Below are 144,179 nucleotides of genomic sequence, written 5' to 3'. Positions count from 1 at the left end.
AACGGGGTTCAATGCCCTCTTCTGGTGTGTCTCGAGACAGTGACAGTGTATTCACATACAAAAAATAAATAAATCTTTTTCAAAAAGGGGAGAAAAATAAGAATCTCAAACTCTGATCACCATAAAAAATGATGGTTTGCTCTTCCAGATGAGTGGTCCCAGCTTCCAGCCCAACACCCCCCCCTCCCCCACCAGTGGGGTGTTGTTTTCTCCTTGGCATCGAATGTTGCTGTTCTAACCTTGACCTCAGGCTGGTGGCCTTGCAGGTCCTGGTCACTGAGCAGGTCCCCAGAACATAAGTGGCATCTCAGGCATTTTTTAAGGTCTCAGCTGGGTACCTGTACCCTATACCAAAACCTGTTGGTGTAACCCCTCGCCACCCTTGTGGACACTGGCTGTCTCTTGTTTTCTGATGGTCTCCATATTCCCGCCGAGGAATGAAAGCACATTGTCTTCAGGCAAGTGAGAGGCAGAATACCCGCAAAGGACTTCAGAGATCATTTCCTCTGTAGGAAAATCGTTCAAGTTTCAGAGGCAACCCTTAGGACTTTGTTTGTTTGTTTTGTTTTTATTATTTCCAGACGAGGTTTCTCTGTGTAGCTCTGGCTGTCTTGGGGCTTACTCTGTAGACAAAGCTGGCCTCAAACTCAGAGATCTACCTGCCTCTGCCTCCCTAGTGCTGGAATTAAAGACATGTATATACTACTTGTCTCTGCTTATTGCTAATTATTATTGTTATTATTATTATATGTTATATGTATGTTTTTGCTACATGCATGCTTGATGCCTACAGAGGTCAGAAGAGGGCACTGGACCCCCTGGAACAAGAGTTGAAAGCAGTTGTGAACCACTATGTAGATACTAGGACTCAATCCAGTTCTCTAGAAAAGCACTGCAGAGCCATCTCTCCAGCCTCTGGAATTTGCCCTTTAAATCACAGTTTAATCATAGCATAAAATACACTGTTCTGGCCTGATAGGAACTCATGACTGACTCCAGGAACTTGATTTGTCCAGTGCTGGGAGTGGGTGGGGTTGGTAAGCACTGCAGTTATCACTGTCCAGACAGACCGGTCCCCAGCTTGACTGCCTAACATGGTGACCACAGGTGATCTGGCTTCTTTATCTCTCCAGCCTCATCTAGTCCCCTTCCTGTTTGAACTCTGTGCCTGTAGCAAAGCACTTGCTAGTTCTCTGGCAGTGTACCCAAAATCCCTGAATATTTCTCTCTCTCTCTCTCTCTCTCTCTCTCTCTCTCTCTCTCTCTCTCTCTCTGTCTGTCTCTGTCTCTTTCAGGACTACTCACTGTAATATGCCACCCACTGGATTTGTCTTTTTCTTTCCAGACTTAGTCGTGGGGACCCCTTAGGATGCTATCTCTGGAGGTGGGGTGCCCCTTAGGAGGTTTTCTATGAGGAGACATACTAGAAGGCCTTCTCTGGAAGCAAGGAAGGACATGTTAGACCTGAGGAAAAAGCATTTTCACGGCTGTTTGACTAAAGCAAGTTGTATTTAGAAGTCTACAAGGCACTCACCAGACAACTGTCCCTCCCACTCACCCAAGTCAGGGTTTCGGTGAGCAGCCCCTTCCTGTATCTGAGGTCCCTTTTATGGGGAAGGGTTAGGTTTGATAGAAAATACCTGTTGGGGTCATTGCTAGTACCTGGACAGAAGAGGGGTGGGACTCAGGTTCAACGCTGCCTGTGGGTAGATAAGTGCAGGAATGTGTCACATGGAAGGGGAGTCAGGTGTTCAGGAGCTTAGCAAGGCAAAGGGCTGGGTACACAGCATGGGGTCACCAGATCAGCAAAGGTAGGAAAACATGGTTTGCAGGATGCATTGGGTTTAGGAAACAGAAACATTCTTAGAAGCAATGTTTGACAATGTGGTAACAATGTATGGCAATGTGGCTCCTGGTTTGGTTTCACAGGGGAACCCTCCACAGGAGACTTTCTACCAGGATATCTCCTAGGAGGCTTTCTCTGACTCCTTCAAGGTGTATTATATTATCTGTTCCCTGTCCCCAGGGTTCCCAACAATCTATCCTTGTAGAACTAGGCTCCCCTGTCCCGTTATTATTCATGACAGAACCCCACTCAAATCTCTTGTTATTGACGGTTATCTATAATGGTTTACATGTCTTCTGTCTCCTCCCCTGGCCATGAGCTCCCTGGATACAGGACCAGCTGTGTCTGTCTTCTCTGCCTGAGAAAGCACTGTGCTCTGAGTGAAATGGAGTCTTGGGTGCACACACCCACATAATAGAATTGAAAAGTCAGCTGGATATTTCATCTTCCAATATGCCCCCTGGGATTCCAGATGTGCCAATGAGTCCATCACAGGCAAGAGCTTGTTCAGAATTACTCTCTTGGTGCTGGTACAGAGCTCAGGATATAATAGAAGACTAGAAAATATAGAAAGAAGGGATGATGGATGGATGGATGGATGGATGGATGGATGGACCAATCAGTGGGTGAAGTGACAAGCTGGAAGCACTAACACGAATTCAGGACAATAAAAATTATCAAATAAAAACATTTATAAATAACCCCACCATTGCTGCTCACTACTGGAAGGCTTCTCTTTGATTCTGTTTGCTTGTACTGTTTCACGGAGGAAGCGTGACTTCTAATGGAGTTGGTCAATCACCATCGAAACCCAATGACTAGAGGAGTCTTTTAACGACTAGGCAAAGCATTGATACCAACTACATAGCTTCTCCAAATGTCTGCTCCTTAATCTCCTAGATTTTTATCCAATATAACCCTTTAGTTTCCCCAAGTTTTCTATTAAAAAACAAAAATGTAACCTGCTTAGGTGTTTTCTGCATAGCCTTTGGCTTTAAGTAGTCACATGTCCCCAAGCTGCCCAAACTCAGAGCACAGCATCTAACATACGATTGCCATTAGCTGACAGGTTGAAGTCAGTAGTCTGTTCTCAGTGGCCATGAGGGTGTCTGTGGTTCATGCTGCAACTGAGAGCAGTATTAATGCTGTCACAGGAGGCCATGTTGATGTCCCTGGTCCATATTACCACTAAAGGCCTTGTGAATTCCTGTGGTCTCTACTACTACCTGAAGTCATGTAGGTGTCTGTGGCACATACTGCTATCAAGGTCTGTGTTGATCTCCATCGTCTGTGCTGCTGCTGAAGACCATGCTGAGGTCAGTGGTCCATGGTCTGCAATGATGCCAGAAGCCATGTAAAAAGACAGTCTTTAGTACATACTGTCACCAGAAACCATATGGAAATCCATGATCCACGTTGACTGTAAGGTAAGGGCAAGGAAGCTTCCTTTGCAGCGATATCAATGACTTGCAGACTCAAGGTTGAGGACAAGAGACATGGAAAGCTTCTGTGTCTACCCCTCTCCCCCATCCTACCCCAACCCTAAAAACAGAGTCTAGACTGGCAGCCATTGAAGAAAGCTCATAAAAAACTATGATCAGGATCCTAAAGTGTAGCTCATCACAGTTGTTGACTTCTGGTTGGGGTGCAGAGGGTGCACTTTTCTTTAAGGGGCTGGCCACTGGGAGTTTGACCATGTTCCAGGAAGTGTATGGTCAACACAAATTAAACTTGCTCTATATTTTTTCTTCTTCTTTTCCATTTTCTTCTTTTTGGGGTGGGGAGGGAGGAAGGTCACAAGGGTGAGGGGGTGGACCTGGGAAGAGTGAGAGGTGAATGTGATTGGGGTGTGTTATGTGAAATTCCCAAATAATCAATAAAAGTATTATGTTTGGGGAGAAAACAGACTGTCACCCACCACAATCATTAAGCACAGAGCTGCCCTGGAATGTTCTGGTAGACAGAACTCCCACAGATATTTCTATTTTCACATAGTTCTAATTCTTACATTTAGATATTTGTACACACAGGGGTTTTTTTTTGTTTTTGTTGTTCAACCTCCTGGTTAAATCAGTTAACACTTGCCCCGCATTCTCTTCATATTCCTCGGACTGAGTCACCGCAGGTTCCACGTCTTACCTGCCATCACTAGCATTCCGAGCAGGTCTCAGAGCTCAAGTCAGGTCTGAGACTGGTTCTGGTTATTCACGTGCCTGCTTCTGAGAGGTCAGGTCGTGAGGTTGTGCATCTTTCTAGAACACCTGGCTCTGAATTGTCCTTGTCATCTAGGATCCTTAGCTCCCTTATCTGAAAAACTACAAATTATGTCCCATACAGTATGGTGCAAAACTTTTTACAGTTCATGTAATGTTTATTTCATTTTTAAGTTGCATCAATTGATTGATTGATTGATTGATTGATGACTGAGAGGGGATACATGTGCTTTAGGGCACATGTGCAGGCCAAAGTAAATTTTCCCCTTCCAACACAAACATCCAGAGCATTGAACACGTCAGGCTTGCTGACAAGTGCCTTTCTACCAGCTGAGGAATCTCATTGGCCCCGTGCATAACATTTAACGTAGCACCTGACACATGGTTAGTTGTTAATAATATTACTGTTCCAAGTCACGTGATTATTATTGTATATTGTCCCTTCTCATAGGGTTCAGACATCAGGATTGTTCAGTCCTTAGCATCATTATCCAAAGACTTCATATTCCTTAACTCTTACACATAATTCTGCAGAATCCCTCTTTGGGTACAGTGTGCCTTTCTTTTCTTCTGATTAAGATTTCCCTCTTCAGATTAAACTTCCCAGAGTGCTCTGTAGTGAGAGTTCTGTAATGTTGGTACTTTAAAAAAAAAAAAAGCCCAGAAATATTATAAGAATAAGCCTTTGTTTAAATTCTAGGTGGGGCTACTTTGTAGCACCTGACTATGATTTGCCTCCTGCTCTAGCAGAGGTGTGATTTTTGCCAGCTGTAGATAGTTTCTAGAGACTTTTCAGAGGGAAGATAAATGCTAAGGCCCTGAGGGGTAGGTTTGGATTGTTGGTTGTTGATTGGCTGTTGTGCAGGTTTGTTAAGTAGTCATGCTCAAAGAGGAAACAACAGAAAGAAATGAGGCAAAGATCAAACTTGCCCCAAGGAACTCCACACCCCTAATCATCAGGCAGTGTCTAACATTAACATCGATCCCCTTCCAACCCCTGACTTTATTCAGACATCTGTTTGCTTTCCCCTCTGTCCTTTTTCTCTCTTATCTAGTCTTAGGGGGGTTGAGGTGCTAGAAGAAAAGGGGATGAGAAAAGCTGAAGAAAGAAGAATTCACAAAGTAGCAAAAGCCAGCTACAGGGCTTCTCCATTCTGATTCATGAACCCCTGAGTATTAAGGCTAACCTGAAAAATCTTCCCACCCCATGAGGCCTCTTCAACACTTATGGTAGTTTGAATAAGGAATAGCCTCCCTAGGCTCAGGCATTTGAACACTCAGTCCCTACTTGGTGTAGTGGTTTCAAGAGGTCTGGGGAGAGTGGCCTTGCTGGAGTAAGCGCAATACTGGGCATGGACTTTGAGAGCAGGTGACTTTGCCTGCTGTTGGTTTGCTCTCCCTGCTTTCCAATGACATGTGATCTGTCAGCTCCCTGCTCCTGCACAAGGCTTGCTACCTGCTGCTCTCCCTCTCCACCATGACGGACTCACACACCTCTGGAAGCATAAGCCCAGATAAACTGTCCCTTCTCTAGGGTGCCTTGCTCACGGCATTCTATCACAGAACAGAAAAGCTAACTTCTACAACCCTCAAAGAGAACAACTATCCCCAGTTCCACTTATCTAGAGCACGCCAGCTATGGCTGCTGACCCACCGTCTCTAGTTACTTCCATGAGTCTCACAATGACTTTTCTAAAGCCCCACGAATACCAGTTTCAGGAAGAGAATTTCTTGCAGATGATGTAAACCAGTATAAGCCAGCAAAAGGACAGCTAGAGAGTTATTTTCTTGACGCAGCAGATCGACCTCCAAGATTGTTTTCTGTAGATAGACTCACATATGTTGAAAGGGCATGTTGACAAAAATGCTGTCAGAGCAGAAAAATTAGAAACCACCCACATGCTCCCCAAGGAAAGCCTAGAACACTCTTGTATAGTTAACAAACAATAGGAAAAGTCCTTGGATAGTTTTAAGGGACACTCTTAAGATTAATTAGCTAGGCTTTGATCCTAGCACTTAGAAGGCAAAGGCAGGCCAAGCTCTGAATTCCAGGTCACCCTGGTCTACAAAGCAAGTGCCAGGATAGCCAGGGCTGTACATGGAGAAACCCTGTCTGGGATAAAACAAAACAAAACAAAGATTTAACTATGATAGTAAGTGAAAAAGAAGGTGAAAGAAACGTGTACAGAATTAGAATCCCAGCATGCACATTAAATAAGGAAAAGACTAGTTGTGTGTTTGTGTGTACTTGCACAAGCTGTATTGGAAGAACACACGAGAAACTGGTATTACAGTCACTACTGGGGAGAGTTCAGAGTGGCTGGCAGCTGGGGGCAGAGAGGTTGTTATCTTTTAATTGTGTTGATGTATTCGTGTGTGGTTATGTGCACTTGAGTACAAGTTCCGGAAGAGTCCACAAGAGGGCGTTAGACCCCTTGAAGCTGGAGTTACAGGCACTTGTGAGCTGCCCAGCATGGAAGCTAGAACTTGGACTTGGGTCCTCTGCAAGAGCAGTACTCACTCTTAACCACCGAGCCACCACTGCTGCTCATAGAGGATAGCTTTCTGTTGCTTTTAAATTTTAAACTATGCATATATAGTCAATAGTAATAATAATAATAATAACAACAACAACAACAACCTATTGTGGGCACAAGCACTGCTGTGTGTATATGGTGCTATAAGGTCTGCCTGAAAAATTTACATTTGGAAAAGCCAAAGCCTGGGGTCCAGTCTGGAAGGGAATGGTGACCCACCTGTCATAGAAGTGAGGGCTGAGCTCTTCCGGTTCCAAAGTAGTTCTGATTTTATGCAACCATTACCTCCCCTAGGGTGGACCTAAGATATTTAGATTGGTAGGAAATGGGGGGAAAGGAGAGAAAAGGAATGTAGCTCTTAATAACAATAGAAGCCAGAGCTCCCTGTGTGTATATAACACTGTAGGGCTGCAGAGAAGCCATCTTGTGTTATTGAGGGACAGAGCATGCTGTTGGGCATTAGGTTGGAGAGGCTGATTCTGGCTCAGCATCAGAACTTAGCTGATTTCTTTGCCTCTTTGTCTACTTCACATGATCATTGGCCCTCACGAACGGCAGAATTCAAAGGCAACCGACTCTTAAAGCAGAAGAACCCTTTCCCCTCTCCTTCCCTTTTTTCTCGGTTCCTGATTAAACCAGTTTCAATCTGTCTCTGAATCTAACAGGTTGCTGTGTTCGTGGATCTCCTCCTTCTTGGGAGAAACCACCTGACAGAGCAACTTAGGAGAGATTTACCCTGGCTCACAGTTTATAGGAAACAGTCCCCGTTGTGACAGGGAGGCACAGGGGCTGGAGATGCTCCATCTTGGTGGTTGCTGCTTGTAGGTGCCACCTCTCAGGTGTTGGAAGATCAGGATGTAGAGAGTTCAAGCTCGTACCAGAAGCAAATATCAACTTTCTGCTAGTGAGATTCACCTCCTAAAGGTTCCACAGCCTCCCCAAAAGCCTGGTCTTCTGCTGGAGACCAAGGGTTCAAACACTATAAAGGACGTTTCTCATTCAAACCACAAACCATCAAGTCTCTCTTTTTAAAAAGATTTATTATTTATTACATATATGTACACTGTAGCTGTCTTCGGACACACCAGAAGAGGGCATCAGATCCATTACACATGGTTGTGAGCCACCATGTGGTTGCTGGGAATTGAACTCAGGACCTCTGGAAGAGCAGTCAGTGCTCTTAACCACTGAGCCATCTCTCCAGCCTGTCCATCGAGTATTCTGTTAAATAGAACGGAAAAACTAGAGGCAGGAGGAGATAGAAGATGCTGAAAAGAAGAATTTTTTTTCTCGAGGTCATGCGGAGGTCAGAGAAGTGGGGGCAAGGGGGTAGGCAAGAACTGAAGGTAGGGTCACATCAATGCCCGGCTGCCCTGAGAGCTGATCTGGGGAAGTAGGTCAGCTGAGACAAATGAATGTCTCAGAGCAGAGCCGTGGGGGTCTAAGCAGCAAGAGGCAGGCTATGTCTGAGTCATTAACACAGCTGTGACCAGAGACCCTTCCACTGCCTCTGTTAAAAACTCATGCATGTGTTCTCCATGGCCAGTGTTACATCTCTCCATTAGCACCGACAGCTTCCCAGTCCAATGCCCACTATGTAGAAACAGACCCTTCAGCTAACTACCTGCTACTCCAGGAGTCCCTGTCCTCTATAAAGCTCCAATCCAAATACAGAGCAAGAAACAGGGCCCTGGACCCAGTGAGATGTTACTACATAACTAAATGCCTGTGCTCAGTGTAAGAAGGGCAGCAGCAAAGGGGGAGATACATTTCATCTCAAATGCCAGAGGTCGGGACATCTGGGAGACTCCAGAGAGAATGTCACCCTGAGCCAGGTCATGAGGGGAAAGAGAGAGCCAGACCACAAGGGCAGGAGGGTAAAGGGTAGACCAAAGAAGGAACAGTAACTGCCGTCGCAGGTTGGCTTCTGTCCTTGCACACTGTTGTACACTGGGCTAGGCTGGAAGGAATAATGGGATGGAAACATGGGTTCCACAGGATCCACGTCAGCAAGAGTGCTGGGGAGAAATTGCCTTCGCCAAGAGAGTTTCCAGTGCTAACAAGGGCTATATAAACCTTGGGAAGTGAGTTGGTGCCCAGGTTCTGGGAACGTTTCATTTGCATGAAGAGGATTTGTTTGTGTTTGTGTTTGCTGGATTTGTCCTTCTAGGGAGAGAGGAAGTTAAATCAGTCTATGTGACGACCTCAAGGGTTGCAGAGGTGGGGAAGGGGCGTTGTACAGGCTACACACGTACCCCTGGAGCATGAAGGCCCAGAACAGAAAAGGAGCTATCCTAACGCATGCTGGACTCAAGATGAGATTCTCAGGGTTTGGGTACATCTTGCCCCCACTCTTGCTCCAGACTGCCCCCCCCCCAATCACACAGCTTTCTGGCCCTACAGGTAACCGAAATGGCTGGATTATATAAGGAAGGGCAGCTGGTGGAAGGGCAGCCCAGCCCCTGGGCTGGAGAATGTGGGGTAGGGAGTAGAATATTCCAGCCTGTGATAGGTATAACTGAGAGGCACTGAGAGAACCTGGTAACATGGTCTACTTTAATATATTAAACAGGCACCTTAGCCATTGTCCTGGATTTGGGACCTAATAGTCCAGCCTTTTGTTGGCAATAAATGATAAGGACTGACACAATCTTCTCTATGTCTACTTCCTGTTGACATCAGAGCATTGTCATTGAGACCCAAGAAACTGGAATACTGGCCAAGGTTGGAAACACAGAGAGAGGGAGGTAGGCTGTTTCAATTACTGTCCAGTCTTTGCGGAACCATCTGGGGCTAGTGAAGTACAGGCTGGACCACAGGGCTAGCCACTCTAGAGCCCTCTCGAATACAGAGACTCAGGCTGGTTGGAAATTCTGTCAGAAGCTCTTGGAGCTGGTGAGTTTGGGGCAGCTTGCAGTCTTTAGCTGATTGACAATTGGTTGCAACAGATAAATAGAGGACAGAAGATAAAATTAAGAAACTTAGAGAAAAGTTTTCATTCGGGGTGTACATTTGAAACTGAGGAGAGTCCCAAGACCCAGGGGAGAGAGGGAGGGAAGAGGAGAGAGATGGGAGGGGAGAGGGGAGGGAGAGGGAAAGGGAGAGGGATCCAACCCCAGGAATAAGCAGGTGGGGAAACCTAGGGGTACTTATCTTGAGTCTGACTTGTGAGAGGTGGATTCAAGTTGATTCCCTGAAGCTTACAAGATCTTAAGTTTACAAAAAGAGATCAAAGTTTGAGATATGGGCTGGTGAGATGGTTCAGTGGTTAAGAGAATTGTCTGTTTTTCTAGAGGATGGGGAGGGGGCGCATTTCAATTCCCAGCACCAACATGGCGGCTCACAACTCTCTGTAACTCTGGTTCCAGGGGAATCTGACATCTTTACACAGATATGCATGCAGGCAAATGCACATAAAATAAAATGAAAAAATTTTTTAAAGGTTTAGCTCTGTTAGAGTTACCACTATTTGTAATTTGCACTGAAATCCGAGTATTAGAAAAGGCAGACTTATGCCTGAGGTATAAAGTAAAACTTGGGAAACTAAGATTGACCTTGGGTTAAAAGCTTCTGGAAGCTTATCTCCTTTCAAAGATGTTTCTCAGCTGGAGACCAAGTGGCTATAGGAAAGTGAGTCCAGAGCCCTGATTTTTACCCAGGAAGAGAAGGCAGTTGTAGCCTTGAAGGCGGGGACTGGGTGCTTGAGCTGTCAAAGCTACAGTTAATCAGTACCATCAGAGCTCTGAGAAGCATCAATTGTAGCAGGAGATGTAATCCAAATCAATTAAGATGACAGGGACTTACCCACCGCCCAGCTCTCTGCCCCAGGCTTACTCAGACTTGATGGCTTCGCTGTGGGAAGCGTTCAGAGGTCTTTGGCTGTCACACAGGACAGCATTTAATCTTCAGCTACCACCAGCCTTCGGCTGTCAGACCCAGGTCTGAGAGATTTTTCTGTGGAGAAGGGACTAGGGAAAACGGACCTTACTTCGACCATGCAGCATGGGACATTCAACCCAACAGTGTCCACAGCTTGAGAAGAGCCCAGCCCCGGCAGCTGGTGAGGCATGGGGCAGTTCTTCCCAATGGTTAGTGTTGCCACAGTTCTGGTGTAGTCTTCCTACCCACCTATCTCCTTTGGAGACAATAGGTCTCCCAGTCAGAGCTGGCATACCTATCATGGAAGCCTTCTTATTAAAAATTGAAACGCCATATTCAGCAGATCTCTGAAGAGTTAAAGGATCAGCTGGTAAGTATGACTGAGTTTAGGCTTAACCTCAGAAATGTATTAATTATACAAAATTGTTCCAAAATAATAACTGGAAATGTATTAATACATAAAAATATTGTATGTCTTCATTATCTTTAACAGCTTAAATGGGTGGCTTTTATAAGTATGATTTCACAGCTTTATCCCTGTTAAGTTTGAACCTTAAAAATTTGAGTTGAAGATACAGTGAAATTACCTTTAGCATCAAAATAAAACTTTAAACCATAAAGACAGTCCGTAGGGTGTCTGATCCTTTTATAGTGTACCATTATAGAATATCACAGTTTGTGTTTTTTGTTTTGTTTTTTGCTTTGTTTTGGGGGAGGGTTAGCATGCCTTAGTTTTGATCAAAATAGATAAAGCTTAGCAAAATGAACAAAGATAAGGGGGGTAGACATATATTACTATGAACTCAAGTAGACCTTAGGAGTTTATGAATCCTATTTACCAGATATATGTTGTTACTTATCTAAAACTTTTTAGAGGCCTGGTTTGAACAGTTAGCAAAGGCGTAAGTAGTTAGACGTAAATCTCTAAGTCACCTTCTGTCTGTCTGAGTAGATCTTTATAACCTTACATTTTTATCCTCATACAAAAATCCATACCAAACCAAAACATTTTGGAGACATGCTGCTCTGTCCTTAATCTAAAGGGAGAAAGAGGAAAATGCTCCAAACCACAGAGGAAAAGTATCCCTTCCCAAGTGGGAGGAGGGGAACTTCCTAGTACAGGGGCGTGGCTTTTTAAATGATTGTAGACAAAGCAGGCAGCTCAGGTGACACCCAGTAGACTGGTGATAGAGAAGGTCTAAAGGGAGACAGTGTCTACTATGTAGAGACCCAGATGGGTGTGGCAGGCAGGAGCCCAGAGATGCTAGAAGAGCGCCAAGGCGGGTCCCTTGAGAGTATGGAGAAGGCTCTGGAGCCGGACCCGGCACAGAGGGCTTGCTAGGGCAGGTAGGAGAAGTGGCTGAGGCGGCGAGCTCAGAGGTCAGCAGTAGCAAGCAAACGATCCGGCCGTACGTTCCGAGTCCATCAGCAGCCTGGCTGGGAGAAGCCGAGCTCCTCAGAAGGGAGCTCACATACCCAATCCTGTGGCTTCATCACCAGATGAACGAAAAACAGAAATAAAAGGGAAGGCCACGGCTGCTCCTAGGAATGGATGGTGGAGAAGGTTTACTGTAGATAAAGGGAGAGCATGGCCAGAAGTGAGGACATCTTTGAGAGTCCCGAGTTAACACGATCCTGGGCCAGGCCATGTGAGGAGAGAAGAGAGGAGAGAAACAGACCTAGAAGCCAGGAGGGGAAAGGGTAGACCAAAGAAGGCAGGGTGACCAAATGGCTGGAATATATAGTGAGGGCAGCTGGGTAAGGGCCAGCACAACCCCTGGGCTGGGTTTGAGGAAGGGGGCAGGATGTGTAGGTCACACCCTGTAACAGGTAGGAAGTGAGGGATGCTGGGAGAACCTGGTGGCCAGGTCTACTTTGATATGTTAAATAGGCACCTCAATTAGCCATTTGTTCTGGGCTTGAGACCTAACATGGCCACTTTGTCGTTGATCACTGCGACCCTTTTTGGTCTTCAGAGCAAGGCAAGAAAGCTAAGGTACAATCCAAACTTGCTCTTTCCTGCTCTCACTCGGAATCAACATGGGAAATGCCAGTTCCGGCTCACTGGCGAGACTAACCAGGTTTTCCACAATGGTGGGAAAACTGAGAAATGGGGAGAGTTGCAGAGAAACATGACAAGCAGGAAGTTCCTCTTCCCTGTGGCACTTAAGACATTGGTGGTGGTACAGAGCTAATCATTCAGGAGACTGGCAGGCAGAGCTCTGAGTTCCAGAACAGCCAGGGCTACACAGAGAAACTCTGTTTCAAAAAGCAAACAAAACTAACAAACCAACCCTTTTCATCTCTCTCAAGAGCCCTCCAGGTTTGTGCTGCCACTGTAGCCTCCCTGACTCATAGCAGTGAGCTTCCATCTTGTATCCCTGAGTCTCTCCGCCATTTCTCTGCACGTGAATGTATCTCACTCTTTCTACCTTCTCTGTCCACCGACTGTAAACCCAGCATCCCTAATCCAGCAGGGTCAAATTAGTTAACTGGTATAGTGTGACCCCATCTCTTTGGCTAGACTCTCCCCAGTCCGTGCCTCAGTCCCATGAGACAGACCTCTCGGTGTCTTTGCCGGTGCCGGGCCCAGAGTGAGCACCGAGTAAACGTTTGCTGAAGAACGGCTCCTGCTTTAGAACTCTTCAAATGGTGATGAATTTGTGTGTCTCTTACCCTCATCCACCTCCCCAGTACTTTATAAACTTCAGATGATGGACAAGGTCTTGGTCCTCTCCATTGGTGGCTTACCACCAACCGGCGCTGGGACTTGTGTCAGGAGATGTTCCATGGACTCGATCCATTTGTTTTATATTTAAGGGCGGATAATAATTTTGAAGATAATTGCAAGCGGGTCTTTAAGAACAGTGAACGTTATCTCTGTGCATGCCGCACCTCGATTTAAAAGTCTTAAAAGGCAAACAGGAGCAGTAAACAAGGGAACTATTTAGAGAGTAAATTTCATGAATACAAAAGTACTTCTAGCAGTTGCAGTCTCTGGCGTGTGGGCTGTGAAATTCTATCTGTAGCAAAAGCTATTAGCGGTCCCTTGGGTTGAGTGATACCAGACAGAGCCAGAGTGACAAGGGACCCAAGAGCACCATCATTCCAGCCTTGGGATAAGGAAAAATGCTTAGCCGTCTGTTTCTCTCTGGGTCTAAACTCTTATTTTTCTCACTCAGTAAGCCTAGCTTTTTTCTGCTCTGAAAACAACCATTTCAGCGGTTGCCAACAGCGGCCCAGGTCCCAATCCCTTTCACGGCACTGGTAGCCATATCTTTGTTCCAGTTTCTTTTTCTTTTCTTTTTTTTCCTTTTTTTCTTTTTCTTTTTTCCCTTTTTTTCTTTTCTTCTTTTCTTTTTTTTCCTTTTTTTTCATTCCCCCCCCCTTTTTTTCTCTCACGTCAGACGGGTAATGTGCGCAGGTCGCAACAAGGTTTAATGGGCGGCACATGTCACACAACAGCATGAACACCCAATCATCATACTTTATGAACCAGAAAGGATCTTTGTTCCAGTTTCAAGATTCCAGAGAAAGGCTGTGTTCAGTTCCTGGGTGGACGGCGCCAGCTATACCTGTGGCCACTGCGTATGACTTGGCTTTTACAAAGAAACTAACTCCAGAGATCAAAGCCATCGCTGGGTGGGAGGGGAAGCAATCGCTGCTTATAGAAGTCAGGACCTGTTCTTGAGAAAATGGCTTCAGAAATAGGTAGGTACATAACTATAAACATTTCCGTGCAAACAATCCACGTAAGGACATGGTGTTCCGGGGAAGCCACTGGAGAAAACTGCTTGGACATGGATTTAAGCCAACAGAAGTTTTGATTAGCCAGCCGGAGACTATACTGGCTGTTTAGGATCCCAGTGTAGCCCTGAGCCTTCCTCATAGTGAGCTTTTAAACACAAAACCACGTTAACAGGAACAGTTAGCCAGACGCGGAACTACAGAAGCCACAAAGCAAGGTTAGTCCATTCCGGACTTTCCCAGAACTGTGGACTCGGATGGATTAGAACTGTCAATGCTGGCAGGTGGTACTGTCTGTGTGCTGCAGTTTGTGGCCTGAGTGGGTCCGTCCATCATGGAGTCAGTGGTGAGAGGTCTGGGAGCCTTCTGTGGTCTGCAGCCCTGTTACAGCAGCTCTGGAAAAGCATCTCCCACCCCTCGCCACCTGTTACACACTGACGGACTTCCAAGCGATCCTGCCACCAGGTCTGACTTATAACTCCTTTAACTGCCTCCTCACAACCTCCTGGCCTCAAACTGTACTTTATCATCTTTGGTCAAGACTGTTGCAACATCCTCCTAACTGTCTCGACACCTCTAGTCTCATCTTGACTTTATCACCTACCCCACAATAGCCTCCGAAAGACCCTTCTTACAAACATATGATTCTGTCACTTCCCTGAGCAAAGCTCCTCAGTATCTCTGAGCCTCTAGCACAGCTCGAAGGCTCTCCCTGACCTGGCCTCACCCACTTCTGCTCTCACCAGGGCTTCACCCCAGTTGCTCCTCACCACCAGTCTACTGAAGTGTCTACCCTCTCTGCTCCCTCTGCCTAGGATGTCCCTCCCTATCTTCTCTCTGCCTGCTGCTGCTGCTGCTAACTCTTCAAGGCCCATATGCTCTCTCTTCTAGGAGGTCTCCACGGGGTGTCCACTTAGTTCTGAACACATCGCTTACCCTGCTGTGTTTCTCACAGGAGTAAGCATGTCTGTCTTCTCTTGAATCTCCAGTTCTGTAGCCTGGCTCACATCGGGAATTCATGGATGCTATAGGAGGGATGAGGTAGGAAGGAAGGGAAGGGAAAGAAGGGAAGAGAAGAGACTGGAAGGGTGGAGAGAGGACAGGAAATCCAGAAGGGAGGGAGAAAAGGAGGGAGGGAGGGAAGGAGCAAGGGAAGGGAGAGGAAAGGAGGGAGGGGGAGGGAAGGCGGAAGGGAGGGAAGGAGGAAGGGAAGGAAGAGGGAAGGAGGGAGGAAAGAAGGGAGGGAGGGAAGGAAGAAGGGGAGAGAGAAGGGAGAGGAAAGGAGAAAGGGAAGGAGGGAGGGAAGGAGGGAGGGAAGGAGGGAGGGAAGGAGGGAGGGAAGAAGGGAGGGAGGGAAAGAAGAAAGGGAGAGAGAAGGGAGAGAAAAGGAGAAAGGGAAGGAGGGAGGGAAGGAGGGAGGGAGGAGAGGGAGGGTGTTTACAATGCTCTTCTCCGCTATCACTGACAAACATGGGCACGATTTGTTTTCTCCTTGAAACCCAGTTCTTTCTATCATAAAATAACATCTACTCTGTTAATGCACAGCCTTTGGGGGATGGAATGAAAAAGACACCATGGAAGCATTTTATTTGTTTCTATTCGAGTACTGGCTATTGTGAATCGGCATCTGTTTAGCGGTCTCCTAAGGACAACAGTTCTTTGTGGAGTGCGTTTTCATTGGTTGGAATCCCTGCAGTTGGTGGGGCTTGGGGGAGAGAGGAGAGTTTGATTGGCTGTGTTTAATCAGTGACTGGGGCTGGAGAGATGACTCAACAGTTAAGAGAACTGACTGCTCTTCCAGAGGTCCTGAGTTCAATTCCCAGCAACCACGTGGTGGCTCACAACCATTTGAAATGGGATCTGAAAACAGCTACAGTGTACTTACATATAATACATAAATAATCTTAAAAAAACATTTAAAAAGTTTTATTATTAAGCAGTGACTGTTTCCTACAGTCTTGATTTGGGTGGGGCTGATGTTGGTTTGTTTATATGGCAGTGAGTGTAATAATCAGGCACTCTGGGTGACATCATTCTGTTTGGATGCCTGTTGTACTGATTTCAGACCATGGGTACCAGTTTCTTCTTTATTCAAAAAAATACTGCAGACGAACCACAACTGCTTAAGCCCAGGCAAACATTTTCAGTTGGCTTCTTTCTCAAACTTCTTGGTGGGTTTAACTGAAAATGGCTAAGGGCTGGGGTGCATCTTACCTGGTTTGGTTGTGGCCCTGGGTTTAATCCCCAGTACCACCTTGTGCCCGCCCAGTGGCTTGAAGCAGACATTACAAAGGCCCAAGGCAGAAAGCCAAGCCACTACATTTCACTTCCTATCAGTGTGGAGTGGGGCTTTCATAACACAGCATAACCAAGACAGAAAACACACCGGAAGAAGACACGTATGGGGTCAGGGTACAGCTACCATGTCTTCCTTATCTGGCAGGCCGGGTTCAGGACTGATGATTTTTTGAGAAACAGGACTGTGTGAAACAAGTGTAGATTGGTACTGGGTAAGAGCATCTTTCTGCAGAAGCAGATGGGCCCTTGCCTGCTGGTCCAGCAGTCGGAGAGCACCCAAACCTGAGCATCTTAGGTCTGTCCGACTCCTCACTACCCATGGATTCCCTGACCAGAAAAGCCTGCCTGTGTTCTGTAACAACTTCTGAGTTAAATCAAAGAGCAAGCACCAGAGGGGAGCTCTGTCCTTTCCGGCCCGGCCCTGACACACAGGCTGCAGCCTTGCTCACTGGAGACAGCTCTTATTAGCTCAGGGCGGACAGCAGTAAATCAAAGCCAAGTTCAGCCACAGACACTTTCCCTGGCCAGCCTCCCACCTCCAGGGACTACAACTGCTCTCCCTGAAACTTCACCTCCAGGGACTACAACTGCTCTCCCTGAAACTTCCTGCTCTTTGTTTGACTAAGCATTTTTTAAGCCTTGGCTCCACGCTATCACTCACTTGAGTTCCCCCGCCCCCCCCTCCAGGTATGTTCGGCATGCGACAGTAAGACATGTCACATGCATAGAAATTTCATTATTAGCACCTCATCCACCACAGCTGGGGCGGATGTCACCGTGTTGAGGGAGGGCAGCTGGAGTAGCAAGCTCCTACTGCCATGGTTCCACGTGGTGCATGGCTTTTTCAGAAAGGCCAGGGATTGATTGCCAGGGGCTGGGTGAAGGGATGGCTTGACCGCGAGCTGTGCTGGGATGAAACTCTTCTGTCTTGATATGGTGTATTCCCAACCACACATTCGTTAATTGTGCATTTACGTTTTACTTATTTTTAATCTATAAGTACGCGTGCACATATGTGTGTGTATATGCATCATATACATGCAAGTGTATGACATAGTCAGAAGAGGACGTCAGAGTTCTTGGAACTAGAGCTTCGGGCAATTATGAGCTGCCTGACACTGGTGCTAGGAACCAAACCTCGGTCCTCTGCAAGAACAGTAAGTGCTCTTAACCACGGAGCCACCTCTCCTGACTGAATTGTATACTTGTTTGTTTATTTGTTTATTTTTAAAGCTTTACTTATTTTATTTATATGAGCACACTGTAGCTGTCTTCAGATACTCCAGAGGAGGGCATCGGATCCCACTACAGGTGGTTGTGAGCCACCATGTTGTTGCTGGGAATTGAACTCAGGACCTCTGGGAGAGCAGTCAGTGCTCTTAACCGCTGAGCCATCTCTCCAGCCTAATTGCATATTTAAAAGAGCAAGTTTTACTGCATATAAGTCACACTTCAGTAAGCCTACCTGCAAAAATAAATAAATGAATAAATAAATAAATAAATAAATAAATAAATAAATGGCCAGATGTGGTGGGGCACATGCCTATTATCCCAGCTACTTAGAAGGCTAAAAAATCAAGGGGTTCACAAGTTTGAGGCCAGCCTGGCAACTTAGAGAGACTTAGTTTCAAAGTTAAGAAAAAAAAAAAAGAGAGAATGTAGAAGGGGGAGGGGAGGTGTCAGCACAGTGGCTTAGTATATTATGGTAGAGTATTAGCTTAATATGAGGCCATGGGCTCAGACTCTTAGTACCACGAAAAACAAAGAAGAAAGAGAGAAGGAGAGAGAGAGAAGGAGAAGAGAGGGGGACGGTAAGAAAAGGGAAGGAAGCACGGGGAGGGAGAGGAAGGGAGGGAGGAGTGAGATGGGGAGGAGAGGAGGAGGGAAGGGAGAAGAAACACAGGTAACAAGCTTAGTTAGTACCCAAATGCCCTCCGACATCCTAATTAATAGTCACCACGGACTCCTGAATCCTAGTTCTCAGAAACCATGTTACCTTACAAAACCAAGGGAATTTTGCTGGTATGATTTAAGAATGTCAACATGGAAGGGTGCCCTGTAATTACACTCTATCCTCCCATCCCCACCCCGGCAAAATGACAGGTATCCTTAGAAACGGGCTCAGAGGGAGACTTCATGGAGGAGAAAGCAATGTTTGGACAGCAGAGACATCTGAGGAGTCAGAATTGCCAGACTTGGAGCTAGACAGAGGAAGGAGCCATGGGCAGAGAAACGTTAGGAGCAGAACTCTACAGGCCACAAAACTTGAGAAATGCATCCCGTTGCAGACCAACCAGAGGGAGCCCAGACTAGCGAGACTTCAAGCCCTCCCACACCTTGAATCATCCCTGTTGTTTTAGACCGAGTTTCTGGGAATTTATTATGTAGCAATAACAAGCAAGTGTATCCTCTGTAGGGACTGTGCATTCTAAGGTTGGGAATGATCAGGCCCGTGCCTATAACCCCAGCATCAGCGAGGACCCTTGGGGCAGGGCTAATGTGGACTTCGAGGTGAGTCCAAAGCGGGAGACTCTACCTTTAAAAAGAGAGGTCAGCAAAAACCAACAAATACACAGCTTATCTATCTTAGCTCTTACGGAGCCTTGGTGACTGGCTCAGCCTTGGCCTCTGGATTTAAAGGTGGTCACAGCAATGCCTGCTATTTCTAAGAACAAGGAAAAGTGTCCCAGAGGCCTGGAATCCTCACCTCTCAGGTGCCCATTCCTACACCAAGCACTGCTAAGAGCAACCATACCTTCTTGCCCTTGGAGAGACCAGACTGTTGCATCCAGAGCCTCCCAGGATTGTGAGAAGGAAGATGGCCCACTTTGGGGCTGGCGAACAACAGCAGGTACCTCAGACGTTATTTGCAGGGGAAAGTTTCTCCGTTTAACAAATGTTTCATATGAGTGGGAAAACATTCGGGGGAGCCGGCAGCCCCAGTTCTCAGACCTGCCTGCTTCTCTCCCTCCCTCTCTTACAGGAGAGACAGCCCAGCCACTGTCAAGGGTAGGGTGGGGCTCAGGGCAAGAGCATGTGTTGAGCATGTGCAAGGGCCTGGGATAGATCCACAGACAACAAACAAACCAATAGAAAAGAACCTTAAAAAAAATCCTACTCAGAGTCAGTAAAAATGGAGACTGGAAATCCATGAGATAGTAAAGATGGCGTCTCCTTCTAAATGAGTTTTCCGAGAGAAAGTCTTTCCCACGAAAACAAACAAAAATAGTCTCAGTTGAGCGTTACCTTGGAGAACTCACCCCTTTTCCTAGTTGTCGGAGCCTGTGGGTGTCATGGTGCTGGCGCACACCTCGCTGAGAAGGCTTACAACTAAATGAGATGCTACACAGTGTCGAGGTCCTACTAAGTGCTCAGAAACGAACACTCCAATTATTGTCGATGGCAATGGCCGTTATTAATACTCTCCGGGCTTTTGCAATTCTTAAACGGCAGGGCCATGTGTCAGAAAGGACGACTAACTCAGGAAAACAAAACTTTCCACATCTGCTTAAGCAGACCGTCAGATCCCAGAGCGTTGAACGCAGCCGACGGGTGTTGTTTTCTCTTTTGCTTGAAGAACCCCTTGGGAGGATCCCACCCTGTTTTCTGTGGAGAAGAATTTGTAATGCTAAGATTCGTTGATTCTTCGGCTAACCTAAATTTCAGCGTTTCTGAATCTTACTAGGTTCCTAAAGGATGGGTAGATAGTACATGTTGTACGGATGTGCTGTCTTGCAAGTGGGGTGGCTGTTCGGAAGGTGGCTTTGTGTCCCACTCAACAGTGATGACTCAAAGCATTCAGCTGGGCTGTATCTCCTGTAAGAGAGGGAGGGAGAGAAGCAGGCAGGTCTGAGAACTGGGGCTGCCGGCTCCCCCGAATGTTTTCCCACTCATATGAAACATTTGTTAAGTTGAGAAACTTTCCCCCTGCAAATAACATCTGAGGTAGCTGCTGTTGATTGCCAGCCCCAAAGTGGGCCAACTTCCTTCTCACAATCCTGGTATACTTCATGTCTGGGGCTGGGAATCTCTGGACGTAACAGTCTGGTTTCTACAAGGACAAGAAAGCATGATTACTCGTATAAGCGGCTGGTTTATAAGTTAACTTGGATAATTTTGTTTCTCTAATTGATTTGTTTTTCTCAACATCACCATCATCATCAACATGATCTTCATCATCATCATCAACATCATCATCTCCATCATCATCATCAACATCATCATCTCCATCATCATCAACATCATCATCATCAACATCATCATCATCAACATAATCATCATCAACATCATCATCAACATCATCATCATCATCATCATTAACATCATCATCATCATCAACATCATCATCATCATCACCACCACCATCATCATCACCACCACCACCACCACCACCATCATCATCATCATCATCACCACCATCATCATCATCATCATCAACAGCATCATCATCATCATCACCACCACCATCACCACCACCATCATCATCATCATCATCATCAACATCATCATCACCATCATCATCTTCTTCATCACCATCGTCATCATCATCATCATCTCCAGTGACTTGATATGTGGCAGAGATTTCTTGTTTCCTCGAGCTTTTCTGTTGACCCCCCCCCCACTTGGGGATAGAATGAAAGCCACTGTGGATACTGAGCAACGGAGACCCTTTTCCATGTGCGCTGGGTGTTCGCACAGCTTTGTGTTTTCCACAATACTCAATGAGTCCTTTGTGGGAGCCATATTTAAAGACATGGCTGCCTAACATGGAAGTCCCTTGCAAAGGCGTGTCTATGTGCAGCCACCATCTACGATGCTTTTATTCAACCACCTCCCACCTCAACACCATTGTTTGGTGGCTCGGCTTCCAATCTCCCTTCTCTGGAAGGACCTGACCCTCCCCGACTCTATTAGGTCCCAGGAAGATTGTCACTGGTTCCACTTCCATGCTCCAAAGAGGCCCTGGTTTCACCACAGGCCAACCTGCGAAGACACATGTCTTGAGGATCAACAGTTGCTAGAAGATGAGGTGCGTGCCACCAAGGCTGATGACCTGGAGTCGGTCCCCGACTCCGTATGGTGGAAGGAGAAAACTGACTCTTGTTCAAGGGGCAAGGGAATTTGTCTCTTGACCTCTACACACAAACTGTTGCACACACACAGGATAAATAAGTAAAAAGAATGCATATCTTGAGAGACATTGCAGTTGACCAGAGGACACTGTAGCAGAACCTTCTTGAAGATACCTGGGGATGGGCTGCCTGTTTCTGTCTTGCCCAAGTTTCCTTTGATCCCAGTGTTACAGGCACAGATCTGGGTTCTGAGGGCACCTGCTGGATCCAGGTCTACGTGTTCCCAGGCAGAGGACAGATAGGAAGGTTGTACAATCAGAGGCAGCCGGGCAGCACTTGGCTTTAACCCCTTTGTTCAGGAGGCGGAGGCAGGAGGATCTCTATGAATTCAGGGCCAGCCTGGTCTGCATATGGAGTTGCAAGCAGCCACAGCTTCATAGTAAAACCCTGTCTCAAGCCATAATAACAAAAATGGTTTATTAAGAAAGGCTAAGCACATTCAAGAATGGGAGGTGTGTTAGGCTGTTTACTCCGTGCCTGCCTCTCATGTTTATGAAACCACAGGGTCTTCTTGCGCATGCTCTGTTGCATGTAGCCCAAGTAGAGAAGCATTTCCAGTCTCCAGTCAACTGTTTCCCTTCACTCCTTCCCATTCTCTCTCTCTCTCTCTCTCTCTCTCTCTCTCTCTCTCTCTCTGCCCTCTATTTCTAGTATATGTGGCTGAGTGTGGGGTCACAACTGTCCCTGCACACGTACAAAAAAGCTTTTTCATGTTTCTGCCCCCCCCCATTCTCACGTTAATAAGGTCATTATTCCTGCCTTGTCCCCCATCAGGAGTGGTGTGACTATGACCATGAGCCACCCCTCTGGAGCTTTTTATGGGGACTTCCTGGTTCCCAACTGGCTTCTTTAATGGCTTTCTCTAGTCCCACCCTTCTGACACCGGCCAACTGGTTTCTTTAATGGCTTTCTCTAGTCCCACCCTTCTGACACCGGCCAACTGGTTTCTTTAATGGCTTTCTCTAGTCCCACCCTTCTGACACCGGCCAACTGGTTTCTTTAATGGCTTTCTCTAGTCCCACCCTTCTGACACCGGGGGACCCCCTTCCCTCGGTCAACACCCTACATGTAAAACTCTCTGACTTTCTTTTTCCCCCCAAGACCCAACAGCAAGGCTGATACTGCCAAGAGTTGCCCCGCAGCCTTCTTACCCCAAGGGCAGGGTCTATAGCTGGGTGCGTGGCAAGCATTTTGCAGCGTCTGTTTCAAGTAGCCGTGAAGAGAGACACTGGGCCAACTGAATGCAGCCACGTGACATAGGATGGCTTTAAACAATCTCCCTCTAGAGAAAGCGCCTCTCTTCCTGCCTTCCTCTACCCTGCTGCCTGAAGTGCCATCCACAAGGCTGATGTCCTATAGAGCGCCCTTCGTATGCTGGCCAGTGTTCCAGCCTGGGCTACTCACCCAGACTTCTTTGAGAGACAGAAACTTCTGGCTTGTTTAAAGCTCTACTGTCTAGAGTTTTCTGGTGGGTTGGCTGGGGGTCACTGGGTGTTTCGAACCTTGAGTCTTTGATGAGGTCACAGTCAGCTGGGTTTGGAGGTCTGACTGACGTGGACATCAAAGATGGATTCCGCAAGAATGCCTCCAGTTCTCTGATGCTCTTCCTGTGGCCTGTGGCCTCAGCAAGACCTTAAGTTTTTTTTTTATCTTTTGGGGGGATGAGGGGGGTTGTCTAGGGATCTGAGAGGAAGAGAAAGTTGTTTGCTTTGTCAACTCAGAACCAACCAAACTTCTTTTCTACCAGCGTGTTGGTTACAAAGTCTTGGGTCAATTCCCAGTCATCTCAAGAGGAACAAAGCTAATCTCTCAACATAAAGAAATAAGAGACTTACAACCACCTTAAATCTACCACAAAGCCTTTGAGAGAAAAGCTGCTACCTAGGGACGCAACTGTGTTTGAGATGTCCTCTGGCCACACAGTCCTCTAGGATCACAGAGCAGGAATCTAAAACAAGAGATACTATCAGCCACTCTTCGGTTGCTGTGACCAAAACACCAAGACAGAAGCGACTGATAAAGGGTTAATTTTAACCTGTGGGTCCAGTGGGGTGAGAGTCTATCAGTGGGGAGGCATGGCAGCATGTCACATAGCCACCAAAGCAGGGAGCCATACTCCCATACCTAAAACAGAAGCTCGAGACAAGAGAACAAACCAGAAGTGGTGGAGGCTTTTAAACCTCAAAGCCCACCCCTAGCAACTTACCCCATTCGGCAAGGCTGTGCCCCTAAACCTCTCCAACTAGCTCACCAACTGGGGGCCAAGGGCTCAAACACCAGAGGTTGTGGGAGCATTTCATATTAAGTCGCCAGAGGGCGAGGTGCCGCCGCCATTATAAATAATCCCAGCACTTGAAGGAATAAACGTGGTTGAGTTCAAAGCCAGTCTGGGCTTCAGGGGGAGTCTGTCTCAAACAAAACACTGGGGCTCAGTCGGTAAAGCACTTGCCTCTTAAAAATGACAAGCAAAGTCATTCCCAGGAACTGACATGAAGCAGGAAGGAGAAAACAGACCCCACAGCTTTGTTGTCTGACCTGTGCTCCGTGGCACACGCATGCCTCTCATCCCTAGTCACAAACCCACACGATAATATAATAAACAAAAAGATTTAAGGAAAAATAAAAGGCAAGGGGAATACCTCCTGGAGTTTAGCCTTCCCAGACTAAACTTGTCATTACTCTGTGGTGTCTGGGCCTACGCAAGTTCTTCCGATGAGAACCACACCAGGACACCTCCCCTTCCGGTCCCTTGGCTTATTGGCTAGGTTTTAGAGAGCTTCGTGGCATCAAATGTATTGCACGCACACACATAAGTTGAAAGACTGGATCTTGTGTTCTTAGCACAACAAATGAAACAGATTGCAAGGTTACGGTCTGCTCCTAAACAACACGCCCATCTCCGCTGGGAAGAGGCATGGAGGTCGGGAGAGCAGACTCCTTATTTGCCTTCTCAGGAACCACGATAAGTCCTGTGTTGGGGAGTATAATCATGCTTGCTCTTTTTCCATAGCGTCAGGACTGGAAGTTCTCTGCATACATCCAGTGTTTGCAGAGGAGGGATCTGTTGGAGACCCTGCGGGTGGTCATGGCAGGCAGGGAAGCAAGCAAAGGAGTGCACATGCTCAAAGCAATGAACGCGCATGCTCAAAGCAATGAGCATGAAAAACGTTCAGATTGACATCATCGACCTGGATCACGACTGCGAAGAGTCTGACGCCAGGCAGTTCGTTGTCCGCCTGTTTACAACACAGCACAAATTAGGAAAAAGTTTCCTGGTGTAATACAATCCCCAGTGCATGAGGAAGTGTAATTACATTGAAATTTGACTCAGGGTACATGTTACTTCTTCCAAGAAGATGGGTTCCAAAGATAGGCCACCTGTGCTATCTTGAGAGCCCAAGGGTCTGGCTTGGTCTTGATCAAACAGATAGTGTAGAGGTCATTTGGTCAATTAGCCATCTCTGGTCCTGCTCGGGGGAGCTTGGGGGAGCTTGGGGGAGTTTCTATATTTACAGATAATGTAAGGGCCATTTAGACTATTAGGTAGCTCCAGTCTTTGTTGTGGGACCTTGGGGAGCCGTGGCGGTAAGCGTCATTTAGATTACCAGCCACCTCTGTAGCTGGTTGTGGAAGCTTGGTGTGGCCTGACCCAAGAGATAACGCATGTCTCCAGAATGTTAATCACTTCCAATTTCCAGCTTAAGATGGAAGAACAGGGGTTTATTTTGCTTGTCTCAGTTTGTTTTTTTTTACATCTTTTCCATTGGAAAGACAATTCTTTGTGCTTAATCATCCTGGTTTCTCTGGACATCTGTGAGTACAAGGACCTTCTTGTTGTGCTCCTGATACGGATAAAAAGTCTCAACAGACACAAGTAAAAAACAAAAACAAACAGTTCCTGACTGTGGGAGGGACTTGTTCAAGTTCCTGAATCTGGACAACAGCCTTCCAAGTCCAAATCTTCCGCCTTTTCCACCACCCAAGTCTTCTCAGGCCTTTTAAAATTTTGTGTTTCTAGGTCTTGAACATGCCCACACATGCATGAAGGCACTGAGAAGTTGTGGTTTGCATCCTTACTCCTCTTCCCCTCGGCCCCTCCAATGCACACGATCTTTAAGTTCCCCCGGATGCTGATCCTGTGTGCAGCACTGGAGAGAGCACCGGAAGTCCAGGCCCCAGCCTCCACAGCAGCACATCCACGTTACTATAATAATTAGACAAGACCAACAGACCTCATCTCGTACTTGGTAGGTCTATCATGGAGCTACGCAAATTTCAGTCCTCTAGGATTGACAGCCGCACTCTTGGCAAAGGTAGCTTTCATTTATTGGCTGTTTAATATGTGACAATTACTACATTAACACTTCATTTAAATGACTTCATTTAAATTTATGAGGTGCATATGATTTCCCCATTTCATGGTTGGAAGGCTGGGGCTCATCCAGGAAAAGTGAATTACCCAGAGACACAAGGGAAAGTCTGCCCTAGTGTATAAGGGAAGCAGGGTCCTTCCTGCTTCCAAAACCCAGACTTATCTCCACATTGCAACTTCCTCAATGAACACAATATCCTCAAAACAGGTTGCTAATTACCTAAGTTCAAAGTTATTATCCAGATGTCCCCACTAACAGACAGTTTCATGTGCAGTCAGCTAAGGCCATCTAGCTTTAGGATCAGTTCCACACATCTTGAGAGCATCCTTTGTGCAACACAAGTTATTCACCTAAGAACACGTTTTTTTAAATGCTCAGTTTTTCAGCCTTCCCCCCTCCAATATTGTGAAGAGGCCGAACATTTTCTCTCTGAACCCCCTTTAAAAGAGTAAAGAGTCCGGAATATCTTGTAAGAGAAAGCAAGGAAATGTTCAGGGCTGTTGGAGACTGGTAAAAATCACACAGGTGCCAGTTCAAAGGTGGTTTGAGTAAGAATGGCCCCCATAGGCTCATATCACCAGGGAGTGGCGCTATTTGAAAGGATTAGAAGGATTTAGAGGTGTGGCTTTCTTGGAGAAACTGTGTTACTGGGGGCGGGCTTTAAAGTTTCCAAAGCCCAAGCCAGGGCCCAGTGTCATCTCTATTTCTCTCTCAGCTATTTCACCTGCACCATGTTTTCCTGCCACCATTTCCCCTGGGCATCATCACATGAGAAGTTGTTTAGGGATAGAACGACATGTCTCAAAGTTGAGTAAGGGGGCAGGACGCCACTGCAGTAAGTATGCTACTTTTAGCAAATGATTTCATTTAGGTCCCCCATTGGAAGTTGACACTGTCCCGCGCAACCGTCTCGCCTGCAAGAACGACGCGGCACACAAAATAGAATCCTTTTGCGGTAAACTTTATTGCTCTGGAAAACCAGTACTTGCTTCACGTGACGAAAAAGACGGAGAAAACCAAGAAATCCAAGAAGACGAACAGGACGAACAAGCTCTATGAGACGGCCGAAAACCAACGGGAGAAAGAGAGGAAGAAGAGAGGAAGAAGAGAGGAAGAAGAGAGAGAGAGAGCTATCCAGCTCGCCCCCTTATAAAGGGATCAGTCCTTGCCTTGGACGCGGAGCCCCCTGATTGGTTGAAACTCACCAGGCCCTATGACGCCACGGAAGAGGCGGAACTCATGAAGCGGAAGTTACCCAGCCTGTGCGCACATGGCTTGTTTACTGCTAACTCCAGCCAGATATCAGCGCCATCTTGTAATGGCGAATGCGTGGGAATGTGTGGGCGGCGCCCCACATGACACCATGTGCTTTCTGACACATGTGAAAAATATAGCCTGCCTGAATGTGTTTTTTGTCCTTCGTCATGGTAGGTTTGGAGTCACCTAGGAAACAAGCATCTAACCTGCAGGAGTGGCACACTGAGTGTATGTGGGGGGTGGGGGGAGTCCTAGGCTGAGCCGATAAAAGAAGAGACAGGGAAGAAAGTTGAGAACAAGCGTTCGCCTGTTTCCTTACTGTAGCTGCACAACCAGCCAGCTATATCCCTGCCATGGGGCGTGCTGTCCATACCCCTGAGGGCTTGGGCATTCATGAAGAAATAAAAGGCCAAGCCAAGGAAACTGGCCTCAGGAATATGGCACAATTCAATAAGAGAAGGACAAGGCTGAGATTTTGGAAGCTTTTCTTTAGAGGTGGGAAGAGTGAAGTCCTTACCCCTAACCCCAACCCCAATCTGGAGTTGGATGTACAGGGGGACCACCCTTATGACCTAATTTTCTCCCAGGCCTTGCAAAGCAGCCAGTCATTTAATTCCTTGCTGGGGGAAACTGGGTGCCTTTTTGTTGTTTGTTTTGAGGAAAAACTTGATCAGAGGGTAACTGTTATGAGAAGGGATATGGAAATTCTACTTGAAAGGAACAGCTAAGGGGAAGAAGGGCTGAACTTTACATGGCTTTCCTTAGAGCTGGAGTTGGGGCTCAGCCAGGGCACCTCTTCTCGGGTTGCCAGAAACAAGGAGGGACAGCTGAACCCTAAAGGGGCTAGGTCGCTCAGCCTTTATTACCTGCTGCTGTTCCTTAGCTTTAAGGGCCTCAAACTCAATTTCTGCCATTTTAGTGAGCTAATCACATTACTGTTTGCTAACTATTTTCCTGTAGAAACTTATTCTCTTTAATATCATAACTATTTTTATTAATGTTGATTTAGTCATGCCATTTTTTTTCCAACTGAAAAAAAAACCCTCAATTTTTATGGTAATCATCATTTCCATGAAAATGAGTCCAAAGAAAACCGAAAAACCAAACAAGGTGATTAAATTCTACCCGGATACCGTTGCCAGACTCCATCTTTGTTGAAAAAGGAGATTAGGCATGTTAAGGACTGTTTAAAGTCTGTTAGAAATAACCCGATGCTTTTCCTTGATTTAATCAGAGGCTCTGAAAGGCCAGTGAAAATGGGATTAGTACCTCACTGGGCGGTTCAGTTACTTAGACTTTGTGTGGAGTAGCTAAAATTAGCCGGGGGATTTTACCACTGAGCACAGCCAAACTTCAGAAGGTGCCTTACCAGGTCCTGTGCATGGTCACTCCAGGGGTGAAGAATAAAACCAGGACCACATTTTTGAGCCAAATTTGAAACAAGGTTTAACTAAACGCTGGCCATGATCACAGACTATGGCCAGGACCATCCTGAGATCCCAGAAAATGGCAAGGACTCACATTTTGCAGAAGTTTATGAAATAGCAAGTCTATACAGCTACATATTTCCCACCAGATCCAGTCAGCGGCAAGAATACATTTTGATGTACTTTTTGCCTGTCTACGTGTGGTCAGCTGCATCCGGGGCAGTTGAAACAACCAAACTTGTTTAGGGGAGTGGAAACATGGGCTTATATGAACTGTTGGGTTTGGGGTGGAAGCTAGGAAAACTTACTTCAGAGACAGAAGCTTAAAAATATTAAATATTAAAAAATAAAAAAAGCTTTATATTCTCGGAGCACAGGGAGGTGGCCAGGTCGAGATCTGAACCTTGTCCCCGAAAAGAGATTGTACATTTTTCTAGGATGGGGATTCAGAGTGAGGGGGAGCTAGTGGGCTGTTACACTGACAAATTATATTTTGACACAAGGGGTTAAGCAAGGAAGTTAACTGGGTCTGGTTTGGGTCGCCCTGTTCCAGGGTCCTTGATTCAGCTTTTCAGTCAAACCCCCTCCTAAAATGCTGGGGCCAGTCTGGTCCTAAATTTAGAATAATAAGGGAACAAAGGCATGGGCAAACTGCACGTGGTCAATTAAGCCAAAGCTGGCAACAAATTTACTACTTGTGTGCCTTGGGTTAGACAACGGAAAACAGCGACTCTCCGCCTTCATCCTTTACTGGTTCACAAACATGAGATGCCTGAAGGAGCAGGAGAGGAGTTTGTTCTGGTTAGAAGTCAACAGTGGAACTCATGACCAAGAAGATCTTGTTCCCACTGGTGGATCTGTGGAAAATAAAAGCATTCTCTGGGATTCTCAGAAACAGCAAGGAAGTAAAACTGGATTTAAGGGGATGTAGCTCAGTGGCGGATCACTTCGGCCATATCCACAGCCCTGGCTAGATTCTCAGTAATGGAAGGAGAAAGTAAATCAGAACTGAGTGACAGTAGGGTTTGGTGGTCATTGGGGACGGATGCTCAGATAATGCCGTGGTCTTCCAGATATTACTGGACTGAAGCCCATGTACTTCTCAAAAGCCAAGAAAGACAAGGGTCTTAAAGGAAGGAAGGCTTAATTGGTGGTCTGAATATGCTTTTATCCATAGGGAGTGGCACTATTAGGAGGCACAACCTTTTTGGAAGAGGTGTGGCCTCATTGGAGGAAGTGTGTCACTGTGTAGGCGTGTTTTGAGGTTTCCTTATGCTCAAGTTCCACCCCTTCCTCCATTTTGGAACAGCAATGTATATATCCTGTGTCTGTGCGTTGAGTTTATTTGGAAACAGAATCTTTAGCGGATGCTATTAATGGTCATACAAGAGTAGGATGGACCCTCCATCCAGCATGGCTACTGTCCTGATCAGCAGCTCAAAAGAAGTAGCAAAGAACAGGTGGTATCGGAACACCAGAGACAGGGACGAGAACTTGGCAGCTGCAGACCAAGAAACAGCTGAGAGCAAGGGATGTCCCCTGAAGGAACCCCGTCAGATGGGGGACAGCCCTGCTGACTCTGATTTTGGACCTTCCAGCTTGCAGGGCCCTGTGAGAAGACATTCCTATGGTTTTAGCCTACCAGCTGTGATGTAGCATCTCTAGAGAACATGTAGGAGGAATGTACATTTCTTCCCAGTGCTGGCCGTCTGGAACCACACAACACTGCAGCTTCTTCCCGAGGTGCTGCTCCTGTAGCAGAGGTCCACTGGGGACTTCACCGGCTGCTGGTGCAGGAGGCAGGGCCGGGCTGGGACAGGAGCAGCGCTGCAGGAATGGGAAGATGCCGGACAGTTAAGGGAAACAGTCCAATGCAGGAACTGTCTCTGTGTCTTTTCCCGTTGCCGTGATAAAAGCCTCTGATAAATCACCTTAAAGAAGGGTTTATTTTCACTCACAGTTCAAAGAACTAGTCATGAGGTGGAGGAGACCCCGGAGCTGTAGCGGCTTTGTTGCAATGTTTGCATCCACCATCCGGAAGCAGAAGGATGGATGTCCACAACGAGCTTCCTCCATCGTATACGTCCTAGGAACCCCTAACGAGGGAACGTTCCCACCCATAATTAAGATGGTCCTTCCCACATAAATAAACAGTATCAACATAATCCCCGCAGGCCTATCTCCCAGGTGGTTTTAGATCCCTTCAAGTTGGCAACTAGTCCAAAGGAACGAGGTTCAGAACCGGTTAGAATACGGTCTTAGTCTTCTTTGCTCTTGGAAAAAGCTGTTCCTTGCTCCACGAAAGAGGGTAAATGACTGCTTGTTGTTCCATTTTGGGCACTACCACACACCTGACAGCCTTCACTTTATGGATGAGAACGTGGTCACAAAGCTCGTGGGCTGCAGAAATAAACACTTATCCCTCGCCCGTGAGGTGTCAGGCCCTACGCGGAGCGTCACGGTCGTGCTCTCATTGAAAGAGCACGAAGCCCTCCTGGGTAGGTACTATTTTATCTTTAGTCTGTGTTCTCCACCACAGCCGGCAGGAAATCAAGAGCCAGCAGGTCAAGTACTCGCCCAAGTGTGTAGCTGCGGAAGCGCGATCATGAATGCAGCGCTCGTCTTTGCTCTAACGGAAAGCCCGAGCTCCCCGCACAGAAGGGCTTTCTAGCTTTTCATTCCTTAATGGATGATCTTCGCTTTTCATGAGTGATGGAGACAAGAGCCAGAGTCCAGATAGTAAGACACGCCCCCTCCCTCCCTCCCTCCCTCCCTCCCCTCCCTCCCTCCCTCCTTCCCTCCCTCCCTCCCTCCCTCCCTCCTTCCCTCCCTCCCTCCCTCCCTCCCTCCCTCCCTCTCTCTCTCTCTCTGTCACCGAGCCTGAACCTCTGGGTCCTGATCCGTGAAATGTTAGGGCAGTATTGACCAACGCAGAGGCAGGTTCCTTTGTGTGCCGAGAGGTCTATAATTCTATGCTTCCTCAGGCTTGGGGAAAAGTCACTAATTATTAATCAGAAAGAGAGCTAACTTGCCAAGATTTTAGCAAACGGCAGAGCCAGGACTTGAATCCAAGTACACCTGACTCCGGCGCTTCTCGGCTTACTCCTGGGCTGGAGAATGAGAGGGGCTAACAAAGAGACTCCGGGGAAACTCAGCTGCAGAACAAGGTGTGCGCCAGCAACACTGCCGGGCCCAGGGCAAGCTGGCTGCAGGGCGGCCGGGCAGGACAACCTGCGCCCTCTTGTGGAGAAGGTCTGAAATGCTCCGCTCCCCGGGGCTTTCCATTTTGACTTCGGAATAGGCTAGATGCAGGGATAGCCAGGGGAGGACGGCGTTTTACTCAGTGTTGGAAAACAGTGGCTTCAGCTACCTGCGCAGAGACTGCTGGCCGCTCTGAGAAGCCCAGCTGCTAACTGGGTCCAGTTATTGACTAAACAGAGATTTTGTTTTGTGTTTGGTCTTACATCATAGCTGTACTTACCAGCAGCGAAACACAGTACACCTACCTGAACGGACCTTTCGTCTGCAGCGTGGAAGAACTGGAACATAAAATACGCAAAACATGGGACTAATAACGTCGGCAGGAAGAAATTCAGCTTCCTTCGTGTTCCTTTTCTCTTTCACTTTTGTCGCCATCTCTGGAGTGGGGAAAGATCTGTGGCAAGCCCAAGGCATGAGGGAATACGGTGGTTGGTGGTTTGCCTGTGTCGGAACTGTTGGTTCCCAGCTGGGAGTGCCATTTGGGTGGAGAGTGGAGCCTCTGGGTGGTGGGACCCGGCTGGGACTCAGACAGTGAGGTATAGCTGGGCCAGCATCCTCTGATCACACCTTCCCCATGAAGTCCTTAAACTGTGAACCAAGATAATATTCTGCTTCCTGTAAGTTACTTCCTGGGATGCTGCAGCGATGAAAAGGGATGTATATGCAGAGAGTTTTTAATGCAATAATGCATTAAATGCATTGAGTATATTTGCCACAGTAATAACACACACACTGTACTCTGGAGGTTCTGACACGCTGGGTCCTCAACCCTACTGAAGCAGTGCCTACACAGCCTCAAGCAGAGGCTGCTCAGTGGGGCTCCTGGGGTGGGGGAGCAGCTAGATCCCGAAGCCCGGGCCTCTGGGATAGAGCCAGGGACCTTTACCACCAATTCAGTCAAGAGAGGCTTCCCACTTCCCCGCCCTTCCTCATAACACAGGCAAGGGCACTCAGGCCCCAGACATGAAGAAGCTTGGTTGAGCCTTAGAACTGATGAGCTGCCGTTAGAACTTGAGGAAGCAGGAAATAAATCGTCCAAAAGCGATTCCCTAGTCTCAACTTGGAGAAGACTTGCCATGTGGCTGCTGGGACCTCTGTGTCCGTAGCAGCACCACAGAAGCTGAATTTAAAAGGTACCCATTGCCTCTTCTTGGTCGGCTAGCTACTACAACAACCAAGGCAGGAAAACATGACAGGGCACAGAGGGGCTTGAGGGGACCTGAAGAGAGGAGGGACCCAGATGGAGGCCTTCGCATCACAGGGACCGCCCTGTCAGCTCAGGGCCTCGCCTGCTGCACCTCACACCCTTATCAGCAAAGAGCAAAGAACATCGGATTCCACAGAGTCTATCTCTGCTTTTCGAGTTTTAACCAAAACCACCAAGCCATAAATCCTCCAAAAGGGCCTATGTGTGTTGTTCTTGTCGTTGTCACGTTGTCATTGTTTGTCCCTTGTCATTGTTGTTGTTTTCGACATCATCATTTCTTCCCATTTCGAAGGTGTTGAAAGGGGAAAGCTAAGGGGGATAGAGCCTCATTCGCCCAAACCTTGGCTAACCCGGTGGCCCCAGGACTGAGAAGCATTGGAATGGATTGCTGTCTGAGTTCAAATAGTCTCCTCACTTCCCAGCTAGGAAGGCTGAGACCCAGAGAAGCAACTTCCACAGGGTCCCTTCTGGCTTCTGCTGCTCCTCAAACCTCAGCCTCATTTCATGGTTTATCGAGGTCACCTGCTCAGCCTCCCCCCACTCCATCCCTAGTTAATTAACAGCAGGTACACCTGGAAGTTACTGTTTACCAGCATAACAGACTACAAAAGTCACCAGTAAATTACATAGTGGTTACAGAATCTGCTATGTGAGTTCAATTACCTAAGACTTGAAGAATTTGGGGGTATTTTTCAAAAATTTTTTTGCTACAATGTACTTTTTGGGGTAGTAGAGTATAATATATAACACTTGTCATTTTAACTCTTGTAAGAATATCTATCTATACATATATAGATATGAATATGTATATTGTGTATATATGTCTGTATATGTGTATAGGTATATGTGTGTATGTGTTTGTATATAGGTGTGTTGTATGTGTGCGTGCACACACACTCATGGGGTATATATGTGCAGGTACATATGAAATTCAGAGGACAACCTTTGGTACCACCCACTTTGATCTTTGAGGCAGGACCTTTTATTAGTATGAAAGTGAGAATAGCTGGGGAGCCCCAGGGACCCCATATGCCCAGTGCTGGGGTTACAAATATATGCTACCACAGCCAGCTTTCTATGTGGATGCTGGGGGTGGAACAGGGGCTCTCGTGTTTACGTGATGTGCTGGCTAGTTTTTACTGTCAACTTGACACTCTTGAGAAGAGGAAACCTCAAATGAGCAACTGTGCAGATCGGGCGTGCCATATCTGAGGGATCGTCTTGACTGATGATTGATGTGGGAGGACCCAGCCCACCGTGGGCAGCGTTATCCCCGGGCAAGTGGGTCTTTGCTCTATAAGAAAAGTAGCTGAGTGGCTGGGCATGGGGTGCATGCTTTTAATCCCAGCACTCGGGAGGCAGACGCAGGTGGGTCTTTGAGTTCGAGGCCAGCCTGGCCTAGTTTTAGAATAGGGAGATACATAGGAAGACCCTGTCTCAAAAAAAGAAAGAGAGAGAGAGAGAGAGAGAGAGAGAGAGAGAGAGAGAGAGAGAGAGAGAGAGAAACAAAAACCAAGCATCTGAGATTTAACAAGGGAGCGAGTCAATAAACAGCTATTTTATGGTTTCTATTTCAGTTCCTGTTTGAGTTCCCTTGGAGATGGACTCTGACCCAGAAGAAGCTAAAGTATCCTTTCCTAAGTTACTTTTGGTCACCGTATCTATCACAGCATGAGAAAGCAAACTAGAACACAGACAGGGTCGGCGTGTTACTGACTGAGCCAGCCCCTGGGCCCCACTTAAGCATCTTTTAAGTGTATACTTTAGTGGTGTTAAGTAGATACACAGTGTTGTGTAATTGTTGCCATTGTTCAACTTCAGAGAGCCCTTATCACCGAAGACTGAAACTTTGTATCCATGAAACAAAAGCTCCGGTGCTGTGGCTTCCCGTTCCTGCTTAGCATCTCTTTATCTCCTGGGTCTGTGCATTTGAGTATCTTAGAGACTTGAAGGAAGTGAAACGATTTAATACCAGTCCTGTGATTGTTCCCCCCCCCCCCCCCCCCCCCCGCAGCACACTATGCTCAAGCTTCAGCCATATGTGGCATGAATCTGAATTCCCTTCCCCTCTGAGACTAGACAACATGGCGCTGCATTTGTGTATTTATCCACCTGTGAGTGGCCTTAGTGGCATTAGTAGCACACTCATGAGGTTTGATCAGGGCAAAGTGCTTACATAGTGTGTCACTACAAAAGGTCAGGAGACTTTTCCTGTGTGCGGAGAGAGGATGAGGTAGAAAAAGTATACTATACCCAGGCCGGGTGGTGCATTCCTTTGATTCTAGCGCTAGGGAGGCAGAGGCAGGTAGATCTCTGAATTCAAGGCCAGCCTGGTCTACAGAATGAGTTCCAGGAAGCCAGGGCTACACAGAGAAACCTTATATCAAACCCCAAAGACAGGTAGGCAGACAAACAGACAACAGTATTATCTTTCTCAACACTCCCAAGTGGTAAGGAAACTCCCTCTTAGGAGTTAAGGATTTTACAGTTTATAAACCACCCTCAGACATGCACTTCTCATGTAAATTCCCACCCATTCTCTGTAAGGCTCACAGGACAGATATTACTGGGCCCATTTTGCAGAGGGCAGCTCTTAGCAACCACCCATCTCTTGGTCTGGTGTGTGTAATTGATGGGGTGTACCATGGTAGGCTGGAGTGCTGTCTACCTGTTTGTCGTTCAACAGGAGAATTAATTATACAACCTACGTCTCCCAACTTGAGGCCACACAACAATTTGTGTTACTTTGGGAAGAAGATTGATACTTCAGTATATTTACTGATCTTTTCCTGTGGAGTCTGTCAGTGCTCCAGAAACAGACACAAAGTGTGCCATCCACATCCTGGAGTAAAGATGACATGACACTGGGATGCAGTTGACACATTATGGGCTCAGGGATGAGCAAGAAATAAATGTTTGTAGTTGTTAGAGACGCTGAGACACTGAGATCAGGGATGTTTCTTGTGTCACCCAGCAAACCTAGCAGTTTGCTAACGTATCTAGGAAAGCAATGTCTATTCCTGAGAGTTGTAAAAATCTTGGCTCTATGTGTGTGTGTGTGTGTGTGTGTGTGTGTGTGTGTGTGTGTGTATTCCTGGATGTGTGCATGCATTTGTGTATGCTCACATGTGTACATTTCTGTGCATGTGTGTGCATGTTTGCATGCATGGTGTGTGCACATATGAGTGTGCACATGCTTATATGTGTATATGCATATATGTGTGTGTGAGCCTCTATGTGTGTGGTATGTGTTCTTGTGCGCATGTGTCAAGGGATATGGAAGATCCTGCTGAGATTGTCCCAGCATCAGCCAGCTTTTCAGACAGCCATGCCTATAGATACCTAACTGCATAATCTTTTCTCTCTTTGCCTATTTGTTTCTCTTTGAACGTCCTTCTGATCTCTATCAAATTCCATGATAGCGGGGGAAACAACTTCTCCTTCCCCGGTTTATATCTCGGGATTGCTTCTGCAGCTGTTGATTGGCTCTCAGATTTAGTATCAGGCACTCCTGTTTCCCAGGCAGGCATCCATGCCTGCTGGAGCCCTTGCTAGGAGCTTTTCATGCTCTCCCTCATTCTAGCTCACTCGCCACTGGGGGAATTTGATGTTGCTACATTGTCATTTTGCAGACAAGGAAATAAAGTTTCTTAAGGAACTTATCTAAAGACTCAGAGCTACAGAGAAGAAAGTTGAGCTCAAATCCAGTAATGATGTTGGATCGCTCTGACTTGTCCGTTTGGGGACTTTTGCAGACTTGCTTGGCCTGTTATTTCTAAACCCTGCTCTGTTCATTAGGATGGTAGAAGGATTCTTTTCTCTACCTCCTGTTTCAGTTGAGGAGGATTTTCTTGAGGATGGCCTTAAACCTCTTCTGTTTCATATACTCTTCGGAAGATGAAGGACTGATTTTTCTACTAAATCTGAAAATATGTGGCCGCACTCAGTTTAGCCTGGTCCTGGCTTCTGTTCACCAATTTTGGAACTTGCCTTGGTCTTTGCAGTCTGGGATTCAAGAGCAGTGCATTCTTGCTGCTTGATCTAATATCCTCCTCTTCAACCAGGCTGTATCAGCAACGGCCTCCCTCTGCTTCTTTATGTTTCATTTCCTCAAGAAACTCAGAACACAAAGACACTGACTTAGAGTTCTGCAGCCAGCCCCAAAGGGGTAGCCTGAGGAAATTACCCTGGTGAGGAAGACTTCAGTCCTATTGCTCACCCCCACCCCCCACCCACACAGTTCAATTGTCTCAGGGCTTAAATTTAATCTCCCTGAAATTATTTTACTCTCAGTGCCCTCTTAGGCTAAGAGTGTAGAGTGGCAGATGTGGGCATAGATTGAAGACTGAGTTCCCAGCCTGCCTTTCGAGTTAGCGCACCTTGTGATCAGATGACTCATCTGTGAGATGGAACAGAAGTGGTGTGTGCAGCTTCTGGGCAGACACATTAAGTGTTTTTGAGCCACCGGACAGAAGGTTTTTGTTTGTTTTTTGGGTGTTTTTTTGTTTTTTTGTTTTTGTTTTGTTGTTGTTCATAGTTTTGTTTTGTGGGAGGGAAAGGCAATAAAACATCTTGGGGGTCCTTGGTTGATTGTAGTATCTGAACCCAAATCTATCTAACACAAATGGGATCCTAGAAGTTGCTTCCCAACATGAGAGAAGAGGGAGACGCTGGCTAGCAAGAACTCTCAGGGCTTAAGACTTCTGGCTGTTTTCCTAGAGGACCCAAGTTTGTTTCCCAGCAGCCTAGCTGGGGCTTCTTCTGGTCTCTTTATACACCTCCACTCACAAGCATCTCTCTCTCTCTCTCTCTCTCTCTCTCTCTCTCTCTTCCTCTTTCTCTCTCTCTCTCTCTCTCTCTCTCTCTCACACACACACACACACACGCGCACACATCACTCCATTTTATTTTTTAATATTTATTTATATTTGTTTTTTGAGACAGGGTCACTCTGGTTATCCTGGAACTCAGAGATCTGCCTAACTCTATCCCCAACCCCCAGCAGCTTCCAGGACTAAAGGTGCCACTACTGCCCAGTTATGTATTTTTAATCATGCGTGTTTCTAATCAAGTGATCACGCACACTTGAGTGTCACATAGGCCTCATCAAAATTGCAGAGGTTTAGCCCATTATCCCCATGGCGGGAAGCATGGCAGCGTGCAGGCAGACATGGTGCTGGGGAGGTAGCCAAGACTTCTACAGCAGAAGGAGACCGTGTTCCACACTCTTTACATTCAGTTAGGCTAAAGACTAAAAGGTCCCAGGAACTTGACTTTAACTTACTTGTCAATCTGCTAAGTTTTGGAACATGCCACTTATTTCTTCTTTACCTGAACTAGCGTTTTTTTATTTGTTTGCTTCTTGTTTAATTTTGCTTAATTATGCTTTCCTGAGAGTGTAATCAATTACATCTAAAGACATACGTTTTAAATTAGGTAGCACCCACATACAGCACACAACTCAGATTGCAAATTGTGCAAGTTCTGGTACTATCTTTAGTACCTTCAAAGGCATCGGGACAGTGACATTTTAACATCTAATTCTAGACTGGTGCCAAGTCCAATACCACCAGACAAAAAGGGGTGAAGAGGGAAGCCTGAGAGAGAAGAAGAGAGCGAGAAGAAGGAGGAAAGGAGAAAAAAACCATCTGTAATCCAATATAAGCTTATGAGCCCAAAAATTGAAAACATGAGGAAAATTAGCCAACAAAATTAAGATTGTAAAACTAACAATAAAAAAGATGTGTTATTTTGGCTTAATAAGCACGGTAGATCTGAAAATGACTCTAATTTTTTTTCATGTTCTGAAATGAGATACAGAATAAAATAATATTTTTTCATAGGAAAGGAAACACATGAAGAACAGTGAAACAAGACCAGGCAAGCATGGCTTTGATTCAGTACTAAGGGGGGTCCTCAGTGTCTCCCCTGGGAGCTGGTGACCCCATGTATCTGTTGTATTGTCCAGATGACTGTGGGTTCCACTGTTTCTGCCTCCGCCCTCTGATACCATCCCATGGGATTGGGAGGTGAGGTAGGAAAGCTGCAGGCAGTTTAAGTTGTTCTTCCTCTACACATCCCTCTCCCGTTCCACCAGCCCTGCTAGGCTGACTCCCTCTGCTAGCGCAGGCAGCAATTGGGCAGACGGACCAGCTAAGCCTACTGCCTGAACAGATATCCTACAACGGCCAGTCCCCTCTCGCTACAGGCACACCTGGTCGTCACTGTTGACTTGGAGCTCCTCTTAACTCTGGAAGGGGATATCAGACTATAGGGAGTGGAAGGAGAGCCACTCCCAACTGCGTTTTCCATGGAAACAGATGTCCCTGTCATCTCTCTAGCCCATCTTTCTACTGAGTAGTGCTGATGTCTGTGTCTGTGTCTGTGCGGAGCATCTATGAATGGGGGTGGGGGGGAGGACTGAGAAACAGTAGAGAGGAGGTGGGAGCTTCCTGGAACAAGATCTGCATCTTGAATAATAGATGTTCAAATCCCTTGCTAGAAAGCCTATAGTTCTAGCCACTGATGGCTCTTTGCACGTAAAATATGAACTCTTTGGGGGACTTTTGATTTTAGATTGGTCATTGCAGTCATTCCAAGACAACAGAAAAGATGTTTCCCAATGTCTATTACATAAGCGAGTCACCCTCTTAAAAAGCTGCATAATATTCTACAATATGGATACACTATAAGTTACTGTAACAGCTATCTATTTTTGTCTCTAGTCCATTGCTATTACAGTGCTCCTATAAATATTGTGTGTATATCTTTCATTACATAGAAACAGTGTTTTAAGAGTTGATTGGGAGTGCTGACAGATGTTTGGCAAGACAGCCCTTGACTCTACAGCAATCAGTTACATTGGGCCTTAACTTTAAAAACTTTAGGATCTGTCACAGAAATAACTTTATAATGATCCATAATTTCTTTGCTTAGCATGTGACCCGGGCACTCTTCATTTGCAACAATGTTTCTGTTCAATGCAACTTCAAAAGATCCAGTTAGCTGCAGTCCAGATCTCCAAGTGCTGCTAAGGAGGCGCTGCAGAGCAGAACTCTGAACCGGAACTCTTAAGTCATGTCCTGCCAGGCTCCTGTCTCAGCACTGCCAATTTTTACCTATATGACATTATGCTTTTTCATCTGTAAAATGGATGGATACAGTGACAAACTCATAGAGATGTTTTAGAAAATAAGTAAGAATGGGACTGGAGAGATGGCTCAAAGGTTCTTGCAGAGGACCTGTTCCATTCCTAGAATGCACAGAGTGGCTCAGAACCATTTATTACTCCAACCATTTCAGGGAGTCTGGTATGTGCACAGTGCCAGATGTCCAGGCAGATCATTCATATATTTACAATTAAAAACTAAAAAAGCTTACAGAAACTGGGTAAGAAAACGACTCTTGGATAGTTCTTGGTATGTAACAATTGTTCAGTAGCACTGGAAGATTTCACTCCAGGTAACAGATAGACAGAGGCTTTCTGGTTAGGAATAAATTCATCCCTGAACAAGCAGGGACAACTGATGCTTAGTTTTCTCCTTTAGTTACCAAGGCAGAATCAAAGAAAAAAATGTATCTTTTGCAGTGTTTAAGATGGAATTCACATCCTGGTACATACTGGGTAAGTGTTCTAGAACTGTCTAGAAATTTCCTTGATTTAAAAAACCTGCCAAAATATGTACATAAGTATAAAAATGTATAAAAGTCTTAGTCATTGTCCATTGCTGTGAAGAGACATCATGACCAAGGCAACTCTTATGAAAGGAAGAATTTAATTGAAGTTTTCTTACAGTTTTAGAGGCATAGTCTATTATGGTCACAGCAGGGAGTATGGTGGCATTTAGGCATGCAATATCTCAGAGCTGCATCCCACTCCTTAGCCACAGGGCGGGGTGGGGTGGGGGAGAACTGGATGACATGGGCTTCTGAAACCTCAACATGCACCCCTAGTGACATACTTCTTAAACAAGGCCAAACCTATTCCAACATGGTCACACCTCTTAATCCTTCTAATCCCTTCAAACAGTTCCACTCCTTGGTGACTAAGCATTCAAATATCTGTGTCAGTGAGGACCATTCTTACTCAAACCACTATTTTTCACTCCCTGGCCCCACAGGTTTGTAGCCATGTCATAATGCAAAAACGCAACTCAGTCTAATTTAAAAAGTCATCATAGTGTCTAAGGCAGTCTCAACACTGTTTAAAAGTTCAATGTTCAATGTCTCTTCTGAGGCTCATGGCAATCTCTAAACTGTAATCTGAAAAATCAAAATTAAAAAGCAGGTCATATACTTCCAGTATACAATGGCACAGAAGATACATTACCATTCCAAAAAGAGAAAGGGAAGTGTAGTGAGGAAATACTGGACCAAAGCAAGACTGAAAATCAGCAGAGTGAACTCCAAATTCTGCATCTCCATGTCTGATGTCAAAGCACTCTCCAGATCTCCAATTCATTTCAGCTTTGTTGACTGCAACAGACTTCTCTCTTGGGCTGGTTCCACTCCAGTCTGCAGCTCTCCTTGTCAGATATCCCACAACTCTGGCATCTCCAACATCTTGGGGTCTCCAAGGCAATCTAGGCTTCACCTTCAGAACTTCATGAAGTGGCCTTTCTAGGTCTCCATTGCAGGGACATCCCTAATACATTCTGGCTTTAGTGGCTTTCCGTAGCCATGAAGGGAGGTTTCAAAACCCATTTCTTGTATCCTTGACTCTATGTGGCCGAAGTTGCCAAGAGCTTCTATTTGTTGGGGCTGGAACATGGCCCCATCGTTCAAATACATTTTCACCAGCTTTCTGCTTTCTGTGGCTTCCTTCACTGCCTTAACTTTTCTTTAATTCCTTTTGACAAACTGGTTTTAGTTTAGCTGTTTGGGGTCTTCCCCTGAGGCCACCACTCCATTTATTCCATTTAGCACCAGGTTTTTCTTTAAACTTTATCCAGTGCATTGGACTTAGCTCTTAGCTCCATCATACTTCCTGATGCTCCAACTGCACATTCTGTATTTCTCCCTGCCCCACTTGCTTCTCTTCATTGTAGATCTGCAGAAGGGTGACCACTGGCAACCAGGTGACACAGCCAGCACCAGGCTGTCTTGAAAGCTCCTCTGCCAAGGTCATCAGTCCATTGATTCTTCAATTTATCCTAAGGACATTTTTAGGACAAAGTAGCCACACTCTTTGTCAAAACATCACAAGGATGGACTCTAGGCCACTCATTCTTCCTGAATGAGGAAACTTTTGTCTGAAACTTCTTGAGTGGGTCCCCATTGTTCAAACTCCCTTAGCACTGTCTACCATGTTCCTACCAGGATCGCACGTTAAGCCCCACTTAACATCTCCAGCTGCTTTTCTAGTCCAAAGTCTTCCATATTCCTCCAACAAATGGAATGGTCTGGTCTGTCACAGCAGTACCCCAGTCCATGGTGCCAATTTCTGTCTTATATGTCATATTGGGCACATTCTCATTTAGACCACAAGGAATCAAACCACTGACCTCCAGTACTGGACGAGAATATCTTCTGCTTATCGTATAATAACTGTCTCCATTCAAGTTATTATATGCCAGGAGTTTTGTATGTATTGTCTATTTAATCTGAATAAGGTCCCATAGGAATTAGATATCACATCCTTACTTCAGAGAAAGGACTGAGAACCTGAGAAATTAAATGACATGTATAAAAGTGATATCTGTGTCATGTATTTATTAAAACAAGAGATTTTCAAACTGCTACAAATCTTTCCAATGACATCTCCCTTTTCTGAGGCAGAACCAGTTTGCAACTAAAGGTTTTAAATGCTTAGAACTGCGACTTTGGGAGAGGGGGCTGTGGAAAGGGCCAATTTTTTTTTTTATCTATCAGGCATGGTAGGGATAATGGTTACAGTCCATAGTCCCTTCAGAGACACAAGATATATACCAAAATCCTTTAAAATCACGGAGGAAAAACCTGGGTGTGGTGGCGTATGCCTTTAACCTCAGCACTTGCAGATGCAGAGGCTGGCAGATCTCTGCAAGTCAGAGACCACCTGATTCACAGACTGAGTTCTAGGAGAGCCAGAGGTACATACTGAAACCCTGTATCGAACCCCACCCCATCCCATCCCTCCAAAAAAACTCATGAGGAAAAAAATAAATAAACCCACATCCAGGTTCTACAAGGCAAAAAGACTTAAAGACTTAGAAAGTGAAACTGTTGCTTGCACCAAGGTGTCCTGGGAAAGTGGGAGTGGTGGCCAAACAATAAAAATGTCAAATTTCCCTCTTCCTGAAGGTTAGGCTAGACAAAGATGAAACACAGACAGAAAGGGACACCTCCTAGCTACATGATTATACAAGGGGGTTGGTCAATGTGAGCCACCCTTTCGTCTCTGATCACATGAGAAGCATCTCTGGGTGTTGTCCGGCCTTGTTCCTGCTAGTCTCCAACTGGTTAAATGAATGAAGTAAATACGTGTGTGTCCCAGAGACCTGTATACTGAGGCGGCTCAGTGAGAAGCGGTTACGCGTATTAAAATAGTTAAGTCTCCAACGCCGACAATTCTGGACACCTTCAATCCTTACAAAAACAGCGTGCGAGTCTGCGCAGTAACTACACCGGGAGGCGTGGCACACGACTGCGCTTGCTCAGACTCATTTCCCCGCCCCCTCCAGGCCTGAGGACCAATGGGGCGGGCCAAGACCGAGGAGGGTCTACTCTAGAGGGGCGAACTGAGGAAGAGGCGTGGCCGTCTGGTCAGTCTCTGCCACCCTCTTCCGGGCTCCGCTGGCTGCGTGCGCATCCTCCCCCCCTTCTTTTGTGGTCCGGCCCATTGCGAGGGTGACAGGAAACCCTGTGCAGGGAGCGCCGCCATCTTGGGCCAGCCCGAGGAAGATCCTGAGGGAGCCGCGGGAGCAGCCGCCGCCACCACCACGACTGCCGCCCGAGTGTCTGCAACCTCAGGCCAGTCCGCCTTCCTGCCAGGGCCTCGGCCGACGGATTCCGGCCGCTCTCCCGCCGCGTCCGCCCTCCGCTTCCTCGTCCTGACGTCCCCCTCCCGTCCGGAAAGCTGCCCAGCCACCAGCAACCCCCCAGGTAACCAAAGCCTTCCGCAGGGGCCGCCCGGAGCCGGCCTCCCAGCCCGGCCCTTCCAAGGGGCGGAGGCGAGCGGAGAGGTAGGCGGGCGGCGTCCCGGGCTGGCCCCGCAGGCCGCGGCCAGCCCGGGGGTCGGCGGAGGGCACTGGCCTGACAGGACTCTGCGGGGCGAGCTGTCGCCCGCGCAGCCCCGGCCGGCTCGAGCTCCCTGCCCGCAGACCCGCTCCGAGGCGTGCGGGGAGGGTGTGTTCTCACCTCGTCTGTCCGGCCTGCGGGGCACAACCGCGGCCTCCGCAGGCCCGGGTCTCACCGCCTTTGCCCGCAGCTGCAGACTACCCCCTCAGTGTTTCCCCACGCGTGTCGCGCGGTCCTGCCACCCACGAGCCCCAGCCGTGGCAGTCCCACCCTACAGGGCCTCATCTTACAAAAGGCATCTCGGGCTGGCTCCCGTGTCCTTGTAAGCAACCGCTCTGTAGTCCGGCTGAGAACTGGGTGTGTGGGACTGTTTTCGAGAGGTTCTCTGAAGCCCTGTAAAGTCCCTGGTCAGCCTGCACGAGTTAGAACCTCCACAGCATCTAGAAATAACGAAGGAAAAAAGTTTGGGCATCTGGAGGATTTGAGAAAAGACGATGGAACGGGAATGCTGAAACTCTAGTGTGTGCCAGGCACGGGTTTAGGTGTCTTCACACATAGCTTGCTTGAGTGTCTTTGAGAGTTTTCCGCATTTTTTTTTAATAAGGGGCGGGGGACGTACTGAAGCCAGAAGTTGTCCTGTAGCTGAGTAATGATGGCACACACAAACTGGCTTCTCCCCATACTGGCTGGTATGTTTTTTTTTAACCACAGTACGTTCAACAAGGGCCGAGGCACACAATACTGGATCGGCTCTGAGAAGTGACAACTGAATTCCATTTTTTCTCTATTCACACTGGGTGATAACTGATAAGACCCAAAATCTATCATGTCAGCTGCTACTCTGGCAAATGCTCATTGGAGGAGAGGTGGTGGTAGGATTTCCTCTTTATTTGTGAAGAAAGCCGTGCTCTTGGTGGCTGCACAGCCAAGTGTTAGAAAAGAAACTCTTGGAAAGTTTACTGGTCATGGCATGTTGTTTCAGTTACTTTTTATGTAAATGTGATTGTTGAGTACAAATTTGCCCCAGTAATAATTCAGCTCCCTCTTCTCCCTTCCCTTCAGCAGGGAATTTTCTTGGGAATTCTGTGTAACTAGGAAATGGCAATACCAGAGTAAGACTCCAAGGCATGTGAGACTCCAAAACCTTAACCTACATGCTTTCATGCATGGCCAAATAAAATTGCTCAAATCATATAGACACTTCCTAATTACTTAATTGACCCTAATCAAGTTAACCAACCTCCTAGACTCAGTGTCCTTATAAATTGTGACCACATTTCAGAGTTATTTCAAGGATTAACTAGAATTTAAAGCTCAAGCTTGGCATGTAAGTGCCTGTAGTTTTGCTAGCCATATAATGGGTGTTTAATATCTGTTGAATGAGTACTGTCGAAGTAGACTCTGGCTTAGTTCCACCTGCCTATTTTGTAGTATATAACCATCAGTATATCACTTCTGACCTGGTTTCCTTATTTGTTAAGTGAATTTTTAGGATTAGAGATTGTTTATAAAGTAGCTAGTTTATATTAGGTGCTCCATAAGTGGAGTTATTGTAAAGATGTAAAAAAAACATAGACTCTAATTGTTATTGAAAATTCCTTGGAAATAAGGGTTTTTTTTTTGTTTTTTTTTTTTAAATTCTGCTTTCTATTTTTCATGTTAAATTTTATATTTGTAAACTTAAGCTTTGCCACAGAGCTCGAAAATTTCTTGCAGCCAGTTTTTATAGGTCTTATTTGCATTCTCTTAGCAAGATATGTAAGATTAAAATGTTCAAACTATAATTCTTGAGGTGTCTATGTCACTGAAAATGTTAGCAATGTGGGCCTGGCAAGATGGCTCAGCAGGTAAAGGCTTTTGCTGCCACACTTTATAACCAGAGTTAGATTCTGGAACCCACCCAGTAGGAGAGATGGATTCATACTAGTTATTTTCTGATATCTACATTTATGCCCACATGTGCACACACATGCAGTCATACGCACAAAAGTATTTTAAAAGTATGGCAGGAGACAATTTATTATTAACATTAAGAGATAATGTATTTCAAACTTTTTAAAGTTTGCAAAATAAAGCATCAATACAGTGAACATTAATAACGGAATTACTGATCAGTGTGTGTAATTAACAGTTTTGGTCTATCTGTTCACTGCTTCTTTCATATTCATCTGTATCTCAGACAGATTAGTAAACTTTTACTAATCCTTTCAAGTGCAGGTATCCTTTTTGTTTTGTTTTAAATACTTTAATGGAAGTCAGAACACAGATTTGGGAGTACATTTATTTCTTATTCATAGCACACTGCCATTAGTGGGAAGGTATTATCCTTCTCTTTGGATATTGTTAAGCAATCTGGTATTTTAATTTTGTTATTTACATTAATTTATACAAAAGTGTAACCTCAAATGAGTTATAAAAAGTTGATCTCAGAAATGGACAGATTGTTTTCCAAGGTTGTATTTCTATTATGGAAAAAATGTTCACCATTTTGATTAGATTGATTATTAGATTAACTATGAAAGTTTTCTGGCTACCTGACTGGCATGTGGCGTAGCATTCCAGTTCAGGGGCCTCTGAGCAAGGATGCACCTATCTTGAGTTCCATGAAGGTAGAGACAATGCTTCTCCCTCTTTTGATTATTGTTAAAACCTTTCATAGTGGTTTGTGCTTAGTAGGTATGGGGTATTTCATGTTGTTGGTGTTTAATCACAAAAGTAGTCTTTTTTCCAGTGTTTATAACAAAATACATTTATTGAGATCCCTAAAACTGAAGAACAACATTAAGACTTTAGGTCACCAGGAGTATATGGTGGATTGCTTTCCCCTTGCTATTGAATTAGCTATATAAAGATTGTGTAGTGATCTGAGGAATAGACTGCAATAGCTATAAACAGGGAGTGACAGTATATAAACAAACACATAAGGGGTTAAAATAAAATATAAGCCTGAGAAAATACCTGTTTGTTATTAGGTGCTTTGTTTTTTACTCTGAGGCTTCTACCAGCACCTTTAGCACTAGTTGTTTGGGGTTGGAGAGATGGCTCTGTGGATAAAAGCACCCACTGCTCTTGTAGATACCCCAGATTCTCAGTAGGCACATGGTGGTTCACAACCATCCATAACTCCACTTTGAAGGAACCTGACACTGTGCTTGGCCTTTCTGCCCACAGACCATGTGGGTAGAGCATATACCATACATGTAGGCAAAATGTTTATATTCATAAAACACATTTTTTAAAAAATTAAAACTCATTTACATAATCTTATTTAGGAAGAGATTTGATTTGTTTGGCATGACAATGACTAGCATGCAATATATGTTTAGTAACCATATTTAGATATTGATATATTGACTCAGGAATATGTCCGTGATTTTATTAAGTGAAAGAACATGTTGAATGTTTTATACAGTTGATATGTTCCATCTTTAAATATAAAGCTTATATACCTCCTTAGCATAGGTATATTTCATATTAAAGTAAGGTTGAAAAATCCTTTAAGTAACATTAAGAATGCTTAATATTTAAAACTGATCACGTGATTACATAGTGCAACAATTATCAGTGCTTATAGGTCATTTTTTGAAGGTTTCTTTTGATAGCCAAGAACAGTTATATGTCCACCTTGCATGTGTTTAATAATTAGTTAAGTAGAGAGCATTATACTCTTTGAAGTCAGGCTTCTGAGCTCAAGTTCTAGGTCGGCCATTTACTAACTCTAGAACATTGGCCAAGGTAGTAAATTTCTCCAAATATCAAGATCTTCAATTTTTGCATGAAATAATAGCTTGACAGAGTTGGTAGAAATTAAAAATTAGTATTAGTATAAATAACACAGATCATTGTGTGATTTATTCTCAAATGTTCTTTATTATTGCAGTAGATAAATAATAATAAATTAATATTACCAATTATTGATAGTTGTTTCTTAAATTTGTGTATACTCCAAATGTAATCATTTAATATTTCTTATTAACAATATTAAATTAGAAGCAAAGGAGTGAAAGCATCACCTGGAGGAGGTGGATGGTGCTGTTTGTAAAAGGGAATTGAGTTGTTAACTGTGCTGAATACAATATAGACTTGGTCCAAACTGCCTGAGCTAGACACTCTGCTTTCCTCTTAAGATCATTTCCTCTTTTGTAAAATGAGGAACCTAGTAGCTGTCTTAGAAGGACAGCAGTCAGATGAAGTGGCGCATGGAGTACTTAGGAAGTACCCCAAAATGGAAACTAGTAGTTGTGTTACTAATTTACACACTGTTCATCACAGTTGTTTTTATGGATACAGCAATCTATTTATTTATTTGTTTATTTTTAAAAAGGCATTAAAGGAGGTCTTATGTCAATTCTATCCAAGTAATTTTTATTTAAAAAAGAAACAGAACAAAGGGTCACACTTCTGTAGTCACAGACTCAAGAGGCTGAGGCAGGAGTAACGGACGATCTAATGAGACCCTATTTCACAAAACAAAATGGGAAGAAAATGCATTTTAATCAGACTATAGAATATTGCTAAGCTCTTTTTAAAAAATTCAGTGGACTTATGCTTATGTTGAGTGACTTATGCTTCCAACATGAGCCAACCAGCATTTTCTGCTCACATTCCCTACCCTCTGCCTTTTTTTTTTTTTTTTTTTTTTTTTTGACCGTTGAGCTTTTAAAACAAACTCACTCTTAAATAACAGAGATATATTTTTTCTCTTTTCAAAGGTAGGCAAAATATTTTGTTCACTTTATTAGTGGCATGTTTTGAGAAAGCATGCATTGCTTTGTTCAAGCAATGGTGAGCATAGTTAAAACATGTACTTTTGACTGAATAGACAGACTATGGAATTATTTAAAGTTTACCGGTTTCTTATTTTTTAATAAGAGAGTTGTTTTCTGCCTTTGCAGAAATGAATAAATTTGGTGTTTTGTTTGCTTTTAAGACAGTGTCTCATGTAGCTAAGGTTATCCTCAAACTCAGCATGTAGCCAAGGATGATCTCAAACTTCTGGACTGACTTTTCTGAGTGCTAGATTACAGGCCTGTGCCACCAGGTCTTGTTTATGTTTGAAGCTGGGTCTTGGTACATGCTAGTCAAACACTTATCAATTGAGGTACATCCCCAGCGCTATCTTCCTGTCTTTAGGGTTTTTATTTGTAATTATAAAAGAAACTTGAGGGCTATAGAGATGGCTCAGTGTTTAAGAGCACTGACTGCTCTTCCAGAGGTCCTCAGTTCAATTCCCAACATCCATGTGGTGCTCACAACCATCTGTGATGAGAAGTGATGCCCTCTTCTCATGTGTCTGAAGACAGCTACAGTGTACTTACATATAATAAATAAATACATCTCTAAAGAAAAAAAAAAGAAAAACTTGAACCAAAAATATTATTGTGGTGAAGTAAAAACAAAGCATCAGTGTTCATCCTGAAATAGTAGTTATTTAGAAAACTACTATATTAATGCTTATTAAAAATATCTCAAAATTCATCATTTTAGTTGATATTTAGAGGATGCTATGTGTGACAACTAGCATGTACAGTTAGTAGAATTGAATTATAATTTCACAGTTACTCTTAGAGCACTTGAAATTGTTGACTTTGGGACTGTTTAAAGGCCATAATTTTTGGGTGTTGTGTGTTGGGGCTTGAAGCCAGGGCCTTGTGCATGCTAAGCATGCATTCAACACTAAGATACACCATAAGCCCTGTAATTTTATTTATCTATTCCCTTGTTTGTCACCTGCCTGCCCATCCATCCATCCATCCATCCATCCATCCATCCATCCATCCATCCATCCATCATCCATTATCTATCCATCATCTATCCATCATCTATCTCTGACAAGGTCGCTCTGCATAGCCCTGGCTGTCCTGGAACTCACTATACAGAGTAGGCTGGTCTTAAACTCCCAGAAGTCTGCCTGAGTCTGCCTCCTAAGAGCTGAATTTTAATATAATAAAACAGAAGGAAGCAGAGTATGTACACAAAGAAACTAATTTACAAATGATTACCTTGGAAAGGGTTTTAGGACTTAAAAACTAATTTGAGGAAAAGAATGTACTGTTTCCATACAGAAGAGAAATTAATACATGTTAGGAATTTAATAATCTTGAAAACTAGTTAATTCGAGGGTTCCTTCTACCCCCCTTGTAAGGAGCTGGTTCAGAGATCTGGTAAATAATTTAGATCAGGCTTAACCTCGAGGCCAAGTTGTTATGGGTTTGTTTGTTTGCTTGCTTGCTTGCTTGCCTGCTTGTTTGAGACAGGGTGTCTGTGTATCCCTGGCTATCCTGGAACTATGTAGACCAGGCTGGCCTTGAATTTAGAGATCCACTTTTCTTCTCCTGAGTGCTGGGATTAAAAGGCATTAGCCTGCTTAGTTTAAGGCCAAGTTCATTTTAAAGTTTGAGTCTCAGTAGTAGCTGGGAAAGAGGTAAAAGTTACCAGGTCTAGGATTCCAGCTGATCCAACTAGAAAAGCTTCTCCTGAAAGAACTGGTTAAGGGAGTTTTCTGCAATGTAGAGGACTGATTATGAATGTGTCACAACATGCTGGTTGCATTGGGAGCAAGGCATGAGATTTGTGTTGACTGTTGTCTGCACAGCAAAGTAAGGTGACTGTAATTATGTGATGTGCTCTTTAGTTTTCTGTATTTAAGGATTTCTTTTTCCTTGGATTTTCTTTTTCTTCACCTACTGCAAATGTTCTTTCTATAGACTCAGTTTTATTATGTTGAAATTTTATTTGACATATAACATAAAGTTATCACAAAATACTCATTAAAACACAAGAAAGCACACATTTTTGAACAGTTAATAAGCCTTGGTATGTATGATTTTTGTCATTCCTTAGCTGAAAACTGGTGAAAATTAAGTTCATTAGATGTTAATATTGGTATTAGGATGTGTTTCCTAGAACCTAGTACAGTGTTAGATACATTGAGACACAACTTCCCTTACATCTTTAAGTATTTTATTATTGGTTTATATAACGTGTATGCTTGTCCACCAAAGAAAGTTAACACATGGAACATTTATATAGCACTAAAATTATTTGAGATTACTGTTGTTGAGACAAAGGTCTCTGTTTTGTTCAGGCTGACTTCACAATCCTGCATTCAAAGTCTTTCAGTCTCCTGAGTATCAGCCAGGATTAACTTGTGTGTAACTGTGCCTGTGATATTGAAAGTGTAGGAAAGAAATTGGGATTTTTCTTAGGGTAAATCTACCTGATGATTGACTAGGCAGTAGGCTGTGATCTTTGGAAGTATCTTAATATGTAAGCTTTTGGATTTGTTACGTGTGAGTACAACTCTATAGCATTTTACCCCCTAGAATAGTACATAGAACTCATGAGTTTTTAATAATGAAATACTGTATTAAGTTGCTAATCATGTTCTCCTTTTTAAAAATCTATAGGAACAACAATTTTGTGCGATAAAATCTAATTTTGATGTCAATTTGATTTGGATTGCATGCTTGTTCTAGACTTTAGATTCTTTGCTTAGTTTTGATTTAAACGAGAGGAGAAAGGTTTTTTTTTTTTTTTTTTTTTTTTTTTTTTTTTTTGTATTAGTGATTACTTTTGATAACATAACTTACTTGATCAGTTAACAAGGAAAAGGACCTTAAAGGGAAAAGGAACTATTTAATGATGGTTGACTTAAATTCATAAAGATTTTCTTTTTTGAAAGATTTTCAGAATAACCTTTGTGGGGTTATTTTGGAGGGGTTGTTTGTTTGTTTTGATATTTCCTAGAGTAAAACTTTGAAGTCTTTTGAAACATTTTTTTTTCCATATTTTTGTAGATCACTTGAGACTATTAAAGTAACATTCAAGAGAGTTTGTAATCAGTTTGGGAATTTTACTGACTTAGATTAAAATTTTGTTTATGTAGTGAGTGTGTTTTCTTAATATGTGTGATATATTTAAAAGATGTGTGATGTATGTATATGTATGTATGTTTGGAAAGGGCAGCAGTAATAGGTTTTTATAACTTGTGAACTGTTTTCTTTGTTTTTAGTGCCACCATGGCAACTGCACCGTACAACTACTCTTACATCTTTAAGTATATTATTATTGGTAAGTTTATTTAATGTGTATGCTTGTCCTCCAAAGAAAGTTAACACATAAGACATACATCGGCACCTAAACATACTGCTGCAGAAGTGCACACTTTCATTGACTTCAGAACTAAAGCTTTTTGATGAAGATGCATATGCCTTTTCCATCATGGCCCTGGTTACTTATCTAGTCTCTGCATACTAGTGAAATGATGGTGGTTGTCCTTCAGGGCCACCTGCAAACTTGTTAGTGTTGGGGTTAAAAAATTAATTTCCTGCTAAAATTAATTTCAGCAAACATCCCAATGTCATAAAAGTTTTCAGGTCCTCTTGAGTTCCAAAATAGGTAGAGAACACTGGTTCAGAATAGGTCGTGGCAGGGACACACACACACACACACACACACACACACACACACACACACGGGTAGTTTTGTTTCTTTTTAAATGGCAAGACCTTGCTCAAATTGTCTTAATTCATTTATCCATGAATGGTTATAAATAACAGGTCAAAGTCTAGATGCTCTGCTGAGTTGCAGACCAGTGGAAGAGCTCTTACAAGCTTATCCTGGATATGGGCTTGTGTTTGATCTCCACAATGGAAAACCAAACACAACAACCTGTAAATAAGCTTAAAAAAAAGAAAAGGAAAGAAGGTCATGTCTTTTCCTTTGATGCCAAGTTTGTATAGCTTTGTGAGATGGCATCTATTGTAATGTAGAGGTGAAACAAGAGACATAGCCAAGCTTCCAAGTTTTAATTTGTTATTTCTGTTTGCTTTTGTGGTAGTTCATTTGCATAGACCAATAAATGCACTTGGGATGCCCACTTGGAAACAGTTCAAATTACAAAGTCCTGTTCAACTTGTTAGCTATTTACTAAACAGTAATTTACAGCCAAATTCTATCCTGCTAAAAATTAGAAGTGCTCAGTTTGTCTTTTGAATTTATAATAAAGAAGGAAGATACAGGTATTCCAAGTGTTCAGAAACTTATGTGTATGATATGTTGATATGCAGCAGTCAGTGCATATGACTATAGGCGTAAAAATTGAGAAATATAATTGCCATCTGAAACATTTTCTCTTTTTGAACAGGGGATATGGGAGTAGGAAAATCTTGCTTGCTTCATCAATTTACAGAAAAAAAGTGTAAGTTCAATATGAAAGGTAAAAAAGACGAGTAGCTTACTTTATTGTCAGTCTCTACATTTTAAAAAGCACTATTTTTAGTGTATTTTATGCATTTGATTATAACCTTTCTTCATATTTATACTTGGGTTTTTAAAGTGCCATGATTATTTTTCTACAGTTTATTTTAAAAGATTTATGTGTGTGTGTGTGTGTGTGTGTGTGTGTGTACATGCACGCTTGCTTGTAGGGCTATGCGTATGAGTGCAAGTGTCCTTTGAGGCCAGAGACAACAGATCCCCAGGATCTGGAGTGAGTTACAGGTGGTTGTGAGCCATCTTGATGTTCTGCTGGGAACCAAACTTGGGACATCTCCAAGATCAGTACACACTTTTAATTGCTGAATCATCTCTCCAGACCCAAGGACCATGGGTATTTAAATAGGTGCAGATAAAATACAGTATCATTGCCAGTTAAACTGTTAATTAAAAAAAAAAATTTTGATGATGTGTGATTATATTCACTTTGGTTCTACTTATTTACTTATATATAGATAAAGGCAGGGGTCTCACTGTGTAGCTCTGGCTGACCTGGGCTTGACTATGTAGACTAAGTTGTTGTTGTCAAACTCAGAGAGATCTGCCTTCTGAATGCTGGGATTAAAGAAGTGCACCATCATGGCAGGTTGTTTTGATTTGTTTGTTTATTTTGTTTTTAGTGTTTTTGAGACAGTATTTCTCTGTGTAGCCCTGGCTGTCCTGGTATTCACAAGAGATCCTCCTGCCTCTACCTCCAAAGTGCTGGGATTAAAGGTGTGCCACCACTGCCCAGTGCAAATTCATTTTTAAGAGTATAGAATGTTAAATATAAATAACCCCATCTTTTTTCTTTATTTTAAATGTATCTTTTTAAAAATCAACTTTACTTATTTATGTGTGTGTGTGTGTGTGTGTGTGTGTGTGTGCGCCTTGGTAATGCATGTTGGTATACATGGATGTGTATGTTACATGTGGCTGGTACACACATAGGCCAGAAGAGGGTGTTGGATTCCCTGGAGCTGAAAGTTTTAGGCAGTTGGAAATTGTTCAGTGTAGGTGGTGTAGGGAACTAGACTCTGGTCCTCTGGAAGGACAGCTAATAATGTTCTTAATCACTGTGACATCTCTCCAGCTCCCCACCCCCAAAATCATCAACATTTTTTCTGTATGTATCACTTGTTCACTACAGTTAGTTTTGAAATAAATAGAATTCTTTCTGTCTTTATCACTGGCTAAAGTTTAGAATACAGTTCTTATTGGGGGTGGTGGAGAAAGAGGCCAATATGTTATAATTGGTAGGCAAAATAGAATTGACAACATGGTGTTTTTGTGCTGCTTTCCCCACGAGTTTTCTGAAGTTTGGCTTTTTTCTCTTCTCCAACAGTTATGGCTGATTGTCCCCACACAATTGGTGTTGAATTTGGTACAAGAATAATTGAAGTTAGTGGCCAAAAAATCAAACTGCAAATTTGGGATACAGCAGGACAGGAGCGGTTCAGAGCTGTTACACGGAGCTACTATAGAGGAGCTGCGGGTGCGCTCATGGTGTATGACATCACCAGGTAAGATGATGTCCTGCTTTGGAGTAGACCAGTATGTTGGGCAGAATGGTTTCTTTTTCATTGGTTTGGGTCTCTTTTAGTTTATAATTGGATATCTGTAAATTATAAATTAATTTATTTGGGTTTTATGATTTCTGCTCTAAAGCTCGAACAATTTAAATAACATGCTGATCTTCTTTTCTGGAAGTTGGTTAAAGAAAGACTATGAGATAATGGGAACCTAAAAGAACAACACAGTCTGGGGAGTAGAGTTAGCTGTTTGCAGAGAGGTGGCTTTATATACGAAACTTTCACTTCAGGGAAGGCAAGCCAGTGCTGAGGAACTGTATTCAGTCTGTGTTAAATTGACACCTTCTGTGAATAGGAACAGTAAGGAGTGAATCACTTAGTTTTGTTGGAAGCATGGTAGACTGAAACAGATCCTGTGTTCTCATCTACAGACCAATAAAAGGTTTTTTTTTGTTAAGTTGACTATTTCACACTTTGGTGTTAGTTTATGTATGATGTTTGAGTAATTACTCATTTACTTAAATTCATTTTTCTACCACGGATTGAAATGACTTAAAACACTGCATCGGGATTCAATTAGTGACAACATGGCTCTTTCTGGAAACTCAGAATATCTGACATGAAGTCACAAAACAGGAGTATAGAGGTTTGACTTTGGAGCATGTAGCTAAACTGCCACTTACTAGACCTGAGCAGTTCTCTGCTGTAAGATAAAAATGAGCTGGTCGCCTTTGATCTTGATACAAAGTGTCAGTCAGCCAAAGCATCCCTAAGAAGAGTTCCTCTTTAGGACATAGAGATAAGTGAGTGGAACCGAGTGACAGTTGGAGGTCGAGGTCGACACCGAGAAAAAGCTTTCTGCCGGTTCATTTTGAAGAGTCAGAGAACCTGAGCATAAGAAGACTGAGCTGAACGCAGGGAAGGAGCCCCTTGTTGTCTAACTTCTCTAACTTTGACATACTCTTGAAATATTTATAGGGACTGATTATAATCATGTACATAAAGCCTCAGTAAATTCTCAGAAAACAGTAAAGTAAGTTTTCATTTTTTTCACTGTGCTGGGCAGTTGGTAACATGATCAGCAAATGGTCTTGTGGGGAGACTATAAACCTGGCTGTTGTACAAACCCGCCTCATTATGAGGCATTCCTGAAGACTTAGAGGTCCCATATATCACCAATACACTTAAATATGGTGTGTGCTTAAAATGCAATTTATTTTGGTTTTTAAACATATCTTTTAAGTATAGTAATATTGTGGTAAAGTTTATGTGTATTTAAGTGATCAAAAGCACTTCATATGGAAACAGCAGAAATCTCCATCATCTAAAGGAATGGATACACATCAGGTGGTATATCACACAATGACTGTTTTTGAGCTATAAAAGGATGACTGATACATACTATGTGTAAGTGTAAAAGGCCACATGTGATTCTGTACATTTATCTAGAATAGGCAGGAAGATTACAAAGGCATGGCAGTTACTGGGCACAGAATTTCTCTTTGGAGGGTCCTGTGAATGTTCTAGAATTTGATATTAATACTAAAAGTAAATTGTATTTTTAAAGGGTTTATGGTGATTCATTATATTTCAATATTTACTGAAAAACGTACTTTGGATGTTCGGTTCCTAGGTGACTTTAGACAGTTCATAATAACAGGTTACTGGTAGAATAATGACACTATTTTTTACCAATTGTTTATATTAATCCTTAACATTAATCCTTAATCAACTTAGAAATTCCCAAGTTGATAATACTTTTTACCTTTTATCAGCTATAATTGGCACTTTCCTAAATTGATAATGAAGCTTATTATGTCAGTTGTTTTGCCAGTCAGAATGCAGTAAATACACTGTAAATGTATCGTGACATCAAGTAGAAAGTTGAGCCATCCTAACCCAGAGCCGGTGTGTGTGGATGTATTTGTTGTGTTAGGCTCAGCTGGACTAGTGCAGATGACACCAGGCCTTTTAAGTTTGCTCGGATAAAATGGGGAAGTCCACAGTCTGAATCTCCATGTGCTTTAAGCTCCATGCAAATAAGAGTTACAAGATGTAAGCTTTTTTTTTTGGTAGCTGAGGTCTTGAATTTCTAGATTAATGCATTAAATGACTTTTTTAAAAAGACAGTTTTCAATCTGTGTATTAACTCAGTCCAGAGTAGTAATCTGGGCATGGTGTCATTATGCCTGTAATTCTAGCATTTAGGAGGTAGAGGAAGGAAGATCACAAGTTGGTGGCCAGCCTAGGAAACATTAAAAAGAAAAAAGAAAGTAAAAGAACAATTTAGGGAAGATGAATTATATACTCATTTAGTATGTCTGTCTTTTATTTCTGACTAAAAATCATAACTTGTAGATGCAAAAATATTTTTTCTCTTGAGTATATTACTGGGTAAGCATTTTGGTATGGTTCTCCAATTTGCGATTAGAAAATTTGGATAATTTTTAAGGAATGTTAGTTTTAACTCTAAATGGCAAATCTTGGTTCTGAATAGTCTGTTCCTTGCTTGCATTATGGTGTATTTACATATTTGCTTTACATACTTCTGATATTAACAAAGTTGGCTATTGAGCTATTTAAAAATAATGTTTGTGGCCAGGTATGATGGCACACACCTGTAATCAGAGAGAAAGTTGACTACATTAAGAGAGGGAAGATGGCTTGAACTACAGAGTGAGACCTTGTTTCAAAACACAAAGTTTGGCTAGAGTTTTGAGAATTATATTGGATCCGAATTACAGCTGTTCTTTGGAGTAGCCATCTTGTCAAAGTAAAAATATACATAGTTTGGATCTTTCAATTAAAATCTGTATATGTATATATAGATTTGTATGTTTATTTGCTTCTTTGTTTTTGAGACAAGGTCTCACTGTAGTACAAGGCATAATACAATGAATTCACTTAGGGTCTTAATGGCTCAGATTCAAGACACTTGTGCCCTACCCTAGCCTTTGAAATCCTGGGATTACATGTGTGAGGCACATCACACCTGGGTCTTTGTTGTTGTTCTGAACAAATGGCAATCGTATGTAGAATCAACACATTTTAATTTTAACTTTTGCAGAAGAAGTACATATAACCACTTAAGCAGCTGGTTGACAGACGCAAGGAATCTCACCAATCCAAACACTGTAAGTCGATACCTAACTGTATAAGAGATTTAAAATCATATAACCCAAACGGTCAAGCCTTGCACTGGTGAGATTTTGTTATTTGGGTACAATGAATAAGAGACCATTCCCTTAGTCTCACTCACTCATTTATTCATTGCATTCATATTTTCCTTGATGCTACAGATCTAGGCCTCATGTATGCTAGGCAGATGATCTGCCATGAAGCTACATCCCAGTCCCAAGTATCTTTATTTATTCTTAAAGGCTAATTGAAAAAACTTTTAATTTTGGTTGGTTCCAGGTTTTTTATTTTTATTATACGTTTTCTGTTTGGATCTAAAAAAAAAACAAACAAAAAGAAAACAAAACAAAAACTATGAGTGAGGTGGTGCTCTCAGTTGGGAGTTATCATAATCTGAAATTATAATTTTAAAAAGCTTCTGAACTAAGTTTGTAAAATATTACTATCAGGAAACTGGGCAAAACTGTGCAAGGGTTCTTTTTGATTTTTTACAGTTGCATGTGAATTTGTAATTATCTGAATAAAATGTCAACTAAAAGTAAGTATTCTACATACTTTAAATAATTAACTTCTTAACAAGATTGAAAAGATACTGAGACGTTAAAGGACAGCTACCATTATTGTGTATCAGAAAGAACCTTCAGGTTTACAGAGATGCCATAAAACCACCTGAAAGATGAATTAGAAATGTGGTGAATGGTTTAGTGATGGTTTAGATTTAGATGGTTAGGATGGTGTATATGGCTTAGAGTGCAGACGAGCCGGACCTCTGGGCAAGCCAGCTTTCCAGGCGTCAGGGTGTCAGTGGGTATCCTGGAAGGTGTTACAAGAACAGTGCTTCACTTAGCTTTGTGCCTCCTGTACTTGGTAAACCAGGGTGAGTGGTAAGAGCTGTTTTGCTAGTGTGGAGCCTAGAGCTTTCATTTTCATTTATATTAAACTCACCTTTGCTATGCATAGAGACATGCGTATAGATAAATATTCATAGCAGCTTTATTTGTGATAACTAAAAAACAAAAGCAGTCCAGTTACACCAAGACATAAAATAGCAAAGCAGTTTGGTTGCACGCATCCCCACTATGGTGAGCCACACCAAAGAAGGAATTATGGTAACAACATCAGCTCTGATGACTCTTAAGAGAATTTTGCTGAGTTTAAAAAGTCTAAAAAAGCTTACATATTTTATGATTCCATTGGCGTATTTCAAAATGACTGTACTGTAGTTAGAACAAACTGGTGATTGCCAGGGGTTGGTTAGTGATAGGCTGGTAGAACTATGAAGAATCAGCAGTAGCAGTTTCTTGGTGATGATGTTGATGGTTCTGTACCCAGATTGAGGTGACAGCTGTTATAACACTGTTATAACTGTTATAACACTGCACAGAACCTCATGTGGACACAGTCATATAAATGAGTTTGAAAAAACAGCTGTCTTAGGGCTGTAATTGTACCAATGATAGTTTTCTGGTTTTGAGAGTATAATGTGGCTCTGTGAGTTACTACAGAATTTTAAAAATGTCTTTCAGCCTACTTTATATTACTATGTTTTCTATGAAATTGTCTTTTGTTTTTATGAGAAAAGTATATTTTTTTTCATTTTTGTTACTATTTTGTGCTTCTTTGTTACCAGACTATCTCTTAGGGGGGTAGGCAGTGAAGATTGGGCAATGATGTGTTGTTGGGAAAAAGAAAATACTTCTTTTTGAAGAGGGTGGTGGTAGAGTGGAGTGCTGGCGATTGAAGCCGTAGCTGTGTACCTGCTAGGCTAATGCTCTGCCCACACTTCAGTCTAGAAGGCAGTATTTCTTGTTTTGAATGCCTATCTTATAATGACCTTATACTAAGCCTGATTTTAAGTGGTTTTTTTTTTTTTTTGTTGTTGTTGTTCAAATGACTATGAACATTATTTTCCCTTGTCAGTGGTCATTTGCACTTTGAAGAATGTTTTTTGATTATACCATTTAACTTACATGGAAATAATTGATTAGTTCACTGGACCCAAATCTTGAGACAAGTACTAATTTTGTGTGGAAAAAAAAGCAGGGAAGCACTTTTTTGTTGAAATCATTAATTATTAACATCTATATCTGGTTAAAAGGGGCAGAAAGGTAGAAGAGGGCTGATATCTTCCCCCTTTGTGTCTTAAATAACAAGCAAAAACCCCTTTGTTTTCTTACCTTTAGTCTTTTTTTTAATAATTTTACCTTTGTAGGTAACTCCAAAGTAGATGACAGGGTGTGATACTTGCTCAGGGATTTGAACCTATTGCATATTTATCCCATCTCCACCTTCTTTCACAGACAGACATAAGCATAGCTGATTAGTTGATAGAAATTTATACTTTTCTTGGGATAGTATCAGCTAGGACAGTATTGTCTTTAGGTCACAGTTTGCATTTTCTAGGGTTCTAATGCCCTCTTTGCTAACTCTGTCTTATTTGAATTTAAGGGAAAGGTAATTACTGTTACCCTGAATGAATTAAATTAGTGGTTTCCAAGTTTCCTCAGGGTCCCAGAATCTTTTGAGAACCTATAAGCCACAAGCCTTCTCCAGAGAATGTTCATGATTATGGTACTTTGCACTTCATTTTAGGGCATTCTTATTCATCTTGGTTATTCTTTGGCTTAAACCAGATATGAACAAACTGGCTTGTGAGCCATGTTCACCTAATGAATGACTTTTCTGTTTTTAAGGGACTTGTGACAATGATAAAAATAATATTCAGCAAAACTCCGTGGGGCTCACAAATCTAAAATATGCCTTTTCTTCCTTCTGGCAGGTTGTCAGACCCCGAGCAGCTTGTTGCCAGAGTCCTTGGAGCTCTTACCTTTGTGCTCTGTAGTCCAGGACACTTAGGGCTCATTTTTGTCTTGTCAAGACTTTTGTATCTGAGAATTTTCATAGGTATTTTTGTTCTAAGATACCTTTTCTTTTGTTCACAAATTAGGTAATAATTCTCATAGGAAATAAAGCAGATTTGGAAGCACAGAGAGATGTTACCTATGAAGAAGCCAAACAGTTTGCTGAAGAAAATGGTGGGTTTAAGTCTCAACACTCTGTTGTGGGGATTTTAAAGGAAAGGAGATTTAGCTCATGTAGGTTATTTGATATTTTTTAAGAAAACATTCTATTCAAAATCTCAATAAGGAAATAAAGTGTCTGTTTCGGTGAGACATGTTAGTAGTAGTGCAGCTTCTGAACAACAAGTACAGCGCTGCCCTGCACTCAGACACAAGCTCCTTCATGAGGGCTGGAGTGGGAGGGAGTACAGACAGCTGTGCGGGCCATACTCACATGTGACTGAGGAGTGCTCCTGACTCTGCAATGTCCTAATTTTAGTCTGAATTTTATTTTTAGGCTTATTGTTCCTTGAAGCAAGTGCAAAAACGTAAGTATGACTAAAATGTAGATCATGTTTCAGTTCCATGCCGAGTAGAATTGTGCTGTGTAAGTGGGTGATGCTGGAGACATGTGTGAACTGTGCTGTGTAGTGAGGCTGTGGACAGTGCACACACAGCAGGAAGAGCTCTGTTTCATATTACAAGAGAATGTCACTTAAAGGTTACTCAGTGTGTCCACTGGTAACCCAGGTTAATAAAAGGAAACTGTGTTAATATCTTACAAGTATTTGACTCTTACAACTAAGGTTGAATTTGGTATCTTGAACATGCACTTGGCCAACATGTTCCCACAGCACTTAGGATCACCTTAAAAGAATGATTCAAGGACATAGATACTCAGTGGCTCATGGGACACAGTGAACATTTCCTGATTGTCCTTGGAGTTCAGCATTGACCCCAGCACTCCCAGTCATCATTCTGTGTCACACCAGGCAAGGACAGGCCAACCTGTTCATGTTTGTTTACTTTTGCTGTTAGTCCCAAGAGAACCAAGATGTGAACATGGTTAAACATGACTGTGTCGCCATCACATGATAAACATAGCATAGTTTTACACATGGCTGTCTGTAAAGTAGTGGAAAGACTGGAATCCTTCAGTACACTGGAGAAGTTTGATTTGGAGAACCCATTCGCATTGCAGACATGGCTGTCTCAGTTGTCATGTAATATTTTAACAGCGCTGCAATGAGGAGATAATGGAAGTATGCAAACTGATTTTAAAAACAGCTCAGTATCAGGTTGTGTGCTCACCACCAAAAACATTTCCTATGTTGTTCTCTTAGCCCAGTCTTCTGGTAATCTCTTATTAGATGACAGTGGCTAAGTGGAAGACATCATGGCAGTTCACTAAAGGTTAGCAGGTCAGTGCAAATGCCTTACATTTTCTAGAAAGCTGTGCTTTGTGAATAAAGTTGTTGATTGTCTCTTAGGGGAGAGAATGTAGAAGATGCTTTTCTTGAGGCTGCCAAGAAAATCTATCAGAACATTCAGGATGGAAGCCTGGATCTGAATGCTGCCGAGTCTGGTGTACAACACAAACCCTCAGCCCCGCAGGGAGGACGGCTAACCAGTGAACCCCAACCCCAGAGAGAAGGCTGTGGCTGCTAGTGACCTCTTTGCTCTGGCCCCTCATTTGACCTTTCACCTCTGTCTGTTGGAAGCAGTACTTTTTACTGCCTCCTTGTCTTCTGTACATCTTACTGGGTTTAATTAAAAAAAGAAAAAAACAATTCTTGTAAAAACAGTTTAACAATACTAAACTGCTAAACAACTAGATGTAATCAGGTTATCAAAGGCAAGTAGAGTAATAAATCTCTCCTGCATGGTAAATCTAGACTTTCCCCCTTTGATTGTCCTTGTGATAGGTTTGTCACCAATATATGATTTAAACTGAGCACTGATGCTGGACCTGATTTTTACCTTCCCTTTTGGCAAGGCTTTGTCTCACTGTACGGTTTAAATTTGATCTTTTCAGCCTTTTTCCCATCTTCAAACTGTTGAGTATGTCTGTTGTAGCCAGTGAGTTCACTGCTGTGAAATGACTTCTGACGGTAGAGAAAAGGGGTCTGCAACTGCTTTTTGGTTTTGTTGGATAAATTCCCTGTTGTAGGGGCTGCATTTTTCTTGAAGAGGTTTGCTTCTGTCTTAGCCTTGCACAGGGAAAAATACCCATTTATCTTTTCTTGTGCTTAATTAATAGCTTTATCTTTTTTTAATTTTTACACTATTTTATCCTTTTCTCTTTAACAGAAAGTAAATATGTATAAAATTTGAAGGAACCTAACTAACAATACCTTCTGTGTATATTATTTTAATGAAGAAAATAAATTGATTACTGGCATTGAAACAGTATAAAATACCAGTTTGTACAGTGTGACCTATATGTGACCATGTTACTCTCTTCCATTTCACATGAGGAAATACAACACAACTGCAGTTCACAAGTAATACTGGCTCCACTCATTGGTGCTGGCAGTGTTTGGGGACAGACATAATGCTGGAAAGAGCTCCTGGCATCAGTGGAAACACTAGCGGATTCTATTCCATCTTTGCACTGTGGCTTACCTGCTGATTTTCTTAACTGTTCTGTGTAATCAACGTGCTCACCTGCTTTTCTTTTTGTAAACATTTTGTGTTATAGGCTGCATTCTTGCCTTACTGTATAAAAAAAGGAAGAAGGCTGGGTTTAATATTGCACATTTTAAGCTTTTATACCTTTACCTTGGAATGGTCAACTTCTGGACCAGATAGCCAGAACCACAGGTCTGCTGTTAAGGGATTTTAAATTGTGCATTTTTAACACTGTGGTGAAAGAATTTAGTATTATCCTTTGTGTTCATAGTATGAGGGGCTGTTTTATGTCATGTTGGCATTAATTGTTTTGTAAAAGGGAAGGTGTTTCTAAATGTGTGTGCTGAAATAATGTAAGTTATCACTTTGCACTGGGTGGTCTGGCCACAGAAAGAACATCTTGCAAGAGAAAACAGATCTCTAGGCAGCATCTGCTTCATTCGGTTCTTCCCTTCTCTTGGTTGGTTTCTAGCTGAATTTAAAGTGGCTGTGAATTCATTGGAAATGCACATAGGTAAGCCCGAGCACGTTATGTAAAATGCTCTCAGCTCAATTCTGTGTTTAAAATACACATTTTAAATCCCTCTTTACCAGACACTAATGTAAAAGTACACCTCCTGGATTACAAACATGTAGTTCCAGAGTTTTGTACAGTCAATGTTAAATAAAAGCCAAAACTGGAATGTGCAGAAAGTAGGATTCGGCTTTTTGTGGATTCACCTTTTTGTCCTTGTTTAACTTAAAGGAATCTTGGAGTAGACTGCTATATTCTGTAAAGCCCTAGAGTGATCCATTTGCTTATACACTGTTGCATCACAGGTATTCGCCCAGGGACCATGACCTGCTGGTGTGTGTATATATTTACAAAACAAAACAAATCACCCATCGGGATATAAGGTAGCAATCACAAAGTAAAGACCTTCGGCTTGTTTAGGTGCAATACCCCAATTCCCAAAGTTAGTTACAGTGGGTCTTAATTGTTTTTGTGACAGAAGGATTTATTCAGACTGCTGTACTTCATTTGATGTAACAAAATGCTATTATCTAAATATTTGTAAATAAAGTACCTGTATCTAGATTAAATTGAACGTAGTTGCATTATTTTTGAACTGTAAGACTTTTTTCAGATGAATATTTGAACAACCAATTTTTATTGCAGCATTGTGGTTAGTGTATGGTGAGGTCTGGGTAGCAATAAAACTACCACTTGAGCTGGAGTTTCATCCTTGTATCTTTTGAGGTCAGCACATTGGTGGCTAATAGTGTTTTCCCTTTTCTGTATTTGGGGCCAAACTATTTTCATGTGTAACCACTGTGTAATAAATTTGGGAGCTTAAAAAGGCAGATTGTCAAATTGCAACATCTGTGAGCCAGATACTGGGCAGCATGGATTTCTGTTAATTTTTAACCCACAGCAGCTTGCCATTGTGCAGGTGCCTCCTTCTCTGCCTTTTGCTGTGGAGGAGCTCCTCTGGTGCAGCTGGTTTTTTTTTTTTTTTTTTTTTTTTTTTCCTGAAGTAATGAAGTGTTCAATGGTGTGTGTGGTGGGTCAAACCCAGGACTATGCACACACAAATACTAAGCATCCCCCAGTATCGGAAAGGTAGTTTTTGAAATCAGGTGTTTTGAAAAGTTCAGTTTTGAGAACTATTTTAAATATGGCCTTAAAAGAAATAGATGGTTTAGTTCTCTCACCATAAACAGAAAAAAAGACTAGATAATTTCCATTACTATTTATATAGTAGTAGAGATGAAAATTTCTGTGGGAATGGAGAATACTTCATTAGGTTCTGTTTCCATACTGTGTCAACAGTTTCCATCAGTCAAGACCTATAAGCATTTTGCAAAGAAAGTATAAGAATACAAAAGACAGGTTTTGTATTGGAAATACATGCCTTCTAGATAATGTGCAGTAAGTATGTGACATTTGTCGTCTCTTGTAATTGTACATAACTCTAGCCAGATAGCTGTAGTGAGACTTCGGGGCTGTGCTGAGCTGACATGGCATGATGCTGATCGTGGCTCAAAAGGCTGTCTAGCCAACAGTCAACATCATCATGACTGTTAGAGCCACAAAGCTGTGACAGTTGCTCTTGCTTCTAAAGAAATGGATTGGTCACAGAGTTGAATGTTTAAAGGTTGTCTATAATACACTCACCATCAGAGCTGAGTCTCTATGGTCTCAGTGCTTTTCACCAAAGAACTATTTTGATAGACTAAGGAACAACAGCCCAAGTGTGATGATTTAATAGGTACTCCTTACCGCTAAGTAGACCAGGTGAAAAGTGGTAACAAATGGCTGGAGTGTTGTTATTGTCTTGGAATAAAGGTAACCCTGTGAAATGCAAAGTTAGATGACAGACGCAAGTTGACTGTACCTTTTATTTTCATATTAAAAATAAATTTTGGATCAGAATCAAAAATAATAACTTACGAATTGAGCCTAGGGGCTTTTAGTACATTCTTTTGCTTGGTAACTAGACATACCAGTTATGGACTCAGTATATGTGGTTTCACTGGCTTTATAAAAAAATATTCAAAGATTGGAGGAGAAAAGTCAAAAATGGCCCTCTATATCCTATGTTAGATACATCTAGTCCCACAAGTGATTTACCGAAACCTCGGTGTACAAGCTACAGTGAACTTTCAGTCTTCACAGAATCTTGATGACATTGACATTCCAGTAGGATGTCAGTGAGGTAGGAGAGTAGCTATTTCCTCTTAGGGTGACACATGACCATATTCCTGATTTTGGCAGGAGCTTCTTTTCCTATAGTAACACAGAAGGAGAATGGATGAATTAAACCTCTAACAGGACAAGGCCTATAGACTGGTGGTGGCACCATGACTAGCAAAATAATGTGTATAAGGACTGTTTTGGGATTTGTTTTGTAGTGCTGGAGATTGGTTCTGGGGAGGTACGTGTGCTAGGCAAATGCTCTATCATGAAGTCATATCCCCAGCCCCCAATATGCTTTAAGACGAACTGTAATTAAATGATGAAAGATGAGGTTAGTTTTCCTGGAGCTATCAGAATTCCAGATGTAAGTGCTGGGTGGCTAACGTACCTGCACACACAGGAAACTCAGTGGTGGTAACTGTTTGGTTCTAATGGAACTTGCAGAACCTGGAAGGAGCTCTGAAAAGAAGGGAACTAGTTTTAGGCATAGGAGCCTGCCCCCAATCCCAACCCAACTCAAGGCTTCATGTCGCAGTGGCCCAGATGACAACCGTAGAATGAAACAGTGCCTACAACTTACCTGGTGCCTCTGGTATATTGTGTATATTGTAGAGTACCTCCCAGGCTCATGTATTTTCCTATACCTAGTACCTCACAGTCTTGAGCTCTGTAGGGCAATGTGGTCTGGGCCTTTATCTGACGTGTCTCAACCACAGGTGTTAAGGTAACTATTGAAGTCTTAGCCCTGCTGCTCATTAGGTTTGTGCCATAGGTAAGCCATTTGCCCTTCAGAACAATCAAGGAAGCAACCGTGTCTCCATCCAAACATGGCTGTGTAGTGAGTTCCTTTTTCTACCACCCTTCTCCATCCCTCTCTCATCCTTTCAATCTCCCAACACTAGGCAGGAGAGAAAGGATGGGGGGCGGTCGATACTATTAGACAACTTTTTGCTCATTAGGGATGTTGAGTTCCCTGGGGCAAATGTGATTTTTGCACTCAGGATCTCATTTCTTCTTGATTTGTTGTTTTTTAAATACACATGACCACTTAACCAACAGCAACTGACCACCCACCAACTGTGTAACCAGCAAGAGCAGCAGCAGCCATACCCCTCGGGGCTCTAGCATTTATATACCCTTTCAAGAGTCCCCAGAATTACAAACGTCATACACTTGTGGAAACTATCAGCAGCTGGCAAAATCACACCCCTGCTACAGCATAAAGTAAATTGTAGTCAGCTGCTATAAATAATCTAAAGTAGCCCCATATCCCACACCTGGGATCAAAACAAAAATATTCCTCTAATTTTTCTGTATTTAAAGAAACTAAAATTCTCACCACAAAAATGTCCTTGAATATTCCTTGTGATTTACAGTATATTAAGGATACGCTGCTTTCTGGTAAAGGTAGGTTGGCTTCTGTATCTTGATTTGTCCTTTGCTATACCCTTGAATTGTTATTTACAACTTTATGTACTTCCTAACCTACATAAAGGGACAGCTGGTACCTTTCTAAATGGGGTGTTGTATGTATAGTGATTAGTATGTACATAGAAAAAGCACCTGAAAATGGAAGCCATTTTCTGCTCACAATAATGTGTTACTGTTGGCCAGTTCCATGGGTTACTTTTTGTTCCAATTAAATGATTGGTAAATAAGTCTCACACAAAAAACCTTGTGAGATCCTGGAAGTAAAGAAGTCAGCATCCGAATGTCTGAGAAATGAGAGGTACCATCCAAAACACAGGGAAACCCACATTTAACCTCACAGGTCTAAGCTCTTATTTTCTTTAATGTATATATGGGTGTTTTGCCGGCATGTATAGATGCACAGTTTGGGTGCCTGGTGCTTGTGGAGAAAAGGGTGACAGGTCCTTTGAAACCAAACAGTTGATTGTGAAATGCCACATGAGTGCTAAGAACTTCATCTGGATCAAGCTCCAGTGCTTTTAACTGCTGAACCATCTCTCCAACCCTGCAGGTCTAAACTCTGCACTAATCAAGTGGAAAATAAAGAAATCCAGAAGTTGAGGACACAAACACTACATCTCTCCTGGGTCATCCTATCTCCAGTTCTAGTTTACCGTCTAAGCTACCAACATACCTATTCTTTCTGTACCAATAAACCAGGTAACTTTCCCCAGAGATGGCAGACACATAGGTTTTTGCTAAAACAGTTGAGGGTGGCATTTTAATCCCAAGTCTTCTTGGACACCTACCCCAAAGTTTCCAAGTATTGCACGTAACGCTAGACTCTAGAGCTTCTCTTTACCTGACTATGTCCGTGTTGGGAGTCCTCTACAAGGGAAGACTCTAGATGAGAAAGACTGGGTGATGCTGCTGAGTCTACGGAGGTACTAGTGACCAGCTCTCCTAAAGCATCAACTTGTCTCCTCAGACTGTGTAAAGTGCCCTCTGTCTGCCGCTTTCCTTTGATCAACACTTCTGCTTGCTTAGACATACAGTGTCGAAGTTGAGCCTGGAAAGTGTAAACAGATACGGAGGTTTAAATGGAAGAAATGCTCCTGAACATACTCAGCTTCTTCACATTTGATAAGCAAGTCTGACTTTAATAAATAGGAATGAGGGCAGAGCATGGCAGTAATCACCAATCCTTTTACTGGGGAAACTGAGGCCAGATAGTTCAAGGCTACCCTGTAGTTCTAGGACAGTTTAGGGTATACAGGGAGACCCTGTCTCAAGGAACAGCATTCCAGAGGTAAAAGAACACAACTTTACATTAGGATTCTGGATGAGATCCAGTGCCTTGCATGTGCTGAACAAGTGCTGTACCCCTGGGCTATATATCCAGTGCCCTAGAATTCAGATGGTCTCCAATGCTGACAGCCACTTGCTATCTGTACTGTCAGTTTCTCTGAACTTCTGGTGTGATCTGTACCGTCCTCTTGAGCGCTACAGCAGAGAGGACATGGAAACCTCCCCACTCCTGCCAAGTGCAGACCAGTGCTTTCCCTGGGGTTTTAAGAGGTAACCTTGAGTTGATCTTCATGGTGGCGCAGTCTCTCACGGAGTGCTTCTCCACGCCAGTGTTCATCCTTTTTCAGAAAGAAGAGGACACCAATGAGTTACCAATGGCCACAAGTGGGAGCCAACCATCTTTCCCTCCTACTTTGGAGGCCCAAATTCTTTTAGCTTTACTGGGGGAGGTGGGAATCAAACTATCACTCTGCCCGGGGAGAGCAGGACAAACTTTACCATGATGTGAACTTGGGGCAACTTGGGTTTTTCTTCAAAAATTCTCTCATTTGTGGTAAATGGCAAGTTCTCTTTCAAGCTTTCCAACCCCCGTAAGTTTTCATTTCTTTCCAAAATAGCTGCTAGGTCTGCCGGTAGTTCTGGAAGGAACTGGTTGAGATTCCTCAGGCTGGTTCTGATTTCGTCTTTGACCTCAGACTTCAGTGTCCTCATTGCATCGCTGACCTCCACTTGCCTCCTCTCCAAGTCTTTCTGGTTTGCCACCTAAGCAGAGTGATGGGGTCAAACACCAGGGCTTAGAACCGAGTCGCTTAGTGTGCTTACATGGAAGGATCTGCAAATACTAGACATGCTCAGTTAGTATAGTTTTTGCTTTGCAAGCATAAGGACCTGAATCCAATCCTCAGAACCCACAAGGCTGGGCGAGGGGACCAGGCTTGCAATTTCAGGACTGGGAGAGTAGAGATGGGTTGTCTTCGGGGCTCACTGGCCAGCCAGCCAGCCTAGCCTAACTGTGAGCTTATGTTTCAGTGAGAGGCTCTGTCTTAAGGCAGTAAGAGCAGTGTCCTTCCCATGCCTCTCACGAACCATTTAAGTGCATGCAACATCCGCACTCACACCAAACAATACTCTAACAAAAAAAGGTGGGGAGATGGTTCAGTCAGTACAGAGTTTGATTTCCAGCATTCTCAAAAAGCTAGGTATGGTGGGTGGCATGTGCTTGTAGTCCCAGTGTTGGAGGGCATAAAAACAGGTTGACATATGGGGTCTGTCCTAATTGGTAAGCCTCAGGTCCCAGTGAGAGACTGTTAGTTTTGTGTCAATTTGACACAAGCTATAGTCATTTGGGAAGAGGGACTCTCAATTGAGCCTCCATAAGACTGGCCTGTAGGTGAGTCCATCAGGCATGTTTATGATTGATCTGAGAGGGAGTGTCCAGCGTACTGTGGGTGGTGCCACTCCTGGGCCCATGGTCCTGAGCTGTATAAGAAAGCAGTCTGGGGGCTGGAGAGATGGCTCAGAGGATAAAAGCACTAACTGCTCTTCCAGAGGTCCTGAGTTCAATTCTCAGCAACCACATGGTGGCTCACAACCATCTGTAATGGATCACATGCCCTCTTCAGCTGTGTCTGAAGACAGCCACAGTGTACTTATATATAAAATAAATAAATCTTTAAAGAAAGAAAGAAAGCAGTCATAGCAAGCCATGAAGCATGCCAGTAAGCAGTCTTCCTCCATGACATCTTCACTTCCTGCATCGAGTTCCTGCCCTGACTTCCTTCAGGGATAGAGTGTGACCTGAGGGTGAGCTGAAATAAACTCTTTTCTTTCCAAGTTGTTTTGGTCATGATGTTAGAACAGCAATAGAAACTCTTAAGACAGGAATCTTGTCAAAAACCAAGGTGGACATCTGTACTGGCTGGTTTTGTGTCATCTTGACACAAGCTGGAATTATCACAGAGAAAGGAGCCTCAGTTGAAGAAATGCCTCCATGAGATCCAGCTGTAAGGCATTTTCTCAACTAGTGATCAAGTGGGGAGGACCCAGCCCATCGTGGGTGGAGCCATCCCTGAGCTGGTAGTCTTGGGTTCTTTAAGAAAGCAGGCTGAGCAAGCCAGGGGAGACAAGCCAGTAAGTAACATCCCTCCATGGCCTCTGCATCAGCTCCTGCTTCCTGACCTGCTTGAGTTCTAGTCCTGACTTCCTTTGGTGATGAACAACATTGTGGAAGTGTAAGCTGAGTAAACCCTTTCCTCCCCAACTTGCTTCTTGGTCATGATGTTTGTGCAGGAAAAGAACCCTGATTAAGACAACATCCTCTGAGGAATGACACCAGAGTTTGATCTTTGGCCTCCACATGTATGTATACAGATGTATATTGCTACAGACAAGTGCACGTGTGAGCATGCATACAACAACATAAAAAGTCAGCCAAGGGGTTGAGGGAGGCGTTGGTCAGTCAGTAAAGCACTCATAAGCATGAGGAACTGTGCTCAAGCCCCAGAATGCACATAAACATGTTGGGCACGGGGGTTCACTGCCAGCCAGTCTATGTAAAAACATATGGCTGGTGTTCCTGAGAGCAAAAGTGTTCTCCAACTCCCATACACGTGGACCTGCACACTCAGGTCCTGTGTCTGCACACATATTTAAAACCAGTGTAGCTGGCTCAGCAGACGGGACACTTGGTAATCCTGACAACCTGAACTGAATCCCCAGAACCCAGCTCCAAGAAGAGACCTGCCTCCCACAGGTTGTCTTCTGACCTCACCCTCACCAGTGTATGGGGTCACACACATACACACACACACACACACACACACACACACACACACACACACACCCATATATAACAATAACTAAGTAAATATCACTTTAAAAAGCTAGTTGATTTAATTTTAAGAGTATATTTTCAACCAACCCTTTTTCCTTATGTCTAAATTTTAAAGCTGAAAAAAAAATTAACCTAAACACTCACAATCAGCTTTCCACAACTCCCTCACTCCCCTTAAAGAGATACTAACAGCAACAAACCCTGTCTGCGCCCTGCAGGAGGGAGTATATTGAGCCCACATGGTCCAGGCTAGCCAGCTGGGGTTCCGGGGTGCACACCTGTTTCTTGAGCTCCAGGTATTCTTGTTGCATCTGGCTGAGCTCCTTCATGAGGCGCCTGGCCCTCTCATGGTTGTCCTGGGCTACCAGTTCAATTGTAGCCATTTCCTTTTGCATGCAGCTGTTCTCCTGTTTCTGCTCCTATTGCAGAGGGAGGCAAAGGACTTTGTGGTCACATCTGGGCAGGTGTGGTTACTGGGTTCCACACTCACTAACAATGTAATGACCTCAGTTTCTACAGTTGTAAAATGGAGCATTCTGGAGGCAGGTGTAGTGTGACTGGGAGAATTTGAACCAGAGTTTGAAGTCCAATCTTTGGCACTACCTCTGACAAGTTACTCTCCCATTCCTCAGCCCCATTAGTGATCCATGAAAAGGCAACAATATCTTCATGGGTTGTAGGGATTATCGTTTCTTATTTGAGACAGGGTTTCTCTGTGCAGTTCTGGCTGTCCTGGAACTCACTATGTAAGACCATGTTGACCTCACAGAGATCCTCAGGTCCCTGGTTTGAGTGCTGGGATTAAAGGAGTTTGCCACCATGGCAGCTTAAATTTTAGACATCTAAATCTGTGTATTATCGTCCTGTTCAAGTCCTAGTTGAAAGCAAACTACCTTCTAGAAAATGCATCAGATTTCTCTTATACAATAGTGTTCCACTAATCCCTCCAGAGAGTATTGAAAAGATCCATTCTTGGGAATCCACTGTACTCACCGCTCTGACTGATGTGACTGCCTCCCTGGCCCCCCTTAGTTCAAGGGTAAAAGCAAGGTAGATCAGGCTTCCTGGTTTTATATGCTTAAAAAAAACCAATGTTGACCAAAAAGGGCAGAATGTCACAAACAAGCTGACGGCAGCTCTGCAAAGGTGCCTACCAACCCAGTCCCCGGAGCCTGCAGTGGGCGGAGTGAGTGCACAGCTCTCTACTGTGCGGTGCTGTCCACAGGACGGCCTCCCTGCCGCTCTGGGACTAGTGACCAAGTCACACTGTGTGCTTCAACAATAACCATTGGGTTAGGGCTTGGGTTGATGGATAATTTATTTTCTTCATAGTGAGGCAGTGTGTAAATCAAATGCATGCATCAAGTCAGTGTAACCCGTATTGTCTTCTCTAGACTCCCAGGGCAGCAAATACTCACCAGAAGGTTTTTCTCCAGCTGGCTCCGCTGGACCTTCAGTGCTTCCTTCAGCCCGGCCACCTGCTTCTCTGCCTTCTTCCTTTCTGTTAAGAACTGGTTTCGCAGTAGGCTGAAGTCTACCCGCATAGCGTCAGCCTCTTTCTGCAGGGCCAGCAGCTCACCTGACTTCTCTGCTAGCTGCTGCTCCCGTTCGGAAAGCTGCTGTTCTGGAATGTGAATGAGCAATACTTGTTAGGTTTGGCCAGTGGCCCTGGGCCAGCTGTGGGCAGTGATTTGTGCTCCTCATGGGCAGGCTGCCTATTAGCAAGTGGCATGTTCCCTACTCTGCTGTTTTCCTCTAGAACTGGCTCTCACAGGCCTGCCCCAACCCACTCCACAGGCTCAAGAAAGGTTCACCAAGAGAGTGAACAAAATGACTCCAAAGTAAATCCCAACTCTGACATAGCCTATGTGCCCAATCTTCAGCTGCAGATACTATTTCTCAATAGCTGAGGCCACTGCACAGCTCCTGAATAACTTGTCCTTCAGAGTCTCTAACGTGCCATCACAATGTTTTACTCTCCTATGCAAGGTTCTTGAAAGAGGCACAAGGGCATGGAGAGACACACTGGCCAGTCTCAGGGCCAAACCTCACCGTAAAGACAGGTCTGCTGCCTTCCTTCTTCCAGGACAGCCCTCCCACCCGATGCCTGTGGTGAACGTACTGGCCTGGGACAGCAGCTTCTGCAGGCTCTCAGTGCTCCGCTCCTCTTCCTGCAGGGTCCTGAGGCGTCCTTCAGCTGCTGACACGTCTGTGAGCAGCCGCTCCAACTTGCTCTTCTGGTCCATCAGCTCCCTCTCCAGCTGCCCCTGCTGCTGCTCCAGTGACACTTTACCAGCCTCTAACTTCTGTTCCTCACCTTCTCTTTCTTTCTGGAGTTTTTGAAACATCTGAATAGAAAATAACCTCAGTCGCTCATAAAAGAACAAATGTCCCAGATGGTCCTCAGATTCCAGTTCCTAAGAGAAAAGTGCTTATAGAGGGGGAAGAGAGACAGACCGACAGAACAAATGTCATAAAGATGAAGCAGGGGCTGGGGAGCCACCTGGCCACTGTGAGAAGAGGCTACAAGTTGCTAATTAATTAGCATGTGGCCATTAAGCTCTTTACAGGACCAGTGCTGGATGGTTTAACAGTCTATAAATTACACTAAACAGAGTCCCACAGAAGGTACACATGGGGCAGTCTGAGCTGGGGTTAGGAGAGGGAGATACAGAGCCCCATAAAGGAATAACGACCCCTTTGAGTACAGTACCGTTTCCTGCTGGTCTAGCTGGAGCTTGCTTTCTCTGATCTCATCCTGAAGCTCCCGAAGTTGCTGTTCTTTTGTCTCTGTCTCTTTCCGGCAGCTCTCTAATCGGGTGATCCATTTGCTGATGTCCTTCTGCAGCTGTGCCTGCTCACTGAGCAGAGCATTCTGGCACTTGGTAGTGTGGATCAGGTCCTTGAGGCAAAAGAACACTGACACTGAAACACCCCACAAAGCCACTTCCTAAGGTCCAGTGTCAGTTCAGAACCCACCAAGCCTGAAAAGTGCCATCCCCTGTATCCTCTCAGCAAACTTAAAGAAAGGTGCTCAGGACTAGAAGTTAATTCCTGGCTTTCTTTCTCTTAGCACCTAGCAAGTACAATAGTGAAACTTCAGTGAAAGCTTTGATGCCTTGTCCCAAGACAGGAATAAGCGCTGATTTGCAAGTAACCCAGGACTGCCAAGAAAACGAAGGTGCTAAACACAAGAATTAAGCTTTGTTTTGTTACTATCTCAAATATTTAGACAAGTTTAAAATTAGTTAGAAAAAATTCTGAAAAAATTTTTACACAAGAGAATTTATGAATCTGACTTCTTGAAGATTTTTTTTTGTCTTAAAAGTTTTATGTCTCAGAAACTGAAGAGAAATTAGGTGTTTCATCTAATTTGCTTGAAGTCCTCTGAAACCCAAACTGTAGCCCTATTCTCACAGGCTCAACTAAAGCACAGGGCCACAAGCTGCACTAGTCAACGCCTGACCAGACTCTGCTCTGGATGGACAGCTGCTCTGCACGTGAATCCCTACATCCCAGCATCCCCACTAAGGTTTCTGGGAAATGCTGTTTGATTCTGGTATAACTACTACCCTACCTCTTAGCTTTGGGTAAACTCAATCAAGAGCTGAGATAGATTAGAGAACTACCCAAGGACCAATGCCTTGAAGGCTGTGCTGTGTAATGAGGCCCTCTGGTGCTGTGTAGGTGGGCCTATAGTGTTATGTAGGTGACCTTATGATGCTGTGTAAGGAGCCCCATGGGACTGGAATGTAGACTGTAAAAAACCAGTTATACTTTGAGCCTTACCTGCTTTGCTAGGTTCAAATGGTCTTGGGTATTATCCAGCTCCTCCTGTAGGGAGTTTATAGCTTCCCGTTTATCTACCAAAACATATTCATAAAATGTTATCTGTAAGTATACATAGGGCACCTATGTATACACACTGGATCCCCATTAAAGTACATCAGAACTGAATTTACTGTTAAATCAATAATGCCAAAGACAGATGCATAACCCTGTGGGGTTTAAAAATATTCCTATATTACAGAATCTCATAAACACTTAGCTAATAATTTTGGTGTGATGTATGGTTTAAAAATGAGTATATTCTACATTGCTGTTAGAAATGTAAGATTTGGTACACTCTTTCATGAAGACAATGTATAAATTGATATCTATTACTAACTATGTGATCTTGAGCAAATCACAAGAAAATTAACCCTTAATACCATCATCTGTAAATGGGAAAAATACTGATTTCTATGTCAAAAATGCTGTGAAGACTTTATTTTTGATACAGTTTCATGATGCAGCCCAGTAAGCTTTGAACTTATGTTCTTCCTGTCTCTGCCTACTGAATGCTGGAATATAGGTGCGTTACCAGATTTGTATCACATGGATTAAATGAGACAGTACGTACATTATGACTAGAATATAATAAATGCTCAAAAACCACATCATTAGCTATAAATACTTAACCATTTCTCCTAAATAAATATCAAAAATATGTGGTAATAAAAGACATTTTTACTACTGCCTTCAGTATGACCTGAGGGCTGTCATTACTATGTGTGCACTTGTGTGAGTGTGTGTGAGTGTGCCATCCAACAGTGTGGAGGATTAAGGCCAACATCTGTGCATCAGTTCTCAATTCTCCCCTTTTACTGTGATCGTGAACAGAACTCAGGCTGTCAGGCTTGGTGGTAAGTGCTTTACCTACAGAACCACCTCACTGCCCAAAAGTAACTGATTTGTATTTAATCTTTTTTCTTTCTTTTTTTTCTTTTTGCTTTATTTTTAAACTGTTCCCTTAGAAACATAAATTAGATTTAAAAGAACAGCTTAAGATGAAATTCATGTACCATGTGTATCTTAAAGTGTACAATTTAGACTTAGTATGTTTACAGAGTGGTATAATTAAATCCATAATCTAACTTTACAAAGAAATCTCATGCACTATCCTGCACCTATCACATCACCCAAGGGCAAGGCTGTGGGTGGAGTCATGGCCTCCAGTTCACTCCCTTCCTTACCTTGTAGCTGCTGTTGTACCTCAGAAACATCACTGTGTAGGGCAACCTTGTCTTGGCTGAGGTGCTCCAGCTCCTGCTGCAGCTTTCTGACACTCAGTTCCAGCTTCCCTAGGTTGGTCTGCTCTGTTTTGTTGCTTTCTTCTGTAGCTGCTAAAACTCTACCACAGAATGAAGCAGACTGTTAAACAGAAAACTCCCACACTACGTGGATGAGGGGCAGCAGCACTGCTTTCAACAGTGCAGGCAGCGGACGTCAGGGTGAGGGTATGGCTGGAGATGGAAGATGCCAGAATTCATTTTTAAAAGAAACATTACGACTTCCAAATAGATTTAAGAGGGAAAAAAAGATTCACTAAATTAAAGCTTTACAAAAACACATGTCAAAATTTCAAACACAAAACAAAATAAAACTGAGTGGTAAGCAGCCTTCTAACTCATCCATTACTGACAAAGCAGGAAACACAGCTACATGCATAACAGTCTTCACGTATCAGCCAGGCAGTACTGACTGTGGTTCTAACTTGGATTTCCCTCATGATTATTCCCATTATATAGCTTCTATAAAAATATATGTTCAAACCTTTTGCCCATTAAAAAAAAAAGTAGGTTCTTTTTTTTTTTTAATTGGATATATTTTACTTACATTTCAAACGTTATCTCCTTTTCTGGTTTCGCCCTCATCTCCCCCACCCACCTCCTCCTGCTTCTATGAGGGTGTTCATCTACCCACCCACCCCTCCCACCTCCCTGCCCTGACATTCCTCTGGGGCATCGAGCCTTGGCAGAACCAAGGGCTTCTCCTCCCACTGATGTCCAACAAGGCCATCCTCTGCTACATGTGCAGCTGGAGCCATGGGTCCATTCATGTGTACTTTTTGAATAGGGGTTTAGTCCCTGGGAGCTCTGGTTGGTTGGTATTGTGGTTCTTATAGGGTTGCAAACCCCTTCAACACCTTCAATTATTTTCCCCAACTATTCCATTAAGGACCCCATTCTCACTTCAATGGTTGGCTGTGAGCATCCGCCTCTGTATTTTTCATACTCAGCAGAGCCTCAAAGGAGGCTATATCAGGCTCCTGTCAGCATGCACTTCTTGGCATCAGCAATACTGTCTGGGTTTGGTGGCTGTATATGGGATGTATCCCAGGTGGGGAAGTGTCTGGATGGCCTTTGCTTCAGTTTCTTCTTCAAGCTTTGTCTCCACATTTCCTCCTGAGAATATTTTTGTTCTCCCTTCTAAGAAGAACTGAAGCATCCACACTTTGATCATCTTTCTTCTTGAGCTTCATGTGGTTTGTGGATTGAATCTTGGGTATTCTGAGATTTTGGGCTAATATTCACTTATCAGTGACTGTATACCGTGGGTGTTTTTGTTTTTTGTTTTTTTTATGATTGGGTTACCTCATTCAGGATGGTATCTTCTAGATCCATCCATTTGCTTAAGAATTTCATGAAGTAATTGTTTTTAATAGCTGAGTAGTACTCCATTGTGTAAATGTACCTGATTTCTATATCCACTCCACTGTTGAAGGACTTCTGAATTATTTCCAGCTCCTGGCTATTATAAATAAGGCTGCTACAAAGTGGAGCATGTGTCCTTGTATGTTGGAGCATCTTTTGAGTATATGTCCAGGAGTGATATATCTGGATCCTCAGGTAGTACTATGTCCAATTTTCTGAGGAACCACTAGACTGATTTCCAGAGCAGTTACCAGCTTGCAATCCCACCAACAATGGAGGAGTGTTCCTCTTTCTCCACATCTTCACCAGCATCTGCTGTTACCTGAGTTTCTGATCTTAGCCATTCTGACTGGTGTGAAGTGGAATATCAGGGTTGTTTTAATTTACATTTCCCCGATGACTAAGGATGTTGAACATTCCTTTAGGTGCGTCTAGCCATTCGATGTTCCTCAGCTGAGAATTCTTTGTTTAGCTCTGTACCCCATTTTTCAATAGGGTTATTTGATTCTCTGGAGTCTAACTTGAGTTCTTTGTATATATTGAATATTAGCCCTCTATTGGATGTAGGATTGGTAAACCAATCTGTTGGTTGCCATTTTGTCCTAATGACAGTGTCCTTTGCCTTACAGAAGCTTTGCAATTTTATGAGGTCCACTTGTCGGTTCTTGATCTTAGAGCATAAGCCATTGGTGTTTTGTTCAGGAAATTTTCCCATGCCCATGTGTTCAAGGATCTTCCCTACTTTTTCTTCTACTAGTTTGACTGTATTTGGTTTTATGTGGAGGTCCTTGATCCACTTGGACTTGAGCTTTGTACAGGGCAACAAGAATGGATAGATTTGCATTCTTCTACATGCTGACTGCCAGGTGGACGGACCAGCACCATTTGTTGAAAATGCTTCCCCCCCCCCCCACTGGATAGTTTTAGCTCCTTTGTCAAAGATCAAGTGACCATATGTGTGTGGGTTCACTTCTGGGTCTTCAATTCTATTCCATTGACCTACCTTCCTATCTCTGTACCAATACCATACACATTTTATCACTACTGCTCTGTAATACAGCTTGAGGTCAGGGATGGTGATTCCCCTAGAAGTTCTAAAATAAGTAGGTTATTTTCTATCAAGTTTTGAAGACTTTTTATACCATGCATTTCGTGGACCTACGTCCTATGTTACGTATCTGGTTCAAAGTCTTTTCTCCTATCTGTTGTCCTGTGCTTTTCTTTAGTTTTAGTAGTGTTTTTTGGAGTGATCTTTTAAATGTCCAGCTTTTATTTTTATTTTTGGCCTTTTGAGAGAGGATCTTTCTACATATCCCTGGCTATCCTCAAACCATGTAGACCAGGCTGAGTTTGAACTCACAGAGATCCACCTGCCTCTGCCTCCTGAGTACAGGATTTAAAGCAAGTGCCACCACACCTGTCTAGTTTCTAAAAGATCACTGTGCATTCATCTGAGCACGGGACAGAGGACAGCTTCCAGTAGCTGGTTTCTGGCCCTGGCTCATGTTTCTGCTATGCTATGTTCTCCAGGCTAGCTGGGCTTCCATGTGGTTTTTCTATTCCCACTTCCCATCTTGCCACAAGAGTGGTGGGATCCCAGATGTATACTAAGAGCATCCATCCTTCTTAGGTTCGGGACTAACCTAAGGTCATCAGGATTGTTGTTGGGCTTTGAATCCTCATCTCCACTGTCCTGTCAGCTTTAAATGTCTTGTTTTATTTGTTTAATTTTGTGTATATGTGTGAATGCATGCGTATAAGGTGTGCTTACCGGTACAGGCATGTGTGAAATAGATACTCTCACTGAATTTGGAACTCATTCTTTTGGCTAAACTGGCTGGCTGGCCAGTTGGCCTATGAGGTCCACTTATCTCCACCCCTCAATGCCCAGCTTTTTAGGTGGGTGCTAGTTCTTAAAATCCAGGTCCTCACTGAGCAATCTCTATACCCCTGTGCTTTATTGTGTGTGTGTGTTTAATGAATAGTACTTTGGAATCTAAACTAAGAAGAGTTTTGTCCTACCCAAAGTCACAAAGATCTTACTTTCTTTTGCATTTTATATTTTAACATTTACATTTATGGCTCATTTTATTTTGTATAATTTATTCAGTGGGGGAGGGGGTATGCATATGCCATGGCACATGGGCACATGTGTGGAGATAAAATGACAACTTAAGGAGCTGGTGCTCTCCTATTTGGAAGGTTCAGGGAATTAAACTCAGGCTGTACCAGGCTTGAACCTTTACCGACTGAGGCATTCTGTTGGCTTGTTTTATATGTATGCATGTTTAGCCTACATGTGTGTCTATACAGTACCTGCATGCCTGGTGCTCACAGAAGCCAGAAGGGGGTGTCAGATTGCCTAGAACCAAAGTTACACGTGGTTGTATGTTGCCATGTTAGGTGGTAAGAATCAAACTCAAGTCCTCTGGAAGAGCAGCCTGCAGTCAAACTGCTGAGCCATCATATGGATCATATTTTCAATTTTCAATCCTTTTAGCAATAATTCTAAAAAAAACTACTTCTCTATTGAAAAGATGCCTTTCAATCTTTCTCAAAATCTGTGCTTCATACATCAAAGTTCATTTCTGGACATTTGTTCCAGCAGTTTCAACCTGTAGTCTCAACTATTTGGGGATTTATTTCACACGGATCACCTAAGACCACCAAAAAAACACAGATATTTACATTATGATTCATGACAGTAGCAAAATTACAGTTATAAAGTAGCAGTGAAAATGCTTTTATGGTTGTGGGTCACCACAACATGAGGAAGTGTATTAAAGGTCGCAGCATAAGGAAGGGTGAGGACCAGTGCCCTGTTCTGTTGGATCCACTTACCTGCTGTAAAGTCCAATAGGGTTTCGATTACTATCATTTATATGAAGTGCTAAAATCAGGTGTGTCAGTCTTAAATCCTCTCTCAGTTTCTAATTTTTTTTGATGGTATGTCTACAGAATTCTATAAATTGTAGGTCCTCTGCATTTTTAAAATAAATTTTAGAACCAACTTACAACTTTCTAAACAAGGAAAAGAAAAAAACTTAAAGGGATTTTGACTGCAACTGTTTTGAATATACAGATCAATCTGGGAACAATCTGTCTTCTTATATCAATGAACAAAATGTTTCTGTTTATTTCCAGCAAGACTGCGACCTGGAGGACAAGCTCGGGGGTCTAAGAGCTGCTAACGTGCTGCTCCTTTAGAGTCAGGGTCTCACTGGCCCGCGGCTCATGGATGGTAGGCCAGTGCCCAGAGATGCACCTGTCTCTATGTAATCCCCATTGCTGGGGTTACCACACCTGTCCCCATGTCTGCTGTTTTTGCTTTAACATGGACTGAACTCAAGTCCTCATGCTTGACAGGTGCTTTGCTGGACATCCAGAGACAGTCCTACCCAGGGATCCATCCCATAAACAGTCACTAAACCCAGACAATATTGTGGATACCAAGAAGTGCATGCTGACTGGAGCCTGATATAGCTGTCTGCTGAGAGGCTCTGCCAGAGTCTGAGAACTACAGTCATATGTTCTCAACCAGCCACTGGACTGAAAATAGGGTCCCCAATGAAGCAGTTAGAGAAAGGACTAAAGGAGCTGAAGGGGTTTTCAACCCCATAGGAAGAACAATTAAATCAGCCAACCTGACCCCCTAGAGCTCCCAGAGACTAAACCACCAACTAAAGAGTACACATGGAGGGACCCAGGGCTCCAGCCACATATATAGCAGAGGATGGCCTTATCGGGCATCAAGGAGAGAAGGGGCCCTTGGCCCTGTGACAGCTCAATGCCCCAGTGTAGGGGAATGCCAGGGTGGGGAGATGGGAGGGAGTGGGTGGATGGGGGAGCACCCTCATAGAGGCAGGGGAAAGGGGAAGGGATAAATGTTAAGTAAAGAAAATATCCAATAAAGAAATAAAATAAAATAAAAAGAAAGGTGCTTTCCTGACTGAGCCTCCTGTCTACCCCAGGCTAGGTCGTCTGTTAACACTGCTCTTAAGGTAGAACATTAGTGAAAAAGTAACCAAGAAAAAAACAATAGCAGAAAATTATACTATCAAGTTTGTACAATAATTGTTTTTTTTAGTAGTTTTTTTGTTTTGTTATAACTTTTGCTCTTTTGTTGTTTTGTTTTGTTTTTAAAGACAGGTTTTTCTGTGTAGCTCTGACTCATCCTGGAGCTCATTGTAGGCCTTGAACTCAAAGATCTGACTGCATCTGCTTCCTGAGTGCTGGGGTTAATGGTGTGCCACACCGTCTGGGAACCTGTTGGGTAGGCATGGTGGCCTCAAACCCACAGCAACGCTCCTGCTTCCACTTGGTGGGCAATGTGATTACAGACATGCACCCCCATGTTTACCCTCCACATGTTTATCCTTGCCCTCACCTTTTGGCGTGGGAAGACTTCTTCTCCCAGCTCTCACACTGCTCTTGGAGATCTTCCTTTTCTTTAATCAGGCATTCGATGCAGGACTGCAGTGCCTGGGTCTCAGCCCTCACTCGTTCTGTCTCCCGCCTCTCTCTCTCCAGGAGCTGTCTCTGCCGCTCTAGCTCCCTTCTCTGTTGCTGAGCTGTCTGCTGCAAATTCTCTAGCTCTAGTTTCTCCTGAGTCAGAGAAAAGAAGATTCAGACATCCTGGAAGAGAAAGGCTGAGGTGGCAGAGTCTCAGAGGCTCAGAGGCCTTCCTCCGTACCTCCAGCAGGTCGACCTGAGTCTTCTCCAGCTCCACCACCTTCTGCTCATGCTGTAGCTTCAGACCTTGTAGCTCATTGGTTTCAAGCTGCAGTATGTCTGCAACATTCTTTAGTTCTGACAGAGAGACAAAGCAGGGTCAGTGCTTGTGAACCAGGAAACAAAACAGAACAAACTATGACTCCTTGTTCACTGACCAGAAAGAGAAAAAAAATGTTTTTTTGTTGTGTTGCCTAAATGATAAATGTCTGTAAAGGAAAGATCTTCTTGAAAGTACTATTAAAAACATCAATTTGGGGCTGGAGAGATGGCTCAGCAAGTTAAGAGCACTGGCTGCTCTTCCAGTGGTCCTAAGTTCAATTCCCAGCAACCACATTGTGGCTCACAACCATCTGTAATGGGATCTGATGCTCTCTTCTGGTGTGTGTCTTAAGACAGCTACAGTGTACTCATATAAATAAAATAAATACATCTTAAAAAAACCAAAAACCAAAACCACCAATCTGTGCTGGGCACTGGTGGTGCACTTTAATCCTAGCACTCAGGAGGCAGAGGCAAGTGGATCTCTGAGAAACCTTGTCTCAAAAACAAAAACAACAACAAAAACCCTCAAACAAAAAAAAAAAAAATCCAACATTAACTTATTTAAAACATTGTAACAAAAACAGTAAACTTCTGATTCTAGGAACATTTATGTCCACATAGAATGAGCAAAGCAATTTTATATGAAAAGATAGGAAAAACTTGAAAGTATGGGTATTTATTCTCTGCAGAAAACCTGGAAAAGCAGCATCAGCCCAACAGCCAATAGTGAGTACTAATAAATAATGTGCTAAGAAATGAGTATGAGGGATTCAACTTCCCAAAGCCGTCCTGACCACACTGTTACACACACACACACACACACACACACAGACACACACACAGACACACACACACACAGACACACACACACACACACACACACACACACACACACACACACACACGACAGGACAATGTAATAAATAACTCGGAATCTAACAATGACGACAGCACTTTGGGGTGTTTGGCATGGACATGGCCTCCTCACCCACAGTCAAGGGTCAAGATCTAAAGCCTCAGGTGGATTGGGAAGCTCTGGACAGCAAGTTGACATGACAGAGTGAAGCTTTCCTTCCCCTAGCCAGTGTGAGTGCTGACGGTGTGTCACAGGCTACTGCAGCTGTGTCCTCCCAGACGATGACTGTCTGAGACTGCTATCCAGGCCTACAGAGACCTCCTAGGAGACTGGGCCCCTTCAGAACATCTCAGAAGAGCGGGGAGAAAGAGATAAGAGCCAGAGGACTGGGGAGTCTATAGAGAGATTGAGTCCTCTAGATATGATAGCAGAGCTATACTCACCAAGTCCCAACCACATGGCTGCCTAAACAACATTGGCAAATTCCAAACAGGTTACACAAAATTCTGTCCTGCACTGCTCTATAAAATGCACTGAGGAGCTGGGTTGTTGTGTAATGGGTGCTGCTCTAGCAGAGTGAGCTTGACACACCTGATCCCCCTTCTCTGTGCCAGTCTGCATAGCTGCTTTTTCCTCATTCTCTTCCTGCCCTGGTCAGGTTTCCAGGACACTGCAGGCAAAAGCATTTGCTGTCTAGGTATTAGGACCCAAGTTTGGATCCCAGCACCTACACAAAAAGCTGGGTGTGGCTGTGCATGCGCCAATAACTCTGTGTGTACACGTGTAGGGTGTGGGGTGCAGTGCAGAGGCAGAAGGGTCAGTGGGACTTGCTGGTGGACATCTATAACTGCAGCGCTCTATGTGTATGTTGGGGAGGTGTGCAGAAACAAGAGGATCACTGGGACTAGGCTGAGTGAGAGCCCTTGTCACAATAGGATAAGACAGAGAGTGACCCAAAAGGATATGTGACGTTCTCCCCCGGGCTGTGATACACACATAAAAGAAAACAGGGTAACATGAGTAAGTAAATAACTGGACTTTCTCCCATGTTCACAACTCACCTCATATTTTTACACACCATTGAAGTGTAAACATGAGCCTTTTCTTTCCAGCTAGGAAGTGTAAATCTTGCTGTGGCACATATAAAGGCTGGCACTTTGGTTTTGCAAGCTTGAATGTGTGGAGTGTTGAAGCCCTGGCCAAGCATCTCAGTTATACTCCCACCAGCTGTGAGAGCCCTTCCGCCTCATCAGCACCAATATGGTTATTTTGCTTTAAATAATCCTTAACAAAAAAGCAGGAAACACCACGCTCCTTTTACAATGTGCCCATGAGGAGCTTACAGTTCAGACGTGGATTTGGCTGCACTTGGCTGTGACCTGCCATGCAGATATGGCCAGCCTCACATTCTGTGACTTGCTTTTTAAACTCACCAGTCTTATGTTTCGACAGCTGCTGTAAAACTACCTGAAGATTCTCTTCCTCTTTCTCCATCTCCTGCTTTATAAGCGTGAGCTGAGTCTTCTTTTCACTGATGTGGACATTCAGTTCTCCTTTCTGAAAACTTAGTTCTTCCAGAAGTGATTTTACTTCCTGTGTTTAAATAAAAGTCATATCTTTTGTGAATTACAAATCAAAATCCCCTTTACACCAGTCAATTCTGTTACTGTTCTATCTCATACATCTAATTTGTATTTAAATTTACATTACATTTCACATTAAATCACAATGTTTTGCCTTTGGTGCTAAGCAAAGCACTATATTTTTACATTACATTATCTACGATGTAATGTGCATGCAGATGTGTTTGTGCCATTTACCCCATGCAAAGGCCATTCCCAGCCTCAGTGACTGTCAGAGGCAGAAGGCTGGGGACACAGACATGGTCCGAACTGAGATGCACAGGACATAGGCAGCTATTATTAAATGCAAGTAAAGACACTCCTTAAGAGCAGCTTAGAAAACAAACAAACCAAAACCCCAGGAGGTGGCTTGTGGCTGTACCACAAGAAACAGGCAGGATGCAATGTTGCTCATGACTGGAATATGGGCATTCCTGAATAGGAAACAAACGAGAAAGCCAAGAAGCAAGAGAATCCAGAGGCCATTTTACTGCCTCCGTGCCAATATATTAACACCCCAAATGGTGCTATATAGGGGGTATTTCCATCTCCATTTGGGAAGAACCAGGAACACTCTAAAATACCTAAGAAAGCCTACTGACAAACGTACCCTAATGTGACTGCACTTCTCAGCAACTTCCGTCTCTCCCAGAGTCAAGGCTTCCTGGAGGTCAGCTTTTGCCTGGATGAGGCTGTCCTGGAGTAGAAGCAGCTCCTCCTTTCTATGCCCCAACTGTGAGTCTAAGACAGCCACCTCCTGCTGCTGGCTTGTCACCTGAAAAGGGAGATGGCAAGTTTGACTCGAGGACACATGTATTCTTTATAGTTTGGTTTGTATTTTTCCATCTTTTCTACAAGCAAATAAACCTCAGTCTGCAATTCAAAATTCATTCAAAAATACTCATTTCCAGGTGTCTGCTGTCATACCTGGCTTTTCAGTGTTTCCAGCTCAGTTCTCTTGGCCTGAATGAGAGTCTCAGATTCTTTAAGGACCTGAAGGTGGTGATCCTCATTGAGTTCTGCTGCCTCGATGTCTCTCTGAAGACTTTGAAGCCTACATAGCAGGGCAGGATTTCAGCAGCCCTCCTCTAAAGAAGCCTGATGCCCACAGCTGCTCCAGGACACGATTCCCATCCCACCCCACCCTACCCCTCAATGGCCTTACTCTTCTGTCAGTTTTTCCTTCTTCTTATTTAGACACTGGAAATCAGCATCTTTGGCTGCTACAACTTTGTTTATTTCTTTCAAGATTTCTTCTTGTTTGATTTTGTGCTGCTCCAAGTCCTCTGCATCGGCCTGGAGCAATCTATAATAGAACATTCATCCCCTGGCCCTTAGTGCATAGCATGGAAGAACCATTCCTCCGAGTGGCTCAGCCCTTAGCACCTGGGCCCCACCCGCCCCAAAGGCCGGAGCTCCACCCACCTTAGTTGCTGCTCTGCTTTCACAAGGTTAAGTGCAGTCTCCTGGGCCCTTTTTTCTAATGCCTCAGCATCCGCCTCAGTTTGTAATAAATTTCTCTTGGCATCAGTGAACTTTTCAACAGCACTCTTTGTCTAGAAAAGAAACTATCATTAAAAATAATTCGGCTGCAGTACTCACTATAGTTATTGGCAGTATCAACTGGACAACTATTAGAAAACAAGATAAAACAGAAAAATGTAAAAACATTCCTTTGCTGTGAATCTCTAATGCTTAGAAAATTATCCAGAAGCAAATAATTACTGTGCAAAAGAACTCTATAGAGAAGGCAGAGCTTCAACTATGCACTCTGGGCTGCATGTGTAAGGCATTTTAACACCACTTCTCAGGGCTGCCAGGGATGCTGCCAGGGATGCTAAAGGAAATGGTGCTCAAAAATGCTTAGAAAGTTACTTTCCCTCTTTGGCTTTTTTCTGTACTGTGGCCTAAAAAAATGCTACTACTGCTCACTCGGTAGTCCACAGAGGTAATGCACCAGCAAAGACCATCTCAGAACCTTTCTTTCAATTTCAACTTGGCGGTACTTAAATGAATAGAAATCTATGACCCAGGAATTGAAAATAGATCATTACTTCTGATATTAACTTGATGACAGGAAAACTTGTATAAGAATTTATTTGGTAATTTAAAAAGACACAGACTGAAAAGTCCAAAGTTAAAACAAACAGCCACCTCACCCCTGCACCCCAACACACTCAGCCTGGCAAGTAGGACATGCTGAGAACAGAACAGCACAGCGTCTGGAGTCTAAAGCATGCATTTAATCCACTTAACAGTCCACACATTCTTAGCTTGGATTTACAGACAAGGACAGCCAAGTCAGAGGACCTTGGTGACTTGCTCAGATGTCCAGCTCTGTCCCACAGGAGCCCAGCCTGAAGCACACTAGACACACCTTTTCCTTGGTGCTTGCAAGCTCACTCTCAGCTTCCGCCAGGAGTCGGTCAGCTTCCCTGAGCTCGGAGCGACGTTTCAGGAGAGTTTTCTCTAGGCACTCAATTTCATCTACAATATCTTCATGATGTTTGAGAGACTTTTCTATTTCTAGTTCAGTCATTAGATTCTCAACATTTCCATCAATGAAGTCCCTAAAATTACATAAATATCAAGAGATTTTAAACACAAACAATATGGATACTGATAGCCTATGAAGAATGTTCAAAATTTTACTTTGTCTTTTTTGTTTTGCTTTGGAAGCAAGGTTTCTCTGTGTAACCCTGGCTATCCTAGAACTCACTCTGTAGATCAGGTTGGCCTTGAACTCAGAGATTTGCCTGCCTTTGTCTCTCAAGTGCTAAGATTAGAAGTATGTGCCACCCAACACCCAGCTAAGGAATTTACTAACTTTTTAAAGAGTATACACTCTTATTATAAACACAGAGGACTCCTGGCAATAAAAGCACACTATGTCACAGGCTTGATGGACTTGGGTCAGCACTTGACCAAGACAGCATTGCCACATCATTTTCCTGAAGAACAGAGATAAAGGAAGTGACTACACAATAATTCCCAGTCCCTTAGACAGTCCTCAAGGACAGTACCAGAGCATGCAACCCCACACACCACACTGTTTTGTGACTGACTTCTTAATGTTGGAGTAAAACTGTCACAAAAGATTTGACAAAAAGTCATGACACAAAATTCAGTAACAAGACAAAATTATCTGAAAATGGGCTGCTTGTCAGAAAAAACAGGAATTAAACTCAGCACATTGATGCTTTCCTTCTTTTTTTAAACAGAGGCATGCAGATAATTTTTGCCTTTTTCTCTGGACTCTAAGTATTACCCAATTTTCTAGAGTAATCATTTCATACCATTACAGTGGGAAAAGTGAAGCCTATCCCTTGCCTGCTCTGTCCTCTTCCTAACATGTACATTCTCATAAAGAGCTTTAGCGTATCCACCCACAAGCAGCAAGTCCCAGTCTCCTCAGTGTGGCCCTTGCTCTCCTCAGCCATTTCAGTCAGCTGTCCACTCCTAGACAGTGGTGATCATGTCTGTCTCACTCGGCCTGCCTCACAGGCCCAGGCTGCTCTGCACTAACTGACAAAAGGTAGGGAGCTGCCGGAACTCATGGACTAGCACAGAAGCAGCATTTCTTATAGCTGAGCAAACAGCAGAGGCATGTGAACTAGCTGACCCCATGCTAGGCGCAGGTACCCACAGATGGTCCAGCTATTCCCCTCAACGACTCTGGCTGGTCACAGCACTGCTTGAGCAGGGCTGTATCAATGGTGGCTAATCCTGAACTGTACAAGATACCTGAGGAGAAAAGAACAGGCCGACTATAAAAGGGATCCCTCACCTTAATGTTTTTAAAAGAATTTATGTGTATGAATGTTTTGCTTGCATGTATGTATGTGCACCGAGAGCCTGGTACCCCCAGAGTTCAGAAGAGGATGTGAAGATCTCTTGGAACTGGAGTTAAAGATGTTGGTGAGCCACTATGTGGGTGCTGGGAACTGAACCTGCATCCACTGTGAAAAGCAACAAGTGCTTTAACTTAAAGCCTGAGCCACCTCTGCTGTCTGCCCATCGTCACTTTTGTTTTGAAAGGCAGGACAGACAGACAGGTCTTGGGGAAGGCATGTGAAGGTTTGGGGGCAGAGCAAAGTGGGACATGGGGAGACCACAGGTATAGGCCAAGCACTGTGTGAGGCTGAAGGGTAACAAAGACGGGCAGCTGACACTGAGTCAGTGTTTTCTTGACAGACTGGAAAGATTTCAGACATGGAGGCAAGTATGGAACCCCCTATTGTGGTCAAGGATTCCCTTAATTAAAGGCTACAGCACAGAAATAACAGAAAGGGGCCAGTTAGCTTTTTGTATACAAAGTTAGAAGGACAAGGAAATCAAACAGATGCCTCAGAGAACAAGGGTTTGAAATTCCTGTTGTCTACTTTGTTATGGTAGCCGGGAAGGAAAATGATTGTGCTGTTCAAATATGACTACAAAAAGAGCTAGTGTGAATTATTAACCAGGTGTCCTTAGATGTGCACTGTCCTAAATGGCATTTACCATGTGGGGCAGTAAGCTAACAGGAATTAACTTCTGTTCCTCAGTTCCTATTGTCACATTTAAAGAGCTCCACCTGCATATGGCCAACACTTATCATTTTGCAGTTATGATCTAGGACATCTCTAAAACAAGACACTGCTTTACAAGGCAGTGCTGACTGAGAATATCCTTCAGTGCTTTCAGAATGTCCTTTGAATTGTAAGACAATGGCGAATGCTTACTTTCGTTGCTGATGTCTCTCGATAGTTCTATGTAATTCTTCTACTTCAAGTTCTAGTCCTTTCTTCTCTTGCAAAAGGTCATCAATATTACGGTGCAGCTCTTCCACTTCTTTCTCAGAATGCTGCCTGGATGCTTTCAGCCACCGCTCTTCCTGGCGTTTCGATTTTAAGTGCTGCATTACGTCTTCTAGTCTAGATACCTCATTCTCCTGAACACAGAAAGTGAATGCATTATAGAGATGCCAGAGGTGTCTCTCCCACTCTGCTGTCAAAAGTTGAAACTAATTGGTTAAAGTGGTTATCCTGAAAAATAGTGGGAGATTCTAAGTCTTCAGTATGGAAGAGAAATTGAGTCAAACCAACTTTCTCACACAGCACAGACGAAACTGACAGACTCAATGTTTAAAGAGGTTCCCAGAAGAAGACATATTTTGCCTGCATTTTGAAAAAAGTAAGAATAAATAGGGGAGACCCAATCTCAAGAAACAAGACGGTAAAGTGTGAGGTTGGAAGGCACACGGGAGGCTGGTGAGTCATGCACTTCTGGAGAGGCAAAGCAGTCTGACAGAGTCAGTAAATGCTTAACAGACAGAACTGTCACAAACTGAGTGTATACCATAAAACTCAGAGAACCTGATTGATTACTGCATGGGGGCCTATGGACCAAGTGTGACCTGATAGCAGGGACTGTGGCCTGAACAAGTGTATCTTCTCCTCATTCTTCCCTCAGTGGCTGAGGAGGGAGGAGAACAAAGGCTCCAAAAGCCCTGAGCACAAAAGAGGAGCTAGAATGCAGTTTATTGTGTTAGAACCAAAAAGTTAGAAAGAATAAAAAGCACAAGTAAGAAGTCACAGTCACCTAAAACATCCACAAATAAAGAAACATATACAGATATTAAAATACTGCTTAAAAATTATTTGTAGGGACTGAACTGTTCTATGTGTAACACTTTCCTCCTAGATTGAGACATTCCATCCTGCAGGAAGCCCCTTAAGCAGGAAGGTAAATAACTCAAAAGTAGCTCCAGGAAGTCACTGAAACTGACCAGATTCACTAGGCCCCACCCTACCAGAGTAGGCTGAGAGCTGCAAAGAGACACGGAGACCAGACCAGCTGCCTGGAAGAGGCTTAGATCAAGGCAGTCACTTTGGAAGGGCCACTCTCAAGTTACATAAGCTGCCTGCTGGCTGTGCAGTGTGCTTCATGTTCCCACATTGTGTGAACTGTCACCTGTGTTGGAGCTGGCCTTGCTGATGAAGCTGTCAGTAACACCTCATCCACACTCCTATAGGCAACCCCAATAAAACTCAATGGCTCATGAAGCTGGTCTTTGGTGGTATCTGCACTGCAGTCTGTTGTAGCTTCCTGTCTGGGGTGAGGAGATGTGTTGTTATGTCTCCTAGGAAACTGTCACACAAATGTGCTTTCAGAGGACTTGGGTTCTTCTCCCAGAACCCATACCAGGCTTCTCACAACTGCCAATAACTCCAGCTCCAGGGCTTGTGACTCACACTTCTGCCTCTGATGGCACACATTCACATGCACACACTCCAACACACATATACATGTAATTAAATTGTAAAGTATTAGGTATTATTTCTAACATCAAATAGAAAAACAAAACTCAAATGTCCATATAAAAGTAATGAAATAATTTAAAATTATCAGTTAACCCAGAGATAATTCCTACACGTTGTTTATACATATCTGCATATATAGGGACACATGTACATGTGGAGCATATTCATATATGTGTAAACTACAGGCACTAGTATGTGACAGCTTTATATAAACACTAATGTGTGGTACAATATGGATAAAGTTGTAATCCCTACTTACGAGGTTATGGTGCTCTGGGATGTTGCAATGCTGCATACCCATGGGGACAAGGGGAACAGCAAAGCTGGTAGGAGGAGGTCCATATATGAAGGGGGCCCCAGCAGGAGGCGGGCCATAAACCACAGTGCCAGGTGTCAGAGGATGGCTGCTGTTGGGCAAAGGAGGCGATGGTGCATACAGGGCCATTCCCTGGGGTACAGGAGAACCATCAGGAAGCACAGTATACATTATGTACCCAGGGGGAGGCACGAATGGGGGCTCCTCCTGGTCATCCAGTCCACTTTCTTCCTGGCTATCTCCTCCACTGTCTGCATCTTCTAAGACATAAACAGGAGAGTGGGTAAACAGATATAAAAAGAAACAATAGTTCCTCAGTTAAGATACTAGAGATGAGAAACAACTGTAAAAATGGTCAACTGTAGTTGTGAGAAGCAGATCAATACACAGTGTTTTCAGGAGCCACACTTCATGTTTAGTCAACATTAATTATGAGTGTGTTTAGCAACCACTTGAATACGTGCTTCATACTACATAAAATATCAGCAGAGGTGTGTTATGAGATCAGACAACTCAAAATTGATTACTGCTATGACATGTGCCACTCTCTAATTTGATGGCTTGCTTCTTTCTTATTCACTAAAGTTAGAAGCTATGGATTTCAAGGAACATTAACAAGTTGCTAAATAGGTAAGAGAAATGCAGCTTTCCTTATGTGATGTGCCTACCTCTCCTTGAAAATGGCTTATGCAGCGTGCTTCTCATGGGTGAGTAGACCCAGTATCCTGAAGCAGGCAGAGGTCCACTGTTGCCCTTCTCTTCTTGCTGTCCAGGCTGTTGTCCTCTAAGAGGAGTAGAGGCTGTATACTTTAGACCCAAACCAGAGTCCTTGGTAGCCTGAGAACTATGGCTGGAAACCTGAAGCAACAGGAGAGCACACTGCCTATTATCATGGAAAGGCTGACCTTTGGATACCTCGAAGTGGGCAGCCAAGGTTTGATACATAGTTCAAAAACTAAGAGAATGTTATTTTCTTATGACTCTCATTTTTTACAGATAGAAATAAGTGATTACTATATAGTCCACACATATGCTCAGCATATTAAATCTAACACAGCAGTGTCAGGAAGTCTGAGCAGGGAGGACTATGGAAGCAGCTGAAGTCCTGTCAGACTGCTCTGTGAAAAGAGATAGGCTCTCTTCAAGAAGTTATGTGATAGCGTCATTTCCCACCCTGTTGTTTTGGCGATCCTCTGGGAATAAGGGTCCTCGTGGTACTTTGGTGATAAAGGCATGTTATCTGGCTGTTTGTCTGAGTTTATTTTATGCCACAATTTCCCAGGAGAGAGAAATAAATTCTCCTTAAGTGATCAGACCTTTGAGTATCCTGTCTTCCTTACACCTACACTCCACACTGCTAGTAGTTTCTCTTCTGCCTTGTCTTCAAAGGCCAACAGCTGAGGTAAAGGAAACCAGCACCTTCAAGGAACCTGGAGAGCAGTGGTCTGTTGTCTGGGAGCATGCTACCTGTACCCTCCCTGTTTTCCGGTCTATAGGTCTAGTCTCCAGGTGCACAGGTAGGCAGTGTTTCTCTCTTCTTGTTTCTGACCACCAGCCTTGGTTACAAGGTGTTGGTATCCTTCACAATTCTGGAAGGATTCTGCTTGTAGGTTTTGGCTGAGACCACAGTCAGAGCCCTGGGATCCTAGTATCTGAGCTGTATGCCCTACAGCTGACTCAGAGCGTCATGAGGGCCCTCTGCTTTGGATAAGTCCTCACTTCCAAGCTCAGGTAGCAAAGCTCATCCCTTACTAGTTATCTCTTCTTTTCAGCTCTACACTCCCAGCCCTGGTCTCTTCTATGTTTCACATGAATGATTCTCACAGTGCACAGAAAGCTCATTCTGCTGTAACTTTAGCTCCCGTGCTCAGCTAGAACTCTCTTCTGAACTCTTATTCTATTAACCGAAATCTCATGTCCCATGACATAGATAATGGCCCGGTGGGTTTGAATGATAATGTCCCCACAGGCTCCTGTATTTGAACACCTGTCCCTAGTCAGGGGTGCTGTTTGGGGGGGGTGTGGCCTTGCTGGAGGCAGGCCTGGGGGCTGTGAAACCTTTTGCCATTCCCAGTGCACTCTCTGTATCTGTGGTTCAAGATATGCACTTTCACCTTTCTGTTCCTGCTGCCATGCCTCCCAACCATGAAAGACTCAGATCCTTCGGAACCAGAGCCCAAGTAACCTGCTTTCTTCTCAGAGCAGTGTTGGTCATGCTTTATCACAGCAGCAGAAATTAACTAAGACAGCCCCAATCTACTTTTTAGCTTATGTTTCAGCCCTCCATCAACCCGTCTAGAGCCACACCAAGATGTTTCCTCCGTCTTAACACCCCTGCTGGATGCTTGCCCACCGCTCACCTCGGAGCCTCATCTGTTTAGCTTTCCTTCCCGAACTTGCTCATGAGAAGAATCCTTGAAACTGACCTCTGTGCACCCAGAACACTCTGGGCAAACCTGCTGTCACAGCATGTCACTGTTCTGTAATTACACTCCCACGGTTCATGAGTTCCAAGTGCAGGGCTGTCTCCCCCACCACAGTACTCTAATACAGCCTAGCACCTGGTCTACACTGCTGAACATCCAAGGATTGTTTTAAGAAGAAAATGAAACCTAGGTGCCCATTATTCTGTCCACACGTCTGCATAATTCTACAATCATTTTCAGTCAGTTCTTTGGGCTTAAGTCATTCTAACCTTTTATCTATTTCATAACACTGGCCATAAGAAGGCAAGTGCTATTCTGTGAGACAGCTCTATTTTTACATCTCAAATAACACAAAACACTGAAGAACCTAAACATACATCTCAGCAGAGAAGTGTTTTCAGCACCTGCTAACAAATTTGGGGAAGGAGAGACTGTCACTTTCAAAAAAACTCAGTATCAACTTCTAGCAACACAGAATTCCTACTTTTGATGATGGTGGTGGTGGCATAAAATACCAACAGCCTTGTCTTTTGAAAGGATCTGCCATGCTGCTGATGTACTCATTCTGAGCAGAAACTGCGTGCCGGAGCTCAGCGATTTCCTCTAAAACATTTTCAATGCCTCCTTTTTTATCTGTAAAGGAAAGCCACTGTATGAAGCTGCCATGCAGTCACAGACTTCTTTTCTCTCCAAACACAGAAAAGAGACTCCATGAGAGCCAACAGAATCTACCATGTCTCCAAGGCTGACCTTCAGCCTACCAGTGGGGAACCATTTTTGTTGAACACCAAGAGGACATCCTATCTGTCCATCGACTATAACGTCATTTGCAGAAAGCGAACAGATGTATAAACACTTTGTCTTGCTAAAATCAAATCCCCAATGCCATACTCTAAAATAACTTATCAGGAAAGCCATGACTCTAGATCAGGCATGGAACTGACTTCCTTCAGCGAAGTGCTTTTCTCTAAAGGAAAGAGAAAGCACTTGAATTTTGTGATTACAGAACCATCTCAAATCAAAGCTCAACAGTACTTCACCTGTGCCCGTGAGGTTTAATACATCCCGAAGCCTTGTGATCTCAGCCCTTTGCTTCGCCATGGCTTCGTTCAGTGCTTCAATCTCTAGCAGCTGTGAGTTTGTTCGTTTAGAGCCTAAATCTGCATTCTCCATCTCATCTCGGAACTATTAGAAAACCATACATACAAAGTTGCCAATGAGCACACTCAGGTGCATTTACCCATGTAACTAAGAAGATTATTATTTTTCTTTTCTTTTTTTTTTTTTAACTTTTTACCAGTGAGGAAACCATTTTCTCCTTTCATTTTTAAAGCACTGCGCAGGCGAGCCTAAAGTGCTGCCTGATGAGTGTACTCCAGTGCTCTGAGCAACCCCACTGCAGTGTTCAGTCTTAGCAACCCGGAGGAGCTAGCCGGAGTGTGCCTCTGGGTACCAGCACTGACCTGGCCCTCTCTCTCCCTGAGAAGGTGCTGCAGGAGCTCGATCTCCGCCTCAGCTCTGGTCAGGTCCTTGGCTGCTTGCATGGCCTCTCTGCTGAACCTCTCTGCCTCCTGCAGCTCCTATGGACAGATCGAGAGAAGGGTGCTGCTGTCACAAAGGCTTATCTCCAGTCCTCCTTCCTCTCAGAGTGCTCCCCTGTCCCCATCCTATAACCAGCCTTTACAGATTTTAAAATACATACACAAAATAAACATTGAGAGTCAAAGGCTAGTGGAGCCTTGTCAGTTGCAGGCCAGCCTGGTTACAGGCTAGCCTAGTCTACATAACTAGTTCCAGGATAGACAGAGATACAGAGAGATCCTATCTCAAAAAAAAAAGAAAAAGATAAAGAAAAGGCAAACAAGCAAACAGCAGCAGAAGAGGAAGAGCAAGAGGAAGAAGAGGAGGAAGAGAAAGAAAGACACAGAAACTGAATGGAAAACCTTTAAATCTGGAATCCAAGCATGTATTTGGTAGCAACCTCTCCAAGGAGACTGCTGCCCTTTAATACTCATTTGATGGCTCCAAATACATTCTTGGGGGTTGTGAAAGAATATAACAACCGGGTTTTAAGAAAAGCAGACAGATTTGGTGAGGCAGAGTCAGACATATCTTTGTGAGTTCTAGGCCAGCCTAGTCTACAGAGTGAGTTTCAGGACAGCCAGGGCTACACAGAGAAACACTGTCCTGAAAAAGCAAAACAAACAGAAAAAAAGAACAGCAGACAGTGTCACAATAGTTTGTACCAAGGATCAGTAATGTATGCTTCTTTGAGACAGTGCTGATGAGCACATTCTGACCAATCTATGTACTGACCTCTGCTCGCTCCTGATTAATTCTCATAACTGTTCCATGCAGGGACTTGAGCTGGTCTTTGGCAATGGTGAGCTCGGCCGCAGCTAGTTTATCAGAAGCAGCCACAGCTTTCTTCAGACTCTTCAGTTCTTTATCTAAACCAAGAAACTGCTCCTGAGATTTGGCATCTTCACGCTTCTTCTAAAATAAGAGAATTGTAAATAAAAGAATCATTTAAAAGCAGTAAATTAAGATGTAAGCTCAAGAGAGCCAGGATCTGTTTCCTGTTATAGGCACATGTCTAGAATAGTACCTGATGCATACTAGGTGCTTCATAAATATTCACTGAATATTAACTTCACCAGAGATTTTTAAAAAAAGTTTTGTGTGTGTGTGTGTGTGTGTGCGCGTGTGTGTGTGTGCTCAAGCACACTCACACACCTGAGTGTGCATATACTCATGTGCATATGTAGAGGTAGGAGAGGGCATCATGTCCTTCCTGATCATTTCCCACTGAGTCCTTTGAGACAGAATCTTCCTTGGGGCATGTGTTTCCTCAGCTAGGCTGGAGCCAGCAAGTCCTAGAATCCTCCAGTGTCAGCGTCCCTCACAGCTTAGACTGCAGGTGTATGCATGATGCCAGTTTATTGTGTGGGTTGCTAGATTCAGAACTCTAGTCCTTGTGATTGTCAGCACTGCTCCTAACAGCTAAGTCATTTCTCCAGTTCCCCCCACACATAAGCCCTTTTAAATGTTTTACTTAGTTAGGAATGTTGGGCTGGAAAGATGGCTCAGAGGTTAAGAGCACTGATACTGTTCCAGAGGACCCACATTGGATTCCTAGAACCCACATGGTAGTTCACAACCTGTAACTCAAGTTCTTGGGAATCCTATCCCCTCTGTAAGACTTGGCAGGCACCAGGAACATATGTGACACACAGCATAGGCATAAACAAAACACCCTACACATAAAAATAAACAAATAAATAAAATCTACACAAACAACTTCCCAAACCAAACCTTCCTTCTTAGTAGCATACCAGATGAGCAAACCTTCAAAATAGCTGTATCAGGCCCTAGATATGTGATAGTGAAGACCTTGACATTTTTGAAGGTATCATGGACAAATCATGTAGGGTCTTTAATAGTGAAGGTTGGGAGACAAGGAGGGTCTGACTCCAACCATTTTCCTATTTTACAAAGGTAGGCTGATTGCTCTGTGGAATCAGGTCACATGTAGAATTGGGAAATCAGCAGTCGTCCAGGAGGGTGATGGCTAGACAAGAGTGGTAGAAGTCAACAAGACTTGGTGACTAAAGGTTCTTATGGGGTAGATCACTTGCTGAGACGGACAGGAGAGGGAGGAGGCCTTCCTTATAGGGAGATGGGACAATCTTACTGGTGCAGACTGACGACACTTGAGATGTGACAGTGAGACTAGCGATGTCACTGTGCTAGAGTGATGCTCTACCTCTCCCAGGGCATGCAGACTACAAGAAAGTAGGAATCTAAGTTTTGTCAGGACGTGGGACTGGAGAAAGACAAGGAACTTGAAGCTATATATTTATGGGTAAAAATAAGACTCAGTAATTGGCTGTGGACTTTGGGCTGGACAAGAAGGAAAGCAAAGACTGGAAAGCCAGAGGTCAGTGAACCAGAAGCTCAAGGAGGCTGGAAAAGTGGGGGCTAGGAAGACAGGCTGGGATTAGAGCAAGACGATGCGGTCTGTGGTTTCAGTACTGCAGGTGTGATTCAAGAGATGACACTGGGCAGGTAGAGATGGAGAAAATGCCATCAGAGAGACCAAGGTATTAGAGACATGAAGAGTGTAACAGTGATCCCCATGGATATACCCAAGTGGGCAGTGTTCCTACAGTGGTAAGACATCCTGGTATCATTGGTAACTATCACCTAAGTGACCCTGAGGCTGGGTCTCCTACTTCCGAGTCTTTTGTTTTCCTCTATTGTGATAGCTTCTGGTCCATGACTGAGTAACAAGTACCTGGCTGTGAAGTCCTGCTCAGCACTGTGTCGGCAACATAGACGGCTAAGTGTGGGTTCCACGTCTGACCCTGTCACCAGGAAGGACCTGGGAAACAGGTCCCTTGCCTTTCTAGGCTTCTCACCTTTTTCTCTAACTCCTGGAGTTGGGCCAGAATTCTTTCCTTCTCTTCATCTGCTTCCTGAAGCTGAAGGTCTGTAAGGCCTTGAATTTTTTCCATACTTTTTAGGTTCTCTTGCAAATAGTGAATTTCATTTTCTAATTGCTGGATTCTTGCATTATGTTGTCTTTTATCAAACTTAATCTGCAGGAAATAAAATTAAGAACTTTTTTCTTTTCTTGAGACAGGCTCTTGGTATACAGCCCAAGCTTTCAAGTTGTGATGCTTCCACCTGTATATCCTGAGTGCTGAGATTGCACGCTCATATGTGTGTGTGCATGTGTATGCATGTATATTATGTATATATACACACACACATAAACACACACATGTAAGCATATATGTAAGCACACATATAATCATAAACATATACATATTCATACATACATATGTACATATCTATATGTTTTAAGCAAAGTAAGAATGCTATGAAGCTATGATTTCCTTACTAGGGAATATAACAAGTTTTTATACTAAATAGTGACCAAAAATGTTTTTATCTTGTTCTAAGGATTTGAATGCTTGCTTAAATGTGAACATCAGAAGGATAAAAAAAAAACAAACAGATTCTGGTATAACACTATACTTTAGCAAATGTGGTATTATTTTTTTGCTCATTATAAAATATCTCTCATTTGCATTGTAAAAAGGGAACCACCGTTACAAACAGGCTTTGACATCAATAGCCATATTGAACCGTGAATGTGAGCCCTGAAATGTACTGAGTAAGAGTAGTAATAGGTGTGCTGATTCACAGGCTGCAAACATTTGCTGAAGGCCACCCTCTGCTGTCTGCCCTCTCTTACTCTGGCTTCAAGTGCTCTTTCGCAGGCCTGCCTGAACTCCTCTTGACCATTTGCCAGTTTCTCTTGCTGGAGAGCCATTTCTTCATGGAGTTTCCTCTCTCTAACTTGGGCTTCCTCTTTTTCCCACTGTGATCTCGCAAGAATTTCACTGAACTGTTTCTGTAGATCAGCAAGACTTTTCCCTAAGACATCTGAAGGATTATGGATTCTAAGGAGAAGAAACAAGAAGGTATAAATTTGATGCAAGCATGTTCATGCTAACATGTTTTAGGAGGAGAGAGCACTGTGTGAAGGGACTGGTATCAGTATAAACCGTTGTATCAAACCACTGCTGCCATTCTGAAGACACAGGCTAATAATAAATGCCCATAATGTTGACAATATCTTGTTTTGTACTGGTTCTCTGCCCAAAGTGCATACTGTGGCTCTTCTTTCTGATCACATACAAAGTTCTTTCAAGAGACTCTTAAATACCTTAATGTTACTATTATAATTATGCAATCTTGCATCCTAGCCTTTCAAAAACATCAGTCAGTGTTACAAAGCTCGAGGAGGACATGCTCACGGCTGCTCCCAGCCACAGCTCTGACACAGGAAGGCTCACACTAACTCGGGGGTCCTGCTTCTCCTTACCTCATTTCCCCAGCTCCTAGTTTCAACCTTTTCTTTAGTTCATCTACACGAGCTGCTACTTCCTCTGGATGAATCAGACCATCAACCACATGGTTAAGGTGATTCTGAAACTCTTTCAGCTGCTTCTTTAACAGGTTGTTGTCATCCTGTGTGTAGAGGTAAAATGGAACGGATACTTCTCAGCCAGCATATAAATTCATAACTAACAAATGCATAAACATATCTTGACTACAGAATGAAATCATATGATGTCTCTTTCAAATACAAAGAATTGCTAAACTGTCCCACAGTATAAAGAAAAATGTTTCTCTACCCAAAGCAATGAATAATTAATTCCCTTGTATGTCCCTAATACTCCCAGTGTGACTCTACTCCAAATCCAGTGCAGCACTTGAATTGCAATGGGGGACCTAAAATGACACATACATTTTTAAGGGCTTATGGCATCTAGAGGTCTCATCTGTAAACTGCCCCTCCATTACCCTGAGACAACAGATTGTCATCCCCAACTTAACAGTTTTTCAATTTTCAGAAGAAACTGTAAGAAGTCCCAGCTCCTGGACAAACAGGCCATCAGGGTAACAACAAACTCTACAGTGCACCGAGATGCCATATTCTTTACATTCTGTCTTGTGTTTTTGTATACCATCATGTTTCTGACACATCACATCAGAGAGTCAAGATTTTATAAAATAAATTTTGTGTTAAGGTAACTTTTCCTTATACTAAGTGTGAAGGAGATTCCCACACACAGTGTGGGTTCCCTTTCAGACCCCAATTAAGCCACAGCAAAACACCCATTTTCACAGAGAGCCTTTACTAAGTGGGGGAAAGTGGCTGCTTTCTGACACAGGAAGAAAAATAGCAGCAAATGACTTTGCAGGTGTTCTTTTTAAGTAGAGAAAAGGAAGTGGTCTGTGTTAGAATGGGCTCCAATGCAGTAGTATATTTTAATTGGGCATATTAGTTAGGTGACCGAAAGGGGGCTTTTAAGAGTTTCTCGTTTCTTTCTTTTTTAAATGTATGTAAATGTTCTACGTGCATGTATGCCTGCATGCCACAGAGGGCATCTTATCCCAGTATGGATGGTGGTTGCGAGCCACCATGTGGTTGCTGGAAACTGAATGCACTGGCTGCTCTTCATTTCTCTAGCCCTCAAAGGGGGCTTTTAACTGCTGGACTTCAAAACTTCGATAGCTGGACCTTGGTAGTCAGTCTTAGGAGGAGGAAGTGACCAAATAAGGGAATAAACCTTGGTAGCTAGCCTTAGGAATGTAAGCTAATATTTTTTTTAGCAAGGCAGAAGGAATGGGGGAGAAGGACAAGGTCTGCCAGAATCATTTGGCCAAGCTCATGTTGGCCACAGTCCCTTCAAAATGCATTTATAATTAGCATATTAAAGATAAGCTACAGTGTCATCTGAAGGTTAGGTATAGTAAGTGCATTTGAGACATGTTATTTTCAGCTTACAGTGAGTTTGTCAGGGAATAACCCCATCATAAATTAAAGGACGTCTGTACTGCCTAGTCCTGGCCATAGGTGATCTCACTCAAGGCCAGTCAACCCACTAATTAGCTAGAAAAATAGGTTCTTACTATCTTCATAATTTGAAACAAGATATAGTACATGTAAAGTCTGTATAAGAGTTGGACCTAAAAGAACACATCAACTCAGGACTGTGGTTCAGACTGTGCCAAATACACACAGAGAATTAGTGAAGAGAAAGAGCCACTGAGCCACTAAAAGACTGATCAAATGACTTTGGTTCTTAGCAAGTTTTGTATTAACAGTTTCCCTAGATTGCAACACTCCATCCTTCAGGCAATTTCCTTAAGCAGGATGGTAAAGAATTCAAAATAGCTTCAGGAAGTACCTGAAACTGAACAGATTCCTTAGGCCCTTCTCTGTCAGAGAGAGCAGAGCTAAGCTGCAAAGATGTCTCTTTTGCCTGGGAGAGGTTTAGACCACCTAAGTCACCTGGAAAAAGCTGCCTGCAGGTTCTTAGCTTTTGTGACCTGTCACCTGTGCTAGGGTAGGCTTTAGTGATGCAGCTGTCTTTAAGTCATTTCTGCTATTAAGCAAACGCTCAACCATATTCCTGTAAGTAGCCCCAATATACAACACATTGGTTCATTGAGTTGGACTTTGGTGGTATCCATACTTTGGTCTGTCGCCTCATTCCTATCTAGGGTGAGTAGACACGTGCTGTGCCAGGACGAGTATTCTCTTTCTTATGCTAGCATGAGTTCATTTAACAAGCTGACTTTTGATAAAGGCAAGAGTAAGTGTAAGTTGTACCCTACATCAGAAGGCCAAAAGGCCAAGTAGGATCTAGTTCTAACTAAGGCAGATCGTGGTAAAGACCACGTTTGGAAAGTTGACTTCATTTATACTTTAGACAAAGGCACCAATGAAGACTTGATTTTAGCTCTTTTCAGTAAAAGTTGCACAGTAAGTATTTCTAGGTGAAAATATATTGGGCTTTTTCTTTCCTTTTTTGAGACAGGGTCTCACTATGTAGTCCTATTGTCCTGGAACTTACTATATAGACCAGGCTGGCCTCGAACTAACAGAGATCCATCTGCTTTAGGCTTCAGAGTGCTGAATTAAAGGCAGGAGCCACTGCTCCCAATTTGAATTTTTCTTTAAAATATTTAAAATAAAAAGGTAAACTAAAATGAGACAATGTTAATTACTGAGTAAATCAGACAATGGTCCAAAAAGATTATTCTGGTTTTATAATCATTTAAAAATTTCATAGTAAAAATAAAAATTAATAATCCACTAAGATTCCACACATATAGGGATCTATATAATCCCACAAAAAAGTTGAAAACCGATTACATTCTTAATAGCTGAAAAGGCTGTGAGAACTGCTTATAATTAAGAAATCTTTATAAAAAAAAAAGAAAGAAAGAAAGAAAAAGAAAAGGTCAGGTGTGGTGACACACACCTTTAATCCCAGCACTTAGGATAGGTGTTCCAAAGAAACTGCACTCAGAGGTCATTTTTACCGAGTAACTCAAGCTGCCTAGGACATGTCAGAGTGGCTGATAAATGCCAGGGTAATGCCATCACTGTCTTTGGGTGTTCCATGAGCACAGATCTTTACCTGCAGCTGCTTAAGCTGTGTACGGAGCTCATTGTTCTCCTGTTGTTTCTCTTCTGAGGACTGTGCTTTGCCCAGGGCATCTCTGAGGGATTGTCTTTCCTTCTCCAGTTCTGTTTGAAGCATGGATTGTTCTAGCTATTGTCAGAGGAAGCAATAATATCAAAATGCAGAACAGTTATAGTTTACATTCCAAAACAGCAAATACATATTCATATGTACTTTGTGCACTGCTATAGTTCTAAATTTATAATCTGAAACTTAAAAACCCAAGATCATTTTTCCACATGCCCTTCTGACTACTAATACTTAATAAGAAATGCATAGCAGAATTAGCTAAGTCTAGAATCCCATTAGAGTCTTTAGGGTAGTCCCCAGAACTCACCTTTAACAGTAAACTGTGGTCCTCAAATACTTGCATCAAAAATTTACCTATCTATTTAAAATAAGGGGGCTAGAGAGATGATTCAGCGGTGAAGAACACCAGTTGCTCTTCCAGAGGTCCTGGTTCAATTTCCAGAACCCACATGGTGGCTCACATCAATCTATAACCCCAGGAGAAGGGGATTAGACACCTGCTGGCTTCCGCAGGTTACAGAAAAAAAGCACGTGGTACATAGACATACTTGCAGGCAATGCTCATACACATATTTTTGGAACATGCAGATGAAGTTTGGCAAAGTGGTACATTCTGTAATCCCAGCACTTGGGAGGCTGAAGCAGAGTGAGAAGTTGGCCTGGGCTACTAAATGACACCTGATCACAAAGATAAAGAAAGAGAAAGAGAAAGACAAGAGTGAAAGATAGGGAGAGAGGGAAGGAAGGAAGGAAGGAAGGAAGGAAGGAAGGAAAGAGAAGGAAAGGAAGAAAGAAGGAAAGCAGGAGACAGAGAAGAAGGAAAAAACAACAAAATAAAGCAAAATAGCAAATGACCAGTCTCCGAATCAGATTTGACAGGTCAGAATATCTACGGAATCTGCATCTAACAAGTTTCACAAATGGTTTCATATAACTAAAGTGTAACAGGAGACCAGATCCTTAATGTTCTATACTTCTTATGTGGTCCGAAGCCCAATCCTGGTACTTAAGGGTAGAGTACTTATTTCAATATCAACTGAACATCAAGGTTCTTATAACATTTCTGCCAAGACTTACCTAAAATAAAAGTCAAGTGTTAGGTTGGAACCCCTGTTCACCATCCCCCCTTGCACAAGCTGGGAAATACCATCTGCCCTTGCTCCTCTAGCCCCACTCACAGAGAGAAACCTCAGAGCTAACATGTCATCACTTCTTGTTTCTCTGTTTCTGGCAACCCACTCAAGGGGCTCCGTGTTTGACCATGTATGGACACCATTCCAGCTCCTAGTTGGCACATCATCACTCCTTCACTAAGTTCTATAAAACCCTCTTGCTTCAGCCTAGATGAATGATTTCACTGACCTCTACCTGTGAGATCAGTGAACCCACCTGAGAGCTGAATCCTAATAAAATTGCCTTTATCTACTTTTAGTATGATCTAATCTGGCCTATAACTGTGTCACTGAGGGAGAGAAAAAGCCTATCACCAAGTACAAAGGCAGCAGCATTCAAACTAGTTTGGGCAGACTACCCCGCCCCAAAAAGAGTTCATTCTAAAGAGATGGCATTTAGAAATTTTATTTACTGCTAATAAAAACATAATTCCCCCATACTGCTGCTTTTTGTCACTCTGATCCTGCCAAGGGTTTTATAAAACTTGATGTTCTTGAAAAACACAATACTGATACTTGGTAAGATAATGATCTCTGGTAAGAAAAGAACATAATACTAATCACTACAGTACAAACCTATTCTTGGTCCTTTCCTAACCACACAGATACTCTAGAGCATATGCCTTTATATTTTATTATTTTATTACATTTGTTGTTTATTACATTTTATTATTTTATCATGTCTGTGTTGCTGGCATAGATGTCTATGTGCCTGCAGAGGCCAGAAGAAGACATCGAATCCCCTGGAACTGAGTTTTGATGGTTGTGAGCCACCACATGGGTGCTGGTACCCAACCTGGGTCCTCAGGGAGAGAAGTCAGCTGCTCCTAACTGCTGAGCCATCTAACTGATGAAGTACCAGCTATGGCGCCCACCTCCACCCTTCCCATTTAACTTTTACCTTCTTTCTGCACTTTGTTTGCCCTGAGGTATGAAGATCTTATAACACACTGCCCTCTCTAACCCTCTGTCAAGGTCACCCACCTTCCTTCTCTATCCCTTCCATTCCCACTTGCCACCATGCCACAATGAGGGGTCCTTTCTAAAGGTGGTTATTCACAACTGGCTCTTTCAAAATGTGTTCTCCCCTGCCCCCCTCTCTCACCTGTTTGACTTGCTGGACTACCAACTCCTCCAGACAGATCCTCAAAGGCCAATACTTATTGGGTAGATATTATTTTCTCTAATTTATAAATATAATAAACGAGTGGATCTTTCAACCAATCATAAAAGGAAACAGGAAACTAAAATCTAAAGTCAATTTAAATAGAAGCTTTTAGAGCTAGGACTTATCAACTCCTAACTACCAAGGCTTTTGTGCCCATTGTCTCCTTTATCTCAGCATCTGCTATCTAGTAAAGGATAATGCTGGGGTACATGGAGCCATTTTTAACTCAGGGCTACTGTTTGAATTTAGACCATCAGACTCCCAAAAGATGCTCTTTCATATGTTCCACCAATTCATATCCAATATATTATAAATATATAATGTTAAGACTATGGGAGGTATGGTGGCTCATGCCTTTAACTCCAGCACTACAAAGCTGAGACAGGATGTTTTCCATAAATTCTAGGCCAGCCTGGGCTACATTATATAGTGAGATGCTATCTCAAAGAGGGACAGACAGCACAGGCTGCTTAGTTTATATTTGGCATATGTTCCTACTTACCTGAGTATGCCTTATGAGTTTTTCCAACTCTTGCTTGAGCTGGCTGGTTTCAGCATCTTTTAGTTTTAGCTGAGTCTCTAGCTCAGTTTCATAGGCGCTGAGATCTCCCTGGGCTTGCTGTAGGGATGCATTCACCTCATGCTGTTCCTGGAGGGCACTTTCTAGCTCTGCAAGTTCCTGCAAAGATTCATTATGTTTAAGTGCAGCATCCTGAGTGTTGCATAAGCATCTGCAAGCCATTGTAACCAACCTGAGCATCCAATGCTGGCCAACTACCACTGCCCAGCACAGAAAGACTTTATGAACAGGATGGAGGGTCATGCTGGTATATCCAAGTTGAAATACAAACTCTCCTAAATGTCACCTGAAAATTCACAAAGTTACCAACACATCTCTGTGACACTGTAGTCTGAAAGTATATGAAGAAGACAGGAGTGGGAAAATATATACAAAGAGAGAGAGAGAGAGATGAAGTGTAAGTAAGGCCTGTCCTTCCCTGGACTTCGTGTTTTTATATTCACTGTTTCATCTGATGGTTATAATAGCTCTGAGTGGGAACTTAAAGTTCACAGGTAATTTGCTGGAGAATTGTCTCAGGGATCTCAGTGCTGTGCAACTAGAAAAGGGAGGTGAGTACCGGACCCAGATCTCTGACGACAAAGCCCACATTTTTCTGACTAAACCATAGTGTGTTTCCTTAACAAAAGAACAAGAAACCACTGGCATTCTAAAGATGGCAGTCACTAGACTGACGCCCAACAACAATCTAGTGTTAGTCACTGAGAAAGACAAACACTCTCAAAGCTAAACTTTCACACTGACACACCTTCAAGTGTTCATATACAATTTCTACCTACTTATTTAGATATGAAAGAATCAGTTCAAACTACTCTGAATAAACACAAAGATCCTGGATAACTTCTACCTAGTTTTTTTTCAAGGACTAGTTGGCACTATATATATATGTATTTATATGTACTTAATAAAAGATTGAAGACATTATATGTATTTAATAAAGAATTGACATCTAAAATATAAAGAACTTGCAAGTCATTAACAAAAGAAAGATGATCCAAAAAAAAAAAAAAAATGGTGAATGAATTCTATGAATAGGAATCCACTAGGCTGAAAAAATCTGAACCATAAATAACAAATGAAGGGTGTGTAACCTCTCCAATGTCTGGAGAAAATAAAGCTAAAACAAGACACTATTTTATATTGAACACAGAAGTACAAAGTACAATAGCACAGAGAAACCATCAGGAAGAAACACAGAAGGAAGAGCAATCCAGTTATACCAGCCTAAATCTTATGTATGTACACACACTCACACTTGCACACATGTGAACACATACACACCTGCACCATGCACATACACTCCCATGCACCCATGTACACACACACACACACACACACACCACTATAAAAGACATCGTGGGGATACTTGTAACAATCTGATGGTGGCTAATGGATGGAAGAGCCTGGGAGGAATCCTTAGCTGTCCTGGTGTGAGAATGGCATTCACTGCAGTAGCACTGATGGAAGGTAATGTCTGAGACTTTCTGAGCAGGAACAAAGGGATATGCTTCTAGATCTAAGCTAAAATACGTATCAACCTAAGGAGGCTCAGAGGCTCTTTCCCACTCTTTCAAAATTCTTGCAAATGGGAGGAAGACACCTTTTAAAATTCAGCAGATTGACCAACATGAAAATGATAAACAATTCCATTTCCTGCTGGTGTGGTGAACTCAGGCAGGAGAGTCACATGTTCAAGGCCAGCCTGAGCTACACAGTAAGATTTTATCTGAAAAGGGTCATTAAAACAACACGGGGAAATCCTCAAAGCAATGAAGATGGGCAACAAATTAAAGGTGTAACTTAACTCATGTCTATCAGCTGTGAATGATATCAGTTATCAAGTAATAACAGTAATGTGAGCCATGTTATTCCTGTAATTTTGCTGCATAAACCAAACATAAACATGTGATACAGCATTTTGGATAGATAAGATACATTTGCATAGCCTTCAAATATTTGGTAACCTGTTTTCTAACTGAATTTGGACACCATTTACTTCTGAGGCTCAAACAAGCAGAAAAACAAATCATACCTTCCTCATATTTTCTGCATCCATGGCAACTATTTCAAGTTCGTCCTTCTCCTGCTTGACTTCTGTCAGTCTCTGCAGCAATGCCTCTTTCTCATCCTGTAGCTTCCTGCACTCATTCTGGGCCTGAGTTGCCTGGCTTTTGATGGTCCCCAGGTACTCTTGCAACCCACTGATGACACCTTCTAAATCCTTCTTCAGAGCTTCATTTGCTGCTATCTGGCCTATACACGACGAAAACAGAGGAGTAATATGTATTTTAGAAGCATTTTGTCTCCTTAGTGATTGTTTATTAACTCACAGTGAAAGTTTAAGTTTCTTATCATATCTAATCTTTGAAGATAATTTATTTCCTATAATACAGGAATATCGTATAAGTATTCATAAATAAGACAAACATATTAGTGACAAGTATTTACAGAATGCCTGAATAATGCTGTAAAAATTTAATTTTTTCTAAAATAATAAAAGGCATTGTCGGGTGGTGGTGCGACCCACATTTGATCCCAGCACTTGGGAGGCAGAGTAAATTGGATCTCTGTGAGTTTGAGACCAACCTGGGCAACAGAGTAAGTTCCAGGATAGCTAAGGATACACAGAGAAACCCTGTCTCAAAAAACAAAAACAAGAAACCAACAATAAATAAATAAAGTATAATAAAAAGGTAGAATAAAATTATGAGTTTTTCCTGAATATACAGTACAAGACCACTCAATATATAAGACTAACACAATCTCAGACTGGCAGTATAAATATATACCCTGAAGGGTAAAAAGGTATCATGGGGCTGGAGAGATGGCACATCAGTTAAGAGTAACTGGTTTCTTGTCACGGAGGTTCACAATTGTCTGTAACTTCAGTTCCAGGGGCTCCAATGTTCTCTTATGGATTCTGTGGGCATAGCATGCACATGGTATACACAGACATACATCGGGCATAACACACAAACACATACATTTTCTATTAAGTAATTAAGAAGTGTATGCTGACACATGCTACTTTGCAGGATACTTTATGAAAACTTAAAAACCTCTCTCAACAACTGATTATCAAGGCAGAAACAAGTTGAAGGTGACACAGATGACAATCAGGGGATGGAACCTTTCCTTACCCTGAGCTCAGGCTCTCCTTACTGCACCTGATTTACTGCTCCCTCTTCCTCTACTCTGAGAATGCTATTTAAATTTGTCTTCTTTCTATACACCTTCTATAACTAGACAATAAGTTTCCTAATGGCAATGGGCCCCCGAAAGGATTTTATGCCACGGAAGACAACCAATGGCCAAGCTTTTCCTGATCAGACTGACTTCTTGCCTACTTAAGCCTGATTCACTGATCATCAATGTAACAAACCATAATAATACAAAATATTTTAAATTTTATTAAACATTGTGGATATTATATATTCAACCAAATTTCTCTATCAAACACTAGTAGTAAGAGCTGGACTATATCTGGCCAAATCTTGGATTGTCCACACAAGCATCTTCTACTTACACGGAAGCTATTCACCCTAAATCACACTTAAGATCTCACCATCAGTGAGCTGCTGTTCAAGGTCCTTGATCTCTTCAGTCTCTTTAGCAATTCTACAGAGTATCTCATCCAGGCGGCTTTCAAGTTGTGTGTACTGCTTGTTCATAATGTCAAGCTGCTGTTCTTTACCCCTCTTCTGGGCTTTCATATGGGACTGAATTTCAGGGGAAAAAATAATCAGTACAATCCAAATTTTAAAATCCTTTGTAAATAATGCCCCTTAGCAACACTTTAAAAACCAGTATTGAAAATAAAATGTGACAATTTCATCTGCTCTGAGTTAGGCCCTTTAGCATTTTCATATAAATGATTCTTGTTTAACCCTAGGGTGATCTGAGATGAGATGAGAACAGAGCTGGTCAGGGAGTACTGATAAGCCATTTTCCAAGGACACAATATAGAAATTCCAGTGTCATATGCATAGCATTCAAATATGTCTCTTCTTAAAAAAGGTTTTCAGAACAGTGGTTATACTGACAGTATATGACAGTTATGAGACAGGGAACACCCAAAGGTATATTCCAAACTATAAATAAACATTATATTTTTGAACAAGGACTCTAAGAGATTTTAGTTATTGGTTTTTAAAATTTACAAAAATTTTAGGTTGGAAGTTTTATAGCAAAAAACTAAAGTCTTTTTAATTTAAAAATATGTGTTTAAATGTATTTTTAAAAGGTTTCTTGAAGATGCTTGGGGAAAATGGAGACTTCTGATGAGTAAACATACAGGATTCGAGTTTATTTTCTATCTCCTATTCAAACCTTTTGGTTTTAGATATAATTACCTGGGAATGGAGAGGGAGCTCAAAGACTATGTATGCCATCGAGTATTCAGTTGTAGGCCGTGGGAGGCATACCCTTACACTATTCACACTCTGGGTGAAGACTCCTCAGAGGCCCACACACCCTCTATTCCTGCACCTGACAGTTTTGGCCTTATGGAGCCACTGCTGACTGATGAAATGCATCATCCCCCTCAGGCGTGCTGGAGCAAACAGAACCATTGATCTAGACTAACCCTTCGACTCCACAAATGCAAGTCCGAATCTCAAATCAATCAAATGTCTTGACTGGTCTCCCTGGGTCAGTTCATTTGGAGACACAATAATTCCCGAGAGAAATTTGCCTTCCTACTCATTCTACCCTCACCCTCAAGACTCCCAAGACTCCAACCTCATCCAAGAGGATCAGAAGAACAGAACAATAACTGAGGGAGAAGTCATTAGGAGAGCAGTAATTGCTAGGGTTTTCAAGCCTAAGACATGTTAGCTTCTACAAGAAAGTGCTTAGTTTGAGAGGCCCCCTCCTCTCAAATGGAGAGCAAATGAAGGCCACAGCACCTTCAATGCCAGCTTTTATTTTACTACTGTTAGCTTAGACGGGATGTTCGAATCACCTTTCCCCACTCCCCAAATACCCATCTTTCCTATGATACTTAGTTACTGTAGGCAAGAGTTTATATCCTAAAAGCACACCAAGCACTTTTGTGGTTCAAGAATGAACAAAAATCCTACTTAAAATTCACCGTTGAAAGTGCACTGTAACCTCTACATGCAGGGCAAGCATGCGGTTCAAAAGATGCCAATGCTATGCATTAAACACGCGGTGCCACAGCTGAGCCTGCGGTTTTTCCACAGCTCACAAAAGAGTTTCTGTAAAAACAGGAACTTACAGATCTGACTCCTCCTCCTTCCAAGCCCTTTCTTTATACAAAGAGGAATAACCATACCTTAACTCTGAATCTTTCCTGTTACAACTGAGCCTTGGAGAACAAAAGCAGTGTGCAGACAGCTTTCTAAGTTTGTCTTCAAATTCATGTGCACTTGCCTCTCTGACAGCCACATCTTTGCAAGCGCCCCAGTGCTCAAGTAACTTCCCAGCGCCTCAAACCACGGTCCTAGTCAAGTGTGAGTGGCAGCAAGATAGTCCAGTCACCAGCAGTCTGGTGGACAGGCCCCGCCCCCAACTTTAAATCAAAACACAGGAAGCTCCCGAGGGCCAATCACGCCCAAAGGCTGAAAGATCACTAGGCTAATTCCCTCTAGGAAAGCAGGACAGCTCTTTATTGTGTTTGCCTGAGATAATTGTTCGTCTAGCTGAGAAAACTTGGTGACTAAAACGGGATTCGATTTTTAAATGCCATTTTCCCTTGTGAAACCTAATAAAATGTTCACGTATTAAAAAAAATCACTAGGCCTGGTTCTGAGCTAAGATTTTATTTTTTTTAATTTTATTTTTGGATTTTTAAAATCTTTTTGTAAAGAGGGTTGTTGTAATAGCTTAAGCAAGGGCTCCATCCTTTCCTAAAAATGCTGAGGGTCAAGTAATTTAGTTTTCCTAAGTCACATTTCTACCCTCTACAAGTGGAAAACTTGAGAATTGTGTTGTGGTGTCAGGACTAGAGCTTAGTCAGTGTGTCTCACTCCTACCTGAGCAGATGCATTCTAGCACCCCTCAAGACTACACAGAGAAACCCTGTTTTGAGGCACATCCCTCAAACAAGAAACAAAAACAACAGAGGAAGGTGATGGTACACACCTTTAAAACCAGCACTGGAGAAGCAGAGGCAGCTGGATCTGAGTTCCAGGATAGCCAAAGCTACACAAAGAAACCTGGTCTCAAAAAAACCAAACCACCACCAACAAAAAAAAAAATTAAGAAAGAAAATGTCTCTTTAGCCCTTTCCTCTATGTGACAGTGCACAGAAATACAGTGAAAATTAAATTCCCCTCATGCCTAGAATGCCATGGTCATTTGCTGAAGCAAACAATCCAGGCTTTCATCTGGCTTAGGACCATCAGGCTGTCTGTTCTTGCCTTGTGGAGGATGTAGTGTTCTGTTGTTATTGTTATGGCAACTCTTTCATAGAGGAAGACTTAATATGTAAGTATCACACAGTAAGATACTGCTGGCTGTTATGCATTACATTATTTTTACATCTTTGATTTTTGACATCTGACAAAAATTCCTGAAAATAATCGAGACTTTCAGGGCTGGAGAGATGGGCACATAAGCATGAAAGTTAAATTTGGATGCCCAGGTCTCCTGTAAAGCAGGCACAGAACAAGGTAACCCCAGTGGGGGGTTAGGAGGAGGGGAGAGAAGCCAATCTCTGAAGCTCATTGGCTGGCAAACCTAGCCGAATGAGTTATCTCCAGATTCAGTAAGAGAGCCTGTCCCAAAGAGTGAATGAACGAACGAATTAATTAATATACAAACAGAAAACAAGTGAGGACACTGACCTCTGCCCTCCACATACACACAATGCTGTGTGCACACACAAATGCACACTACCTATGCATGCACACACAAATAATACTTTCAGCATGAATACTAAGGCTTAGGCTTCTTTTTTGGAAAATATTTTATACCTATGACAATTAGTTTATTCTTATCAGAATTACATGGCTTTTATTTATAGGTATGTACATACATACATACAAAACTGATATGTTTAAAGAGAAATCTGACAAATACTTAAAGCATTTCTAGTGCACTGTCCTTATCACATTAAATTCTGATTCCAGTTAATCCAGAGATCCTAATTGTTTTTATTATAACTTTACAATCCCAACTGCAACAGTAAAATATGAAGGAAATGGTTTTACCTTATTTCAGAACAGTGGCTAAAATAGACATTATTAGTAAGATTTACTAGGGTGTTGACTGACAGAAAGAAACAAGAGTCTGACCCTATCATTCAGTCATCTTGATTTCAAACACAGGATGGAAAACTCCAGAGAAATATTTTATTTTTAAGGACAAAATAAATAGAAACAGCAAACAACGTTTGTGGATTATCTACATGAAAACTTAGAGATACTGAAGTCCCCTGACCCTGACCCTGATTCAGCACTGTCTTTAAGGAGAGGAATTTACAGGGCACCTTGGAGAAAATTTCTCTTGCTCTAGAATACAAAATTCAACCACTGCCCCCAAACAGTGTGCCATGTAGCCTTCATTTATTGAACACCAATTTGTTCCAGACTAGGTGGTTTCATTTTGGACATAAATGCTTGATATGAATATATTCATACATTAAGATATATTTCTATCTAATTATATGTATATATATATATACCAATAATATGTGAATATATATACATATATATCTTACTTAAATCTCTATAGCAAATGAAGAATTATGGAAAAGATTCTGCCATTAAAAATGGTAAGGCATATACTATCTACACACAAATACAAAGTAATAGTCTCTGTGGAACACGTCGAGAATTCCCATTTTACTCACATGCTTTGGGTCTTTGGAATCCAGGCTATCTGTGGCTAGCTGCACACTGTTGATCTCTTCATGCTTCTTGGCAATTTCTTTTCTTTGTTTTTCCATCTGCATTTCTAGATCCAGAGCCTCCTGGCGTAATTTGTTTAGATGTTGTAGTCTAACACTTAACTGCTTCAGAAGAAGGTCTTTCTCTGCTTCTGAAATCTAATTCTCCCCATCCCCCCAGCACATAATTAACAAAGGAGGGCCCAACATTTTATGAAACTAACATCTTTAACTTCAAAATTACTGTTACAGAAGACAAAATAAAGAGATGTGGGAACTATCTAGTGTTGTGGTTTGAATGAAATAGTTTCCACATGCTCATACATTTGAATATAGCAACTTCCAGACCATCCTGGGCTACATGAGACCCTATGTCAAAAAAAAAAAAAAACCCAAAATATATTTTTTAAAAATTAACCTATGCAGACACAACATGGATTTAAACTACCTATTTGTTCATGAAACACTTTGGTAATTGCTGAAAGTAGTTTTTGTCATACACACACACACACACACACACACACACAGCCCTGCCCCCACCACATACACACCACTACTACTTTGTGTTTGGCAATATCCATGCCATAGCAGACATGTTCTTTAGTTCTTAAGTCCCAGGTAAAGAGTCTTGGAAGAGACGAGTCAGGAAGCAACACAGTACAGGAGACCAAACACATATTCTTGTGTAACTTTTTAAAATTTATTTTTCTTCTTTTAATTATGTGAATTTGTGCATATGAAGGTGAATGCCTGTTCAGGGAAGAAGGGTTGTGTTCCTTGGAGCTGGAGTTACAGGTAGTGGTAAGCTGCCTAATGTGGGTGTCAAAAGCCAAACTCTGGTCCTCTGGAAGAACAGTAACTGCTCTTACCAACTAACCCATCTCTCAGCCCCTTTTGTGTTAACTGTAAGTGATATATTATTTATTTGTTTGTTTGTTTTGGGGTTTTTTTTGACACAGGGTTTCTCAAGGCAATGTTTCTCTGTGTAGCCCTGGCTGTCCTGGAGCTCACTCTGTAGACCAGGCTGGCCTCAAACTCAGAGATCTGCCTGCTTGGCATGTGCCATCACACCTAAATTTTTAAGTAACTTGTTTCTATATATTTTATGAAATGTTAGCAGGATATCATCATGAATGAAATACTGAAACCATATTCTACTCTAAAATAACCCAACAATTAATTTCTAAATGATTTATATGACTAGATATAATTGGCTGGTCTGGCCTCAAACTCAAGAGATCCTCCTGCCTCTTCTCCCAAGTGCTGGGATTAAAGGCAGCAGCCCCAGATTAAATCGCTTCTTCAGCATGACTCCATACCTTTTTTTGTTGTATTGCTTCTTCCAGTTGTTTAAACTCTTGAGTAGCCCGTAATACTTTCTGTTCTGCTGTTTCTATTTCATGGTGTAGTTCTGTCAGTCGAATTTGTGCTACAAATTTAAAAACAATTTTCACATATACACATGAAAAAAATGTTGACTTCTAAAATTTCGACTACACTTTTTTTTCTCTGCAATGAACCCTACCCAGTTAAGGTGTTCCACTCAGAACCAAGATATATCTTACTTATGCTGGTTTCTATCTCTATTTACCTCTACTCTACAAAACTCTAATTAATCTTTCTTTGTATAATTCATAACATCAGAAGGACTTTGCTCGGTTGATCCTTTTTTTTTTTTAAATAAAAATTTGTTTATTTTATTTATTTGAGTACACTGTAGCTGTTTTCAAACACACCAGAAGAGGGAATCGGATCCCATTACAGATGGTTGTGAGCCACTATGTGGTTGCCAGAAATTGAACTCAAGACTCTGGATAGGCAGTCAGTGTCCTTAACTACTGAGCCATCTCTCCAGCCCCTGCTTGATCTCTCTGACTACTGAACTGTTTTAAGATAACAGGATATATTTTAAGTGGTTACTTCACACATTACTAAGTCAGAATTCATCCCCCGGCTATTGACAATAGTACCGCTGCCACTGCTTTTGCTATTTATGATGGAGCTCAGTATTACCAAGTTCTCTATTTGGAGCTGGGAATGGTACTGCACATCTTTAATCCTAGCAGAGAGAGGTACAGGGCAGACAGGGGCAAAAGGGCAGAGGCAGTCAGTGGCAGAAGTAGGCAGATCTGATGAGTTTGAAACCAGCCTATTAAGACCCAGGACAGCCAGGGTCACAGAGAGACCCTGTTTCAGGAAAAGCAACAGCAAACAAAACAAAACAATCCCCACCCCCGACTCCCACCAAAAAGCAAGCAAGCAAACAAACAAACCCAAAACCCAAATCTGAAACAAATGTAGCTTGCTATTGGAGGCTAGAGCTGGACTTGTAGAAGGGTGTGTGTCCCAGCACTTAGAAAGAAAGAAAAAGGAAAGGAAAGGAAATACAGAAGAGGGAAATAACAGAAAGAAATCAAGACACCTGCAGCCAAGACTGATGACTTCTCGGAACCACACAGTGGAAGCGAAGAGGCACTAGAATCAGCTAGTGTCTACTTCAGATTTCACCTTGCCTTTTCCCTGCTCACGCTTCATCCTCTCACCAGAGCCTCCTACAGCCAGTCTCTACACACATCCCGCTTTCTTCTGCTTCCCCTGCCAAAGCTTTCCATAAAATATGTATTAAAAAGAACTCTGTCTCCACTTCAGCCTCCTCTGTTAAGCAAGAATGTGCTAATAATCTGCTCAGCGGGAGCCCTGTAGTGGGCCAAGAGTACTAAAGTGCACAGGCTCCAGTCGGGGTTCCCTTTCATCTATATCCACACAGCCAGTAAGTCAGTGGATTCACAGCTAACACTGGCAGAGTACCTTTAGTGTCTCTCAGCTTAACTTCTTAGTGTATGCAGTTTGCCAGGGGTGGCAAATCCCTTGAATTAGATGGTATAAGTGTGTGTGTGTGTGTGTGTGTGTGTGTGTGTGTGTGTGTGTGTGTGTATGAGTGTGTGTGTGTGTGTGTGTGTGTGTGTGTGTATGAGTGAGTGTGTGTTGGAGGGCTGTACACTACGACTGAGAAAACAGACATGCAGGACAGACATGTCAAGAAGAGTCAGGCCAGCCTACTGGAAGGTTCTGGTTTCTTCATGTAATAATGAAAATGGTTCTTTACTCCTTAGTGGTTACTAACTATACTTCTCAGTGAGTAGTTTCATTAGAAGCTGGAAGGGTAAGATTTTCAGACTCTATTTAGACCAATTCCCTAAACATGCTGTGTCAATTACTGTCAGAAACCCAATTCTCAACCACACACAAGAGGAATCATTAAAAAGCAAGCTCATTAGTCACTACTTATGTTTCAGACTTTTCCTGTAAAATAAGTACCATTAATGTTTAATTAAAAATTATAAAATATCACCAACCTGAACATCCAGTTACTGTGTGTGTGTGTGTATAAGTATGTGTGCATGCATTACTTTTTGTAGTCCTGAACACTGAAACAGAGCCTTGTACATGCTAGGCAAATGTTCCACCATGAAGCCATATCCCCAGTCTTCCTTTTTTAAGAACTTAAGAGTAACTCTGTTTACCTGCACTTATTTTTTTTTCCATGTCTTCCACCTGTACATCGGGTGGTGCTTGGGCTCTTGAGGGCACATGCTCTTGTCCTCCTTCTGGTACCATCTTCTGAATCTGAACTGCCTGGGCATTGCTGACAATGTAAGTCTCGGTGGCAAACATATTTCTCTTGTATCTGGACTTGCCAATGTAAGGGCTTTCGTCTGGGGATTTGTCAATTTCACCATACTACAAGCCAACATATTAATAAAATTTATGAATTAGGAAGCAATTTCCAGTCAAATGACATTATTCACCTTATTAGTGGCAAACCTATCACAGAATACTCATATTTATATTAATCTTATATATCTAGAAGCTAGAAGATATGTTATTCTTTCTCTTTTTCATATAGTGAAAAGGAATTAGAACTTAAAATGGTCTCAAAAAGATTATTCCCTCTACTAGCGAGTAGAGTTTAGATTAACTGATTAGACTATCCACAGTTATGGGATGCTTAATATTGTTTCATCTTTAAATCAGAAGCCTGGATGTATTACTTTGTTTCCTGACTGATTTAAGATCTCAATCTAATACATTTTTAGAAACTAAACCACACATATACTGTAGGAGTCACTGGCCTTGGCCACTGTGGTGTTGTCACTAATAATGCTGACTATGACTGATGGGAGAGAGCAGTGAACAAGCATGCTCGGAGCCACCACTCCAAGGTGCTGAAGCACTTCTGCTGAAAGTTTGCATCCCACCTAGAGTAAGATAGCAGATGCTAAGCTGACTGCTACCTTTTGACTACATCAAGAAACTGGAGTAGACTGGAAAGATGGCTCTGTAGGCAGAAACACCTAAAGCCAATCTCTGGGAACCACACAGTGGAAGCAAATTGTGACTTCTGAAAATCTCCACATGCATGCCCTCCCCTACACACAGAGGGATTAATGGTAAAACCCTTTGATGTTTCTGTCACTTGTCTTCTTCCTGCCTCCCCCAATCCTGGCTTTAATTTTAATTTTGGATTACTAAAAAAATATAAACTTACCTCTGATGGATAATAATTTAGTGGCTCAAACTTGGCATCAATTTTATAAAAGGCCAGTTCCTGCTCCAGCTCATATTGCTTCTGACATGCCCGAGTTAATTCCACTGTTTTCTGTTTTAGCTATTGGCCAATATGAGACGGATAAGTATCAGTGCATTAGCGTAATCCTACAATGATATGGGCAGTTCTCACATAACCACATCGAATAGCACATCACTGAGAATATTTTATCTCAATACCATATTACAAAAAAAATGGAACAGAATTGTCATTTCAGAAGAGGTCACATAAAAGACCTTTGATATTCTATTTCAGGATATGGTGAGTCATAAAGGACAACTGAGGTTGTTTCACATGAACATGCAAACAAATGCCAGCTGTCCTGCTGTGCTTTGCATCCTGATCCCAGTCACTAACAGATTTATTAAACCCACTCTTTGCTTCTAATGACTGTTTCAGTTCATGGAGAGACATTTTACAGAGAAGAAAGACTGGCTTTAGCTGATGAATCTTAGCTGTGAGTGTTCAGTATGGGTGGGAGTGGGTGTAGGGGATCTCACTATATTTGCCAGGAATTTGTTATGCAGCCCAAGCAGGCAGAGTGTGTGATCTTCCTGTCTACACCTCTTGAGCACCAGAAGTATAGATATGTGCCTCAGTGCTGGGCCAGAATAGCAGAGGTGAAAATGTAAATGAGCTCAATCAGATGCAATTATGTGATATTAGTAGCTTTTAATACTCCAGTGACTTTACTCTAATTACAGCTCTTTGGCACTAGGAAGGAAATGTAAGGATAATCTAATCTCTGCATTTGCAAATGCAGAAGTGGTGTCTCAGATTGGTGAACTGCCTTGCCACAGGTGACTTTACTACCAAACAGATCCCCTAAGTTCATTCAAAGGTCTACTAAGTGACTTTTTACTCTTTCTTTTCTTTTTTGACAATCTGAGGTTTGCTTTCAGACAGAAAATCATGCAGAAACATTTCATCAAAATGCAAGTTGAAAAGAAACAAAGCATACACACAAACATTTTACAAGGCCAGGAAAACAAAATCATGCATAAGTTAGTGTGCAGTCCCCTCCTGAGTATCCATCAAATGAAATAACACTGAGCTTTGCTCTAGCACAGCTGCTGTGTGACCTGCACGTGCCAGCTGACCCAGGCTTCACTACTCTACTATGAGGCCATCAGAGCTGCTCAAAGATGGTAAGCCACGTGCCCAACTGAGCAGTGTTCAAGTAACCTGGGTTCAAGTCTAACCCCCTCTGCTGCCCCACACTGCCATCAGTGTTCTCTCGCTGTCTAGCACATTGCCCATACTGATGGCTTCAGCCAATGTTCAAGAGGACCTGAGCCTCAGGGACAATTCACATCAACAGCATCACTTATGTTTAGAATTTTTCCCAAAAGCAAACTGACAACAGGGCCAAACAAAGGCAAACACGGCTGGGAGCATAGAGCATGCCTGGACTATTTTCTGTAATAACCTTTGTTTTCAAAGTTCTTCTGTGTTTTTAAGAGCTCTAGATTTAGATGATATGATAACAAGCCCCCAGCAAGTATCTGCTGATAAACAGGAGTCCAGAACGTAGGCCAGTTGTGAACTGGCTATGAATAATCAAGAGATGACTGCAGTTAACATTACAAACAGGAACAATAATACTAATTTCCTCTCATACTCAAATTTACTCTCCTATATACAAAGTCATTTGTAACACATCACACAAACACACACAAACACATTCCCAAAGAGGCAAGCCAGTTTCAAAACTTAAAATGTAAACAAGCATATTAATACAAGTCATCATGCAACACCACAAAAAACAGTGTGCAGTTCAGTCTTGGAGGAACTACCTTAAAGAATAAAGACTCAGCAGAAAATGACCTGCAAGAAACCAAGACGTGGGCTAAAGAGAAGAAAGGAGCAAACAACATGTCACCAGGAGAACACTGGAGAGAGTGGGGCTCTGATGCTATTCAAATCTCTTTACTGATGGCACACCACTGAAGGGAGCGGCTATCGGTACTTTATCAGTACTGGTATCAACCTGCCTCTAACACATGGCTTCTCGGAGTATAAACACCACCTAGCATTGTTTAGCTTGCTTCACCCGAAGCTATGTTCACACTCAGAGCCTCAAGTCTGCACAGTGTCAAGACAAATAAACATTTCCATTTAAAAAACAAGAACACTGAAAGGTAAAAGTAGCTTGCAAAAAAACATACAAAACAAAAAACAAACAAAAACAAAAAACAAAAAAAGACAAAGAGCAAGTTGGGTTAGTATTTGCTGATGGTGGAATAGGGGCTGATTACAGTTAAAACAGCCCTTAGAAGACGTAATTCAATAGGACTTTTCTTTTATTTAAGAAAAAAACCTAGTTTAATGTACTATTAATAAAACCGCAAATCACTGAAGATGATGTTATCATCAGATATTCTGCAAGAGACAAAGGAAAATGTAAGCTTTCAAAATAAGGCTCAGAATTCTCTTTTTAAATATATAGTAGTACTTTGGAATAATAAAAAAAAAGAGAGAAAATAATGAAATGGGTAATGTAACAAAGAAAGATAAATGATCAATATATATGTATGTATAGTATTCACTTCTCCAACAATCACAAAAATATAAAAATATGACTGTAACAAGATTCCATTTTTTTCTCCCCTATAAGTTCACAATAATAAACTCAGTTTGACCCTTTTATTCACTGCTATAAAAAGCATAAATTGATAATATGCTCTTTGGAGTGAACAGTGGCATTTATCAAAATTTATTACACATTTATCTGTGTGTGCGTATGCATGCACATGCGTTGGCACTTACTTTTACACATTATTGCTACCATGACACAGGGTATGTTATGTTTAAACTTTGAATAACTTTGCCAGGTTCTAAACTTCTGATAATGTACAGTCTTATCCGGATGCTATTTGAAACATACCCTAAGCAGTGTGACCAGCTCCTCCCAGGGCACAGCCTCAGGCTCTCCCTTGAGCCAGGCACTGTCCTCCACACATTATCCTTTGGCAGCATGTCACAGTTAACTACAGTTCACAAAGCCCTTGTCCATGCTCCTGTTAACCCTCATCTTCCCAATGCTACAGTCAGGACACTGTGTTTTTAAATGTAAGAGCAAAGATTTCTCAGCATTAACAGAATATAGCCAAAACAACGTACAACAGACTCACCAACTCCTTTTTTGTGTTGAGATCACTTTCTAGCTCCTCACAGCTCTGTTTTTGAAACATGGCTTCTTCTTTTAATGACTTGTTTAGTTTATCCTGATTCTTTATTTCCTCGAGAAACTTTGTTTGTTTGTTCTTAAGCTCTTCTGTTTCCACTGTCTTCTTTTCCAGGTCTTTTTCCAGTCTTTCTATCTCCTCTGCCAATAAAAATGAAGTAGCTAATTGATCATTATATTCCTGTCTTGGAAAACAGCAAGCATGCTCAGAACAGTGGCAAAACAAGTCTAGGAACTGTGTATCACAACTGACTTTCAAAATCAGCTGCCACAGTGTTTTGGGAAAAAGATGGCTACCTTGAATTTGAATCTGACCTATATCAAGAGTTAAGAAAGGTGTAACTGGGTGAAACTGGAGGGGATTTTTAACTATAAATATTATTTGTGTGTGTATATGTATTTGCATGTGTGAGTACACACACACACAGATGCACACATAGAAGCCACAGTGTGTGCACAGAATAGGACAACTTGGTGGAACCCTCTCTCTTCTACCTTTCTGTGGGTTCCAGGATGGGACATGACTAATTGGCAGGCTTACACAAAAAGCACACTTCCTCACTGAGCCATCTCACTGGTGTGAAACTGCCACTTTTATAGGTCAAAAGCAGATTAACAGCAGTTTCTAATTTAATTTCAAATTCAGATGGAACAGAGGCTGATTTCCCAACACTCTAAACCGGTCACTTCATATCTGCCTTTCCCCTGGAACCTCCCATCCTCTATTCAGTCTTCATTCTTCAGCTGAGTTTCACATTTCATTAAGGGAGGGCCCTAACGTTCCTACCACCAAGACAACAAAAGTACTGACACATACATATTATTCTTTCTTTCTTGATCAAGAAAGTATCCCTCCTACCAAAAGATGATCAATGATACCCACCCCCACCCTCTCTCATCTCTTTGAACTTCACTTTTATGAACTGAAGGAATAAAGGCATGATTTGTTTCTCCCTTCTGATCTCAGGAATGCCATTTCATCACTAAGCCCTTTGAGGTTTAATTGCACTGCGTCTCTTCCCATTTCCTTGAAGCTATCGGTGAGTGTTTAATTTTAGATCTTTTAATTATTAAGTATCGAAGCTGTTGTAGGAATTTCAAATCTTTGATCAAATATCTCCTCCCCATTACTTAATCTGCTAAACTCTACCATCAGTTCCCATCCCTCTCCAACTGCTCCGAACAAGACTACCAATCCAAGGCTTTTTTTTTTTTTTTTTTTTTTTTTTGAGACAGGGTTTCTCTGTTATAGCCTGGACTGGGCTGGCCTCGAACTCAGAGAGCCACCTCTTACCGCCTGCTGGGATTAAAGGTGTGCACCACTACTGCCAAGCCCAAAGCAATTCTAAAGCCATGTCTGTGTTAATCTTACTCGTAAGTCAGCCCCATTCACCATGGTGACACCTTGCTCTCTCGAAATCTTTTCTGGGCATGTACTCTGATCTTGCTAGCTTGTCATTTACTGTTTTCTTAGTTGGCTGCTCACCATTCTTTCTCTTCTCATACCCTACACACACACACACACACACACACACACACACACACACACACACACACACACACGAGACCACTTTGAGGCAGGAAAGTTTTAGTACATAGCATATGATCAAAAGATACTTTCTTGATTAACCAATTTATGGTGTCATTTCCATGTACATTTTAGTAGGATGATAAGTTTATAATTTATCCTTCTTTTTTAAAATGTTAGGTGTGGTAATACACACCTTTTAAAATTAAATATTCCTTTGTTTGTTGGCTATGAATAGGAATGTAGAGTTGACATTGGGGCAGATAATACAGATAACAGGACAACATGCAGCAGTTGGGTCTGTCCTTCCACCAAGCAGGTCTCGGGAATTGAACTCAGGTCCTCAGATCTGGCAACAAATGCCTTTACCCTCTGAGCCATTTCATCAGACCCTATCCTTCACAGAACTTCCAAAGGTAAGTTCCTTCCTTATTTAAGTTTTAATGTTCTCTGTCTGTTTGCTTGCTTTTTAAGTTTCATCTTACCTAAACTGAATCTCTCGAAAGCCTCTTGTCTATCCTGAGTGGTTACTGGCTGACCTTCCAAACTTTCCAGGGAACGGAGGTGGAAAATGATAAACTGGAGGTAATGAGGAAGGGCCACAACTGGATTGTCAATGAGAATTAGAGAAGTCAAATCTTGAAGTGGCTTCAACTTGCTTATATCCTGGAGCTGAAATGGTACCACAGAGATATAGGAATGATTAAACAAACAAAGTAATAGATCAACAGCATTGCTTTTAACATGTCAAGAAACCTACTTATGAAACTCACTGCCCCTAATTAGCAGCATGAGAAAGGGACAGCAAAGGGCATGTAAGCACTGGTGTGTCAGACAGTAGTCAAGGCTCAAAGGTGTGACTTAGCTCAGAGCCTGTAAGTGAATAAGATGGGAGTTCAGTCTCAGTCTATATTACAATGTCTTTATTTTGTATTGTTTAAGTAAGCATAAAATAATCTGCTATGAAGGATTTTGGTAAATCTTGAGATAACTGAGTTATAACTGATAATTAAAAAAAAAAACCAAAAACATATATAGATACCCACATTCTTTGAAAACTCTTTTATTTATTCTAAGAATTTATGTAGGTTGGAAGTCACTACTTTAAATAGCTAGTAAAGTACATATTTTCCCCAAATAAATATATATTACCCTTAATGATGTCAATGCCAAACATATAATGAGAAGATGGTGTATGATTTACAATTCATAAGTACTAAACAGACTTCCTGTTATTTAGCAGGTAAAATCAAGAACTCTGAGAAATATTTGGGGTCAACTGTACTTCCAGGGCTACTTCTTCCCGTCATCCTGTGAGTTTTCAGAGCTGTACAGTGACATACCAAAAGTATAAGGCTTACACTCTGAGGCTCGTGAGCTATGGAAAAAAACAGAGGTGCCTTTCCCAAGTCTTCTTAACAACAGAAAAAGAAGGAAGGGTTCTTGCTGAGTGTGGCAGAGCACGCCTGTGCACCATCATGTGAGGATGAAGGCAAGACATCTGCAAGTCTGAGCTGTGCTTGGTTTACAGAGAGAGGCTCACCATAACCTCAGTGTAAGTAACAAAAAAGCAAGATAATCAACAGTAAGGTGAAAAACAAATGGTGTGTATTCTAATTTGTATTCACACTTGCAACAATAAAAAGCACAGCCTTTGTCCTCATCCTTCTCAAGTTTCTGAAACAGTTTTATTCCTCTTGGTTCGTCTGAGCCTCTTAGAAAATATTCTCTCTATTTTAGACAGTTCATAGACACCAAAGGAATCACCAAGGTCACATTAGGGCAGTCTAGGCCTGTAGACTTTCTAATCTATGACAATTATCATTAAATTATATCATAATTGTTCCAGTTGTAACGGCCAATGTATTAGGTGATCTGAGCGCATTTTTCTAACAAAACATGAGTGAAATTAAGACTTTATCTGAAAAATGGAAATCAAATGTACTATCTCAGAGTAGCTTCAAGTAAATATCCACTATGTCCTTACTACCTCTGAAGAATGCACTAGGCACAAGGGATATGAGGCAGTGCAGTGAACTGACAGACAGGAAAACCCTGAGAGATCAACTCCAGGTTACCACTGAACCTAAGAACATGAGGGCAGTCTGTGTTTAATACACTGCAGAATCCTAGGCTCTATTTAAATACGGCACATGGTCAATGAAACAGGGACACTAAAGAAATCTTGCTCTTTAAGTGTTTAAGAGGACAAAGAAGACTAACTACAGGAGGAAGGGGGCAGGAAAAGTGGGTACTGGGCATGAGAGGGACCATGCTCAACGTAAAATACATACATAGGCAAAACCTTTATCATTCAAATCCTTTAAATGTTAGGAAAAATAAATCTTGCTATTTTGAATAACTTACCGATGATATCTTATTGCCTTTCAGATTGAGGACTCTCAAAGATTTCAATTTCTTTGCGAACCACACTGGAATATGCTCGATTTCATTACCTGCTAGGTTTAGCTTTTGCAGGTTACACATATTTTCTAGTCCTTCAATCTTACTGGAAACCAGAAAAGAAAATCAAAGTTAGTGAGTAAAATGATCAAGCCCCTTCGCTGTAGCTCACAGTGACTATCCTCAGCATGCAATGCTACTTCTCATAGCTATAATTCATTAACTCTTTCTGAACGACAACCGCAAGGCCAATGCCGAACTTCCCCAAGCTACCAATGCTCTATGAGTATGCCTGGTAACCCTGCCCACCTTACTATACACAGTACCCTATACTATACATAACACAGGAGAGAAGAGGCCCATGGCCATACCACTGAGAGTGGACTCTCAACCCCATCGTGTGCTGCGGTGCTACCCAGATGTCAACAATAATGATGTCATCACCAAAGCCGCACTATGCCAGCAGCATGTGTAACACATTCTAAATACTGTTCATGAACACATATACTGCAGTGAAAATATTGAGATTAATAAAGCTCTTGCCACGCATCCTCTAAACCATCACTGATGCCCTTCATTCCCTGCATCTGGCTGTCACTCCATCTCCCCAGTCAATCTGCTATACTCAGCAGACATTCCTGACCTGCTCTAGCCTCATTTTCACTAACAAAGTACTTTCATTAGATCAATCTTTTGAATGTTTTCATATTATGACCTTGATTTGCCAGGGTTTAAAAAACAAAAACATTTCATTTCTGTCTTAGCTAGAACTTCTCCAGGCCCACGACTATTGTCTCTTCATTTGTTAGAAGTCTGAATTGGGGAAAACAGTGCACAAAGGTTTTCAAAAGTTGACTCTTGCCTGCTTCCTTTTCCCCATTCCAGTTCTCTATGTAGCTTGAGTCATCATTAGGTTTTACCACATTCATTTCTCCCAGTATTTGTATATTTGTATGTATATCTGAATTTGAAATGAGAGTTACACTCCGTATTTCTAGTAGCAATAGCAAAGAACATAAGGATGAATATACAAGATCAAATTATTTGGAGTATCTTCAGGATCAAAATAGCATTTTTTTTTTACATAAGCATTGCTTACATAAGGCAAGGAATCACAGATAGAAACTAGACAAAGCAATGACTGCTAACAATAGAATTAAGTTGGTACCAAGAAAGTGTACCTACTTTCACAGTGCTAAGTAAAAACTACTCTATACTTATGTGACAATGAGACATAGAGACAGATATGATGTCCCAGAATCCAACAAACAAGACTCTAAACTCCTGCTGTTTCAAAGGACTCTTTCGATGACACAGATACTGTTAGTCTATCTCAGACAAAGACTATGCAATGCTACCTAAGGGAGCAGTGACTCACCTGATTTTGTTATATGATAAGTTGAGTTCACGTAATCGTAACAGCTTGTCCACTTTTTCTATCTTCGTGATTAGATTATAGCTGAGATTTAGTACTTCAAGTTTAACACACTTTTCCAAATTTTCAATGTACTAATTGGAAATAAATGGTACATACTTTATATAACAGATGTGTTGACATACAATGTGGAGTATGTGCTTTAGAGGCTGTTCTGGTCAGCAAACCCTAACAGCTTTCCTGGACCATCCCTACTATAGCTTTCCTTGACCACAGGTGTAAGGCTCTGCTGACATTCCCCCGACCCCAGCAACTCCTATAAAGTAAGAAGCTCCAGCTATTCACTACCATTCCCCTGACTTCAACCTTTCTATGCCCCTCCTCTTCCCTTCCACTTTTCCTATAGAACAGCTTCACTCTTTTTTTTCCCTCCATTAATTAATCCATTTGTTTGCATCCCGACTGCAGTCCCCCCCTCCCATTCTCCCCTCACATAACCTCTCCTCTCACCCCCTCCCCTTCTCCTCTGATAAGAGGGAGGCTCCCTGGGTATCAACACTGCAGGACTAGGCACATCCTCTCCCACTGAGGCCAGACAAGGTGGTCCAGTTAGGGGAACAGGATCCACAGGCAGGCAGCAGAGTTAAGGACAGCCCCCATTCCAATTGTTGGGGGACCCGCAGAAAGACCAAGCTTTACTGTTTATAAAGTAACTACTACACTACCTAAGGGCCTCCTCAGTCACTTTACAGCAGATGTGCACTGCACGGCTAATATGTGTAAGTGTGGTACCATGGGAAGGCTGTGGCAGTGACCCAGGTCATTTCCCCACTGCACAGTTCACATTCACCATGTTCACTTTTCTTCTGCACTCAGTAAGTTGCACCGTACCGTAACAGCATTTCTACTGTGCCTTCTTCCTTACCTCCCTCATTTGTCAGGAGTACACTCCCAAGAACTGTCCACCTCTGCTTTTCTTACCTTCCCTATTCACTGCTATTGGATTGATAAGGCAATAATTCTTTGGCACATCATTGCCTCTCCATCATCATCCATTAATCCAATATTTATCCAACATGGATTAGGTGCCAGCAGCTGTTCTATGTATATGAAATGTCTATGCATATGAAATATAGTGACAAATAAGGAACATAGGATTTCTTGAATTTATTGAGATGTACAAACATCACACAAGATTTTAGACAGTGAAAACTCAAAGACAGTCTCATGACAGTATGCAAGGCTCCATAAGGGCAGATTTAGCCTGTTGTGTATGTATACTGCTAAGTACTACTGCTGACACAGACTGAGAGCTAATCTGTTGACTGAAGAGGAGAGGGCATCTGTCTACAACTGGTTGGTAAGAACAGGTCTACAGAGGACGGATATCCAGCAGAGACCTTAACAGCAGCATGTCAGTGAATCAGTTGTGTGTACACCCAGGAGCAGAGAACACCAGGCTGACTTTAAAAAAACAAAACAAAACCCACAAATAAGTGTCTGGAGAGATGGTTCAACAGGTAAAAACAGCTGCTGCCCTAGAAAAGGACTACAGTTGGATGTCCAGCACTTACAACCATCTGTAACTCTAGTTCCAAGGACCCAGAGCCCTCTTCTAGCCTCCGCAGGCACAAAGCAATGCATAAGGTATACAGGCATGCATGCAGGCAAAACATGCACACATACAAAATAAAATAAAAAATAAATAAACCTTAAAAAAATTACTCTACTGAAGCCTTGAAAGAACAGACTTGGTGGGTTTGAGAAACAGAAGGATAGACTTTCAAAGGTCCAAATCCTGTAACGCCTGTTGTCATTCTGTGCACTGTTATCCTTTCCTGACTCAGGTTTTTACCTGAAACCTCATGCTCTTGGCGATTTTCCAGCACAACAGATCCTTCAGACTTCATGTCGGTCTGGCCATGCCTAACCTATTCTCTCTGACTTTCCCTATTTCCACACTTAACCCTAGACACTTTTCATGCAAACTCTAAATTCCCAGAGATATAAGCTACACTTCTTTCCCCTGTATCTGCCTCCTTAGACTGACATATCTGGGACATGTAACAGCCACAGAGCATCATTTCTACACCTTTAAAACTACTCCAAGTTTCCTCTTTAACTGTATTACTGAACCTGGATGTATTCTAATAACACTTTCAAACAAAACATAAAACACTCTTACTGAGGTCTCACTAAAACAGGCAGAATCACACTGCCCGGTAAACCACCATTCTATTATGATGATAACATGAAATGAAAACTTGATGTTTCTAAAAGTGATACTTGCTAGAGAGTGCTAGAGAGATGGCTCAGCACTTAAGAGCCTCCATTATTGTTGCAGAGAACCTGAGTTCAATTCCCAGCACTCAAGTGGGGTAGTTCACAAACATCCAAAGCCCAGTTCCAAGGGATCCAATGCCTCTGGCCTCCAAAATTATGCACTCATGGGCATGTTAAAGGGGAAAAAAATTCTAGCAGGGTTAAGACATAAGAAAGTGAAATCAATGTTTATGTTTAGAAACTGCTTGAAACCTACCCTAAATTTCTTGCCACCTTCTTTAGAAAGTGAAAGATTCAGAGATTTCACCAAGGCCAAATTGTCCTGTTTAGTGAGTTTTTTGATGAGGGCCTCTGTAATATACCGAACTCCTACATATGAATCAGCTCCTGAAACCCAGAAACAGTTCGTTATCAGTAGGAAGGTATGAATATCACCAAATATAGATCATCTTTACACTATACATAAGGCAAATTTAGTCCATGCAGATATACAGATACCTGGTTGGCTGTAATCACAGTACCTTAATAAGTCACTTTATATCACTTCATACTAAGCACATGATAAACACACTTAGTCTATCACTTTGGGCTTTGTGATAAATATTTTACATTTAGATATGTAATTTGTATAAACCTTTGAAGAAAAATTATTAATGTTCATATTTATAAAAAAATCATTTGATCATGAGAGATGGCTCACTGGTTAAGAGCACTGGCTGCTCTTGCAAAGGACATGGGTTTGATCCCAGTACTCACACGGCAGCTCACAGACATCTGTCACTCCAGTGTTAAGAAGACCCTCTTCTGGTCTCCAAGAACACCAGGCACACAAGTAGTAAAGCACCCATATACACAAAAAAAAAAATTAATTATTTGCTCAATATCCTGCAACTAATATGATAGAAATTCCAAAATTTCAACTCAAGCAGATATATTTAAAATTAGTATTTTGTTTTGTGTGTGTGTGTGTGTGTGTGTGTGTGTGTAATACAGTATAGAGATCAGAACTTTTAAAATGCTGGTGGGACCTGTGCATGTTCTGTAAGTGGAAGTCAGTGCCCTCAGATAAATAAGCAGCCCGAAGAGCCCAAGCCTGGCCAGCATGCTTACATCAAACTTTCATCTCGAAAGCACCCCACTCTCGATGAGGAGAGATGTCCAACCCCAATTACAGAAGATGGAAAAGTTCTAGTGAGTACTCAAAAGAACTCTCTACAAGAAATCCAACTTCCTCTCCTAGAAACTCTCTACCCCTAATCTCTTCACAGACACCTTTACCTCCATCCAAAAGCACTGGTCCCCTCTCCATTCTTAAACAATTCTACCAATTAAAACAGCAATTCAAGTTAGTTCAGGAGGGGTGTTATATCTGGATTCCACATTTAAGCTTAGAGTTTCCCATCTCTACTTACATGTGAGACCAAACACGTTTTTAGCAGTACCTTTCTGTTGCTGGGACTCCAAAGGCATGGTGTTTTCATCTGTAAGCTCAGCCTGTGAAGGCCACTGTCCACCAGAATGAAAAGGTGGAGTCTCAGATCCAATTAAAGGTGAAAGTGACCTAGATCGCATGCTGGACCCAAGAGAAGATGGCCCAGGAAAATGAGATGACAGCGGCATCTTTGCTTTGGAGAACTTTCGTTCAGAACCTTTCTTCATTGCAAGAATAAAACCAGGTGGCCATCAAAACCTGTAAGAGTTTGAGGTATTTAATAAGCCTGAGAGTGTTACAATCTCTGTAGAGCTTTATGATCACCTGCTGTGAATGCAAAGGCCGTGGAGACTCGCCCACACTTCTTGAAGCTTATGGAGCAGTGCTCTCTTAACTGATGATCACCCTCCAAAGGGAAGAGATCTGGAAGGCCTGTCACTGACATGCTCAGCTCAGAGTGTCACTAGTGAACTCCTTTTCACGGTTTATCAGCTCAAACTTTCACAGGTCCTTTCCATATAGGGTCACATACAGGAATATTTAGCAACACTTGTAAGCTCTCTGTCCTCCCAGAAACTGGTCTGGACACCATGTCCTCCTGACATTCTCCTGTCCTTCTGGCTACTCCATGGCCTCCTTTGCTGGCTCATGTTCCTCTACTTCCCCTAAATGTCAGTGCTCCTCTATGTTTGCTTTATGTTCCCTTTAAATATCTCCTTGGACATCTAATGTATACCCTCGACTCTCAAATGTACAGCTAATTTTTAGAAAAAAAAGTTTACTGAAATAGTATATTAAGTAATTTTCAATCCAATGACAAGTTGGTATCAAAAAAGGATATTGTAATAGAATGTTGCATATAAATCTTTACATAAGTTGGATTTGGCCTGAGGTTGCTTTCCTTTGGCCTGGAGTTTCCCTATAGCTAAATACTACCTTCATGTACACAACTAAATCTAAAGCCCAGTTCAACAATATACTTTTGAAACAAATAGCTGAGTCTCAATAAAGCTTTCCTTAACCACAGGGTTGCTGTGGTATCAAACCATCTTCAAATAAGACGAATGTTGATCTGCAAGCAATGAAGCTATCCCTGCAGATTCTATTTTTGTCCATAAGGGCTGTCCCAGACTCTATTCTCAAAACCCTGACTGACTGAGATGGTCAGCCTATGAGATAGTGTGTTTCCACATGCAAACTTCCCAAGATGAACGGCAAGTCACGCAGGGAACAGGGGTTTGGAACCATCGCTTAATCTTTCAATGATCCAGGTTTCTAAAATCCACTGCATATTTTTCTAATTCTATAGAAAGCATTACTTACAAGTAATAATTTATTTATCAGGAGAAGTAATAGAGAAGAATTCATAATAATTTAGTGAGGTGATCATTAGCATTTGACACAAATAATTCTAGATGGTTTACAATTTCAAAGTTTTAAAGAGAAGATTATGATGTAGGATACAAAATAATTGAATTGTCTAATGATATAGGATACCTTTTAAACAAAAATAAGAAAAATATAAAAATATATCTAAAGTCTATGTTATATTATTCTATTTCTATAATCATCAGATATGCTGAGATGGGAATAAAAAGACATAAGGTTGTTCCTGAACTTCTCTGTTTTGTTTTTTATATTTTGATTTTATAAAAACTGTAACCTAGTGTCATCCATTAATTAATTTTATCCAGGAGTATCACAGTGATTTTCTATTACTGTGATAAGACACTATTTAAAAAGGCAACTTACAGAAAAAAGACTTTACCATGACTATCATGGTAAGGAACACAGCAGTAGGCAAGTGGCACAGTGCTGGAGCACTGGTTAAGAGCTGACATCTTCATCCACAAGCAGAGAGAGAACTAACTAGCCACCCCTACTGACACTCCTCCTCCAAAAAAGTCAGAGCTCCTAATTCTTCCCAAACAGTTCAACCAGCTGGGGCCCAAATATTAAAATACATGAGCTTATGGGGCCATTTTCATTAAAACCACAAAAAGAACTAATATATTTTATCTAAGTGTTGGCATCTAACTTTTTCTCAGGTGAATTATTCATATTTAAAGGAGATTACCAGTTTACCTTAGTATAGAATCATATAGCCAAGGAATCCCTTTCCATGAAAGAACAGTATATTACACACAAAAGGGTTTTTGTTATTTTCGCCATACTTTTAAATTAAGAGCAAATACTTGTGATGGTGGTATATAAACAATGGTTTTGGGAGTTCACAAAAAGGTTTTCTGACTCATATGGTTAATTACATAGAAGAAAAATGAAAAAGTACAGATACAATAGTTAGCAGTTTAAAGTAGTGGGGTATGTGTGTGTGTGTGTGCATGTGTGTGTATGCACACACACACTAGACTAAGTATATTGGAGTGAGGCAGAAATCACTTATAGTTTTTGTGTAAGACATCATGGTGCTCTGTAGAACATGATGAAAAACATGATCTGGACCCCAGAAAACTCATTCAGCAATGGGTTTGGGGATCACAGGAATAATAAGTCTTGGCTTATCCTACTGGTGTAGAACTTTGGGCAAATAAACTCATCTGTAAAATATGAAACAGTATGCATTCGGTTCTTTCAGTGTGACAATACACTTAAGTTTATCACAGCATTTGGTCCTTGGTAAACCCTCTGTAATACTGAGCACTAGCATTGCATGTTTTATAGTTGGCTAACTTTGGTGATAGCTGCTTATTTTTTAAGGGAGGAGGAAGTTTGACCTGTTGTTTGCAATGGATTGAAGTGTTACTCCAGAATGAACAAATAGAAACAAAAGTAAAGAGAGGGCAAAGGAGGACTAGAGTGAGGGGTCAAGAACAAAATAAAGACAAGAACACAGGCTCAAGGCTGGAGACTCATTTTTAAAGGCCCAGAAGATGTTCACGAGAGCAAGAGAAAACCTCTAGGATGCTGTGCCGATTAGACTCATCTGACTAAGCTATAAGACACTACCCATCCTACCACCCACAAACCCAGATACTCACCCTGATATAACAACCCTAACACCTTTGCCCAGCCCTTTAATATCCTTGTACTTTTCCTTTGGTTCTCTTCATTTCCCACCCTCTGGCTTATTTAAATATCTCTTTACACTTCTGAGGCCTGTCCTTCTTCCCACTGTCCTTCAAGGTCTCCATCCCAGCCGTAATTCTTACTTTCAAAGCCAGTGATCCTTTCTGTGCTGCCTATTTCTTTTATTTTTTCACTACCATTTGAACTATTAAGTTTTTTCCACAAAATCTGTCCCGGTTATCACACACCATAATATTCTTCCTCCATTTCTCCATTGTTTCAGGGCAACCAGAATTATACAGAGAAACCCTGCCTCTAACAAACAAGACGCACAAACCCCAAACTTTCTATCCCTTTCTATTAGCTTATTTAACCTTATTGAACAATTTTTTTTATGATTTGAGGAGTACGTTAGACTCTAAGAAAACACATAGCTAAAAAAGTAAGGTTTCTACACTCAGAATGTACGAGAAAAATGCACCAAAGGATTTATAAGCATTCATTCAGTTGAATTTGTGAAACGAGCTGTTTATTGATCCTCAGATCAGACTATAAGCCACAGAGTAGAGAGGAGACTGACTGCCGGTTGAGTATACAATAAAAGGGCATTGCCAGAAGGGGCCAGGATAAACACTCCAAAGACATTGCCAAGTTAATTTTTTACAGATGTATTTGTGCATTTTATGAATATGTATCTACATCTGCACACCAGAAGAGAGCATCAGTTCAAATTATAGACAGCTGTGAGCTGCCATATGGGCGCTAGGAGTTAAAATCAGGACCTCTGGAAGAGCAGCCATTGCTCTAACCTCCAAGCCATCTCTCCAGCTCCAGAGCTTGCCAAATTTAAATCCTTAAGATGCTATGTAAGAACACAATGATCCAGCTCATTTTCAAGCAGCAGTTAGCAATCAAGACCTCAAATCCTGGCCTAAATAAAACCTTCATTTTTCACTCACTATGTGACACAAGTCAATTTATTCACTCTGAGGTTACTTCTTAAGTGTGAATGCCACTTCCACAGTTTCACTGAATTCTTACCGATTTTATACTTATGTAGTACGAAGTGCACATGCTGAGCACTCATAAGTGATTAGTTTCTTACACATGAAGAAACACAATCAAGTGTGCTGATTGTTTTTGTTTTGGTCAACTGGACACAAACCTAGACCTATATGTGAAGAGAGGATTTTAACTGAGAAAATGTATCCGTAAGACTGGACTGTAGGCAAGTTGGCATTTTCTGGATCAGTGATTGATGAGAGGGCCCAGATCACTAGGGGATGTGCCACCCCTGGGCATACCCTGGCTGGTACACGAAAGCAGGCTGAGCAAGGCATGAGGAGCAAGCCAGTAAGCAACATATCTCCACTGTTTCTTCTAAAACTACTTCCTTGAGTTCCTGCCTTGATTTTCATCAGGGTACTACAATCAGGGACATGTGAGCCAAACAAACCCTTTCCTCCCCAAGTTACTTTTTGTCATCATGTCTTACCACAGCAACAGAAACCTTAACTAAGAAGTTAAGTGGTTTAGGAACACGCCCAGAGCACCAGTGAGATGGCTCAGAGGGTAAAGGCATTTTCGGTGCTAATTTGATGCCCTAAGCTCTGTATCTGTAACCCCTGTAAAAGTGGAGAAAACCCGACTCCACGAAGTTGTCCTTTGACTTCCACATGCTCACCACGGTATGTCCCCCACCATTATCCACATACGGTTTAAAAAAAAAAAAAAAGAAAAAGGAACATGCTTAGAGTCATAGAACTAAGATTAAGTTAAACAGCAGATCAAGTTCAAGTCAGTTTAGCTTCCAAATTCACTGGTCCCCAGTTCTCAGGTGTGACACTCCCTCCCATGCGACCCTCAGGACCGCCAGCCCATCTCCGTCGCAGTTATTCCGCAGACTGTGTCACACCCCGACACTCTTCCTCTGAGCGGGAACCTCATCCTTCAAAGCGCCGCACCCCAACTTCGCCACACAGCAGCGCCCATCCCTGGGCCACGCACGCCTCTCCTCCCCTGGCCTCCCCTCCCCTGCCCACGCCGGCCCCGGCCCCCAGCCTTCCCGTCCAATCCCCTTTCCAAGCACACACTCCCCCGCCCCGAATGCGTCTGGAGCCGGCCCACCTCACGCTGGGCCGGGGCCTTCCGGCCTTTGCCGCCCGCCTCCCCGGCTCGGGCCAGACGCCGAAGGACACTCACCGCCTCAGCACGGGAAAGAACAGCCAAGGGAGAGAGGCGATGCAGAGACGCTGGGATACTTCCCCTCAGGCGACTGGCAGCACGGCAGCCATTTTGTTGTGTTGTGCCGGTTGCCGAGAGGGCCCGCTTGGTGTGGGTGGGGCTTGTTCTCGCCACGCCTCCGACACGGACTAGTGGGCGGGGCGGTGGCGCTTCCCGCCACCCTTGCCGCCCCTGCGCGCGATCAGCTTCGGGTGCGAGGCTTCCGGGTTGTGGTCAGCCTTTTGGGTGCTGTGCGTCTGAGGAGCGGTTTCCCACTCAATCAATGGGGAAGGCTGGCTGTTCCTCTCCCTAAGGCAACAACCGGAGGGACCCGTATGAAGGTGGTTCACAGCATTCGGTTTGGGGATGATGGAAGGCAGGCCTTGAGCTCACCAGTGTCTCAAAGCACACTTGTCCTTTGCGCGCGACTATTTCAAAGGCAAATTGTCTTACTTGGGAACCGATCGAACCGGACTTGGATGCATCTCAGAACTGCTTGGGCTCCTGCTGCCATTCACTTGAGGTTTAGGGAGCTTTATGAATCTAGGATTCACAGTCCAAGAGTGCTCCGTACAAAGGAACTGAAGCAATAAGCAGGGGCTGCCCAGAAATGCAGCCTTCTACTGTATTTCCTGTTTTGCCTGCATCTTTGTCTGCACCGTGTGCTTGCGGAGGCCAGAAGAGGGCATCAGTTCCCCTATAACTGCAGTTACAGACCTTTGTGAAGTGCCATATGGGTGCAGGGAATCGAACCTGGATCCTCTGGAAGAACAGCCAGTTGCTCTTAAGCACTGAGTCATCTCTCCAGCCTCTCCATCATACTTCTTTATTCTCCAGTCAGACATTAACTTTTCCTTTCTTTACTACGAACGTCCTGGCCCATTTTTCTAACACTTTTACAAATTTCCTCTCTGCCTCAGTTTTTTTTTTCTTCTCCCACCTAACAGATAATCATCATCCCAGTTTCCGGGAGTTTCCCTTAATGGTTTGAAAGAACTTAGAACAACAGCTGATATGTAGTAAGTTCTCAGTATGTTCTAATTGTTTTATATTAAGCAAATCTTTTTAGAAGTCACCTTTCATCTTAACGCTGAAAGAAGAATTTAACCAAGGGACAGGTGTTTGCTTGGCAAAAGGAACAGTTTGTATAAACCCAGGAAGGATGGGAAAGTTGTCAATGAGCTAGATATTAAGTGATTCAGAGCAGTTTGAAAAAAAAATTAAAAACCTACACAAATGTAGTTCAGTATGAATTGTACAAAAGTCTGGAGTGGAGACGCTAAATATGGAAGAGGAGCCTTTTAGGCAGAATTAGGCCTGTTTATAGAAGCGAGGTAATTCGACCTAATGGGACGTTCTGATAATTGCCAACAGGGGGCACTGTTGACTCTGATGTGAATGATGCTCCCTCCCGGATACTATGCGTCGTGGTTGTCTTTGCCATTGGAAAGTCAACTCTGCAAAGATCCATTTAACCTTGAGAGGACGTTGCATCCACTTTTAGTCGAAGTTCAGATGTTATTAGTTGAGTATGTGTACATTGGTGAGATTCCTTTCTGCTCCGTTTGGTGCTCGTCTTTCAGCTGAAGACTTGGATTAATTGCACAAACTCATGACTGTTTTTTCCCTCCTCTGTCATGGTATTCAGATGAGTTCCGTTGTCAAATTACACTGTGCCGCAGTTAATCCTTCAGTCCAGTCAGTAGTCCTCAAAAAATAAACACAAAATCCAGGGTCTCTGTCTCGGAACACTCGTTTTCCTCAGCTTTCAAGTTGCCCATTTTCTCCTCAAACAGATGTAGTAACTAACTTTCTGGGTCTAGCATGGTAAAAACCTTGGTTGTACCTCCAGCCTTAGAGACTTCAGAAGGTAGACCACTGGCTCGTTACCATGAGTGTTAGCAGTCTGTCTTTGATCAAACACAACCCTCTCATTCCCTGCCCTGTTCCCTATCACACTTTTCTATCCCAAATCAATCCCCCCCCCCCCCCGTAAACCCACTGAGTTCATTTAGTGCTATCAGTATGTGTGTAGATATATGGTTGTCTACTGGAGCATGGTGTAGCCTCTCGGGGCCTTATCCCTGAGGAAAGCTGAGTCTTCTAGCATCCATCAGTTTGTAGCTCTCAGTAAAGTAATTTTGATTCCAAGAAAGACCTTCAGCACATGGTAAAAGCCCTTGCATGAGTTTGGGTGTGGAGGCATATACCTGAAACCCATTTCAAGAGGCTGATGTAGAGGAATCTTAAGTTGCTAAACAGGCCGGCCCACAGGCAGTGAGTGATTTTTTTTAAGTGCATGAAATATTGTTGATGAAATCGCATCTACTTGGCCTCAAAATACCACTTCATAGATTATCCGTGACATGTAGTGAGAGAAAGACTTTACGGTGGGCCATGGGGAAGGAGAACCAAATCACTCTTAAATGTTTTTCTTGGTGACATATCCTTCACATATCCTTCCTGGCCCCGAATATAATGATATGTAAAACAATACAAGTTCAGCATGCCTAAAGTAATCTCTCAGCTAGTTCTTAAATGCCTGAAAAACTCAGTCCCACGGGAGTATACAAGTCTTTAGTCCATGAGCTGTAACCCAGCTCTGCAGCATACTTTCCTACAGCTAGAACAAACTGGGGAGCTGATAGTCTGAATGTTCTTCCCTCATTATAAAATTCCCGAAGCAGACATGGAGAGAAGAGATGCTTTGTGTTTAGACAGCTAACCCTGAGTACTTAGTGCCAGCATGAAAGAAGAACCCCTCGCCTTTTGAAAGCCCACTTACGAAGACATAATTCACATCTGTAAAGTTCGCCTGTTTTAAATACACCGATTCAATAATTCTAAAGTGAAGACCCACCACTGTGACTGGTTTTCTCATGCTTGTTTGTATTTGGTCTCCATTCTCAGCCCTCGCTCCATGGGATTAGCACCTATCTTTGGTCTCTATAGCTTTAGCTTTGCTGGATTCTAAATGGTTCAATTTTACTACGGATAGTTTAGTAAAGGGGGGGGGGGGGAAACCCATGGAAATGGAGTCAAGGCTAAGGAATTAAAGTGAAAATAAATCACTCACGGACTAGGGCCAAGATAAAGGGTCCTAATTATCTCTTGAGTAAAGGGGAGGAAGAGCTGACACTGGAACAGCGCTGTCTGTGAGAGGAACAGTATCTCAGCAGAGGCCTTTGGAAGCGGTAGACACTGCAAACACTGCCCCCTGGGGGGGGGGCGGGGAAGCACACCCTCACCTCTTGCCACTTATAAAGGGACCATCCTAGAGTAGAGCAAAAATCTAAGTGTGGAAGTGTGGGACCATGAAAGGTAGCCTGGTCCCCAGTAGAGCCAAGACTAGAAACCCTGGAGACCCTGAGGAGACACTAGGAGCTTCCTCTGCTCCTGGGCACTAGGCCCCTGTCACTAGCTGCAGCCCCCCATAGATTTGTGGCCATCAGGTTTTGTAAGGGCAATGCCCCAAGCCCCTCCACATGTAGATGAAGAAAGGGACGTGATCTGTGAGATCACATAGGCTCAAGACAGAGATCATCATTCTATTGAGGTACTTAGAGGCTTGGAGAGCTCAGCCAATAACCTTTTTTCTCCCCAGACACTCCTTCCTGTAAAAGGTATTTAATTTCAGGCCCACCCCAAGAAGTGGGGTATGGTTTTACACCTCCAATTTCCACCGTTGCAGTAAATGATTTGGATCCACAGACTGTCTTTTTATCGGGGTCCACCGTGGGAGCTGCTGTCTAATCTCCCATATAGGGCCTCTCTGCAGTCCCACCCTACCAACTCCACCGCTGTCAAGCCAAGGACTCTCCAAATGGGACCAGCTAGAACTCCCCCACCCCCACCCCTGCCCCCAGGCTAGATCCAGCCCACAATCCCAGATTGCATTCTCAGCTCTTCCAGACTTCCAACAGCGCCTGGATGTCAAGAACCTGGATACTACAACCTCTTCACAGATCTCGGGACCCCTCAGACTGCACTTTCCCACCCGTGAGCCGTGTCCTGGGGCTTTCCCACTTCTGGCGACAGTGTGGGTTAAGTGCAGTAACAAGTCCTGCGTCGCTAAGCAGCGGAGCCCTGTGGTAGAGCAGACTCAGGACCCACAACTCTACACAGAAGGGCAAATCTAAAACTAGCATACTCGTAAGTTAATTCAATTTTGAACATTATTCTTTACTTTTTTTTGTTTGTTTGTTTTGTTTTTGAGATGCTCTCTTCTCTTGGCTTCTGTCGTAGTTACTTTTCCGTTGCTGAGATGGATGTGATATTTTCACATTAAAAATAGAATTTGGGGGACTGGAATGATGGGTCAGCTGTTAAGAATACCAATATTGCAGAAAGTGCAGCTTCAGCTTTCAGTATCCCATGGCAACCCACAACCACCTGCAACTCTAGTTCCAGAGGACTCTGCTGATCTCTGAGGCTTCCAGCATACACACACACTGTGTGTGTGTGTGTATGTGTGTGTGTGTGTATCTGACACATACAAAGGTTGAATGCACTCCAAAATTGGAAAGTGAGGCCTATGATGGAGATGTGAATTTGGTTGTCACCTGTAGAGAAATCACAGCAGAGGTGAGTTTATTGCTCTGAAGGTTCTATTGACATCTAGTGGGTGGAGGCCAGGTTTGCCCAGCAGCCTGTGGTGCTCAGGGCAGATAGCAAAACCCCACCAATCAATCTACCCTGCAAAAGTGCTGTTGTCCAGAAACATTAACATTACCTGAGCTCTTTTTCTTCTATTTGTCACAAGTTAAAAGAAAGAACTTTGAAAACTGCAATATTTGAGAATGCTAAAGGTTTGTGTGCTAAGTTGCACAAGCATTGGGAACAATGTGAAATTTGACCTGAGGAGTTGTTTGGGCTCCCAGTGTTTGCTACCTTGTTTGCTTCACTCCTGGAGATAAAGTGAGTCCATGCACATAAAACAATCCGTGTAAACTATCCTTTTGTGAACAGCTTGAGACCAGCACATTACAGACCCATGGAGGAAGCCTCAGGGTGTGTTTTTTACTTACATGGTTTAAGTTTCATTCAAAAGATGGCAAAAGCACTGTTTAAATTAGATTCATCTTTCAGAACTCAGCAGAACCCTTATGCAGATGTCCTGAGATGATGCACTGGGTGGCCAAGACAAAATTGGTCGCTTTACATCACTTCGGGGACACGTGGTAAGAGATGCCTTCGGAGAAATTTGCACATCAAAATCTGCTTTGTCCTCCTTTCTCTCCCTAACTAGTATAAACGTGTTGTAAGCTGTAGCTGGGCACCTTGCCAGTTGGCGACTTCCAGGGAAAAATCTTCAGCTTAACCGTTATGGCCCCTGATAAGTTGACCAGGCTTCAGTGGATAGTCCCACAGCCATGCATATATGGACAGCACAAATTAGACCCAGCATGATAAATGTGTGTATTAATGTATATGTAATATATGTGGTATATATATATATATATATACCAGCCCCTCTGGGAGGGGCTGGAAGGGAGAAGTGTGGTGTGAAAATGGTTGAAATACATTATTTGCATGTATAAAGTCTTAAGGAATATATTTTTTTTAAATGCATTTTAAAATGGTTGGTAAATAGGACCTTAGGAATGCAAATTAAATAGTGCTGACACACACAACATTGACATTTGTTTTCTTGCAAATAGCAAATATATAGGGAGATAGAAAAAATGATAATAAAGAAATATATGGGGATTGGGGATTTACCTCAATGGTAGGCCCTCGGATCAGTCCTTAGCTCAAAAAAAAAAAAAAAAAAAAAATATATATATATATATATATATATATATATATAATTAAAACACTTTCTGCATATAAAAATTATGAAAATAAATTTAATTAAAATCTTAAAGGTAAAATTTTATTTACATATACATTTATTTACAAATACATTTGCCTATGGTTTTATTTACATATAAATAACTAGAGTAGTTGCTATAGGAATCTTTGTCTTCAGTTCTTACAGGAAATCTGCTTAAATCCCACTGAGAGGTATACATTTTTTTAAACAAAATACATTGTGTTTGAATCAATGCCAATTCCCAGTGTGTGGATGTGGGAGTGTGTGCATTCCCTGCTAAATACTCAACTTTTGGGCTACTTAGAAAGGAATGCCAGCATCCTCAGGTGACATGGTCAGAGCATTGCCCCTTCTCTAGGCTGGCAGACTGAGGAAGCATTCCTTGTTCCTCCATGGACGATGTCTGTTGTTCAGACTGTTTCCAGGACCAAGGATGCCATCCGTCAGGTGTTTTCTAAGAGAATCACCTTGTCAGCCTTGTCCAGTTCAGGCCCATCCTCAAGTCAAGTCAGCATGAAAATATAGGTAGGTTTCTGTCAATATCAGCAGCAAGTAGAACCCATTAGGTATTATCAAGGTGTGGAGGTTTCAGTATGCTTGGCCTATGGGAAGTGGCACTATTAGGAGGTGTGCCCTTGATAGAGGAAGTGTGTTACTCTGGGGGTGGGCTTTGAGACCCTCCTCCTAGTTGTCTGGAAATCAGTCTTTTCCTGTCTGCCTTTGGATCTAGGTGTAGAACTTTCAGCTCCTCCAGTCCCACCTCTGCCTCAATACTATCGTGCTTCTCACATGATGGTACTGGGCTGAGTCTCAGAACCTGTAAAGCGGCCCCAATTTAATGTTTGCCTTTCTAAGAGTTGCCTCAGTCACGGTGTCTATTCCCAGCAGTAAAATCCTAATTAAGACATAAGGTTTGAAACTACAACATCCCCAAACACATGTCAAGGGCTTCTTTGCCAACTGATGTGTCTAGCAACAATTTTGGAATTTTGGTTTCTTTAAAAACACAGAATGTGTTTTCGTTTTAATCCCAGATGTGGGGTGGGGGGTTGCTTCGAGCTGTCCACGGCATCTGACTATCGTTTGCCTCATGCTCTAGCTACAGATAGTGTCTGCAATTGTGTGACATTCGGAATTCTAGGGACTTTTCAGAGGATGCATAAATGTGAGGGCCCCTAGAGATATGTGGGTGACTGTTGGTCCTTTAGGGAGGTTGGTTGCAGTTTGTTAGTAGCCATGGTCAAAGAAGAAACAAAAGGAAAGAAATTAGATTTAGTGATCTTTATAATTGTTCTCGCCCCTGTCTCCTTGTATCTCTCCTATGTAGTTAGTGGGTGAAACAAGGGATTCGGGGAAATAGAGGGTGAGAGAAAGAAGACTCTACAAAGTAGCAAAACCCAGCTACAGATGGGGCTTCATGGGAGAAGCTGGATCATGAGTGCTCTGACCTATCAATGGGTGTTTCTATTATGGGGTCATAATTTGATGGCCTTATTGGAAGGTGTTAAGGGCTTACAAGATGGGCTGGTTTATTTATGGAAGTAGATGACCAGAGGCATGCCTTTGAAAAGTATCTCCTGTCTGATCCCTGCCTGTCATCGGCTCTCCACTGTGCCTGACCCAGAAGCAATGAGGACTAGTGGC

At 42.7% G+C, this 144,179-nt stretch overlaps 2 protein-coding genes across 2 annotated transcripts; one reads left to right on the top strand and one right to left on the bottom strand.

Annotated features, from left to right (window-relative positions):
* The first annotated feature begins 44,014 nt into the window (after positions 1 to 44,014).
* RAB14 (RAB14, member RAS oncogene family) lies at positions 44,015 to 64,935 on the top strand. The gene is made up of 8 exons (XM_080927168.1): positions 44,015 to 44,259; positions 52,409 to 52,467; positions 53,543 to 53,596; positions 54,998 to 55,175; positions 58,252 to 58,318; positions 61,270 to 61,357; positions 61,680 to 61,710; positions 62,653 to 64,935. The coding sequence occupies exons 2-8, from the start codon at positions 52,416 to 52,418 to the stop codon at positions 62,828 to 62,830; spliced, it is 648 nt and encodes a 215-aa protein (XP_080783294.1). The 5' UTR covers positions 44,015 to 44,259; positions 52,409 to 52,415; the 3' UTR covers positions 62,831 to 64,935.
* Positions 64,936 to 66,157: 1,222 nt separating this feature from the next.
* On the bottom strand, positions 66,158 to 131,697 carry CNTRL (centriolin; the record flags this gene model as incomplete). The annotated part of the gene is made up of 43 exons (XM_080927439.1): positions 66,158 to 66,563; positions 66,862 to 66,932; positions 68,746 to 68,952; positions 69,467 to 69,529; positions 69,690 to 69,953; positions 72,303 to 72,443; positions 73,443 to 73,648; positions 74,147 to 74,372; positions 74,738 to 74,926; positions 75,814 to 75,887; positions 77,040 to 77,197; positions 82,888 to 83,105; positions 83,194 to 83,309; positions 85,566 to 85,725; positions 86,365 to 86,529; positions 86,682 to 86,808; positions 86,920 to 87,060; positions 87,180 to 87,310; positions 88,132 to 88,324; positions 90,476 to 90,684; positions 92,316 to 92,632; positions 93,041 to 93,230; positions 95,283 to 95,431; positions 95,839 to 95,983; positions 96,262 to 96,378; positions 97,115 to 97,294; positions 99,220 to 99,399; positions 100,062 to 100,269; positions 100,695 to 100,840; positions 103,807 to 103,941; positions 106,724 to 106,900; positions 108,834 to 109,054; positions 110,367 to 110,520; positions 114,618 to 114,812; positions 115,973 to 116,082; positions 118,178 to 118,394; positions 119,203 to 119,322; positions 122,397 to 122,590; positions 124,463 to 124,649; positions 126,345 to 126,486; positions 127,759 to 127,889; positions 130,295 to 130,425; positions 131,481 to 131,697. 42 exons carry the CDS (start codon positions 131,695 to 131,697, stop codon positions 66,879 to 66,881), a joined length of 7,005 nt encoding a protein of 2,334 aa, XP_080783565.1. The 3' UTR covers positions 66,158 to 66,563; positions 66,862 to 66,878.
* Between the last annotated feature and the right edge of the window lie 12,482 nt (positions 131,698 to 144,179).

This window comes from Micromys minutus, assembly GCF_963924665.1.
Source record: "Micromys minutus genome assembly, chromosome: 13".
In the NCBI taxonomy this organism is placed as follows: domain Eukaryota; kingdom Metazoa; phylum Chordata; class Mammalia; order Rodentia; family Muridae; genus Micromys; species Micromys minutus.
The sequence above is the reverse complement of the archived record's forward strand: the minus strand, read 5'-3'. Positions and strand labels throughout refer to the sequence as shown.

Coding starts and splice junctions, on each gene's coding strand:
- RAB14 (XM_080927168.1), top strand. CDS start 52,416: ATGGCAACTGCACCGTACAACTACTCTTACATCTTTAAGTATATTATT. Junction 55,176..58,251: donor ATGGTGTATGACATCACCAG/GTAAGATGATGT, acceptor TAACTTTTGCAG/AAGAAGTACATATAACCACT. Junction 58,319..61,269: donor ATCTCACCAATCCAAACACT/GTAAGTCGATAC, acceptor TTCACAAATTAG/GTAATAATTCTCATAGGAAA.